Raw genomic sequence first — 121298 nt, forward strand, 5'->3', positions numbered from 1 at the left:
TGAGAGCCTGCCTATACATGTTCCCTTTTATATTATTCTTTTACTTAGATTTCTATGATTTAAAACTAAAGCATCATAACTAAAACTCTTGTACTTCACATCAATGGTTACATTTTCCCACCTGTAAAATGAAAAGCATGAAGCAAACTATCTCAAATTTCCTTCTGAGTCTAAAACTTTACATTGCTCTAGGACAGGACTATTATCTCACCTGTTTTGATAGCCAGAATTTCTGGCAGTTAAGAGGCTCTGAATAACTGCCTCTTGTATTAAATTGTTTTAAATGGTCTGTCCACTCTTTAAACCTAGCCTTTTGCAAAGCAGTTACCTCTGTTATTTTTGCTTTCTTATTTCCCCTCTGTATCTCTAATAAAACACAGTGCCAAGCACATGTTCACAGATTCCTCTTCCCAAGGAAGGAAGCTAAATAATGCTGGTGAGGCTGCACATGGCGGCTCACACCTGTAACCCCAGAACTTTGGGAGACTAAGATGGGTGATGGCTTGAGCTCAGAAGTTCAAGACCAGCCTGGGCAACATAAGGAAACCCTGTCTCTACAAAAAAAAAAAAAAAAAGTTAGCCTGGTGTGTTGGTGCACACCTGTCATCCCAGCTACTCAGGAGGCTGAGGTAAGAGGATCACCTGAGCCCAGGAGGTCGAGGCTGACATGAGCCATGAACATTGCCACTGTGCTCCAGCCTGGGTGGCAGAGTGAGTTCCTGTCTCGAAATATTAATAATAATAATAATAATTTTGGTAAAATGAAGGGAAATATACATTGTACTATTGATCTGACAACATGGCAAATATAATAATTAAAAAGAGTTATTTATCATTGACATAATCCAAGCTAGAGAGAAAGATTATTAATCATATCATTCATAGTTAACTTTAAAATCTGATATTTCTTTTTCTGTGGAAAACAGGGAAAATGTAAAAGGATTTATTGAAACAGTAGCTAAAAGAAGCATAAGCCAAGTTTTAGAAATTTAGCTCATACTTCTGCTAATGTCTATATTTGGACCTGCTGTACTTTTAGGTACCCTTTATAGACACATACACACACAGAGAGAATATACACACACACACACGTTATATATATATACATAATTGATATATAAATGAGTGTGCATGTGCTTGTACACGTGTGCACATGCATACACACACACACACACGACATTTGCCCCACCAGGATGAGGGAGAAGAGAAAAGGTCCGTCTGCTAAGACACATGAGAGAGGATTCTTTTCCTTTCTCTACGACTCAGTGTGTACTGTACTTTGGTCGTTACCCTAATAACATAGTATACAATGCACCCAGAGTGGGTTTTTCAAGGCCCCAAGTCAGTGCTTGGAATGAAGTTCTAGCATAAGCTGAAAAGACAAAAGTTGGAAGTTAAATACATAACCAAGGTTTCCAGTGGTGACAGAGGGAAGAAAACTTGAACATCCTATTGTCAGTGGGCATGGGTGAGATGAACTGCTATATAAAAGTAATGATTGTCCAAGAATTCTCAGTATTTATATAGTATATATACTTATAAATCATACACACACACACGCATTCTCTCTCTCTCTCTCTCTCTCTCTCTCTCTCTCTCTCTCTCTCTCTCTCTCTCTATTTTCTATTAACTTTTCTATAACCAACTACAAATAGTTTTGGTGGGAAAAGTGAGGGAGAAACGTTAGTCGAGGTGTCTTTTCCTCTTAGTAAATAACCTCAGGCATGTTGGAAGGAGAAATGCCAATCACACAGCCTTCTCTGAAGTTCCTTGCCAGGTTAACATCTGTATTTCCTTGTTCTTGGGATTACAGTTGTGTGATACTTTTTACTTCCCTAAGAAACTTTTCTTAATACTATCAAAACTTAAGTGTCTTAGTTTTATACATGAAAAATGGTAAAGATGTTTATCCAGTCTACCATATGAGGTTATTATAAAGATCAGAAGAGATAATGCACATTAAAGTACTTCAAAAGCTATAAATCACTGTTCAAAATATTATTCTATCCTCGTCACTGTTAGTATTTGTTTTCACAACATCTTGTGAGGTAGGCAACCATTACTAAGAAGGAAATTAAGGAACAATAAGATTAATTGTCTTGCTTAAAGTCGTATCTCTATTTAGAGGCCAAGTTGAAGTGAATTCAGACACCCTGACTTGGTTCTAGAACACCATGTCACATACAATGAAAATCAAAAAAAGAAATTAAAAAGAAACACTTTTCTTCATACCTTTGACCTATGTTGTTTAAACTTGAAAGAAAGAGGGGAACAGAGCCAAACAGAGAAAGATTAGATAATTTTACAGGCATCCAAGTCAAAAGATCAGGTTAGACGCATAAACCTCTTTTTCCACTAATCAATCAAAACAATACATGGAACAGGAGGAAAGGACAGGTTTCACAGAGTATTCACCCAACAGTAAAGAGACAGATATTCTCAGACCTTCAAACTATGTTAAATTTGCTAGTTTGGAAATAGGAATCATTATGTACTATCAGTGAAAAGATAATTCAGACAATTTTTGGAAGCCAATTTGTCTCCAAATACCTAGATTTGCCAATATCTATCACAATTAAAGAAAAATATAGGCTGAGATCATGCCTGTAAACCCAACGCCTAGGGAGACTGTGGTGGGAGGATCACTCGAGTCCAGGAGCTTGAGATCAGCCTAGGAAACATAGCAAGACCCTGTCTCTACAAATGAATTTAAAAATTAGCCTAGTGCATGTCATGCACCTGTAGTCCTAGCAACTCAGGAGGCTGAGGCAAGAGGATGGCTGGAGCCAGGAGTAGGAGACTGCAGTGAACCATGATCATGTCACTGTACTCCAGCCTGGACAACAGATCAAGCCTCTATATGTAAATAAATAAATTAAATTAAAATAGTAAAAAAGTATTCTCTGACTTAGCAAATCTACTGCTAGAAATTTAGGCCTCAGAAACAAATTCTCAAATTCTCAACTACACAAAGATATATTTATTTACAGGAGGATCTTTGTAATAATGCTTAAAATAATAAAAGTTTTCAAAAAAAACTTCAATTTAAATATCCCTAAAGAATCAATATATAAGCTATAATATATTTTGTTGAAAGACTGCTCAGCCATTTTTAAAAGTAGGTAAGTTTATATGAATCAATATTAAAAGACCCCACCATGGATTGTGAATGAAGGAAACCAGTTGGGAGTAGCATAATTTTCACATGTATTACATGTGTAAAGAGTGGACAGATATGTATCTAAATACCGGTTTCCCTTAAAGAGTGAATGATTGGCCAGGCACGGTGACTCATGCCTGTAATCCCAGCAATTGGGGAGGCAGGCGTAGGCAGATCACCTGAGAACAGGAGTTCGAGACCAGCCTGGCCTCTACCAAAATATACAAAAAACTTAGTCAGGTGTGATGCCACACACCTGTGGTCCAGCTACTCTGGAGGCTGAGGTGGGAGAATCACTTAAGCCAGGAGGTGAAGGTTGTACTGAGCTGAGATCATGCCACTGCACTCAAGCCTGGGCAACAGAAGGAGACCATTTTATTAAAAAAAGAAAGAGAAAGAAAGAAAAAGAAAAAAGAAATGCTAAAAGAAAAAAAAAAAAAAAGCAAAGCATTACTTACACAAAATAAAGATATGTTGACATTCCCAGAATTTGAAGTATAAAGAAACAACATATTACTCAGATATTTTTTTTCTTTTGAACTATTTTCTTAAGTCAATATCCCAGAGTAAAATTGTTGACATTCACACAGACACAGACACACACCACACACACACACATATTTACGTGGTTCTTTGCAGGTGTTGGGAATCCAAATCAAATTCAGGACACAGGTTTTGACAAATATTAAAGTATTTATACACAGAATTAAATAAAATATCCGAACTCAGACCTAGCCAGAACATCATCCATACTGTAATTAATTGCAACACATCAACAGGTAAAATAAAAAACAACCTGGGTGTCCACCATGTAAATAAAATAAACTATATCTTTATAACTCAGTATTAAAATGCCATATACAAAGATAAAGATTATGCTGCAAAACTGAAATGTTTATGAAATAATAAGTGAACATTTTTAAGTGTTATGGGTGCTCTAGAACTCTATATCAGGAATGATTATATGTGGGATAAAGAGGAAAAAAAGAACTCTGTATAATTATGGGTAAAGATTCCAAAGAAGCATAGAGAAATAAAAAACAGTTTGTGTTCAAATGTAGGAATATGCAATAATTTTATGTTACTTTTAATGTTGTTTACGTATTCTAAACAATACATATTTAAAAACCTAATGAGGTCTATTGAAATGCACATATGACAAGAGTAGATCTTCCCAGTCAACTTACAGCTGTATTGCCACTAATAACACTGTAAATGTAATATATGTGAACTAGATGTCCTAAAGGAACCATCACTTTCTAATAAATAGCTATGTGTGTACCTATGCAACAATCTTGCATGTTCATCACATGTACCCCAAAACCTAAAATGCAATTAAAAAAAAAAAAAAAGAATACCATTGCCATTGTCTGGAGGCTGAAAAACATCATGAAAAGACACATGCCTGAAGCCATGTATATTTTTAGTGAAAAGACTATCATAGAATGCCACTAGATTAACCTTTGTGGGAGTGACTGTAAACTCGTAATTGGATTCCAGGCATGTCAGACATAGGCAAAATGGCTATAATTGCCTCATTTTTCTTTCTGACGCTTGACAATAGCCCATATTTAGACTTTTTAACAACCAAAAGATAAACAAAAAGGACAGAAAGAAAAGATCTGAGCTACGGAATACAGACTGTGAGGTAGCTAAGAGCAGTGGGAGAGCGACTCTAGGAACAGAAAAATGCCCCATTCTTTATTTGTAGAACAAGTTGAAGATACTGCTGCCACCTTGTGGGCAATTATATTTTTACTTTTTATTTATAGACAGATTAGTGTAACTGGAGCTAAGACCCTCATAGAATATTTGCAGAACAATTTCTTGATAAACACCAATATCGATGTTTCAATTTATCACAATACTGAAGAATATAGACAATAAAACTAAACATATATTTTATGGCCGGGCACGGTGGCTCACGCCTGTAATCCCAGCACTTTGGGAAGCCGAGGTGGGTGGATCATCTAAGGTCAGGAGTTCGAGATCAGCCTGGCCAACATGGTGAAATCCTGCCTCTACAAAAACTACAGAAATTACCCGGACATGGTGGTGGGTGCCTGTAATCTCAGCTACTCAGGATGCTGAGGCAGGAGAATCGCTTGAACCCGGGTGTGGCAGAGGTTACAGTGAGCTGAGATCACGCTACTGCCCTCCAGCCTGGCAATAAGAGCAAAACTCTCTCTCTCTCTCTCTCTCTCTCTCTCTCTCTCTCTCTCTCCCTCTCCCTCTCCCTCTCCCTCTCTCCCTCTCTCTCTCCATATATGTATATATATTTTGTTTATTGGGCATATATATATATATATATGTATCGCTTTACTGGGCATAAGTAACTAAGAAATGGTGAGATAAAAACATTGTTTTAGAAGTGAAGAATTTGACTTTAAATTGAGCCTCAGGGAAAAAAATACAACTTTTAATTGGCAGGTCAATAATCCCTCATTCTGAGCTTTCATACATGTTGCTTCCTTAAGGATACGTGACTGTAGAAAAATTCCCTTTAACCAGCCTGGCCAACATGCTGAAATACTCTCTCTACTGAAAAAAATAATTAATTAATTAATTAACACACCTGTAATCCCAGCTACTCAGGAGGTTGAGGCAGGATAATTGTTTGAGCCGGAGAGGCAGAGATTACAGTGGGCTGAGATTGCACCACTGCACTCCAGCCTGGAAGACAGAACAAGACCCTGGCTCAAAAAAAAAAAAAATTTGTCTTTTCTCTCAAATTTTCTAATTATAATGCATATGAAGAAAATCATCATTACATATTTTTTAACTTTTTCACCATTTATTCATTCATTAAACATTTTCCAGTTTTACAATATTCAACCTCTGGTACAAGCAACAGGAAAAATTATTTCAGCATTTCAAATATCTTTCACCATGTGTGTCCTGGCTCTCTGGTGGTTACAACAAACACTAAACATCATCTGATTTTCCCAGATTAACTCTTTGTACTTGGTACGAACTTCAAGTGTTTCTTTGATGCTAAAGGTATACTTGCATTTTCAACACATAAATGAAATAAAAATTACAATTTCGAAGTCTTTAAAACTCTTCATTAGAAATTCACACATCACATAAAGTTAGTTTCCTAGAGCAAAACCTCAATTGCTCCATGCTGATCATAGCTATGGCCTTAATGGAAGGAAATTATGTGAAATGCTAGAGTTTCAGAGACAAATCAAACCCTGGTATTTGATTTGTCTAACAAAGAAGCAAGAAAGATTAATCTCAACAAAAAGTGGGCACAGGAATTAAATAGCTAAGTCTCAACAGAAGATATACAAATGGTCAACAAATATATGGGAAAATGCCCAATATTACTAGTCAGGGAAATGCAAATTAAAACTACAATGAGATACCACTTTACTCCTGGAAGAATGGCCATAATGTAAAAATCAAAAATAATAGATATTGGCATGGATGTGGTGAAACGGGAACACTTTTACACTATGGCGGTAATGTAAACTAGTACAACCACAATGGAAAACGTATGGAGATTCTTTAAAGAACTAAAAGTAAAATTACCATTTAATCAAGCAAACTCTCTACTAGGTATCTCCCCAGAGGAAAAAAAGTCATTATACAGAAAAGATACTTGCATATACATGTTTATAGCAGAAAAATTAGCAATTGCAAATATATGGAACCAGCCTAAATGACTCAACCAGCAATTGGATAACGAAAATGTGATAGATAGATAGATAGATACATACATACATACATACATACATACACACCATGGAATACTACTCAGCCATAAAAAATGAGTAACAGTATTCACAGCAACCTGGATGAAGTTGGAGATCATTATTCTAAGTGAAGGAAGTCAGGAATGGTAAGCCAAATATCGCATGTTCTCACGCATAAGTGGAAGCTAAACTATGAGGACACAAAGGAATAAGAATGGACTTTGGAGACTCAGGAGGAAGGTTGGAAGTGGGTGATGGATAAAAGACTACACATTGGGTACAGTGTACACTGCTTGGGTTGTGGGTGCACCAAAATCTCAGAAATCACCACTAAAAATCTTTTCCATGTAACAAAAAACCACCTGTTTCCCAAAAACTATTGAAATAATTTTAAAGAAGTAAAAAGAATTGATAAATAAATATTTTAATTGAAATAAGTGTTTCATAATATCTAGTGTTGCACTGATTTAGACATTTAACTTCTAAAATGGAGATAATTCTTTTTTTCCATTTATGAGTAGGCAGGGATGGAGATTGTTCTTACACCAAAAATGACTAATGGAATCTAAAGGTACTAAAATGTTTAAAATCTGCAAAATATTTCATTCAAGGGGTAAAGAACAAATAGTTCACATGACAGACTTTAAGGGATAGCATGAGGATTGGGTGCAGGGGAGTTAGGGGAACAAAGTTACTTTATTATTTTGCTCTATCAAATTTCACTTTTCATCTATAATGAATACAATAAAGATTTTTATTCACTTCCATTCAGAAATTCCACTTCTAGGTAAACACCCCAAAACAAACTATTGCACATGTACCCAATGAGATTTGTCAAGAATGCTCATTGAAACATGTTTTACAATAGTAAAAATTTGGAAAACAGCATAGGCAAGTAATGTATTAAAAAAAAAATAGGAGACCATAAAGCATGTAAAATGAATGTGTTAGTGCAACAGTAATAATATAGATACATTTCATAGACATTGTTGAATAATAACATTTGTTAGAAACATTTGTTGAGTAATGAAAACAATGTTAAAACATTGTGATCTCACCCCAGGGAAGACTCCTAGTGATCGTTGATGTTGAGGGAAGAAAACAAAACTTAATCTACTTGGCCCTGCCCCTTCTGTGAGTCTTGCTGCCTGCAAAAATGAAGAATACTTTCTGGTATATTCTTTACGCCATTCATTTCATAAAGCAGACTCCGGCATAATTAGGGGTCTGCCAGGTCCAGGTAGTCTAGGATTTGATGAGTCAGTCAATTTCATTCTAGGGCTCAGTACTAGGAAGGCCACTTGCCTGCAGATGCCATATTTTCCAATCAACTTTATGAATAATAAAGGTAAACTTTGCTTTCCTATTGGCAGACTATTCTTTTATATCTCAACTGCTTTAAAATGGGCAGGAAACAAAGGTGAAATTTACTGGGCCTTCTCACACAGCCTAATATTCTACAATTATTATGATAGCCATAGTATGTATTTAGTGACTACTACTGACTTTAACATTGTTTCTTAATGTATTTTATTATGTAATTTACATCTTAGTCTTTCCCTAAAATTTCATATTTTTCTCGTTTTTGTATTCTTTGTACATTTTTGTGCATTTGTACATTATGATAGAGATTCATCTTATACTTAATTGAAACCAATTACTATATGAGGCAGGATATTTTTCACTTATATGTAGCTAAATTTATTTTATAAAAGCAATTATGATAGCATATTACTAAAGTGACCTTACAATTCAATTTTTAAATAAAGCACATATACAAGTAGCAAGTGTTTCAAGCACTTTTTAAAGAGTCTCTTAGAGCAATCTAGCTTTTTAAGAACTGGCTTTGAAGATTTTAGATGACTATTAGAAAATAGTTGGAAACACTTCAAACTAGAGCATAATGGTAGTCATAGAAGTAAAGACACTGAAGTACATGAGTTTCCATCACCATCAAAAATTTTTGCATGATTTTAACAGAGCTTTATTATTGAATTAATACATCTCATTCTGTTGGTGCCATAAATTCTTCCTCTTTAGAGTTATTATTTAGCAAAGTAGATACTGACATTATAAAACAAGTATGTATTCAAGCAGGCAGCTGTTTAGATTTTTAAAGTTTAATTTTTTTAATAGCATAGTATAAGACAGCTTTTGACTAGATACATGTAGTGCTAGGCCTCTGAGAATAAATGTTTAATTGACACTTTGAAGTTGAACAAAAGAAGAAAAGAAATGAGCAAAATATAATCGCTGATTTTTGATCCCTAAAACATTCTGTACCTTAGGTTATCCAGTTTCAATCCTGAAAACCTTCCCTAAATTTTGGTACTTTAACCCAACACAGGCCTTTTGTTAGAGAATACTGTTAATTAAATGCTTTTTGGTAACAGTTTCTTGACAATTATTTTCAACAAATTTTATGGTAAAAGTTATTATGATGATAAATTATTAAGTTCATATTTGTAGGTGGTGGTATAATAAGAAATACGCAAAATAAAAAAGCTTATACTGCAAACTGGAAATTAGAGTAGTCTCAAGTAAAAAGTTTGGAACAGGAAAATAATTATTTTGATGAGATGATTTTTATCCCTGAATAGGCAAATTGTTCAAATAGATTGGTTCCCAATTTTGAAGAGAACATAACCATATAATCCAAGAGAGAGACAACTGGCTTACAAAAGTTAAAGAGGAATTGTAGCAATGCATGTAGGCCAACAGGTGGTTATCTTAAGGTAATCAGAGGTGGCATCTTTCATGTGATTATGAGAGAACAACCTTCTTTTACTGTAACTACATAGGTAGGAAATTACATCTTTTATATCTCTTATAAGTGTGATTAATTTTGCAAGACCATTTATATGTATGTTTATGAGAGGGTGGTATGGGATGAGGAGCTGGAGAAGCACTAGCAAGTGATCAGAAAATTCTATCCAAGCATACAGATGTGAACCGTGTAGTCATTATTGCAAAGGGGCAAATGCTTTTTTGCTGTTCTGGAGGGGCAATGAATAAACTGTTTGCACGTGTTTCAAATTTGTAACTTCTAAAACAAAAGCTATGTATTATTGAAAATATGAAAGGCTTTGAACAGTTCTTATCACTTAATCAAATCGTACTTAATCAAACCTGCTTTCTTCTGAATGTATTTCTCAAACTAATGGTTGAAGCAATGGGACAAAAGCAACTCAACCAACTCAGTCATGCCCTAATGGGCACAATTTTACCCCAGCCCTCCAAGCCAGAACTAAATTGTGATGTTAGTTAATAGTTGCTGTACATCACTATTAGTGTAGCATAGAGTAATTAAGTGTGATCTACCTTCCTGTGGTTAGTGACATTTTAAGTTTCTAGGGATATGACAAGGACAGAGAATTTGAATCGGACCATGCGAAGTATCAGAGCAGAAGACTTTGGAAGAATCCTCCCTGAATCATTGTGATTTTTTTCTGGGCTGTTTTTTCTGTTTTGTTTTGTTTTGTTTTTTTGAGACAAGTTCTCACTCTGTCACCCAGGCTGGAGTGCAGTGGTGCGATCTTGGCTCACTGCAACCTCTGCCTCCCAGGCTCAAGCGATCCTTCCACCTAAGCCTCCTGAGTAGCTGGGACTGCAGGCATGCACCACCACACCCAGCTTATTTTTTAATTTTGTGTGGAGATGAGGTCTCATTATATTGTCTAGGCTGATCTGGAACACCTGGGCTCGAGCAATCCTCCAGCCTTGGCCTCTCATGGTGAGGATTATAGGTATGAGCCACTACGCCCATCATCAGGGCTGTTTTTGTATTCTGTGGACAGAGGTTTGGGGGTTAGGGTTAGAGAAAGAATAGGGAAGAGGTTGGCACCATGAAAGTTTCACATGATTACAACCATGTTTTAGAAAGCTCACTGCAGGCTATGCAAAGGAAGGATTGGAGAAATAATTAACCAGAGATGGGGAAAATACTTTGGAGGTCATTATAATTAGATGTTTGAGAGAAAATAAAAGACTGAATTACAAAAATAAAACTGGGAATCAAGAGGAGTAACATGAAGATCTGTAAGTAGAGTTCATTGATCTTGTTTGACATCTTATTTTGAGCAGAACTATAGGGTAAAGAGCCAGACCACCAAGAGCTGAGGTGTGAACAGGAAAAGACAAAAATGGACATATGCTTCTTCTTTGAGAGCTTTGTTAGAATGAGATCAGGCAATATCTGTCATCCCTTTATTCCTTTATCCAATACACATTTGAAAATCTGCAAATGTGCTAGGTACTGTGCTATATCCTGAACATCATATAGTGATGCCCCAAGACCATCATTTCCCTGGTCATGGAGATTTCATTCCAAGACAAAGCACATATGCAAACACACAGAGAATGGCAACTGCTAAGGAGAAAACAAGGTAATGATATTGAGGGTGGGAAGAGGGGTAGGGCAGCTTCTGCTAGGATGGACAAGAAAGGCCTTTAGGAGGCGGTGACAGCTATACTGAGACCTTAAAAATGAGAAAGAGGTGAGCATGTGAGGAAAAAGGAAATACAAAGACCCTGAAATGAGAGCAAGCTTTCCCTGCTTGAGAAAGTCAGAGGAGACCAGTGTAATTGGACCATACAGAAAAGAGAGAGTGGCTGGAATTGAGCTTGGAGAGGTAAGCAGGTCCAGGTCATACAGGGCCCTGTAGACCCCAGTAAAGAGTTTCTATTTTATTCTAAGCACAGTGTGCTTGGAACCACTGGAATGTTTTGCCAGAATAAACAGATGATCTGATTTATGGTTTCTTTAAATCATATCTGGTTGTATATCACAACCAGACCAAGTTTTGATGTTATCATCAACTCTGACCCTAAGAACCCAGGCCAAATTAAGACCTTTGGCATCCTCAGTGCTGAAAATGCTATGGCCTTCATCAGCCCATATGTAAATATATATTTAGAACGCAAGTGTGAGGACATTTTACACATGCTTGCACTCTCATGAGTTTTTATTCTTAATTCTAAATTTCAAAATAATTTCAAAACACTCCTTCATGTTTTCAGTGCCCTTTCTGTGGTTGGTGTCTTAAGTGTATGCTTAGTCCTCATCTGGACCACCCACTTAATAAGGTTACCTCAAGCACTAGGGACCCCTATGAGCAGAGTCTAGAGAGAGACTGTCACTTTAGAACTTTCCCGACATGAAAATGGGAGAGAGATCCAAGATGGCTGATCACTAACAGCTCGGGATTGTAGCTCCCACTGAAAGCGCAAAGAATGAGAGGACGCCATACCTTCACATGAATTCTTGTTGCTCACGTACCAGGAGATTCCCAGCGGAGGAGCCCCACGGGTCGCCAGCGCGACTCTTGTGACCGGCGAGGCGGTTTTGCCGGCGCCTTGGAGCGAGGGTTCTTGGTGCAGAGTCGGAAAAGCACCATTAATCTTAACGCCGCTGATTTGGTCGGTGCAGTGGGTTGCTCAGATTTCGGCGCTGAGAATCAGTAAGTTGGACATCCACTCAGAAACCCAATTACAAAGACAGTGAATTCAAAGATCACAGATGGATAAATTTATAACGAAGGGAGGAAAACGGCCAAAAAAGGCTGAGAATGCCCAAGATCAGAACGCCTCTCCCTCAGCGGGGGATCACAGTTCCTCATCAGCAACGGAACAAGGCTTGATGGAGAACGAGTGTGTTCCAATTACAGAAGCAGGCTTCAAAATGTGGATAATGAGAAACTTCTGTGAATTAAAAGAACTTGTTTTAACCCAATCTAAAGCAACTAAGAACTTTGAAAAAAGATTTGACGAAATGTTAACAAGAATACACAATTTAGAGAGGAATATAAGTGAATTGATGGAGCTGAAAAACACAATAGGAGAACTTCGTGAAGTATGCACAAGTTTTAACAGCCGAATTGATCAAGCAGAAGAAAGGATATCAGAGGTCGAAGACCAACTCAATGAAATAAAACAAGAAGACAAGATTAGAGAAAAAAGGATACAAAGGAACGAGCAAAGTCTCCAAGAAATATGGGACTATGTGAAAAGACCTAATCTACGCTTGATAGGTGTACCTGAATGTGACGAAGAGAATGAATCCAAGCTGGAAAATACGCTTCAGGACATTATTCAGGAAAATTTTCCCAGCCTAGTAAGGCAGGATAATATTCAACTCCAGGTAATACAGAGAACACCACAGAGATATTTCTCAAGAAGAGCAACTCCAAGGCACATAATCGTCAGATTCACCAGGGTTGAAATGAAGGAGAAAATACTAAGGGCAGCCAGAGAGAAAGGTCAGGTTACCCACAAAGGGAAGCCTATCAGACTTACAGCAGATCTCTCAGCAGAAACCCTACAAGCCAGAAGAGAGTGGGGGCCAATATTCAACATCCTTAAAGAAAAGAACTTTCAACCCAGAATTTCACATCCAGCCAAACTAAGCTTCACATGTGAAGGAAAAATAAAGTTTTTTGTGAATAAGCAAGCACTCAGAGATTTCATCACCACCAGGCCTGCTTTACAAGAGCTTCTGAAAGAACCACTACACATATGAAAGGAACAAACAGTATCAGCCTTTCTAAAAAAATTATCAAAAAGAGCATCAATATAATGAAGAATTTACATCAACTAATGGACAAAATAGCCAGCTAATGGCAGTATTAAACTCACATATATTATTATTAATTCTAAATTTAAATTGACTAAATCCCCCAATCCAAAGACAGGCAATTTGAATAAAAAACTAAAACCCATCAGTATGCTGCATCTAGATCCATCTCACATTCGAGGATACACAAAGACTCCAAACAAGGGATGGAGAAAGATTTACCAACCAAACAGAGAGCTAAAATAAATAAATAAAAAGCAGAAGTTACAGTTAAGAAACAAAGATCAAAAGAAGCAAAGAAGGACATTATATAATGATAAAAGGATCAATGCAACAACAAGAAGAGCTAAAGATCCTAAATATATACGCACCCAATACAGGAATACACAGACATACAAGACTTATAAAGAGACTTAGACTCCCACATAATAATAGTGGGAGACTTCAACATTAATATTAGACAGATCAATGAGACAGAAAATTAACAACGATATTCAGGACTTGAACTCAGATCTGGAACAAGTAAATGTAATTAACATTTATAGAACTCTGCACTTTAAATATAGAAAATATACACTCTTATCAGTACCACATCATATCAACTTAGAAGTTTAAAAGAAATCTTGGTTGGCTCCTTGTTTGCTATTCTCTTCCCTCATTTTCTTTCATGTCTCCATTATTAAGGACAATTATAGGCATACCCATATTTAGACTGCATTCTAGCTCGGGCATTAAGCAATACCCCCATCCTCTCTCCTCCTTCCTCTTTCTCTTTCTTCCTCTTCTTTAAAAAACAAACAAACAAAAAAAAAAAAAAACATGAAAATATTACTGTACCTTTCCCTGACTTTCGGTGTAAGAGCTGGCCTCACAGAAGTCCTCTGCCTACCTTGATCGATAGTAGGTCATAAGACTCCCATTCCAGAAAAGGTTCTGCATCATCACCAGAAAAAAAAAAAAAAAAAAGAAAAAAAGAAAATGGGCTGGGTACAGTGGATCATGCCTGTTATCTCAGCACTTTGGGAGGTCAAGTGTGGGGGGATCATGAAGCCAGGAATTTGAGACCAGCATGGCCAATATGGTGAAACCCCATCTCTACTAAATATACAAAAATTAGCTGGGTGTGGTGGCAGGCACCTGTAATCCCCACTACTTGGGAGGATGAGGCAGGATAATTGCTTGAACCCAGGAGGCAGAGGCTGCAGTGAGCTGAGACTGCACCATTGCACTCCAGCCTAGGTAACACAATGAGACTCTGACTCAAAAAATAAAAAATACAAATGAACAGCAAAAGTATATTTAAAAAATGGTCAACATCACTAAATGATATGGTTTGGCTGTGTCCTCACCTAAATCTCATCTTGAACTATAATTCCCATAATCCCCATGTGTTTGGGAAGTAGTTGAATAATGAGGTCAGTTACCTCCATGGTCTTCCCTTGACAGTAAGTGAGTTCTCATGAGATCTGATGATTTTATAGGGGCTCTTCTGTACTTCTCTCTTGCCTGTTGCCATGTAAGATGTGGTTTTGCTCTTTCTTTGGTTTCTGCCATGATCATGAGGCCTCCCCAGTCATGTAAACTGTGAGTCCATTAAACCTTTTTTTTTCCATAAATTACCTAATATCAGGTATGTTTTTAGTAGCAGCATAAGAACAGACTAATATCATTGGAGAAATGTAAATCAAAACCACAATAAGATATCACTTAAAAAAAAAAAAAAAAAAAAAAAAAAAAAAAAAAAAAAACTTTCCCTACAGAGAGACTAGCAGGGAATTGAAAAACAAGTTAGTTAAGGTCCCTCTAAGGCCTTCCTTTGGGAGCAGATCATTTTCTGATGAGGGAAGCTCATCCCAGCCAGATCAAGAGCTCCTCGGGGGTAGCTCAGCAGCTCTATCTTTGTATCCTCTGCCTTAGCCTAGCAAGAAGCAGAATGCTTCCAACTGAGGGAAAAAAACACACACACAAAACTACCCACACTGTCCAGTGTTTATGAAATTACTTTATTTAAAATCTAGTCCTGGGTATAACAGTGTATCTTAATTAACTAAATTAGATATAGGAAATGGAAATGTGAGCCATTCTTATCAAAAACAAGGCTTGAAGGAACAATACTGACAATCATATGTTCAAACTGCAAATTACATGAACCTTTGAACTGAAAAATAACAGAACTGGCCGGCGGTGGCTCACACCTGTAATCCCAGCACTTTGGGAGGCCAAGGCAGGTAGATCACGAGGTCAAGAGATCGAGACCATCCTGGCCAACATGGTGAAACCCCATCTCTACTAAAAATACAAAAATTAGCTGGGCATGGTGGTGCGCATCTGTAGTCCCGCTATTCAGGAGGCTGAGGCAGGAGAATTGCTTGAACCCAGGAGGCGGAGGTTGCAGTGAGCCGAGATCATGCCACTACACTCCAGCATGGTGCCTGGCGACGGAACAAAATTCTGTCTCAAAAAAAAAAAAAAGAAAGAAAGAAAGAAAGAAAAATAACAGAACAGAGTGAGTAAGCTAAAACCACGTGGATTAATAAGCTCTGTAATGGACAGAGATTTTTGTCTGGTTACCTGCTATAACCTCAGAAACTGGAAGAGTATCCAGCACATAGGAAGTACTCGGTCAATGTTTGTTTAGTGAATAAACGTGCTGGCTCGGCATGGTGGCTCATGCCTGTAACCCCAGCACTTTCGGAGGCTGAGGTAGGTGGATCTCCTGAGGTCAGGAGTTTGAGGCCAGCCTGTCCAACATGGTAAAACCTTGTCTTTACTAAAAACTACAAAACTTAGCCAGATATGGTGATGGGCACCTGTAATCCCCGCTACTTGGGAGGCTGAGGCAGGAGAATCACTTGAACCTGGGAGATGAGGGTTGCAGGAGCTGAGATCATGCCAATGCACTCCAGCCTGGGCAACAGGGAAAAACGACATCAAAAAAAAAAAAAAAGTGCTGTCCTCATTAGAAAAAGAAATAAAGTCATATAATTCGTGTATTTTTCTATTAAAAGTTGTTTCAAATGTTTTAACTTTTTCTAATTATAGAACTGAAAAAATATCTAATGCAGCTGTAAGTAATTTATTTTATGTAGACCACTGCCAAACAGTGATATTTTAATCCCATCAGGGATAGAGAACAGAATACAAATTGTTCTTTCTCTCATGACTTGAGCTTACTCTCTTGTCTTGTAGTTCTGCAATGCTGGAGAAGCTAGAAATAGAAAATCCTGAGTGTATTATGACATTTGATTCTCTCCAGGGAAACAAACTTATTTCCCTTGTTTAATATTTCTTGGTGAATTATTAATGATAGGTTGTTTCTCAGAGGTGGCTTCCTCTCGCTGTATGGATATTCCTTCTCAGTGATGTAAAGACAAATAAAATACTAAAAGAAAAAAACAAAACACATTTAAATAATGGAAGAATCTTCAAGTAGCATAATGCTGGAGCAGGTCTAGCTGTGGCAACATACTTTCCAAAGCAGGAGTTCATTAAGTTGAGTTTTATAAATATTTATTTGGAGACTGCTATGTAGTAAGCAACATGATAGACACTGGATGTAAGAAGTTTAGAAGGACATAGATTCTCCTCAGGCATCTCAGTCTTTTCTAAAACTAGCCTAGGTATAGACTACTCTGTTTTTGAAGACCTGTATTCATCTATGCATTTATTTAACAATGCTTATTAAATATGTAGTAAGTGTCAATTTTTCCGCTAAATGTTTGGAATATAATAACAAATCCTGAAGGGTAGGGAGCTCCTAATTCCCCATGAGAGATTACATATATTAAAATGCCCTTGGGTTTGGGGACTAAAGAATGTGAAGGGAAAGAAATCATATCTTCAGAAGTATTGCTACATGCCAGGCACATTTAGAGGGACATTCCTAACCAGGTTTTCTAAATAGCTTCTCACTCAACTCCTGCTTTTTTTTTTTTTTTCACCCTGTTTTATTTTTCTTCATCCTCACCTGATTGCATCACTGCTCTATCCCCAGCTCTGAGAGGTAGCTGGCACATAGTTGATTACTGGTAGTCATTGCAGGAATAAACCTATAAGTGTACAAGACAGGAATTCTGGTTTTACAAATGAAACCAAGACTTATAACTTAACTGCTTTACTGCTCATGATCTCGTGCAACTTTTAGGTCACAAATCTGCGATTTGTGTGAAGGCAAAGCCCGTGTTCCTTCTACAAGCACTCCTCTAAATGTATGTCTTCACAGAGTTATTAAACCCTCCTTTTTTGTTTAACGCTGTTATATAAAACGAAAAAACAAAACCTGGGCTGGCAATTACAGAAAAGTTATTGCCTTCAAGACCCTGAGAGCTAGTTACAAAGAAAAATATCTAGAAATCCAAAGAAGTGAAAAGTAGTGTCTAGATAAGGAGGGAACCTCACAGGCAGTAATAGGAGAGGAGGGTGAGCTGGGGCTGGGGCTGAGCTGATGAGAACTTTGACTTGGCAGGAGATCTGTTGTCTGTGGAACAAGATAAGTAACTTCCTTGTACAACCCTTCTCTCCAATCACTGATTCTGAATCCCTGTTACCATGTAATGCCTGAAAATAGTAGATTCTTTTACCTTTTAGCAAAGAGGAGATGGTGGAAGGTGACAGAAGAAAGGCACGTTTTGAAGGGAGTGTGTGGAGAGTTTGTGGGCAAAGATATGAAGAGGTAGGGAGACTGGCACGTCGGCTCCTGCCTGTAATCTCAGTGCTTTGGGAGGCAGAGCCCAAGGGATAGCTGGAGGCCAGGAGTTGGAGACCAGTCTGGACAACATAAGATCCCATCTCTTAAAATACATGTATATATAGCAGAGCGCACAACCAAAGCCCTAACTACTCCGGAGGCTAAGGCGGGAAGATTACTTGAGTCCAGGAGTTCGAGGTTACAATGAGCTATCAGCATACCACTACACTCCAGCCTGAGTGACAGAGCCAGAGGCTGCCTCTGAAAAGGAGAAGAAAAGATAGAGAAAGACAGATGCAGGAACTGAGGTTGTTTTCCGTGGGAAAGAGAAAAGATACTGGGGTGGGAGAGGAGGAAGTGAGGAGCTAACTTCAAAAACTCTCATCCAGAAGTTCGTAGAGTGCCTTACACTTAATTGATAAATGTCTGAAGTTTCCTGCACTCGAATGACTGTTGTCTCTTCCTGTAGAAGATTTGGATTTATTCTTCTGGGGAACAAACGATGGAATCCAAGGCTAAAAGCCTGGCGGAAACACATTTCCACTCAGTACAGAGAATTTAAAAGGAGCCGCACGCACTGTCTCAGGCGGTGGTGAGCCTGTTTCAAACAGAGACAGGCTGTTCCCTGGGGAACCAGCCCCTAGGGCCTTGACACCTAGATCCGAGGTCGCCGGACAGGGACGGAGGCGGGGACAGGGAGCTGAGTGTGCGAGCGCCAGGGGTTCCAGCTGCGCGTCCCAGGCTCTCCAAGGCGCGGCGAGCCGGGCCTGGCCTGGGCGGGGAGAGCTGCGGGGAGACGCCGGTGGCTGGGAAGTGCGGGTGCGGCGCGGGACTAGCAGGCAGCATGTTCTTGGCGGTCGGGAGCCTCCTGCGCCTCGGCCGCGGGGTAACAGTCCGCTGCGCCCCCGGGGCGCCCGTCGAGGCCACGCGACGACCCGCACCGGCTCTTCCACCCTGGGGTCTCCCCTGGTACTCCAGCGGCGCGGCCCCCAGCAATTCTGCGCCCAAAGGTCGCGGTGAGCCAGGGCTCGGACCGGATGGTCCTGGGAGGGAAGAGGTTGCGGGAGGGCGGCGAGGGGCTGGCCGGGGGGGTCGGCTTGAGCTCCTGCTGAGCCTCTGTGCTGGTCTGTCGGTTCCCGCCTCCATCTGGGTTGCTTTCGCTGCAGGGGAGGTTCACAGAGTCCCGGCGCAGCACAAGCCTTCGCAATTCGACAAGGAAATCCTGGTGTGGACCGGGCGATTCAAATCGGTGGAGGAGATCCCGCCTCGGGTCCCGTAAGTGTGGCTACCGCGGCGCGAAGGAGAGTCGGGCCCCGGCCGCGAGAGTGCGGGGCCACCCACCTAGCGACCGCGGCCACCTGGGAGCGAAGGCGGCCGCAGTGCCAACACTTCGCCATAACACCCACCACACACGGAGTTTACGTACACACATACCCCGCCTCCAGTGCGGCTAGTAGCCAAGAGGTCGACTAAGCTTACAGGGAGATTGCAGAATGTGGGCGAAAAGCGAAAGGTTCGGTGGACACTTCCAGCATCGCCCAGGTCGCCCGTCCCCTTCCCCAGCAAGCTCGGAGCGGGGAGGCACTGGGGCTCTTGTGCCAGACGGGGCAGGGTCCTTGCGAGCATCTGGATGGCTGCGGGGGCGCCAGACGGCAATATGGGCTTTGGTGGGGGGCGTCCCGCTGCGCCACCCAAGGAAAGGGTTCTCTGATCGTGGTTTGCGGGGCGGCTGGAAGGTGTCTGGAAAAAAAGCGGCATCCATGCGGCCTCCTCTTCTGGGGCAGGAGACGCCTGGCTGACGCTGTTCTGCAGCCTTCTAGGCTGCGGTTTACTCTGTGGGAGACGCGCGAGTGTCAGCACCATGGGCCTCTTCAACATGCTAACCCACAAAGACAGCTGATAAAACTCAAGCTGGTAACTCCCCCTCTGGGGTAATGTAACCTGTAAAATAAATGCTAATAATAAGTAAATATAACCTGTAAAAAAAAGTCTTTCCAAAGTTTCTGTTTCTGCCAAGCCCAAAAACCTTCACAGCATTTTTACAAGGGATTGGGTAAAAAAGAGAGGAAGGAAACCAAGAATAAAATCAATGTACGGCTTTTCAAGTTTGTCTTTAAAAAAATAGACTAAAACCATAACGTGTAAGAAGGATTTTAGAGATACAGGATATTTGTACAATGTAATGAATGCCTATTAAAATGGATATATTAGAATGGATAATGGAAACTGGGCCTATATTCCTGTTCTTCACATTGTGCCTGCAATGTTATTGTTTATAAACAATTGCAGTTTATCAGCTACCAAAGCATCTCAGACAGATGCGGAGGGGCGGGATGGGACAACATGGCAGGAAATGTACACTCAATACTGAACTCTGAGGCGTTTTCATTCTTTTATTTCATTCCTTAATGAGGAATGGACATGGAATTTGAAATAACATGGCATTTGCATCTGTTTTCAGTATTTATTCAACTACAGAGACACTTTCTAAGATTAATTTTCCTTGAAATCTATAGACTCCAAACTACAGACTTAGCTGAAAGCAAAAATTAGACTCAGAAAAGCCTTTCTCATCATGAGCCCTGGTTATCAAATTCAAATTTTAATTGATGCCTGAAAATTTAATACATTAAACGCCAAACAAATAAGTAAAAAATAAAAATAAATAAGCCACCACCTTCAATTTGTTTGAATTTTTATTTCCAGTGGCCTAAACGAGTAATTAAGAGTGTCAAGAACCAGCATTATATTGTTTGTCAAGAAAACCTATGCCCAGTATTGCATTTAACATAGCTGCATGTGTGAAGAGACTCATTTTACAGAAATAATGAATTTCCTCCAAGATCACAGTCAAAAAAAAGTATTATAAACAGGAGCATTTCACTAAGAACAAGATGCCTATAAAAAACATTGCAGTTTTGGATCGGAAATCTAAAAGTATTTGAGTATTTTTCATTTTTATTATTTTCTATAATTTTTTTAAACATTGCTATTTAAGAGAGATATTCCTGAGCTAAGCGTTACACTTACAATGTAAACAGCTTTTACCCTTTAATGGACATATAATGAACAAGTGACCTATAATTTGTGTATTATACACTAATTACACTTAATAATAAGTGTACTTTGTCTTGTCTTTCTCAGTGCTCAACTAATTTGTTATAATAGAGTAAAGCCAACTGGCTGGTTAAAAAAGATCAGAGCTTCTAGGTTCCATCTGGAACAAAAGTTAGCAGCAAATATAATCTAATAATTTCTCTATACTCACTAATTGAACCTGTTTGCAACTCATATCTTAAAACTTACATCATTCTGTTTAAAATCTAAAGAAAATGGGAAAGATAGTTGTTTTTTATGGTCTGTCAACCAGTGGAAAAGTTTAAAAGTTTTCTGTTTTTAAGAGAAACTACAACTTTGTCTTTCTGGATTTTTATTTCAATGTAACTATATTTAAACTTCACAAAGAAAAGAAAGAATGCCAATGACTATATTCTCACAAATCAAATGCTTTAAATATGCATATTTAGAAACTGCCACTTCATATTATGGAAAATTTTTAAAGTTTATTTCCATGTAAAAGCCCCACAGGCATGATGCCTTTTGTATCACCACTTTGTAAGTAGTACTATTAAAATCTCAGACAACATGCATAAAACGATGAATGAATAAGACTATCTAGAACTTAAGGAAATCACATTTCAGAATAATAATAACAGGAAAACGACGGTCTCTTTTATCTTTTTCGTTGGCAAATTATTGTGATTTTAATCACTTTTTTTTTTAATTCCTGCAAAAGCCATGAAGGAAATATCATTTTTCTAACAGACATTCTCACAAACTGGAAAAGTCTCTGTCGAGGACAGCATGTGAAGGGACAAGGGATTGTGAGGCCAGTGAAAAAAAACAAAGTGATAAAAATGAGTTAAAAAAAAAAAGAAATTGTTCAAAAGGAAAACAAAGCCTACTTAACAAAGACTCTAAATAATTGTGAGTCACAGATGTACATATGCTTTAACTCTTCCTTTACCCCACTTAGTGAATAAAAACAATGGAGAGTCAAGTTAGCATTTCTAGTAGTTATATTTTGAGGAATTCAAAACTAAATATACTATATAGTAGTTTGATAATGGCTAACATTAGTTTAAGATATGAATAAATACTTGTTAATTTGAAATTGGTAGAATAACCAACTAGCATTTCAAAGTCTTACACATGAAAATGTCACCGAATGTAGTTCGCAGCCAAGGAATTTTTTGGAACGTTTACATAGCAAATTATGTATCAAGCCTGTCAGAAAACCATATTACTTTTACATATTTAACAGAATGCACATCTTCGTTTAGGCCAGAAATGATAGACACTGCAAGAAACAAAGCTCGAGTGAAAGTTTGTTACATAATGATTGGACTCACAATTATCGCCTGCTTTGCTGTGATAGCGTCAGCCAAAAGGGTGAGTATCTCCTTAAAAGGGCAAGTAAGTCAAAAGGGTAAGTACTTCTTTTTAAGTACCTCCTTAAAAGATAGAGTATCTCACCAAAAGGGTGAGTATCTCCTTAGCCCAAAAGATGAATTTAGGAAATGTTATAGACATTGCTCTCAATTCAGGAATTATTGCTGTTTTTAATCTAAGAATAATTTTGTCTTTGAGACTTAAAGTCATATATATATAAAATATAATGTATGTTATATTATAATATGTATTATACTGGAGATAAATTTGTTTATGGAAATTTGAGTCAACATATTAACACTATATGGCCAGGAGGGACAAATGCTTGTTTCAAGTTATAAACAAAAACAAGACAATTTATACCCTGGTTAAAATCTGCAGAAGACAGAGAACTTTGTTGTTGAAAGTTATCCACACTAGATCATTCATTAAATCAGGAACTCAATTAGCATTTGCACAGAAATATGAACTAGTTATAAGTGCAAAGGTTGGAAGTGATTGCCAAGGTCATCTAGTTTGTGTGGATACTGTATGTCAGCCCTTTCCTTGACATTCCCAATGTATGGTTTCTGTTTAATATCTCTAGAGAGAAATTAAGAGCTGACTACCCTCTAATTTTGTTTTCTGCCTCCCCAAATCCTTCCATCTACTGGTCACTTTTTACCACAAAGAGCAATCCCACAAGTATTTTGACATTTCTAACACATCTCTGAGTTTTTGCTTCTTCAGTTTTAACCACTGTAACAACTTCCTTCTACCTGGGAGCTGTCCTCTCAACACACTCCAGTTTAACAGTGCCCCTCTTCATCATGGCACCTGCAGCCATTAGAGCTGGATTCTAACGTTTTTGGTTATGAATACTGTGTTTCAATAGTGCATACATATCACTCAGAATAGTTTGCTTGGCTCCATACATCCAGTTCTGTGATTCTGTCCTTTACTCCCTGGGTGCCAAAGTGTATCTCAGCCCACTAACTTCACACAGGGATTAGGACCTATAAGCCTACAGAGACTATATAAATGTCCTTTCATTCCTATTAGCTTGGAAAAAATGCATGCTTTGAAATTGTTCTCACCATGAGAAATTTTTAAATGTTTACTGGACTGAACACTCAAAAATGTAAATAAATCACTTTGATAATATCTTGTTTTTAACTTAACCTTAAATAAATGACTGCTGCCAAATTGATGATTCTCTAGCTTTTAGAAACATTTTGATGATTTGTATATTGCCTCATTCTACATTAAAAAGGTAAACATTAATTAGACAATTTGTTTACTTAGAATCACCCTCTAATAGTTTATTTATAATGACAATTTAATATTTTTAATAGGAATCACAAGTTTCCAAATGAAACATTAAGACCAATTATGCTTAATATATATTTTATCAGCAAGTTGGCATATTAGAGATCTACTGATGTCATCATTTTATTTTCAATACATTTAATTTGAATTGCAGGAAAGATTTTCCATTTCCTGTGAAAATCCCATATTTCAAATATAATTCTATTATAAATCAATAGCCAGGATTTTTCTGTGTGAATCTGACACAAAAAGTGGCAACTAAGAATCAAGTTCTATGTATAGCAACAGTTATTGCTCCGTTTCATCTTCTCCAAAAGTGTGAGAGCAGACATTGATTTTCAATCATGAATACACTGAATACTTTTGAGCACCTAGGACATGTCAGGCACTAGGCACGTTTGTTATCAGAATTGCATGGAGAAAAAAGACAGGTATTTTGTAGTGGGGAAAATGGAGAGTGATCAAGTAAACAAACTAAAAGGATATGAGGAATTCTTAGTGCAATGAAGGAGACGGAGAGGATGATAAAATAGTAACACCCTAAGAGAGGCCATTTTTGATGGAGCGATCAGGGTAGCCCTCTCTGAGGAGGACGAGAATAAGCTAGCCATGAGAGGACCGAGGGAAGAAGAAAACAGCACGTGTAAAGCTTAGAGATGAGAAAGGGTCTGGTGTATTAATAAACGAAAAGGAGCTAGTGTGGATGGAGTGTAATGAGCAAAGAGAAGACGGTATGAGACAGGGAGAGTCCAGATAGTATCGGCCCTATGGGTCACTGCAAATAGCTCAGATTTTTTAAAACGCATTGGGGATCCAGTGAAGAGTTTTAAGCAAGATAGTGACAAGATTTAAAAGTTTTCACTCTCCTGTGAAAAGAGAGATCAGAAATAAAGACTCTACTTAAAATAGCAACAAACACAAAAGATAAGGCACTTAAGAATGAAATTTAAAATCATGCAGTATCTATATAAAGGCAACTTTTTTTTTTTTTAGATGGAATCTTGCTCTGTCACCCAGGCTGGAGTACAATGGCATGATCTCAGCTCACTGAAAACTCCTCCTCCTGGGTTCAAGCAATTCTCCTGCCTCAACCTCCTGTGTAGCTGGGATTACAGATGCCCACTACCATGCCCAGCTAATTTGTGTATTTTTAGTAGAGACAGTGTTTCACATGTTGGCCAGGTTGCTCTTGAACTCCTGACCTCGGGTGATCTGCCAGCCTTGGCCTCCCAAAATGCTGGGATTACAGGCGTAAGCCACCGCACCCACCCTAAAGGCAACTTTTAAACACTATTAGTGGCCACAAAGGAAAGTATAACCTAAGAAATTTTGATTTGGAATAGGAAGACTTGACATCTTAAAGAGAGCAAACTTCTCTAAGTCTATAAAGTTGACATGATTGCAATAAAAATAGCAACAGGATTTGTTTTGGAAGTAGACAGTCTAAAATTCATATAGAAAATAATCAAAATATAGAAGAAAATACTAAAAACAATTCTAAGGGAGGACTAACTCTAAAATATATTAAAACAAACAATAACAATAATTAAAACTGCAGTACTGACATATGAATAGACAGACAACCTAATAGAACTGAATTCAAATCACATAAATAACCCACTACATGGGGATTTAATATATGAAATAGTGGCTTTGTATGTGAGTGGAGAAAGATAAATTAGTCAAGAAATGATATTGGGATATTCCAACTATACTTTCTACATAAAATAACATGCAGTTGGATATAAGATTTATACATTAAATGTGAAGCCTTAAAAATCACCAAAAGAAAATATGAGGGAATTTTTTTATGGTAGTTGGGTAGACAGTTCTAAGTACAGAACAAAACTGAGAAGCAATACAAAAGAAAAGATAGATAAATTTAATCATATAAAAGCATTTAAAATTCTGCTTGGTAAAAAATGCCATAAATAAAGCAAAACCACAAATTACAAATGAGGAAAAATACAAAATATATCACAAACCAAGAGCTAATTTTCTTAAATTATAAGGAGCTCCACTAAGTAAAATAGCAACAACCTTTTATTTTTAAAAATGGATAAAATAAACAAAAAAGCGTTTGCAGAAAATAAAATGCATACGCCTCTTAAACACAGGGAAGAAGCCCAGCTGTCCATCTATTTCATGCTTTCTTACACCTCCACACTCCTCCCCATTGATGACCTTTCCTTCCACCTCACAGAGAGAATTGTAGCAGCCCAAGGAGCAGTTTCCAGTCTTATGACACATAATCCTGTATATTTTGCTTTTCTGTCTATTATAAATGATCCTTGCTTCAATCTAGAAGCTCTTATTAATTGTGCTGTGGATCCCATTCCATTTTGCCTTTTCAAGGATTTCATTCCAGGAATTCTCAGGTTTATCTCCTCGTTATTAGTTTCTCTCTCTCTCTCTCTCTCACTCTCTCTCTCTCTCTCTCCTGTATCATTTTTATCAAAATATAGAAATGTTTCCATTTCCCTCTTCAAAACCAAAAGCCAAACTTTTTGGAATAGCTGCATTTCTCTGTGGCAAACCTTTTCAGTAGACCTGTGTATATAAACTCTATTTCCTGTCTCATTCCCTGTTTGATCAGGCTTATGTCTCAAACCCTCCACCAAACTGCTTTTATCAAGGTCACCAATGACACATGCATCTTCATTGACCTGTCAGCATTTGACACAGTTGCTCTCCCCACCCCTCTTTTCTTTAATTTACATAAATTGTATTTTGCTTTTTTTTGGTGGAGGAGAAGAGGGTCTCCTCTGTCACCCAGGCTGGAGTGCAGTGGCAGAATCTTGGCTCCCTGCAGCCTCTGCATCCCAGGCTCAAGGGATTCTGCAGTCTCAGCTCCGTGAGTAGCTGGGACCACACAAGTGTGCATGGCCACGCCTGACTAATTTTTTTGTATTTTTTGTAGAAAGGAGTTTTTGCCATGTTACTTGGGCTGGCCTCAAGCTCGTAAGCTCAAAGTGATCCTCCTGCCTTGGCCTCCCAAAGTGCTGGGATTACAGGCATGAGCCACTGCGTGCATCCAATAAATTGTATTTTGTTTTTGAATGACACAAAAACATTTTCCCTAAAATTGTATTAACATGTATGATATATAATATACCATATTATATATTTAACATAAGAATGTGTTCATGTAATAAGAATACAATTGAAGTTTTTTGCAATTTTATATTGGTTATAATATTGTAACTGAAAATATGCCACATATTGATACATAGATCCAGTAGATAAAATGCCTCTTTAGCTGTGATTACTGGGCACATTTCAACAAAAGCTTTGGCATCCACCAACTATGCCAAAGCTTTTGTTGAAATGTGCCCAGTTATTTCCTACCCTCCCTGATGTTCTTCAGCTATTTTATTCTTGCAAAATAATTGGAAGATACAGTAATTATGAATTTTGTACCAAATGGATTCAAAACTCCATAAACTGTTTAGAGACTTTGTTTAAGCTTACAAAATTATCCACTGAAGTATTTAAAGATGCCATGTCATTTTCTGGCCAATAAGGAAACCATTCTTATTTGTTAATATCCATTTTAACAGTACTGAAATGAATGAAAACAGGCATGCTTCAGAGATATGGTGGGTTCAGTCGCAGACAACCACGATAAAGTGAATATCACAATAAAGTGAGTCACACAAATTTTCTGGTTTCCCAGTACATATAAAAGTTATGTTCATAGTACACAGTGAGTTGTAATCTTTTTACTGGTGGAAGTTCTTGCTTTGATGTTGATGGCTGCTGACAGATCAGGGTGGTGGTTGCTGAAGGTTGGGGTGGCTATGACAATTTCTTAAAATAAGATGACAATGTAGATTGCCATATCAGTTGACTTTCATGAAAGATTTCTGTGCAGCATGCAATGCTGTTTGATAGCATTTTCCTCACAGTAGAACTTCTTTCAAAAGTGGAGTCAGTTCTCTTAAACTCTGCCACTACTTTGTTAACTAATTTTATGTAATATTCTAAATCTTTTGTTCTAATTTCAGCAATATTCACAGTATCTTCACCAGCAATAGCTTCCATCTCAAGAAACCACTTTCTTTGCTCATCTGTAAGAAGCAACTCATCTTGTGAAAGTTTTATCATGAGATTATACCAATTCAATTTTGTCTTCAGGCTCCGCTATTAATTCTAACTCTATTGCTATTTCCACCATATCTACAATTACTTCTCAACTGAAGCCCTTAAACCCCTCAAAGTTATCTATGAGGGTTGGAATCAGCTTTGTCCAAACTCCTATTAATGTGGACCTCCTTTTATGATTCACAAATATTATTGATGGCATCTAGAACGGTGACTCCTTTCCAGAGGTTTTCAATTTACTTTGCTCAGATTCATCAAAGGTATCACTATCTATGGTAGCTATTGCCTTACAAAATGTACTTCTTAAATAACAAGACTTGAAAGCTGGAATGACACGTTTTTCCATGGGCTGAAGAATGGATGTTGTGTTAGCAGTCATGAAAACATTAATCTCCTTGTAAATATCCATCAGAGCTTTTGAGTGACCAGATGCATTGTCACAGAGAAGTAATATTTTGAAAATAATCTTTTATTTTTCTAAGAAGTAAGTCTCAACAGTGAGTTTTAAATAATTAGAAAGCCATGTAAGCAGATACGGAGTCATTCAGGCTTCATTGTTCCATTCATGGAGTACAGACAGAGTAGATTTGCCATAGTTCTTAAGTGCCCTAGGATTTTCAGAATAGTAGTGAGTATTGGCTTCCATTTAAAGTCCTCAGCTGCAATAGCTCCTAACAAGAGAGTCAGCCTGTCTTTGAAGCTTTGAAGCCAGGCATTGACTTCTCTCTGTCTCTGAAAGTTTTAGATGCCATTTTCTTCCAATATGAGGCTATTTTGACTTCATTGAAAAATTGTTTTTTAGCATAGCCTTCATCAATGATGTTAGCTATAATAGATCTTCTAGACGACTGGCTGTATCTTCTCTATCAGCACTTGCTGCTTCACCTTGCACTTTTTTGTTATGGAGACAGCTTCTTTCCTTCAGCCTCATGAACCAACCTCTGCCAGCTTCCAACTTGTCTTCTGCAGCTTTCTCAGAACTGAAGAGAGTTAGGGCCTTGCTCTGTATTAGGCACTGGCTTAAAGGAATGTTGTGGCTGGTTTGATCTTGTATCCTGACCACTAAAATGTTTTTTATATCGTAATAAGGCTGTTTCACTTTGTGTGTTCACTGGAGTAGCACTTTTAATTTTCTTCAGTAACTTTTCCTTTGCATTTTTCACAACATGGTCAACTGGCACAAGAGGCCTAGCTTTTAACCTATCTTGGCTTTCAACATGCCTTTTTCACTAAGCTTGATCATTTCTACTTTTTAAAGAAAGAGATGCACAATCCTTCCTTTTACTTGAACATTTTAGAGGCCATTATCGGGTTATTAATTGGCCTAATTTCAATATTGTTGCATCTCAAGGAATTGGGAGGCCCAAGGAGAGGCAGAGAGACGGGATACTGGCCAGTGCGTGGAGTGAGAAGAATATAGACAACGTTGACCAATTAAGTTTGCTGTCTTATCTGGGCACAACTTGTAGCACCCTGAAACAAGTACAATAGTAACATCAGCAATCACTGATTGAAGATCACCATAACAGAAGTTATGAAAATGAAAAAGTTTGAAATGTTGCAAAAATTAGCAAAATGTGACAGAGACACGAAGTGAGCACAAGCTGTTGGCAAAATGGAGCCTACAGACTCATTCCATGCAGGGTTCACAAACCTTCAATTTGAAAGAAAAGAAGAAGAGAGAGAGGCATAATAAAGCCAAGCACAGTAAAGTGAGATATGCCTTTATATTCTTCTGTATTCTAGAACTGTCAGAGGTTCCTCAGGACACCTCCATCTCCTGACAAAGACAGGGATTCACTATTCCTCAACTCTTCTATTAAATGTTAGTTTTTCTTATTTAAAAAAGATGAAATGTGTTTATATAATTTCTTGACCTCAGTAGGCATTGTAGTTCTTATCCTACTTTGGAGACTGTTTATCTAGACTTAGTTTGACACTGTTTGGATGCTTGGGTGCAGATAAATCTCATTACGTTTTGGAGGGACAGTTGACAATTCTTCTTAATTAGCAAATATTTTCTTCTGCCAAATCAATATCTTCCCTTCCTCAAATTCTGCTCAATCTGAGTTCAGTCTAGTGAATTTTAGCAGTTCAGTTCTAGTGAACTGCTAAAAATATGTCTAGGTTGAGAATATCAGGATTACAAAGCAATTTGGTCTACCTACACCTCAAAGCCACCCCTCTACAGGAATTCTGGCACAGTAGCCAGTCTCTCCTTTCTTCAACCAAGAAAAGAATATTTTTGGCACATGGGGAAATAATTGGTTATAAATGTATATATGAAAAACACTGGAATAGGCCAATGTGGCATTTTTCACTTACTCTTTGTTGGAGAATGAAAACTAGCCATTGTCCTTCCATAAAAATCCTCAGAAGCTCTAAAGTGAAAGCACTGGGAATGAAAATCTTTTATCTTTCATGAAATACTTTCTTTGCTTGATTTCCTTGGCACCACACTCATGTAGGTTCTCTGTTGGCCATATCTTTAGAGTTTACTCTGCTGGTTTCTCCTATTCTCCTGGACCTCATAACAGTGGAATCCCCCCACGGATCAGTCTTTAGTCTTTCTGTTCTCTATCTACACTCACTCCCTTGGGGATCTTACCAAGTCTTTTGGATTTAAATACCTTCTATTTTCCAAGGACTCTCAAATTGATATCTCATCTAATATCTTCCTTCTGCACTTCAAACTTATATAGTCAGTTGCTTACTTAACATTTCCCTTTGGCTGTCTAACGGATGTCTCAAACTTAACATGTCAAAAGTTGAACTCTAGATCTTCCCTCAGACAACCGTGAGCCACCCTTTTCTGTACTGTCTTCCTTCTCTCCGTTGATGTCAACTCTATCTTTCTAGATGCTCATGGATAAGTCATCATATATCAGCAACCGCATTGGCTCCACTTTCAAAATAGAGCCCCAATTGGAGCACTCCTCCATATCTCTCCTGAGATACCAATATATATCTATCACCTGGTTCATTGCAATATCTTCTAAATAGTCCCACCACTGTCCCTCTTGCCTGTCTTCATTCATTTTTCATTTTGAATAACAATGGACATACCTTAAAGAAATTGTGGCAGATGGAGAAGAGGTTAGCAAGCTGAGGTATATTTGGGGAAGTAAAAAGGACAGAACTTTGTGGTGAATTCACTGTGGAATCAGAAACAAAATAATTGAATAAAGAAGTGCAAAGGCCTGGGTTTTTTGACTTGAGCAAGAAGGTGGATGATGTTGCCATTTATTGAGATGAGTATGGCTGGGGAAAGACTGGTAGGCAGGGGGCAGAAAATATGCCAGCTCTCTATTTTGGCTATATTGTGTGAGATGCACACTAGGTATCTGTCAATATCTGTTAAATTTTTATTTATTTTACTAAGGACTTTGTATATCCTCCCGTTTGAGAACTTACAGCTTTCCTCACTTCTGAACAAGTCTATGCTGTCATAACTTCAAAGATGGCCTCTTTACCCATTCAGTCTATTCTCTCTTCCCATTATGAATGTATGTTAGAACTTCTAATTCTATTCTCTCCCATGTATTTCTGTCTAAAATACAAATGTTTCCACTTTCCAGAGTCTAGTGAGGATATATATATATATATATGTATATATATAACTCCCCCCCCACACACACAGGCTGTAGAGTGACATGAATCCTTAGCAAGTTTGAACTTGGCAAAGAAGGCTAAGTTGCGTGAAGAAGCTGCATTGGCTGCACAGGCTAAAGCAAAATGATATTCTAATCGACAAAGCATTCACCTGAATACCATCCCCGTCATCAGCAACAGTAGAAGATGAGAAAAATAGAATATTTATCAAAATACCTGCCATGGTTTTATTTTGCTAACAAGAAGTGCAACATCTTCTTTCTTTTTAATTTTTAGTAAACTTTTACTAAAGTATACCATACAGTCAAAACGTGGAAAAGGTGTATACAGCCTGACAGATATGTATGTTGCAAACACCTGTGTAACCACTGCCAAATGAAGATGCAGAATAATGGCAACACCTCAGAGCCTCAATCCTGCCCTTTCTCAGCCATTACTTCCCAAACATAGCAATTTTTCTGAGTTTCATCACCTTTGATTTGTTTTGCCTGTTTTTGAACTTTACATAAACAGATTTATACAGTACGCACTTGTGTGTGTGGATTCTTTACTTGATATTACTTATCAGGTTAATCCACAAACTGTGTGTCACATTAGTTCATCCATTTTAATTGAGATATTCTGTTGTATAAATATGCCACAATTTATTCTGATATCTGGCCCAGTTTTTGACTACTACATATAATGCTAAAACAAGCACATTGTGTATGTCATTAAAATTAGGTTAAACTAATCATTAAGGGCGCATTAAAATCAAAACTAATTTTCAACCAAAATTTCACTTTATTTGGCATCTGGGTAGTACCTTTGATTGTTCTTTTCAGTTTGTAACTAGGTGAAATAGGTTGAACTATTAAGTCTAAAATCTATTCCTAAAATGATAAAGTACTAACATGGTAATTGTAATAGCAATTTTAAAAACAACAAAAATGTTAAAGAAAAAAATGGTATAAATTAATGATCTTCAAACTTGTTTAAGCCCTAAAGTAACTTTTTAAAGTTATATATCTCATCTCCACACATTTTTAACTTCACATTTATTTTTTTAACTATAAATGTATTTTGAAAGAGATAACTTCTGACATATTGTAGTTCATATGCTTTAACTGTATCTTTCATCATAACCTTGAAGCTACATAGTTAGCTCACTCAGTTTGTGGAGGATGTCTGCCTGTCCATCTTGAGGTACAAAGGTAGTCCTTATTGTCGAACTAATGAGCCAAATCAAACTTATGCAGTCATATATCATCTAATGATGGGGCTATGTTCTGAGAAATGCATTGTTAGGTTATTTTATCATTGTACAAACATGACAGAGTGTACTTACACAAACTAGGTGGCATATATATTTTTATGTATTTTTCATATGGAAAACCAAATGTCCCAACACCATTACTGATAATCAGTCATTTCCCCTACTTGATCTGCAGTGTCAATACCAACCTAGTGCCATATATCAGACTTCTATGCATGCTCCCTATAATTTTGGGACCACTGTTGTATATGCAGTTCATTCATCTTACACCAAAATGTCATTATGTGGCACATGACTGTACTTTCTGTTATAAAAAGACTTACTTTGATTTGAAAATGAAAATGCTAATACATATTCCTGTGACAATAATCTCACTGTTGAATCCTAACTCTTAGACAGAGAAGGCTTGAAGCATTGTTAAGAGTCTGTGTCCAGATGAAACAACACACTGCTGCTTTATTTTTTGTGGATAAATTTATACAAAATAGATAAACATAAGTTGAGGGTACATGGGATAATTTAATATATTCTTATAATGTGTAAAGATAAAATCAGTGTACTTGGGATATCTGTCACCTTAAATATTTGCCTTTAGTCTAGAACCATTTGAATGATTCTCTTCTAGATATTTTGAAATATACAATAGATCATTGTAAACTGTAGTCACCCTACTGATCTAACACTAGATCTTATTTCTTCTACCAAACCATATGTTTGTACCTATTAATCAGCTTATCTTCATTTCCCTCTCCCCACCACTCTCTCTGACCTCTGGTAACTACCAGTCTACTCTCCGTCTTCATGAGATCTACAGTGGCACTGGGTGCTTTCACATTTTGCACAGAGGCTCCCTTTGTTTTGCTCTCATGGAATTCTTCTTCTGTAGCTATTAATTCTTAAATTGTCCTTTGTCATCCAGAAGTTTTTAGTATCACAAAGCAAAGCATGAGTAAGATTCAGAATGGGTGTGAAGTGCTGTCTTTTTGCACAATAGTACAAGGTTGGTTATGATGAGAGGCGAGAAAGAACCGTCGGACCACATTCTTGGGCATATACGTTGTAAGACGGAGTATATATGGATTTAAAATATCTGGAAATCAATTCTCTTAAAAATATACTACTCTTTAAAGTCTTTTTATACCTTAAGGACTCCTGGAATATTCTAAATATTATTGAGATACTCAGAGAAAATATCTATAAGAATGAATATGACTTCCATTTCTGGATACATGGAAGACTAGATGTCCAAAGAAAGTCTTCCAGTGTTGGACTAAATAATCTGGACAAAATATTTTTTAAACATCTTTTAAAATACTTGGCTAAACTGCTGGAAAAAGAAGGAAGATCCTTGTCATAGTCATAGATAACAAGAAAGTAAAAATCTAGATTAATAAGCATATCTGATGCTGCTGTGTGTCATGGGTGTATCCAGTTATTCTAAGTGGTTATATGCTGGAGAGAATAGTCAAAAACACGAAACCTGTAAAAGCTGAGAGAATATCCAGAAAGATTATACCGTCCATATGGTTGAACTAGGGTTTGGTAGTGGTGGGGTGCACATATCAGAGTTCTACCAGGTAAGTGGAACAACAGGAGATAGAATATCCTATTTCTCTGGTAGAATATATATCATATTCATGCTTATAAATATTCTCTTTGAGTTGTTCAATAATATTTAGAAATTCCAGGAGTCTTCAAGATATAAAAAGACTTTTAAGGAGTAGTATATTTTTAAGAGAATTGAATGCGTGTGTGTATACATACATGTACAGATAGATGATAGACAGATAGACAGACTAGGAATTAGCTTACCTGATTGTGGGGGCTGGCAAATCAGAAATCTGTAGGGCAGGCCAGCAGGCTGAGAATTCTCTGGCAGAAGCCAAAGCTACAGTCCAAAGGCAACATTTTTTTTTCTTCCTCAGGAAAACCTCGATTTTATTCTTAAGGCCTTTCAACTGATTGGATGACACCTACCCACATTATCAAAGGTATCTTCTTTATTTAAAGTTATCTGACTATAGATGCTTACTCAACTACAGAATATTTTCACAGCAACATTTAGATTCATGTTTAATTGGAAACTGGGTATGATAGCCTAGCCAAATGTCCACATAAAACCAACCATCACAGTGCTCCAGAGAGAGAGAGAAGGAGAGAGCGAGAGAGGAGAAATTTACTTATCATCTGGAGATCTAAATGAACAGTAAGAAAGAGAGAGAGAAAGAGAGAGAATCCTATCAAGATCTAAAAAAAGAAAAAAATAGAAGAAAAAGTTCTTTAAGAATGCTTAACCACGTTTGTTCTTACATGTTTTGTGAGACCAGATTTTATGCCATCTGTGTTAACCCCTCCACATAAGTCTACACCAAGTATTTGGTTAAAAGTGCTCATAGCAGAATTTACTGAGGTAATGGAAGTGTTCTAAAACTGGATTGTTGTAATGCACAACTGCACAAGTGGGTAAATTTACAAAGAAAAATATTCATATAAAATGGGTGAATTGTATGGTATAATTACAGTGGTATATGGAAATTATATGAAAATGAAGCTGCTTTAAAAAGTGACCTGAACAACATACTATGTTTCCAAGGTAGGTATTCCTATATGTTGCTGTTGTAAATAGAAGATAGTATAACCCTTGTGGAGGGAAATTGGACAATTTCTAGCAAAACTGTATGTGTTTATGGACCTAAGAGTTTATAGTGATTTTTATTGCCATATTATTTGCAATCACAAAGATGGAAAACAATTTAATTTGTCCATCAGTGTTTATTTATTGAATAAATTACTCTATGTTCACACAATGGAGTACTGTGCAGATATAGTAAGAAATGAAGAACTCTATATCCCGCTATGGAATGAGCTAGAGTTAAGTGAAAAAAGCACATAGGAGGAAAGCATATGTAGTAGTCAGTAAAGGGAGGGGAGCTGTAAATGTATTTATTATTATATTTTTTTAAATGAAAGTATAAACCAATAAAAAGTTTTTAGTGTTATTTATAGATGAAAGGAAGAAATAGGTGGAGGAGAAACAGGTAAAGTAAAACTTTTCTGAACATAACTTGTTTTATCCTTTTGAACAATGTAAAGTCTTACATATTAAATGAATTAAATTGTTAAAAAAAAAAGTGGTCAACTTTTTTAAAAAATCAAAAACTAAATCGAACAAACCTGTGTATTAAATTGGTAGTATAGCCAGATGGAGAGTAAATATTTCAAGTGATTTAAAAATATTTCTAGGGTATATACTTGACATTTAAAAAAATATGCCCTCCCCACACCACAGAAAACATTTTCAGTAAGCATATTGGGATGATTAATTTTCAGTGTCTACTTAACTAGATTAAGGGATATGCAGATAGCTGGCATAACATTATTTCTGGGTGTATCTGTGAGGGTGTTTCTGGAAGAGACTGACATTTGAATTAGCGGACATTTAAAGAAAATGAACCCTCTGTGTAGACAGGAACCATTCAATCAGCTGAGGACTTAGAACAAAAAGGCAGAGGAAAGATGAATTCACTCCCTCTTCTGGAGCTGGTACACCCATCTTCTCCTGTCATTCATTGGTCATCAGAGCTCCAGCTTCTCCAGCTTTGGACTCCAAGACTTGCACCAGAAGCCCCCTGGATTCTCAGGGTTTCACCCTTACACTGAGAGTTATCCTATCAGTTTTCCTGGTTCTGAGGCCTTCAGACTTGGACCAGGCCAGACTACCCACCTTCCTGGTTCTCCAGCTTGGAGATGGGCTATCGTGACACTTCTCAGCTTCTATAATTGCATAAGACAAAATTCCCCAATAAATCCCTTCTTATGTCTCTATCTATTGTTATTAGTTCTATCTGGAGAATCCTAATACACATACCATTAATAATATTGGTATTATTAATATGAGAACCATACAAATATATATTATGTTTATAAAATGATACAGCAAGTAAGTTTAAAAACACATTTTTTGGGACAGGCACTGTGGCTCACGCCTGTAATCCCAGTACTTTGAGGGGCCAAGGTGGGTGGATCACCTCAGGTCAGGAGTTCGAGACCAGCCTGGCTAACATGGTGAAACCCCATCTCTACTAAAAATACAAAAAATTAGCCAGGTGTGGTGGCAGGCCCCTGTAATCCGAGCTACTTAGGAGGCTAAGGCAGGAGAATCGCTTGAACCCGGGAGGTGGGAGTTGCCATGAGCCAAGATTGTGCCACTGCACTCCAACCTGGGCAACAAGAGTGAAACTCTGTATAAAAAAAAGAAAAAAGAAAAAAAAAAAAAAAGGCTGGGCACAGTGGCTCACACCTGTAATTCCAGAATTTGGGAGGCTGAGGTGGGTGGATCACCTGAGGTCAGGAGTTTGAGAACGCCTGACCAACATGGAGAAACCCCATCTCTACTAAAAATACAAAATTAGCCAGGCATGGTGGTGCATGCTTATAATCCCAGCTACTCGGGAGGCTGAGAAAGGAGAATCACTTGTACCCAGGAGGTGGAGATTGTGGTGAGCCGAGATTGTGCCACTGTACTCCCAGCCTGGGCAACAAGAGCGAAACTATGTCTCAAAAAAACAACACATTTTGGGGAAACTGGCTAGCAATGTGCAGAAAGCAGAAACTGGACCCCTACCTGTCACCTTACACTAAAATTAACTCCAGATGGATTAAAGATTTAAACATAAAACCTAACGCCATAAAAATACGAGAAGAAAAAGTAGGCAAAACCATCCAAGACATAGGCATAGGCAAGGACTTCATGACTAAAACACCAAAAGCAATGGCAATAAAAGCCAAGATAGACAAACGGGATCTAATTAAAATTCAGAGCTTCTGTACAGCAAAAGAAACCATCATCAGAGTGAATTGACAACCAATAGAATGGGAAAAAATTTTCGCAATCTACCCATCTGACAAATGGCTAATATCCAGAATCTACAAAGAACTAAAACAGATAATACGACAAAAAAACAACCCCATTCAAAAGTAGGTGAAGGATATGAACAGACACTTTTCAAAAGAAGACATATATGAGGCCAACAAACATATGAAAAAATGCTCATCATCACTGGTCAGTAGAGAAATGCAAATCAAAACCACACTGAGATATCATCTCACACCAGTTAGAATGGTGAACATTAAAAAATCTGGTGACAACAGATGCTGGAGAGGGTGTGGAGACATAGAAACACTCTTACACAGTTGGTGAGAGTGTAAATTAGTTCAACCGTTGTGGAAGACAGTGTGGCAATTTCTCAAGGATCTAGAAATAGAAATTCCATTTGACCCAGCAATCCCATTACTGGATATATTACCAAAGAACTATAAATCTTTCTACTATAAAGACACATGCACACATATGTTCATTGCAGCCCTGTATACAATAGCAGAGACCTGGAACCAACCCAAACGCCCAACAATGATAGACTGGACAAAGAAAATGTGGTACTTATACACCATGGAATACTATGCAGCCATAAAAAATGATGAGTTTGTGTCCTTTGTAGGGACTTGGATGAATCTGGAAACCATCATTCTCAGCAAACTGACACAAGAACAGAAAGCCAAACACCATATGTTCTCACTTGAAGGTGGGTGTTGAACAACAAGAACATGTGAACTCAGGGACAGGAGCATCACACACTAGGAGCAGTTACAGGGGGTGGTAGGGGAGAGACAGCGGGGGGGTGGGGAGGGAGGGGAGGGATAACATGGGGAGAAATGCTAGATATAGTATGCACCTAAAGTAAAATAAATAAATTTAAAAAACAAAAAACAAAGAAAAACATATTTTTCCTAATTCTGTCCATTGATAGCAGTGGATAACACAGTAGTAATATGCAGTCCTAGCACCTAAGTCTTGGTTTCTAAATACCATTTCTGATTAAAAGAAACCCAGGGCTCCCTGCTGAATTGGCTTATTCCAGGTCTGGTACATGAAATACACAAGATGGTCCTGGAACATCTGGCCATACAGAAAATAAAGAAGCTAATAAAGCTTTGAGGCTACAACCAAAGATCTCTAGAACCAACCTGACAACAGTTCTACCAGCCAAAAATAGGAACATCAGCAAGAATAGTAACTGGAAAAGGTTGAACCTCTTCAAACATATTTAAATCTGTGAGTACAAAATAATAAAACAAAAACAAGATATCAGGTCATTGTTAGAGAAGGCCAGGAAATCCCTATTTTGAAAACAGTTAAAGGAAAGGAAGAAGTGAAATTGTCTCGGTTGCTGATGATATGATGTTATACATAGAAAGCCCTAAAGGCTTTTCAAAAAAAAAAAAAAGTTAAAACTGATAAAGAAATTCAGTAAAGCTGCAGAATACAAAACCAGCAGCATTTCTATAAACTAACAACAAATTATTCAAAGGAGAAATTAAGAATCAACTCCATGTTCAATAGCGCCAAAAAATACTTAAATCAACCAGATAGGTAAAAGATCTATATGCCAAAAACTATAAATGAAACATTGAGAAATGAAATTGAAGAAGAAACAAATAAATGGAAAGACATCCTATGTTCATGGATTGGAAGAATAATGTTAAAATGTCCATAACTATCCAAAACAATCTACAGATTCCATGCAATCCCTATCAAAAGTCTCATGAAATTTTCCACAGAAATATAAAAAGAAATCCTAAAATTGATATGGAATCACAGAAGACTCCAGATAGCCAAAGCAGTATTGATCAAAAATAACAACCCTGGAAGAACTGCAATGTCTGATTTCAAAATACATAATAAACTTATAGTAATCAAAATAACATGGTACTGGCATAAAAACAGACACATCAAGCATTGAAAAAGAACAAAAAGCCCAGAAATAAACTCACATATCTACGTGGCCAATTGATTTTTGACAAAGGTGCCAAGAACACACAACGGAGAGAGTCTTTCAGTAAATGTTGTTGGAAAAACTGGACATCCACAGGCAAAATAATGAAATAAGATCATCATATCACATTATGTAGAAAAATCAACTTGAAATAGATTAAAAACAAGACCAGAAACTATAAAAATAGTAGAAGAAAACATAAAGAAAAGCTCTATGATGTTGGTCTGGGCAATTATTTTTTGGATAAGAACTCCAAAGCACAAGCAACAAATGAAAAAAGACAACTGTGATTACTTCTGAGAGGAGGTAAAAAGAGACTAGCTAGGCATATAGTTAAGGCAGAAAGTCCTCGGCAGAACTTCCCTCCTAACAAAAAGCAGTCCAATAAATCACTTCTTTTCTAACAAAGAGAGGCCTGGAAGATCAAGCTGCAAACAGTGATAAGGAAATAGGAAGCTTGCATGGGGGGATGTCTCCAACTGCACCGAAAGAGGTACTTGGGGGCCAGGCACGTACACCATGGGGGTTCCACCTCCTTCCACCCCTTTGTTTTTTAGCACATGCACAGCAGGAAAGCAATATGGAGTTGCTCAGGCAAAGGACACACAGCATAATAAAAGGTTGGGGTGGGGGATGCCAGAGATTCACACCTGGTCCTAACCAGTTTTTTATGCCCTAGGTAGGTAAGACATTGCCTCCCCATTAACTCACTTATAAAAACCCTTGCATTTCACTACTGAACAGCAACTCTTTTCAGAACCTTCTCTGCAAAGGTTGTTCTTTTTCTTTTGTCTGTTAAAATACTACTTCTGCTCTGACCTCACCCTTGGTGTGTCTGCATCTTTGACATACTCCACCATGAGACCACAAACTTCGGATGCCACTCTAGGCAACAAGGCCACTTCTCTTCAAACTTAAAAAAGAATTTTCATCGCAAAGAAAACAATCAAGAGAGTGAAGAGAAAACCCATGGAGTAGGAGAAAATATGTGCAAACTATATATGTGATGAAGAGCTTCTATCCAAAATATATTAGAAATGCAACTCTACAGCAGGAAAATAAATTACCCACCTAAAAAATCGGGAAAGGGCCTGAGTAGACACTTATCCAAAGAAGACATGCAAATAGCCAACAGATATATGAAAATAATGCTTAAAATCACTAATCATAGGGAAATACAAATTAAAACTATAACAATATATTACCTCACATCTGTCAGAATGGCTATTATCAAAAAGATGAAAGATAAGTATTGGTGAGGATGCAGAGAAAAGGCACCTTTTGTACACTGTTGGTGGAATGCAAATACAGCCATTATAGAAAAAAGTACAGATGTTTGCCAAAAAATTTCAAACACAATTACCATATAATCCAGCAGTCCCACTTCTGGATATATATCCTAATAACTTGAAATCAGTATGTCAAGGAAATATCTTCACCCACATGTTCACTGCGGCATTTTTCACAATGGCCATGATATGAAAGCAACCTAATTGCCCATCAAAAAGGAATGAATAAAGAAAATGTGGTACATAACAAAATGGAACACTATTCAGCTGGACAAAAAGGAAATTCTGCCACTTACGACATGGACAAAGCTGTGAGACATTATGCTGAGTGAAATAAGCCAGGAACAAAAAGACAAATGCTGTGTGATCTCACTTATATGTAGAATCTAAACAACTCAAACTCATAGAAGTAGAGAATAGAATAGTGGTTACCAGATTGGGAGAAATGGAGGGGATGAGAAATGGGGAGATAGTCAAAGGGTAAAAAGGTTCAGTAAAACTTATGCAATAGCTTTTAAAGATCCATTGCACACCATGCTGACTATAGTTAATAACCATGTATTTTATATTCCAAAATTGCTGAAAGAATAGATTTTAGCCAGGCGCAGTGGCTCATGCCTGTAATCTCAGCACTTTGGGAGGCTGAGGTGGGATGGGCAAATCGCTTGAGGCAGGAGTTCAAGACCAGCCTGGGAAACATGGTGAAACCCGTCTCTACTAAAAATACAAAAAATTAGCCGGACATGGTGGTGCACACCTGTAATCCCAGCTACTTGGGAGGCTGAGGCATGAGAATTGCTTGAACCTGAGAGGCAGAATTGCAGTGGGCCGAGGTCACACCACTGCACTCCAGCCTGGGTGACAGAGTGAGATTGTCTCAGAAGGTGGTGGGGGAAGAGTAAATTTTAAATGTTCTCACCATAAAAAAGGGTATGTAATGTTATTACCTTGATTTTTATCATTTCATAATGCAAATATATTTTAAAAAACACAATATGCCCCATAAATATATACCATTATTTCTCAATGTAAGATAAAAAATAAATTCATGACAGAAAAGAGAAAAAAAAGTCTAAACAAATGGAAAAGCAAAAACAAAAACATTTTAAAAAATAATTACCATGTTAACATTAAACTAGTATTTCTGAATCTACAGTCACTGAGCTACCTATATCATCATCATGATTAAATAAGATAAAAATATTTTTAATTCTTGAAATGTTGCTTATTATACTTTAAAAACTCATTTGTACAGCTGATTATTTAAAATTGGAATTAAATATCAATTAGTAGAGTTTGACATCTTTCAAAACAGAATTTAGGGAGAACAATAAAAAGGGGTTCTTGTTCATTAAAAAAAAAGAAAGAAAAGGATTTTTGCCCTTTTAAAGTAACCAGCATAATTTCCAATCCCAACAAAAAACTTAGTGGCAAACCCCTAACACTAGGCCAGATTTCTCAGTTTTATGGCTGTAACTTGAATACCCCTTCTTACATAACAGAATGTTATTCATATAAATTGTCCTCAACGTTCACATAGAAAAAGTGTTGTGATAACTTTAAATTTTCCTTAATGTATATGCTTCAATGTACAATACTGAAGGATTATCCTTTGGAAAAATTTAAATCCCACTCTAGGATGCAAGCACACATAGATGTTCATTTAAATACAATAAGCTATGACAAATTACTGAGCTAGAAAGCCAATATTTTAAATTTTATACTGTTAGAATTTTCCTATTTGTTGACCTTTTTAAACTGGTGTCTTCTCTTCATGTGATACATCGAAATTCTTAGGGCACAGTGAGAAATAAAGTAGGTAAATTCAAGTAGTGCTTTCAAAGATTTGATAGTTTTAAAACACACCAACATGTAACTGTTTTTGTGTGTCTTATTTTGTTATGAGTATATAAACAATAGCCTGTGGTTAGTACAACAGAAATCAGTATCAAATGAAGGAGAACTGTGTTATCTGGTAGTGCAATTGGGTTAAATACGTTTATTTAAAAAAGAACTCTCTCTTCATAGTCAAGGCTTTTAGATGTCTATTATTGGTAGAAACTTGTGGTTCTTTAATACTCCTGCTTACATTTCATGAGGTAGTTTATACATATATTTTCCAGTGGAATGGGTAATGGCCAGTGCATTTGTTAAAAACTATACACATCACATGAGTTTATGTATGTATGCATGTATATTCTATAGACACATAAAGTGTATTCTAATATATTTCTGAGGCAATGTTAATGAATTACCATGTGTACAGGAAAACGAGTAACTGTCATCTGACCCATAAATCTGCATTTGTGTTTTAGTATGTGTATATAAAAAATTATTTACCCAGTAATGTTATTTGACATTAAATTGCAGCAAATAATTTCTTGGTGCTAGTTGTTTGCATGATAAACACAAGTTTTTCATGTATTTATGACGAGCACTTGTATGTGGCTGAAAAGATAATTACTCCTATGGTTCAATAAGGGGGGAAAATAAAAGACTATTTCATAAAAAGCATAAAACATTAAAACACAAAGTATATTCTTTTAATCTGGAATTGTGACTGAGAAACAGTCATGGGGATTAAGAACAGTGCTTTTAAAAACAACAACAACAACAAAAAAAAAACCTGTTTCCCTTCAGTTAAATCATTTTCTTAACTGTTTCCTGTTCACTGCTTTTTTGTTGTTTTTGTTTGTTTTTTAAAAGTAAATCCCAGACCAAAGGTTTAATAATCTTCCATTTCATCAACTGACTGCTTTTTTGGATGGTGGGCATTCTCTGGTGCATTGGTACAGAAGACTTTACCATGGAAGCCCATGCTTGACCTTTCAATATTATCATGATACTTTTCATCTTGGCATAGTATGTCTGCTGTATCCTCATCCTTCAATGAAAAAGTCTGTCATTTCCACCACAAAGATCAAAAAGAGAACATATTCAGTTAAGTTTCAACTCCTTTGTTTAGAGTTCACTTACTAAGTACTCTGAAAATGTCAACTATTGTTCTGTTCTTTTAGCACGTAAATATACAACTTCTTATCTGAACCTAAAAAAACAAGACAGAATTCTAAATTTCTATGCAAAAGATAATGTAAAAACCACATAAAACATAAAAAAGTGATGAGTGCAGTGGCTCACGCTTGTAATCCCAACACTTTGGGAGGCCAAGGCAAGTAGATCACGAGGTCAGGAGATCGAGACCATCCTGGCCAACATGGTGAAACCCTGTCTTTACTAAAAATATAAAAATTAGCTGGGCATGTTGGCGTGTGCCTGCAACCCCAGCTACTTGGGAGGCTAAGGCAGGAGAATTGCCTGAACCAGGGAGTCGGAAGTTAACAGTGAGCCGAGATTGTGCCACTGCACTCTAGCCTGGCAACAGAGCGAGACTCCGCCTCAAAAAAAAAAAAATCAAAAAATTGTCAAAACTATAAGGAAAATTAAAAACCCACTAATCATCTTGGGAAATTTTAACACACCTTTCTTAGAAATTGACAAATTAGAAACTAATTAGGCAGACTAGTATGTAAAAGATATGAATCAATTGATAAAACATTCTTTTCTTACACACATGGGCCATTTCACTAAAACGAACACATACCAGATTATAAAGCAAATATCAATGAATTTCAAATTACATGTAATCACATCACAACTTAGAAGTTAGTGCCATAATATTTTTAAGGTCTGAAATTTAAAAGCACATTTCTAAGTGATTCACATGTCATGAATAAATCATAATATAAAACTTAAAATTATTAGAGCTGAACAATTTGTTGAATGCAGCTGAAATGGGACTTCAAGGTAAATTTTTAGCCTCCTAAAATTAAACATTTAACAACCTTAAGAAATCAGGAAAAGGCTTACAGAATAAATCCAAAGACAATAAAAGACTGGACATTCTAGAATTAAGAGCAAAAACTAAGAAAAGAAGTAAAAGACTATAGAGAATCGCTATACCAATTCAGCAAGAGTGACTGAGCTAAAAAAAGAAAGGCACACACATGAAAAAAACAATATGAACAATGATAAAAGCCCACTTTAAACAGAGATTTTAAAAAGAACATGAATTGGTATGCTAACGTCCGCTTCAAGGCAAACCAGAGTAACAGGGAACAGGGCAAAAACATGAAGCAACAGTTTCCAGACATTAGACTGGACCACAGATCTTCTGATATGTGAAACAGAAGAAGCAAATTAGCCAACTCTATGACCGCTCCGTCTCTTACTGCTTAGAGTTTCAAGACTGCAGGCAAAGAAGGGAAATCCAGCTATAGCCATGAAGTATCTGAGTTGGGGAGAAAAAGTTGGGAGCCAGGGAGGACAAAAATAGAGTTCACAAGGTAGAGTACCAAATGTGACAAAACTACACAGATTGCTCCAGATTATCTGCAGAGAATTCCCCTTGAGTCTTCAGCTGAATACTGTTGACCACATGTGACTACTACCCAAGGCCTTCTAAAAAGAATCACCTGAAAGAACAAAGAGAAACAATTTTTGGAGCTCACAATGGTCAGAAATAACTTTAAGTTCCACCAGCCAAAGTGAAAAATCCCCTATAATTCATAGGGTGTCAGAGTACCTGGAATGGTGCTGACTCAGCAGTAAAATACATGTTGTTCTGTGTCTGCTTTAAAGTTCAAAAGCAAGCCTGTAAAGGATCACATTTTTTTTCCCCTGGTAACTTGTGTTAAAAAAAGAAATATGGGAAATTCAATATCCAAACATGCAAATGCATGCAAATGAAAAACACAAATAAAAAAAATCAATAAATAGAAACAGACCAAGAAATGACAGCAAGGCCATTCTAACAGCCATTATCATTACACTTGCTGTGTTCAAACCAGCAGAGGAAAACTTGAGTATGATTTTAAAAAATGGAAGATATAAGAGATCCAAATTGAATTTTTAAAGATTAAAATACATAATACACTATTGGAATTAAGAGATTAGACACAACAGAAGACAAGATTAGTGAAATTGAAGATGAAGCAATGAAAACTATATAAAATGAAAAATAACCAAAAATGAGCAAAGGATTAACAAGCTGTGTGACAACTTCAAGCAGACTAATATAAGTGGAATTGACATTGAAAAAATGTTCAAATAATTGCTATGTTTCCAAATTTGATGAAAACATGGATCCTAGGGTGCTCAGCTAAGTCCAAGAACAAGGATTGGTTTCTTTGAGGTGTAAAATATGCATTTAACAACTTTGTGTTACCCTCATGTAATTTAAAAAACATACTGTAGCACTGCACTCCCTACTGAGCACTTGAAATATGGCTAGTGTGACTGAGGTGAGCTTTTGCTTATGGTGATGGCAGCACATCTCTACGAATTTATTAGAAAATCATATTTTTATTGCCCAAAGAAGAAACTTTGTACCCAGTCACCTCCCATTTCCAATTTTCCCCAGTCCTAGATATTAATTTATTTCTGTTTCTATAGATTTGCCTATTCTGAACAAAATATATGGGATCTATATTCCATATATGGAATCTGGTTTCTTTTACTTAGCCTAATATTTTCAGTATTCACCCATGCCTTACCACATATCAGTATTTCATTTTATTACTGAGTTACATCCCATATTATGAATATAACATTTTATTTATCCATTGGCCAATTAACATTTGAGTTGTTTCTACATTTCGACTATCATGAATTGATCCCTTTATCAAATGACTCTCTTTATCTCCAGCAATAAATATTCTTTGCTCTGAAATGTACTTTGATATTAATATGGCCTCTCCAACTTACTTCTGATTTGTGATAGCATGGTATATCTTATTTCTGTCCTTTTACTTTTCACCAATTTGCTTCTTGAAAACATTTTCTTAGAGGCAAAAAATGGCCTTAGTTTTTTATTAAAACTGAAAACCTCAGCACTTAACTGGCATGCTTAAATTACTAGTAATTACTGTGATTATTGATATCACTGAGTTTGATCTATCTTGCTATTTGTTCCACCATTTGTTTTTTCTCTTTTTTTGTCTAGTTTTGTATTAGCTATTTTTTATAATTCTATTTTTTTCTCCTTTGTTGGTTTTAGAAAGTAAATTGATTTTTAACCAATAATAATAGCATCTGTTTTTGTGCTGTTAGGAAACAACAATCTTAAAAATGGAATGGACACATTTATATAAATGCAATTTTAAAATATTTTATTACTTTTTAATATAGTGCTGTAACATTTCATAATATTGCATACTGCTCAAAAGTTGTTTTAATTAATACAGTAAGAGTATTTTCTCTTCTTACTCCCCAGTCAGAATTTAAACATATACTATCCTTTTAGAGCTCTATTATATTGGCTCCTAAAATGTCACATTTCATAAAACAGTAATGCTATAAACTAAACTGAATAAACGTTTAAGAACAATTTGATTTCACAGTTTCACAAGCAGCCGGCAGATTGCTGAATTGAGAACAGCAACAAAAATTCACTAAGATTTTTAAATATTTATTTTTCCATAATGCTCCTTCTTAAAAGAAAAATATAAAGGCAAAGGTAATATATGCTTCTTTTAGTCCTTTATCCAATAAATCAACCTTTAACTGCAAATAGGTTTTACAAATGATATGTTAGTTCTGTGCCAGCAGAATTTATTACTTTTTTGCTTTCTTGTTCTGGTGTTACCAGTAAGTTGACCAAATGACACTATAATGTAAGGACACTACCATTTAAAACAACTTTTTGAAATAAGACATAGTAAAAAGACCACACCAGTGAGTCAAGTCCTTGTAAAACAAGCAAATTTGCATAGATTAAATAGGAGAAATTCAGATTCAGACAAAATAAAACACCAAATTTAATTAAATAAATGAAAAGGACTCTTTCAAGTATTTTCTTGATATTTGCATTAATGCAACATGCATTACTCTTTATAACACTTTTTTTTTTTTGGCATAGTTTCTCTTGGATTTAAATATAACAAATCTTAGAAAAGCAAGTTTAAAAAATGTATTTTTTTCCCTCCACAAGGGCCAGTGAAGACTAATGAAAACATATTTTGGAACATTTTATTTATTTTTTTCTTTCCTTTTCTTTTTTCCCATTTCTTTTTTTTTTTTTTTTTTTTCCTTTCCTGGTCAGGGCTCTGCCTGATGGAGCATTTTAAATGGTATACTTGAAAAGAGTAGCTATATATTTTTTTAAAATTTTAATAACTAAGTATTTGTTAGTCTTGATCCAATAAACTCATAACAAGAATCCAGGCCAAAAGCTGGTCCCAACTGCTATATAGTGCTCTTTGCAATCAAATCTAAAATTAATTATCCAAATAAGATATTCATGGGAATAAATATGAATTTGTACTTAAATGCTTATGAAGTATAATCATAGTCCATACTTAGAGATACATTTTACTGGCAAAATTTAAGTTTTCTTTCATAGGTTATTCTGTGCGCATGCCTGAACACACACATATTTATTATTTTTCCTTAAGAACTATTTTGTTTGAAAATTTGGGCTTAGAAATTTATTATATTGACTACAGGGTCCTCAAAATAAAAGGAGGCACAGCTGGTTAGCTTATGAATTATGCTGCATTATCAATTTTAATTGACTAGAAAGAGTAGAATACCCTGTCACCTGAAACTTAGAACCATCTGCACCACAAAAATGTTTATCTGATAAATTCACCATCAATTTGGTAAGCTTTAATATAACTACCCTGTTTTCTGAATATAGATAATGTAAAAGAAAACCATTTTACACTCAACTTTATACCTTCCACTATGAAAAAAAAGGACACAGATACAATCTTCTACTTAACAATAATAAAAAAGGGCTGGCAGACGCAGTCAGCATTAGGGACACCATTTAAACCTATATCTTACAGCTGTAGGTTTTAAGTGTCTTGTCAAAAGCTTAGTTTCATGATAAATAATTTACAAATCGACACATTCTTTAAAAGTACTCCTATATGCATTTTCCTCTTGGAACATGCCTCTGATTTCCAGCAGAAACATTACAAATACTATCATAAATGAAATCTTTCTTTAAAGAATAGACCATGAATCATATCAAAATTGCCTTAGTTCTCATCTTAAAAGAGTTGTAAACTAAGTTTTAAATTAATATTCTAGGTATATAATTGGAAACGTAAATAGGCTACGTAGAACTATAAAAGACTGAGTTCGACAGTAGTTGAACTGTGAGATTAACACACAGATATATATGTATACATAAATATATATATATATATATAAAATTTTTCTATTGAAACCTTTCTTTTAAACTTTCAGTTTGAAGAGGTTTTTGCTGTTAAATCATAAAACATACATATTGACCAATCTGACATGAATGTAATCTATGATTCATAACAAGCAGCAGCATGATCCTCTGAGTATTACTAAAAGAAAAAAAGTCTATGATAGATTTGAACCATATTAAAGAATCTTTAGCAATTTTCATTATCATCATCATTTAGTATCCAATTTGTAAATGGATTTAATAAAATTTAACACATTTCTAATAACATTAGATTATTTTTTCAGGATAATTTTGTCATTCAAGTACCTAAACTTATTATTACATAGAAAATGAAACTTTTCAATTACTGCTCTGAAAAATCAGAGAAATAATTAAAGTTATTATTTTAGATATGTAGCACTACTTTAGATTCATGATGACATCTCTGTCATGATGCTATTTAAAACAATGAGTGAAACAATAAAACGCTATTTCAAAATGGTAGCATATTTGGTTGAAATACAAAATATACTAATATACATAACATTTATATGTTAAAAACACAAGTATTTAAACATTTATAAAGTAATCTTTTTAATGTGTTCAACATGAAGAACAGCTTCTCTCTTCACAATTGCCACATTTTAATGGATTATCAGTACAATATTTCTTCTATGTTTTATAAATAAATTTTATAGGTTTTCTGTTGCAATTTTTTTTGCAAAATATAACCTACAGCACAGTGATACATGTAATTTAAGGTAATAAATATTTTCACATTCTAATTTAGCATTTGCATTATTTCATGCTTCTGAAGCTTTTCTGTTTTTATTTCTGCTTCAAGATAGAGGTAGATTTAGTAGAGATTGGGTGTGTAAGACTTACTGCCAAAATGCAATTATCAATAGGTGTACTGCTAATGTGCAGTTTCCAAGAATGCTTGAAAAAATTCAGAATTACTAAGTAATACTTTACCTAAGTTCTCCTTTTCAAGCTTAAATTACTAAATAGTTGCATATTCAATTATTCACAAATAGATACAAAAATCCAAACAATGGAGATATAAATACAGGTACAACAACAACCAAACTAATACAACATCAAACTACAATGAAAGGTTGCATCTGAATGGAAATTTTTGCTTCATTTTGCTTTCTAAAAGTGCGTCAAATTCTCTTTTCTGTTCTATGTAAAAAAGCAAAAGTTCTTACTGACACTGGCAACAAAGAGGAGTTACCTGAAGCTACCCTTTTTAGCCATAAATTTTTTTTTCCTCCACCAAGTTAAAGTTGAAATCCATCCATTGGAGCTTCCTGCTGCTGAAATATAAACTGTTGTTGGTTTTCATCCACCTGAGGTACAATGCTGGGGTCATCTTCTTCTACACCAAAGTAATGTTCAATCAGATCAAATGCCTTCTGGTAAATTTCCTGATTTTCGTGGCTTTGCAAAAACTCAATTTTATCCAGACCTATTATATAATGCATATATTAAAAACAAACTGTTACTACAATTTTAGTGTACGTTTAAATCAAAATAATAAGTGAACATCATCTACCACCTTATTGGCAATGGAACTTCTATTTTAATCTAATTTTTGCACATATCAATAGCCATCACTTATGATTTATACTTCAAGAATGAGAGTATGTGGCAGTGTGAGATGAAGATGGACCATAGGCCTGGGAGTAAGAAGATCACAGACACCACCCTGCTAGGTATATGATCTTGGCCAAGAAAGTTCAGTTCTTCTGTACTTTAGTTTCTCAACTGTAAAATGGCAGTTTCAGATTAAGTAACTCCACAGGTCCTTTCCAGAGTAATTAACAAAGCACAAAAAGGGAAAGCAACAAAACAAGTGAAGAAACCAAAACATGCTGAGCCAGAGAGTATCAGTATGAAATAAATGTGTAAAATTTGCAAACCCAGACAATAAAAAACATATGGCTGCTGTATGATTTAATAGAATTACAATCTGCAAGTGAAACTGAAAGGCCTCATTTTGAAAGGATGAGGAGAATCTATAGCAACCGATTTTATCGCTTATAAGAAAAAGCTCTACACATAAGTCTGGGTAGTGCTGAAGATATATTTCATTTAATTATAGATAAATTACTTCAATCAGATTATCACAGAATAAAAAAAGGAGCAAAGCAGTCATATGTATGTACAATAACAGAACAGCCCAAACCCTAGTCTAATTTGGGGCCAAAATAATGACCATAGTAAGACAATATTCTTAAATCACTGACTAATACGTTGTATTCACATAATGCCTTAGCCAGAGATGTTATATAATTTGAAAGAAAAGCAAAGTGGTGTCATGGCCATTCAGAATCATAAAGAAAAGTCTGAATCAGCCATACAATGTAAGAGGACTTACTACAGAAAAGTGAATATTTAATGCAAATAAAAGAAAATAATCAATTTAGATTCATGTTTTATCTGAAATAAATTCCAGATGATCAAGTTAAATGTTTTAAGAACCTAATTTTTTAAACTTGGCAAATAAATTAATTTCCATATCTACATATGAAATCTCTATAAGAGATTTTAAAAATCTCTATAAGGGATTAAATCTCTGTAAGAGAATGACTTCGTAAACTTCAAAAGAACAGAAAATTAGACTGAGTTATTTATGTTAAATACCAACGAACATGGTTTCTTTTGTTAAAATAAAAACATATTCAATGAATGATCTGAAAATAATAAAAAAATAGACTAAGGGAAAAGTCATATCAAAATAAACTACTATAAAATAAAATTCAAATTTTTACCAAAAAAAAAAGAGTCAAATAGATAACCAAAATAATATAAATATGCAACTTGGATGAGGAAATAGACTAACTCCTGAAAAATACATACTACTGGTCAGGCACGGTGCCTCATGCCTGTAATCCCAACACTTTGGGAGGCTGAGGCAGGGGGATCACAAGGTCAGGAGTTCGACACCAGCCTGACCAACATTGTGAAACCCTCATCTCTACTAAAAATACAAAATTAGCTAGGCGTGGTGGCACATGCCTATAATCCCAGCTACTCGGGAGGCTGAGGCAAAAGAATCACTTGAACTCAGGAGGTGGAGGTTGCAGCGAGCTAAGACTGTGCCATTGCAGTCTAGCCTGGGCAACAAGAGTGAAACTCCATCTCAAATTTAAAAAAAAGAAAAAGAGAAAGAAAAGTACTACTGTCTATAGGAAATAAACCAAAAAATGTACATAAAAGCAACTTGTACTATTTTACATCTGCTGAGTCAGCAAAATCAACAAAACAAGTATGAGGTGGGAGAACAGATTCATACAATGCCACTGACACTGTCAGCAACAGGCCCTGAGAAAGCAAAATGAGAAGACATATCAAAAACTTAAAAAGAAGTCTGTGCCTAAGACTCAGCAACTGTATTCCTGAAAATTTATCCCCAGATATTAATTCCATGGAAGAAATAAATATTTTGGTATACATAAAGTGATAAATTGGGAACCACCCAATGGTCAACAACAGGTTATGGTTAAACCTGCATTCGAATGGCTAAAACCTCACTCATTATATAACATTATGGCCAGGCACGGTGGCTCATGTCTGTAAGCCCAGCACTTTGGGAGGCTGAGGCAGGTGGATCACTTGAGGCCAGGCACTCGAGACCAGTCTGGCCAACATGGTGAAACCCCATCTCTACTAAAAACAAAAATTAGCCGGGCATGGTTGTGTGCACCTGTAATCCTAGCTACTTGGGTGGCTGAGGCACATGAACTGCTTATACCCGGGAGGCGGAGGTTTCAGTGAGCCGAGATAGCACCACTGCTCTCTAGCCTGGGAGACAGAGTAAAACTGTGTTCTCAAGAAAAAAAAGCATATGTATGTTATATATACATGTAAACATGTATATATTTTTATATATGCATATATTTATATATGTAAATATGTATATAGTTTGTGTAAATATGTATTTATATGTGTAAATATGTATTTATGTATATAATATAAACAGGTTTGCATGTATAAATGCATAATTACATATAATATGTGCATATTCACACATATATACATATTTACATGTATAATAAATATATACGTATTTACATGTATTACATGTAAATATATACATATAAATGTGTGTATATGTTAATATGTATATATTTACATATATAATATATATGTAAATATGTATGTATTTATATGTAAATTGTGTGTGTGTGTATATATATATATATATATACACACACACATATATATATATATATAAACATTACTTGGCCATTATAGTAAATATTATGCAGAAATGTAAAATTTCTCCAAAATGTTAAAAAGTAGAATATAAAACTATACATACAATACAATTAAGTCAACGTAAAGTAATTGTGCATAAAGACAATGTAAAAGGTACAGTAAATAATAAAAATAAATTGTTAGGGTAATAAAATTACAGGTGACATTTTAAAAACTTAAAAAAATTATAGTGCTTTTACAACAAAAAATTTGTAGGGAACTAGAAGGGGAAAGTATCTAAGACAGACAGTTAAGAACTGTCAATAATTATAAATTTTTAACTGATTACTTACCATATGCTTCTTCAATGAGAGCACAGTATGGATTAATGCCTATTCCGTTCTGCTTAGATTCTTGTTCTCCAAGACGTAAAATATTTTCAAGTCCATTTAAAGCCACTTGGACTATTTTGGAGTCCATAACAGTCAAAAGATCACAAAGTGGTTTAATGCAGCCTAAGGCTACCAAATACCTTCACATTAATTTAAAAAAGAAAAAAAAGGGGGAGAAAAGATTTAAGAAGATTTAAGTACCATTTCTGGCAATGACACAAAAATATTCTTCATAGTGAATTGTTGTATACGCAATTAGGAAAAAGTATTCCTATACAAACACAAACATTAGACACATTTAAATTCTCACGCAGGAAAATGAAAACTTTCTTTACTCACCTATTCTCTAATTTAATATAATTAGCAATAAATGGTCTTGCAAATACTATAAAATACCCACACAGACTTGTACTTGTGCTCGTTTTTCATGGCAGATAATCACTAAGCATAGGTTCAAAGGATTTTTACATTATTTTTAAGGCAAGCCTACATACACACATACACAGGTCATATGGGGGTAGGCAGAAATGAAAAGAAGAGACATCTAAATTAAACTTGAGAAAATTTCCTATAAAAACAATCACAGCTAATGCTCTGAAACATATGCTGTGTTTTAGAAGCACAGAAGGCCTCTAGGAACAAAGCAGTCTATCTTGTGAATAATTTTCATAAATAATATGCACAAAAAATCCATTAATTTCCTAATGCGTGTCCTTTTCTTGTTATTGGCTAGTTTTTTATACTCTATAATGTAAATGAAGTAACTGATTTGATCACTTGGCAAAAAGTCTTATTAAGTAGAAAGGTTAAAAACATAATATGAAGCCGGACTATGTGCCTTCAGGTCCCAATTCCACTCCTTATTAGTTGTGTGACCTTGAGCAATTACTCTTTTGTGTTTCAGTTTCCCCATCTTAAAATGGGAATATTAGTACCAACCTCAGAGAGTTGTTGTGAGAACACAATAGACATTTAATAAAAGTTTCTATCCCTCTAAAAAAAATGTATATACCTTCACTGCAGCACTCATTTGCCCTACACTATACTGTAATTGATCAAAAATATCTGTCAAATGAATAACTACCTCACAGTTATGAGATTAAAGGAGATAAAATACATGAAAATACCTAATACATTGCTGGTGCTCAATACTGAAATGTTTTACTTAGCACAGTAACTGGCAATAGTAGGCACTCAACTAGTAGTATGCACACAGAACTTAATCTGATATCAAGAGGTCTTTTCCCATATATTTAGACTCAATGAAATGATTAAAATGGCTAGAAAAATAATTATATCAGTTTGGCACTTGATCCATACTGATAAATTAAAGGAATAACATACAGAATAGATATAACCATGAAAATTAACTGAAAAAATACAACTATTTGCAGGCAAACAAACATGCAGTCTAAATAAAAATAAAATCAGCATTAAAAAAATAAAAAATAGAACAAAGGAAGGGTCTTGATTTATTACTGCTTGTATCCATGACACAAAATGAAAATACTGATTAAAGCAAAAAGAGAGTAGAATAGAAAATAAAAGGCAGAGACAGATGTTACTAATATACAGCGATACAAATTTGAGGAGAGCAAGGTAATACTACAAATGAAGGCAATAAAAGACAATTATTTCATAATAAATTTCACTACAAAATAGCATTGTAATTTGACTTGTTTTATAAATTGAAAAATAAATTAAATATGCATTAGAAAATATTTTCTAAGAAGTCTAGTTCCATGGAGGGATTCTCCAAACAAGACGATTCTGTAATAGTAAGGCTTTTAATAGAGGTATAAGTGAAATTTTGCTACGAAAAATAAAAAAGAGTGAAAGTACATGATAAAAAGAGATTCAGATATCAATACTATAGTACAAATTATGACGATTACAAATAATGATAACAATAGCTATTCTTAGTTATTATCTATTAGCTAATAATAATGTTTAGGCACTGTACTGACACTTCAAAGATACAAATTTCACTTAAATATCAAGATACAGTCCCTTGATTTCATCGAAGACTGGTTCCAGGACACCCTCCCTCTGCATACCAAAATCCACAGATGCTCAATTCCTTTATATAAAATAGCATAGTATTTGCATACAACCTATACATATCTTTCCTTATATTTGAAATCATCTTTAGATTATTTATAATAGCTAACACACTGTAACTGCTGTGTTAATAATTGTTATATTGTGTTTTAAAATTTGTACTATTTTTGCATTGTTGTACTGTCATTTTTTACTGTGTTTTTCTTTTTTAATATTTTTGACCTGCAGTTGGTTGAATCCACAGATGCAAAATCTGAGGATATGGAAGGCTGACTGCACTACCATTACTATTCGTTACTGGAACTCATTTTTATATATGAAGAAACTAGATTAGAAGGGTTAAATGACTTTGTCAAGACCACACAACTTTTACTGAAGGAGCAGGATTTGAAATCAGGCTAACATAAAAGCCCATGCACCTATTATTTATGCTGTCAGCAGAATAAATAAATTTAAAAAGCCTAGACTCAAAAAGCTAATATATGTATGTATATATATACATATATATATATTTTTTTTTAAAAGGTAACATTATACCTTTTATATGTATATAAAAAGCTAATATATGTATATATATATATATATATATATATTTTTTTTTTTTTTAAAGGTAACCAGTATAGAAAAATAAAAGATACCATCCATAGGCAAGGCTAACGATCAATGAGGAGCAGATCATCATGTAAACAAATGTCTATTTCAATTTTATTTAAAGTAAGTGGATATTCAAATTTATTAGCCATTTTTATATAATAAAGCTATATTGTTATGATTTTAATGGTTTAAAAAAAAATTTAATGCCCATGATAGTGTACTCTGCAAATTAACATAGACTGTTCCTGTTCAGATTTTTAATCTCTCATTTTTCATAAGTAGCCTATCAAGGAGAATGATGTTAATTAAAATGAAAAAAAAAAATTGTGAATGAATAATTGATATAATACATGCTATCATTTCAGATTAAAAATGCTTATCAAACTGACTTAGAAATAATATTTTAGTTTCATCAGTAAATAAAAGTATGTTTTATTTCAACTTTTGTCTCATTTACATTTAAAAAACAATTAAAAAGTTTATATCATACCTTATTTGCTCTGGAGTACCTCCTGACGTTGCATTAGTTATAGCCCAAGCTGCTTCTTTTCTGGTACGAAACTCTGCTTTCTGAAGAATCTCAATCAAAACCGGAAAAATATTTGCATCTATAACAGCCTGGGGGGGGGGGGAAATATATAATCACTACAAATACTGTTTCTAAAATACTACCAGTAAAAATATCTTGAAACCCAATAGCTTCAAAATTTCAGGGTTTTTGGAAATACCTTTCCAAATATTTTTTATTCCTAGACTGTCATCAAACTTTCAAATATTTTTTCTTTTTACGTAGGAAATTAGTTTATCGAAGACTGGAGAATAGGAAAATATAAATTTTAGAGATCATAAAGCACAAGGTATGCAACTGATTAAAATGGATAAACAGTCACTGACCTAAGAAGCTTGATAGGACCCTAATAAATCATTAAAAGCTTTAAGAGGAAGATTATTGCTTATTTTAAACTAATGCAAAAAAAAATCTTTATAAAGACAGACCATTAAGTATCAGGCATTGTGCTAGGCATGCACACACGCGTGCACACAGACACACACACTCACACTTGCCGTTCTTCACTAAAATACTACAAGTAAATGTTATTATTTTAGAGGAGGAAAGGCCATGTTCTTTAAAATACTTTTTAGGTACCTTTTTAAAAAAGAATCTTTTTTAGAAACTCACTAAAAAACATTGATAAACTTTTGTCCAAACTGGCTTCTTAGACCTTGCTGTTCTGCTCCCAGATCTGAAGAGTATTTACCTGAATCTGAGCTCTATTTCCAGCAGTGATGTTAGAAACAGTCCAGCAGGCTTCTTTTCTAATTGACTCCTTTGGGCTACTCAATAAATGTAAGAGACAGGGTAATGCAGAACAATTCAAAATTACCTAAAACAAATTAGAAATGGAAACAAAAAGTTTTATAGTAAATAATCTACATGAAAATCTACTAATCAATTATTTAGATGTACAAAAACAATTCTAGTAAATAAAATTAAGGAGAAATTCCTCCCAAAGTAAAACTTGCTGTCTTCTATACTTCTGTTATTGATAAACCTAGTATCGTGCCACTATAAAGAAGTGCCCTGTTCTCAACCCAATAAAATGAAAATCAGAGGTGTGTCCTTCAAATTTACAAATGTTTCTGGAGTTCAACTGATAAAACTTTGAAAAAAGATTTGGTGATTGGAGTTAGAATCCAACCTCTAGTTTTGCCAAATGAATTGGTGAAAATAAAAATATATATCATACAGTCTATCTAATACTGGAACCATTAAAAAACATTAGCATGTAGAATCAGTTGGCTTCATAAAAAATTTTACTATCTCACTCTTCTGTAAACAAGTATATTCTGCATTGTCCCTTTACATTCTTTATTCTATTGCAAGATTAATTATGTTCCTATATTCCAAATATTCCAATGATTTACTTTAGATTCATCTGGGTGAAGAAGTATGGAGCAGTGCACTGGAAATTCAACTGAAAATTACAGTGCATGTCTAGAATGGCATTTTCATTTAAAGAGCTATATTAAATGAATAATTGTCAATTACTAAAGAGCAACTGTTTAATAACTTTGATTAGTATCTAAATAGGCCTTTAAAAGGATAAAAAGGAAAGAAAATATGTAGGTTAGAATAAAAAATATATCGTAAGGTGGTAAACAAAGGAGAATCTAATATGTTAAAGAATTTAAGTTTCTATCTTCAAGAAAGATTGTGCTGGGTATAGTGGCTCATGCCTATAATTCTAACACTTTGGGAGGCCGAAGCAGGAGAACTGCTTGAGCTCAGGAATTTGAGACCAACTTGGGCAACATAGCAAGACCCTGTCCCTAAAAAAAATTTTTTTAATTAGCCAGGTGTGGTCTTGCACACCTGTGGTCCCAACTACTTGGAAGGCTGAGGTGGGAGGACTGCCTGAGAGGGAGAGGTAGAGGCTGAAGTGAGCCATGATCGCACCACTGCACTCCAGCCTAGGGGAAAGGGCAAGACCCTGTCTCTAACTAACTAAACTAACTAACTAGCTAAATAAATTAATTCAAAGATTGTAACCCCAATCTGGCTAGAGTCAATCTTGATGACACATCTTCTTTGACATTTCACCATCCTCCAAGATACAGACACAGACACACACACAATTGTGGTGATGCTAAAGTCTTGATTAATATGCAATCAAGTCATATGAAACATAAATTTTTTAAAGTCCATTATATCAACAATTTATGATACTTAAGTTTGAACTCACCTGTGTTTGAATATCATCACCAGTCACAATATTACCAACTGCCCTTAATGCAGGTGATACAACTTTATAATCATTGTGCCTAAAAATAATAAAAACATGAACCTAAATACTAGTAAGAATTTAAAATTTACACAAAAGTTACAAAAATAGTACAAACTCCTGCAGTTTTCAGCCAAAGATCCCACTGAAGTTTTACTAATTATTTTGATAATCTTTATAACAAAGGATCTAATCCAGCATTATTCATTACAGCCAGATTTCATGTCTTTCCAGAGTTTCTCAGTTTTCTCTTGATTTTCATGATTTTGCCATTTTTGAAGATCATACGCCCGTTATTTGGGTTTATCCAATGTTTTTCATGATTAAGATCCAGGTTTTGGCTGGGGATATCATAAGTACTAAAATCTTTTCATTATATCCCAATCTGTTTTTTCCCATTATAATGGTACTGAACTCTGGTCACTAATTATGATGATGTCTGCCAGACTTTTCCACTATACCATTACTGTTTTCCCCTTTATAATATAATTAATATTTTGCAACAAAATACTTGAGATAATGCAAAATCTCGCTCCTTAACCTACTTTTACCACTAGGTTTTAGCATCTCTTGATGCTTATTGTCTGAAATGTTGGTAATTATTAATATTATTATCAATGATCTATTTCTAATACTATCATTCCAACTACATGCTTTAATGTGGACTTACGGATTTCATATCTTATTCAATAAAATATATGTTAATATAATTTATTTCAAAGCTCAAATTGTCCCAGGTTTGAATAGTGAGAATCCCTTCAAACAGGCTTCTGTGTCCTTTTGACATTTCTCCATTACTTGAGCACCCATTAATTCCTGCATTCATTCTTAAATTTTCAGTTCTATCCCTGAAATCAGTCATTTATCCAAGAATCCTGGTTCCTTTCAATGGAGAGTGGGATTTAGAAACTTAGATTTGAACATTCAGTTTCCTCAGCTTATTAATGTATAAGTGTTACTGCTCCCAGACCCTTTAAGAGGACACACATACACACACACATATATATTTATTTCTATACCTAGCTATGATAAGAGCCATGAGTTCACACTGATATTTCTAGTTCTAATCCAAAATCATTGAATTATTAAGGTTTTCTCCTCTTTCATATTTTTATCTCCATTCTCTGATAACAGGAAATAGCTTCTATTTTCCTAACCTCCCTATATCAGCCAATCTTTTACCTCAGCTAGACTGCCACCCTATGATGTGCTGGCTCCAAGCCCTGTTCTAGCCTGCTTATCTGCTCACCCCAGCGGGTGCCATTATCAAGTTTGGGCCCTCATCCCCACACTGACCCTGCATGCCTACCCTCCTTTGATGCTATCCTCATGCTGGGATCCCAACTTCTTATCAGATCTCTCTTTACGCCATCTACCTTGTTTGGGCCTACCGAATGACTTTTTGACAAAAGAAAGGAAGGAAGATAATATATTTTTAAAAAGAAGGTAAGAAGACGATGTTACAACATCTTTTTAAAACATGCTTTCTTCAGCCAGGCACAATGGCTCATGCCTGTAATCCCAGCACTTTGGGAGGCCGAGGCGGGTGGATCACAAGGTCAAGAGATGAAGACCATCCTGGCCAACATGGTAAAACCCCGTCTCTACTAAAATACAAAAATCAGCAGGGCGTGGTGGTACATGCCTATAAACCCAGCTACTTGGGAGGCTGAGGCAGGAGAATTGCTTGAACCCAGGAGGTGGAGGTTGCAGTGAGCCGAGATCATGCCACTTCACTCTAGCCTGGCACCTAGTGACAGAGCAAGTCTCTGTCTCAAAAAAAAAAAATAAAAAAGTTTTCTTAAACATTTTTAACTTCTTTGTACAGAAAAGTTGTTCTTCTTAAGGAAAATAGTTATAACAGCCCAGCGAAGAGAAACATGTTATCTTTAATAGAAGTAAAACACTAAATGATTTTCACTATATGGACTTTTACTCAAATTAAATATTACAAAGAATAATAAACTAGATTACTCATTCTGTGAAAGCAGAAACTGTTCTACACTTCATTAACAATGTCTCACACAACACCTTAGCAGATAACAGACATTTCATAAAACTACAGGACATAAGTTATAAGTTTTAGGGTCAACTTTCTAGGATTATGGGTATTCTGTTAAGTGTAGGGTCATTAACTTTTTAATTTTCCCCGAAGATAGTGACTCCTGAGATATTTACAAAGCTATTACTTTAATTGCTAAACTTAATCCCAATTATACAATTAGTAAGCATAAATTATTTATAGTTACATCAAAAGTTCCACCAATCTTCGACAGACTCCAGAATCAATCACTGCTTGAATTTTATCATTGGGTCCATCAGAGAGATAAGAAAGGGCCCAACACACATCTGCTAACACATCTGGGTCACTGCTAAACAACAATCGTGACAGGACATTTAAGCAAGGTGAAACCTATAAGGAAAGAAAGAGCATATTTAAATTTGGTCTCTATTTAAAACCAAGTTTCCTTAGAAAAATATAGAAATTCATTTTAAAACAAAAATTTAATGTTATAAAAATACCAGAAAATGTATATTGTTTTAAAATTACAATCAAATATATGAACATGAAGCTGATTTTGATTACTATTAATCTTTAATTGAATGAGCTATATGGTAAAATTTGTTTTAAAAAATAGTAAAATATTTGGGATCTCATCTGTGTCTAAATCACACACCCCCATATGACAACAAGCACACCAAAATGAGCAGTTCAAATGTTTCAGTTAAGTGTTTGATGCGATGATCACTGAATATAATTTAACTTTAATGAGCTTCACTATATTCATTATATGTACTTAACTGGAAATAAATCTAATAATCATTTGAGAAATTAAGGTACAAAAAGTATAAAAATAAATATATCTATAAAGGGTAGTCAAGTGGAAGTCATTAATAAACTATTACACTGATAAGAATGCATGTGGCAGCTAAGAACAGTGCCTGACATACATTAGGCACTCAAATGTTGTTTTGTTTTGTTTTTTTATTCTCATGATCACTATTGATGCTATGTTCCTTAAAGTTGTTTTGTAAAATCAGCAACCTGGCCTGGTGTGGTGGATCACACCTGTAATCCCAACACTTTGGGAGGCCAGCACTGGTGGATCACAAGGTCAGGAGATAGAGACCATCTGGCTAACATGGTGAAATCCTGTCTCTACTAAAAGTACAAAAAAATTAGCCAGGTGTGATGGTGGGCACCTGTAATCCAGCTACTCAAGAGGCTGAGACAGGAGAACTGCTTGAACCCATTAGGTAGAGGTTGCAGTGGGCTGAGATCATGCCACTGCACTCCAGCCTGGGCGACAGAGTGAGACACCGTCTCAAAAAGAAAAAAAAAGAAAGAAATCAGTAACATAACATATCCCTTAGTCTCTCTCCTCAGTTAAGAACTATAGTTGTATGTTACGAATCTCACAAATAAAATGTGATGACATTTTTCTTAAATGTTCTAATATTTTGGATAAGTTTTCCTTTACCTCTATTTAAAGATTATCAGCATGTAAACTATCATCTTCTGAACGTAGTTACCATCTCTGCTGGGTCTGTCCTCTAAAGATGACCTTAAGACTCAGGTACACAAATCAGTTTACAAAATAGATATGTCCATCCGTTAAGTTAGCAAATAAAAACAGCACAACTGGATCCTTCCCCACTGATCATGCTTTCACCCTTGCCAGTCACCTCTTCTTTGAACAGAGAAATCAGGTTTTGGTATTTTATATTTTATTATTTTATTTTATTTATTTTATTGAGACAGGGTCTTACTCTGCTGCCCAGGCTGTAACTACAACCTCTGCTTCCTGGCCTCAAGCAATCCTCCAGCCTCTGCCTTCTGAGTAGCTGGGATTATAGGAGTGAGTCACCATTCCCAGCTAATTTTTGTATTTTTGTAGAGACAGGGTTTCACCATGTCACCATGTTGCCTAGGCTGGTCTGGAACTCCTGTGCTCAAAGCAATCTGCCCACCTCAACCTCCCAAAGTGCTAGGATAACAGGCACAAGCCACTATGTCGAGCCAAGTATCAGTTTTTCAAAGCAAATTTAAAGTGTGTTTTTAAAAAAAATCAATTTGGCTCACATATGCCTTTTTACTGAGTTAAAAAAAAAAGTGAACTACTACATATTTCTAGAATTAAGTGAGCAAAGTAAAAATACTCTACCCCAGTGTCTTCTCAGGAAAAAAGAAAAAGAAACAGAAATACAAATTCCAACTTTGAAGAGGCCAGTAGACATTAATAATCCTGTCCACAATATACAAAGACAAAAAGTGAATAAAGAAACTGAACCAACTTAGAAGAGGAGAGAAAAATGGAACGTTAATCCCAAGAGAGGGAGCTACCAATAAGAGGGAAGCTAATTTATCTCTTCACTATCACCCCCAAATGTCTTAGAAATCAGAGGCACTAGGTATCACAGATGGCAGGGAAAATGGTGCTAAAATAGAGGAAGATATTAAAAATCTGAGTGAGAAGCAGGTTAGACTCTGGGTCCCTATTACAAAGGTAGGTGACTAGCATTCTCAATGCTACCAAAGACTGGAAGTTTATTTGAAGGAGAAACCAGACAATAAAATGTGAATCACAGAAACTGAACTTTGGGATATAAAGCACAGTGGAGGCTGAAATGAAGCACTGGACCGGAAAGTAAGAGATAAGTTTAAGTCTACATACTGACTAGTGAAAACCTCTAGCTCTCTTCCAACACCCAGTTCCCAGATGTTTATTATTACTATGTTTTATTTTTGAGACAGAGTCTTGCTCTGCTGCCCAAGCTCAGGGTACAATGGCATGATCACATCTCACTGCTGTCTCAACCTCCCAGGCTCAAGCAATCCCCCCATCTCGGCCTCCTGAGTAGCTGCGAGTACAGGCGTGCGCTATCACACTTAAGCTAATTTTTTATTTTATTTTTTTGTAGAGAAAGGCTCTTACAATGTTGCCCAGGCAGGCCTTGAACCCCTGAGCTCAAACAATCCTCCCACCGGAGCCTCTCAAAGTGCTGGGATTATACCATGAGACACAGTACTCAGCTGCCAGATATTTAGAAGCCAGGTATGTTACCTATTCTACACCTCAACCCAATCTACCCATCTTCCGGCAAAAGAATGGAAAATCTGTCTCCGAAAAAAACTGAACAGACTCAGAAAAGAGACTGAAATTTCGTGTTCTCAAAGAAAATATGGTTTTGCTGCCCTATTATCCTACAATGAAGTCCACAAGATGACAAGCCCACTTAACGCCCATCTTCCAATCAGCTTTTTAGTGTCTTCTTCCGAAAATTGTTCAAAGATCACCACATAAATGAAGACAGCCTCCAACATTAAAGTGATTAAAACAAACAGACCACTAAAAAAAAAAAAAAAAGTTCAAAGAAACAGACACACACACACACACACACACACACACACACACACACACACACCACTATAAATCCTTAGATATGACAATTTGCTGGGTCCATAAAAGAATAGAATTCTTCATAAAGATGAGCAACCAGAGAGCAATAAAACTACTGAAAAGATAAAATATGATTGTAGAAATGGAAATTTCTGGCTGGGCGTGGTGGCTCACGCCTGTAATCCCAACACTTTGGAAGGCTGAAGTAGGCAGATCACCTGAAGTCAGGAGTTCAAGACCAGCCTGGCCAACACGATGAAACTCTGACTCAAAAATTAATCAGGTGTGGTGGTGGGTGTCTGTAATCCCAGCTATTCAGGAGGCTGAGGCAGGAGCATTGCTTGAACCTGGAGGCAGAGGCTGCAGTGAGCTGAGATCACATCAGTGCACTCTAGCCTCGGTGACACAGCGAAACTCCGTCTCAAAAAAAAGAAAAAAAAATTCTTTTAAGTTATTAAAAAAAATCTCTCACACAAAATCACAGAAAATTTACTTAACAAATAAGTCTTAAACCCTAAAATGTAATATTATTTTGTAAGTTTGGAATACATAAGTAAACAAGAGACAGTTTTCTACCCTTACAGAGTTTGCATTTTAGTGGAACACTTTTAAAAATTAAAATACATAAATAAGAAAACACATATATTATGTTAAAAAGGTGATTTGAAAAACTTAAGAGTAAAAATGAGGAAAGTCAGGTATACTCATGGGCTGACGGTAGTTGTTACAGTACGTAGACAGGCTTGAGCAGGGCTCCAAAGGGCTGCTTCTCCTCCCACTAGGAATGTCAGGTGATGGTTTGACAATTATCACATTGCCTCTTTAAAAGTAATAAACTGGCACCCAGTGCCAGGAAGAGACCATTTCCTGGTGATCCTCACCTGCTGCACTAAAGTGTTAAGTGAATACAGGCACCAGGGAGATGCAACCTCTCAGGCATGTGTATTAAGAGACAAACTGGTGGAGTATGACTTTCCAGGGGTGGTATGGCATGATACAGGAAAAGGGAAGAAAGCCTCAGATGGGCATGCATACAACTTCCTAAACACACTGCGCATGTGCACCTCCCAAGGGTAAGGAGGGCCATTGTGCATGGAGGCAGCACACCCTAAGGGAAGAATCATGGGAAAAGAGCCAGTCTATAAAGTCCTAGGATCAAGGTTAAATAGGGCATTTGACCTTGGTGCCTGCTTGGGTCCCTTTCCAAGCTCCTTTCTTTCCTGTTCTAAAGGCTTTTAAATAAACTTCCACTCCTGCTCTGAAACTTGCCTTGGTCTCTTTTACTACCTAATGCCCTCAGTCAAATTCTTACTTCTGAGAAGGCAAGAACTGAGGTTGCTGCAGTAACCTGGATACCTTTCACTGGTACCACAGTGACAGATTACATTATTAAAACAGTAGCCGGGCGCGGTGGCTCAAGCCTGTAATCCCAGCACTTTGGGAGGTTGAGGTGGGCGGATCACAAGGTCAAGAGATCGAGACCACCCTGGTCAACATGGCGAAACCCCGTCTCTACTAAAAAATACAAAAAATTAGCTGGGCATGGTGGCACGTGCCTGTAATCCCAGCTACTCAGGAGGCTGAGGCAGGAGAATTGCCTGAACCCAGGAGGCGAAGGTTGCGGTGAGCCGAGATCGCGCCATTGCACTCCAGCCTGGGTAACAAGAGTGAAACTCTGTCTCAAAAAAAAAAAAAAAAAAAAAAAAAAAAAAAAAAAAAAAAAAAAAAAAAAAAAAAAAAAAAAACAGTGGTCATGGCAGAGCTCATAGAAAATGTAACTTCTGAGCAAACAAAGAAGATGAAGGGAATAGGTCAAGCAGCTACCTACAAGGAGAGTGCTGTAAGATAGCGGTTGTCAAAGTGTGGTCCTTGGACCCCTAGAGGATTCCTAAAACCCTTTTGGGTGTATATGTGATGACAAAACTATTTTCATAATAATACTAAGACATCATTGGTCTTTTTCATTTTGTTGACATTTGCACTAAAGGTACAAAACACTGGTAGGTAAAAGTGTTAGCATGTTAGCACAAATCAAGGCAGTAGTATCAAAATGTACTACATAACTTTGTATTCTTCACCTCCAGTTAAAAGGACAGTGGTTGGGGAAGAGCCAGTTTTATTTAAGAGTTAACTTGACTAGCCAGTAAAAATTACTACTTTTATTAAATCTCAACTCTTCAGTTTTTGTCTTTTGAATATTTTGTGAAATGAAATGGGAAATCATGCATAAAGTACTTCCACACACAGAAGTGCTAGGGTGGTTTCCAGGAAAAGCATTCTTATGATTGAGTTGTAAGCTGAATTAGCTCTTTTTTCCCATGGAACATCATTTTTACTTAAAAGATTGTTAATCTTATCCAATCTTAGGTATTTGGACAATATTTTAAAAACTATAAACAAACTAAGTCTGTCATTTCAATGAAAATAACTGACAGTATTTGTTGCCAATGATAAATTTTGATATTTCAGAATCACATTTTTGGATTACTTGGATCTACCACCATTAAGTTTGACAGTTTCCCAATAATGGTGGTGATGAGATTTTTTAAAAGTATTGTATAATGAGATGTGTCAGCATTAGGGAGTGTGGCATAATTCAGTGAACTATATTTTCCAAGTGACCAATGAATGTTACAAAAGAAGATTCAAGATAAGATTGACTAATTTTAATGTAACAGAGTACAAAAAGTTCAATGATATGATTTCAGATTCCTCAATGCAACTAACCTTTAAAGAACTAACTCAGGCCAGCTGTGGTGGCTCACACCTGTAATCCCAGCACTTTGAGAGGCCAAGGTGGACAAATCACTAGAGATGGGGAGTTTGAGACCAGCCTGGCTAACATGATGAAACCCCATCTCTACTAAAAAACAAACAAACAAAAAACTAACATTCAAATTTTGATGTCATATCAAAGAATACCCACGATTATCTGAAAAGACTTCTTATACTTCAACTAAAACAACGCAGCAGATTGAATGCAGTCAGAAATGAGAATCACAGCTGTCTCTAGATATTAGAGATCTGTAAAAACGTAAATCAATACTGCTTTTTATAAAATTTTTCTTGTTCTGAAAAGTATTTTCATAAAATGTTATTTAAAATGTAATGGGTTTGTTACTGTTATTTTTAAATAAATTAAATTTAAATTTCATCTCAGCTTTAATTTTTAATATAGTATCACTAGATATACATCACATGAACAAAAGATTTGAATACTCATTGTTTTTGTTATATTTTTTAAAGACAAGGTCTCATTATGTTGCCCAAACTGGTCTCAAACTCCTGGACTCAAGCAATCCTGCTACCTCAGCCTCCCAAAGTGCTATGATTAAAGGCATGAGCCACTACATCTGGCTCCTCATAGTTTTTAAGAGTAGAACAGGGTCCTCAGTCCAAAAATTTTAAGAACCATTATACTAACTAGAAGGTACAGCTAGAGTAAAGTTAAGAATATGCTTTGTGAGTCTGAAGAACGGCAACCTGGCCAACATGGCTAGAATGAGAGAAAGAAAATAGTAGGAGATGAGTCAAAAGAGATAATAGAAGAGTCAGGTGATAAAAATTCTCGTAGGATATTTAAGAAATTAATCTTTTACTCTGAATAAAACACAGGAAGCCATGACAGAGTTCTAAACAAAGCTCTGGTATGATAAGACATTTTTAACAGAGTCATTCCGGTGCTATGTCAGGAACAGGAAAATGACAGGTAGGCAAAAATATGCAAGATTCATTAAGAGACTACTGAAATAAGGACGTGATAAATGGTATTACAAACTACCATTGATACCTAGGTGGTATCAAGGGAGGTAATAAATTTCCTTCTTCAGCATATTATTTTTAAAAACTTCAAACCTACAGGAAATTTGCAAAAATAATAAATATGCTACTTATCTAGATTCACCAGTTAACATTCTGCGCTATTTATTTTTACTGGATCATTTGAAAACCAATTCCAGATATCACAATACTTACCCCTAAAAAGCTTAGCATATACCGCCTAAGAAAAGGGGCAGTTTTCTATCACAATATAATTATCACACCAAGGGAATTTAACACTGACACAATACTATTATGTAAACTACAGAGCATATTCACATTTTTAAGCTAAAAATTTTGATGACCTAATCAAGGATTAAACAATTTACTTATTCATGTCTCTTCCGTGTTTTTTTTTTTTAAATCAGATTTATTAAGGTAAAAGTTACATACAGTAAATTACACTTCTAGGTACACAGTTCTATTGTGAATGTTGACAAAGATATACAGTTGTATAGCCACTTTCTACTCAAAATACAGACTATTTCTATCACTATAAAAAGTCCCCTTCTTCCCTTTTATACTCAATTCCTTCTCCTCAGGAAATCACCAATCCAATTTTGGTTCCTATAGTTTTATCTTTTCCAAAATACTATAAATGGAATTATTAAAAATGCAGCATTTGTGTGAAGTTTCTTTCATTTAGCATAATGCTTGAGGTTCTTCTACGTTGTTGCATGTATCAGTAGTTTGTTCCTTCTTAGTGTTGAGTTGTATCCCATCACAGGAATACATCATAATTTGTTCATCCATACATCAACATATATACATTTAAACTGTTTCCCATTTTTAGTAATTATGAATAAAGCTGTCATAAATATGTATGTACAGGTCGTTTTGTAAACATACTATTTCATATCTCTTAAGTACCAAACTGAGAGTGTGGAGTTCTGAAGAAGACATGAGCCAAACACTGAAACTTCCAAGTTGTTCACATGTGGATGATATTTAAAGTCAGATAAGATAGTTTATACCAAAATGTCCTTACCATTTATATTTCTATCAGCAACAAAGGAGAGTTCTGGTTGCTCTGAATCTTACTAGTACTTGGTATTGTCAGTTTTTTGGCCTTTTGCCATTCTAATAGGTGTGTAGTATATCTTTAGTCTTTTGATCTTGAATAGTTTCCCAGCCTATTTGTGTTTTTTTTTTAATAACAATGACACTTTTAAAGAGTCCAGGCCATTTATTTTGCAGAGCACCTCTCAATTTGGATTGTCTTACTGATTCCTCATTATTATTATAGACGAGAGTTAAATATTTCTGGCAGGGGTCTTACATAGTTGATGATGTGTTCCTTTCAGTCATATCACATCTGAAAGCATATAATGTCAGTTTTCTCATTATTATTAATGTTAAGTTTAATCATTTGGTTAAGTTGGGTGGTGTCCACTACACTTCCCAACAGTAAATACACCTGTCTCCTATCTAATACTCTGTAGAGTGATACTTTCAGACCACATGAATATTCTTTTCCCCAACAATCTCTGACCTAAAGGTTTCAGAACTCACTGAAATTCATACTTAAATCAAGTATTACTGTGATGGCTGTCTTTTCTAAATAACAGTCCTACATATATAGCTTGGTATCCTTCTGTAAGAATAGTTTTCTTTTTTCTGTTTTTAGTATGGGAATAGACTCAGTTTTTTTAAAAAGCACTGTGTTAAAATATTTATTCTTATTCTTTTTAATCCTCAAATATTGTCAACTTTACCAAATAGCGGCAGAATTCTCTATCTGAATATATTTCAGAAGTAGAACCAACAGAATTTCCTGACAGAACAGATGCAGAATATGAGACAAAAGAAGGCAGGCAACAATAATGTTAAAGTTTGTCATCTGAGTAATGGAAGATAGAAGTTCCATTAACTGATATCAGAAGAGACTATTGGCAAAACAGGTTTTAGGGGGAAAGAAAAGGAGTTGTGTTTTAGGTATGTTGAGTTTGAGATGTCTACTAGATATTCAAATGAAGATAATCAGTGTGGAGTTCAGAAGACATGGGCCAAACATTGAAGCTTCGAAAGTGTTCACATGCGGATGATATTTAAAGTCAGAGAATGGGTGAAATCACAAGGAAGTGAGTGAAGATAGAGACGAGTAAAAACCAAAAGCACACATTTTGAATGCTCAACTTTAGGAGATAAAGGTAAGGAGGAGAAACTCATAAATGAAACTGAGAAGGAGCAATCACTGAGGTAGAAGGAAAACCAAGAGAGTATAACAGCCTGAAAACAAAGTGAAAAAGATACATTATAAAAAGGGAGTGATTAAATTGTGTTAAATGCAGGCAAAAGATGAAGCAACATGAAGACTGGGAAATGACCACTGAACTTGGCAGGACATGTAAGATGAGGTCTAAATGATATGGCGCCTATGACTGGAGGAACACCAGGGTCCCTGGTATCCCACGGATTTAGATAAAACGACAAGGATTAGCACACTGGTTAGAAAAATAAAATAAGAAAACAGTTTAAATATTTTTTAAAAATTAAAAAAAAACCGACACAGACACATGGAGTGGTTTTAAGGAGAGTTTAATAGGCAAGAAAGAAGGAAGAAGCTTCCCCATGCAGAGACAGAGGGAGAGGGGCTCCAAGACGAGACACGAAACCCCTAGTGCAGCAGAAAACAGTTACAGGTATTTATCGACTTAACGACCTATGCAACTTACAACGATTCAACTTTACGACCACAATCGCTAGCCACGACTGCTCCGCATCTGGCAAACGTTGCCCAGCTGGGCGTACGACAGTGCAGACCAGCTTCTGGCAGCACTACCATCTCCGCGTGCACCATTTCAACTGCTATCCCAGACTCGGTACAGCAATTTGTGTTTTGTGTCTTGGATATTTTTCATCAAACCCCTCCCAAGATGTCTACCAAGAAGAAATTGTCTTTGTCTACGCCTCAGCCTGCCAAGAAGGAAAGAAAGGCCATCGATCTTGACACGAAAATGAAGGTAATTAAGCAATACGAAGGAGGAAAGAAAGTGAATGTGATTGCACGTAATACAAAGTTATCACACTCGACTGTGTCGACGATTTTGAAAGATAAAGAAAGAATTCATGAAGCTGTGAAAAGTTCTGCACCCACGCAAGCAACAGTTATAACAAAGCAACGAAGCGGGCCCATCCACGAAATGGAGAAATTGCTATATATTTGGATGGAAGATCAAATTCAAAAACGGACACCATTAAGTTTTTTTACTGTGCAGATGAAGGCGAGAAGTCTATTTCAGACTCTGAAGGAGCGTGCTGGAGAAGATTACAGTCAAGAATTTGTAGCAAGCACTGGCTGGTTCCAGAGATTCAAGAAAAGATTCCAAATGCATAGTGTTCGAGTGACTGGAGAAGCAGCGAGTGCGGATGAGGAAGGAGCATGTAAGTTTGTTGATAGTCTGGATGAATTAATTACAGATGAGGGATATCTAGCAGAACAGATTTTCAATGTTAATGATCTTACACATGAAGAGCTAATCGAACTGGAAGAAGAAAGAGTGGCAGAAGAAGAAAGAAGAGAAGCAGAGAAAGAAGAGGAGAAGCCAGAAAGAAAGTTCACCACTAAGGGATTATCAGACGGTTTACCTTTACTGAATAAACTTCTTATACATTTTGAAGCAATGGACCCAAACATCGAACGATTTGCAAGGATTGAATGGATGGCGCACGATGTGTTTTGTCCATATCGTGAAATTTATGAAGAAAAAAAGGAACATACAATTCAGACAAAGCTCACCATGTTTATGAAAAAACCAACTCTGGTAACCCCAACTGCTGCCTCAGATGACGACATCAACGATCCGCAGCCAAGCACCAGAGGCCAATGTTTCGTACGTGTTTATATATTTTGTTATGTTTTGCAATTAGGAAAATGTTTCCTATGGTATTTTTTACACCTATATTTTGTATTTTTGTATGCACCTGTATTTTGTAATTTTGTATGTTCTGTAAATATTAAACCAGTTGTACTGGTAATGCAGTGTTTTACTTAAACCTGACGAATGTAAAAATAAGAAACAAAATGGTGTAGAGATGATACAAATGGCATAAAATGAAGAAAGAAAATTATGATATATAACAATAATGAAAGAAAATTATGATAAAATATGACTTAAAGATTTTTATAACATCATTTCACAGTACTGTACATATAGCCTACTCAACTTACGACCAAATTGTCTTACGACCAGTCTGTCGGAACCAATCGTGGTCATAAGTCGAGCACTGGCTGTGTAAGAGGAGGCTGGAGGAGGCAGTGCCTGATTTGCATAGGGCTCAGGGGATCATTTGACCAGGCATGTCATTCACGTTGCCTCAAAAAAAAAAAAAAGTGGCCCTCCCATCTTAGCTTTTTATATGCAAAGGTAGGGCACCATGATGTTTTATACATGTGCAAACACGTGAGGGTGGCCATGTTGCCAGGCACATGTTGGGGCAAGGAAAAGATGACAGGAATCACTATGTTTAGGTGGACCCAGTTTTTAATGGCCAGTTTTGCATTTTAAAGCTTGCTGGCCCAGCTCTAAGAGCCAGGGCTGTCCTGCTAGACAAGAAATGTTTCTGGAACTGCTTTAAAAGTAACAAAAACTTCCCAAGGACCCCCTTTCCTCTCTGTCTGCCTACAATAATTTTTTAATTCCTATAACATAAACACTGAGCTTTCATAATGTGGAAATATGTATGCCCTTGATGATGCAGTTTTAATGAATTAACCAAGGAAAAATTCTGACTGGAGTAAATTCAAGGAAGAATGCAAGGAGAGAAAGTGGACAATGCAAGAATAAATTCAGAATTTTGTTGCAAAATGAAGCAAAGCAATAGGGTGTTACTTAAGGAAACTGATAGGGTTCCCAAGGGCCAAGAGAAGAATTACAATGGGATAAATAATCGCATATTTTTATAGTAATGACAATGAGTTAGAAGAGAGGAGAAAAACTGACAATGCTGGAGAGAAAATTCCTGGAGTGATGACCGTAAATAGGGAGAGAAAAAACTATACAGTACAATGCAGAGGAATTAACTTCATAAAGAAGCTTGTAAAAAGTAATCAACAGTGACATGAAAGTATAACAGGTAAGTACAAATAACCACATGATGACAAATGTAATGGTAATGTATAGAAGTTCTCTTTTGATTGTTTCAGTTTTCTCAGTGAAGTAGAAAGTGATGTCATAAGCCGAGAGTGAGGATAAAAGAGAAAGAAACAGAGGCAGTAGGACAGAAAAACAAAACAAGAAAAAGCCTCTTAACTAACAATCCTTTTACTGCAAGGTGTCAATTAATGTGTATTAACTAATATAAAATAATGGGAATCAGTCTGAAATTCAGATTACTATATGAATTTAGTAATTCATATAGTAACTTCTGAAAGTGCTTTGTGCTCCATGAAATGTTCCAATAAAAGTAATTACTTCAGGGCATGGGAACGCGGAGGCACCCTGGTGTAGCAGGTGGTAGGTATGGACCAGGCAACCATGGAGGGAGTCAGGAGAGCCTTAGTGCAGGGCGGTACTAGGTGTAAAAGAAGTGTCTGGTGAGAGATGGTAACAGGTAAGACTTGATTTCCTCATCTGTGAAACGAGGGACTCAACAATACCACCTCATGGGGTTGTGCAGAGGATTCAGTAACATGCTGATAGTGCCCGCAGTCAGTCACAGAGGCTGCTGTTAGTGGAAACACTTACATTTCTTACTAGTTTATGCCCATAACCTCACTCTCAGCTCAGTATAACTTCCTACTGTTAACAAATAAGAAAATGAAACCGAGGAAAAATGTTATGCCCATAGTCACGTGACTAGCAGGTGCATTTCTTCTCTTCCTTCTTATCACAAGAGCAAAGCACCTCTTGAGAAATAAGAAGGCATCTTCAGCAACAAAATCCCACATAGAAAAAAACCACTACACATGAGAGTGAGTTCCTGAGCAGAGGCAATAGCTCTCAGAAAGGAGTAGATCCTAGAATTGCACATACTGATCAGAATGAGTAAGGTTGGGATGATGCTGCCACATCCAGAATCTATGGCATGGAGAAGATATACCTTCAGAGATTTCTACATTTTCCAAGATAAGAAGAAAATCAAAGAAATCCTATGGATTTTGAATATAACTGTGGGCTTCACCCAGAAGTAGTGCAACATTTGGACCTTGCTCAGAGGACTCTCTACAAGGATGTTATACTAAAGAACCACAGTTACCTTATCTCAGTGGGATATTGCATCCCTAAACCAGAAGTGATCTTCAAGTTGGAACAAGGAGAGCAGCCATGGATATTACAGGAAGAGCCTCCAGGCCACAGATGCCCAGATCATCCAGAATCAAAAGGAAAAAGAGCAAGACAAACTTTATTTTACGACAATAGAGGCTATCTGAAACTCCAAATCAATACAAGTGGAAATGCAGTAGGCAAAGAGTCTTCTATAGAGTTTTAACTCCCTTACATTGCTGGATTGCATCAGCCAGACTCCCTCTAGACAGCTAGCTGGTGGGGAAGCCAGAGACTCCATGGGGAAGTCCAGCAACTTAGGCACTGCAGTGTCTCTGTTAAATCAGCACAACAAAGTGCTCCTCAGTTTGCAGCTGCAGCAGTGCCAATCCCAGTGACCTGGCTTCATGACTCCTAATAGAGCAAGTCTACTCTAAGGCTACTCTGTCAAGAAAGGAGTGACAATCTCGGTTGATGCATAAACTGAGTTTGATACATGTGTAAAATGCTTGTTCATAAAGAGCTCTTTTGTTGGGCTGACACTGCTCTGTCCATTTCACTAAGTAAAACTCATGCAATGTCAAAGCTCTTATCTTTTGAATCTGAGTAATCAAAAAGAACCCAGCATAAAATGCCTCACAAAACTATTAGAAGAATAGAGTGGTGAAAAAAATTAGAAAAAGAAAAATAGTAGATGATGAAATGTCACCTGATCAAAGTGGACATAAAGTAGATAAATAATTGGATCAAATATTAAAACATGAATTTCAAAAAGGACTAACTGTATTGATTGCAAGAGTTCAAGAAAAATGTCAAGGCGATAGTATTTAATTCATTTAATGAACTGCATTATGAGATGTTGAACTCAGAAAAGAATTGGAAGAGAAAATAAGAATCACAGTAAAGAAAGCAAATTGGAAAAATTCCAAACAACAGGCACTGCTGAAATTAGATTAGAAATAAATGAGAAAAGTGAACAAGAAGAAACAGAAGTAAATAAAAGGTTAAGACTGCATAAATGAGACAGTATAAAAGACATTCCACATATACATTATATAGTTCATTTCCCAAAGTAGACAATCAAAGAAATGAAACCATTACTTAAAATATACCAAGAATACTTTCTGGGGAAAAGAAGGAATAATTGAATCTACATAAAAAGACAAACCATCCCTCAGCAAAGCAAACCAAAAATGATCAACATCATGATATAACTTAATAAAATTACTAGATGTCAAAGATAAAGAATTAATCTGACAGCCAGTCAATATAAGAAAAAAGTTCAGCTGACCTCAGGCTTTTCCGTAACAAAATTTGCTAAACAAAACTGCTAAAAGTCAGGAAATCAATCCTACAAAATCTTTAAAGAGTAAAATTAAGTACTTTATACCAGGTTAAAGAGTGATTCTTGGCCGGGCATGGTGGCTCATGCCTGTAATCCTAGCACTTTGAGAGGCCGAGGCAAGCAGATCACCTGAGGTCAGGAGTTCGAGATCAGCCTGGCCAACATGGTGAAACCCCCATCTCTATTAAAAATACAAAAATTAGCTGAACAGACACTTCTCAAAAGCAGACATAAAAGCGACCAATAAACATGAAAAAATATTCAACATCAGTAATCATCAGATAAAGGCAAATCAAAACCACATGACATACCATCTCACATCAGTCAGAATGGCTAGTATTAAAAACACAAAAAAACAGCTGGCGAGGCTGCAAAGAAAAGGGTATGCCTATACACTGTTGGTGGGAATGTATATTAGTGTAGCCACTGTGGAAAGCAGTTTGAAGATTTCTCAAAAAACTAAGAACAGAACTACAATTTGACTCAGCAATCCCATTACTGGGTATATGCCCAAAGGAAAATAAACCATCCTACAAAAAAGACACACACACTCATATGTTCATTGCAGTACTATTCACAATAGCAAAGACAAGGAATCAACCTACAGGCCCATCAATGATGGACTGGATAAAGAAAATGTAATTTATATATACATGGAATATTATACAATCATAAAAAAGAACACAATCATGTCCTTTACAGCAACATGGATACAGCTGGAAGCCATAATCCTAAGCAAATTAATGGAGGAACAGAAGAGCAAATACTGCATGTTGTCACTTAAAAGTGGGAGCTGAAGATTGGGTACATACAAACATAAAGATAATAATAACAGACACTGTGGACTACTAAAGGGGATTGCAAGGAAGGGAGCAATGTGTCAAAAACCACCCATTGGGAACTATGGTCAATACCTGGGTGACAGGATCATGCATATCCCAAACCTCAGTGTCACAAAATATACCTATGTAACAAACCAGCACCTGTACCCCCCGAATCTAAAATAAAAGTTGTAAGTTATTTTTTTAAAACACCACTTGAAAGGTCCTTGTGTACCTCATATTTTTTCCTCATATTATACACAATCGAAATACTAATCCCTTCCCCTTCTATTGTTAAACTACAATCTTACAAAACACTTTTAAACTGAGTAAGGCCTTTACTGTAACATTATTGAATACCTTTTTTCCTTGGAAGCTGTAAAGTATACTTTACTTAAAACTTTTTTCTCTAAGATATATATCTATTGAACCACATTTCTGGTTAAAATTATAAATTTGTTCCCCATTTTATTTTTAGCATATTTTACAATACTTTAGCTTATGTACTTAACAACAAATATGGAACAGAATATGGATAGGAGGTTGAGAAGGTTTTATCAACTATGATTAAATACACAATATGCATGGAGTATAAGAGATAAATGGGCCAGACACAGTGGCTCATGCCTATAATCCCAGCACTTTGGGAGGCTGAGGCAGGCGGATCACCTGAGCTTGGAAGTTCAAGACCAGCCTGACCAACATGGAGAAACCCCAACTCTACTAAAAATACAAAATTAGCCTGGTGTGGTGGCGCATGCCTGCAATCCCAGCTACTCGGGAGGCTGAGGCAGGAGAATCGCTTGAACTCAGGAGGCGCAGGTTGCGGTGAGCCAAGATTGCACCATTGCACTCCAGCCCAGGCAACAAGAGCAAAACTCCGTATCAAAAAAAAAAAGAGAGAGAGAAATGGACTATGGTACAATGAGATTTTCACATAATGACTGAGGTTTAGATGAAATGTGGCTAAATAATGAATTCTTAAAACTGGAATGGGGAAAGTATAAAGAAGGTATACTAGTTCATGCATTACCTTTGTGAATTAGAAATTTATTATTTTTTATCCCACGAACTTTATCACTAGATCTTTATCAAAGTTAAACCTTCTCTTAGTGCTAAAGTCACTGTGCCATGTTAAAAACTAAATTCAAAAGAAGTAGAATGGTATTCTAAAAATTTACCCCTTTTCTACCTTCCTAAAAACAACCAAACAATAAAACTAAACTGGGAATCAATTATTTGTATCTCTAGGGGCCAAATATTAGTAGATAGGGAAACAGATATCCTAAGAGATGAAAGTTAAATGGAAAAGTACAAACAGCGAACCAAAAGGAATTATTTAATCTTTTAGGGGACTTATTTTCCTATAAATGGAAGAACTAGACTAGAATATTTCTAAAGTCAATTCCTTGATACATAAATATCTGGTTGCAGTGACTACCTCTGGGCATGGGAATTTAAGGTGTGGGAGGAAAAGTACAAGGGACACTTCCTTTACATTGTAAAGCTCTTGAATTCTGTATATGTACAAACATTGGTCAATAAAGAAAATAATTACTAAACAAAAAGTGGAGTTCCTTCAACATCAAAAAGCTATTACATAGTTAAGTTTATAGAAACAGAGTTTTTAATTTGTGCATTTTACTCATACCTTACTAAAGTTTGGAGGAGGGTTTTTACCTCTACATAAATTTGAGAGGGCCCATACAGCATTTCTTGTTGTTGTAAGTCTGTTTGAATTTGTTAATAACCTGCCAAGAAAAAGAAAAAAAATAATTATCACTTTACATTCATTTTTCCCCTTCAGGTATCATAACATAAAATTTCTCTCCAATATATTTTATAAAATATTTAAACTAGTAAAATAGGAAAAAGAATCTAAAATTCATTATGCTTTCAGAAGCAAAATAAGCATATTACAGTTCTATTTTCTAAAGTTTTAATCTATAATCTGAATGGATTCTTACAAGGATGTCATAGACAATTTACTTATTTCTATATATATTAAAAAGAATACTAACTTTTCAATCATGAAAATAATACATTATACGAATTCAGAAAGCAAGGAATACATTTTCAAATTATATGAAGATTACCTATTGACACTCAAAGTTCTTTTGTTGTGTTTTTAAGAGAGTACGTATCTTAGTATTTTTTACCTGGTTTGCAATGAAGCCTGCTATCTACTAAGAAACTGAGTATCTAAAATAAGAATTTTTATTCTCAGCTCCCAAGGAGTTACACTTATAGGTTTTCTTTTCAAAGCATAACTTATGTTTTAGTTATTTATATTTAAATGGGCGATCCCCTAAAACAGTAGTCCTTGACACTTTTAGAGTTGTGGACCCCCTTGAGACCATAATGGATCCTTACCTCAGAAAAAAAGCACATACATCAAAATTTTGGCATGCAAGTTCAGGAGTTTGTTAACTCCTAAGGACCTCCACAACCTGCTAGAAGTACAAAGAACCCAGGTTAAAAAAAAAAATCCCTGTTTTAGAGTGACATAAGCAAAAAGAGTGCAGAATGGAACTCCAGATGATTGTCCCTCCCAGAAACACCAAAAAACTTGCAAATATTGTCAGAATAAGAATCAAGTTTATTAGAACTCTGAAGATAGTCAAAAGTTTATAGCAACTAAGATAACTTTTAGCCAGGAAAGGGCTGAAATGTGGTAGGAAAGCTTTCTGGCATTTTAACTTATTCTTATGCAACCCCCTCCTCAGCCTAGCAGCAATCTTTGGCAGCTAGTTCCCACTGTGGGTTCTTGGTTCTGGAAGGAGTAGAACAGACCTTATTTCCAAGGAATTGTGTTGGTCTGTTCTGACCTATTTGGAGCTCCATGAAAAACTGATGCAAAGGGCTTCCCTTTGTTTTGCATAACTAGGAATTCTCTCAGGGTAGAAAGTAGCTTTGCAAAAAAGGAATGGTCCTCAAAGACATTAAAAGGCAAATGAATGAGATATTGAAACCTGAGCAAAAGATACAGTTGAGGCAAACAAGAGTCACATTGAAAACCTGGCTGGAAAGGTAAGAAGTGAGATAGCTGGGCTATGAGGGATGTGAAAAGCTCCCACATATCAGACAATCTAAAGGCCTATGCACATGTCCAGAGCAGAGTCCACAATCAGAAAAAAACATGAAGAGATCTACATTTTCACTTCTAGTTTTCCTTTAGGCTTAGCTCGAGCAGAGAGTAAAGTAGTGCTAAGTCAGAGCTGTAATCAGCCTGACCAAGCATTGAAGAGGTACCTCAACACAGGGCCAATCTGTAAAAATCTGGAGACTTTTCTTTTATTTTTGGCTCCAGATATTTAAGGCTCTTTCTGCTGTAAAACCACTAGCTAACCACTGAGTGAAGGGAAAAGAGATTTCAGAGACCATGCATGACAAAGAAATACGCTTTATAAAATTAATTTCGCAAGTCCCCAAATAAATAACTACAACAAGCAGCAACACCAAAACCTAGACAGAGAGAGAGGAAAATCTGATTTCCACAGTTACCATAGTTACAATAACCAGTCCAGTTTTTCAACAAGAAATCATGAGGCATGCAAAGAAATTTTAAAAGGGTGGTCCATTAACAGTGAAATACATAAGCTAAATTTTCCCTGAGAAACCACAGACATTGGATTTACTATGCAAACATTTTAAATCTATTGTCTAATATGTTCAAAAGAGCTAAAGGACCTATGCACAAAAAAACCCTAAAGAACAATAGAAAAACAATGTCTTGGCTGGGCGTGGTAGCTCACACCTGTAATACCAGCACTTCGGGAGGCTGAAGTGGAAGGATCACAAGGTCAGAAGATCAAGGCCATCCTGGCCAACATGGTGAAACCCCGTCTCTCCTAAAAATACAAAAATTAGCTGGGCGTGGTGGCACACACCTGTGGTCCCAGCTACTAGGGAGGCTGAGGTGGAAGAATTGCTTGAACCCAGGAGGCAGAGGTTGCAGTGAGCTGAGATTGTGCCACTGCACTCCAGCCTGGCCACAAAGCAAGACTTCATCTCAAAGAAAAAAAAGAAAAAGAAAAACAATGTCTCAACAAGTACAGAATCATCACTATGGAAACCAACATTATAAAAAGGAACTAAATAGGAATTATGAAGCTTTAAGTATAAAACTGAAATTAAAAATTCACTAGAGGGGTTTGACAGCAGATTGAGCAGGGAGAAGAAAGAATCCACAACCCAAAGATAGGTCAATTGAAATTATTCAAACTGAGGAGAAGAAAAAGAATGAAAAGAAATGGACACAATCTAAGAAAGCTGTAAGACACCATCAAGCATACCAATATATGCATAATAGAAATACAAGAAGAAAAGGAGCAAAAGAATATCTGAAGAAATAATTACTGAAAACTTTCCCAATTTGATAAAAGAAATGTATCTACACATCCAAGAAGCTAAATAAACTCTAAGGATAAACTCAAACAGATACACACCAAGATTCACTGTAATCAAATTATCAAAAGACAAAAGACAGAATCCTGACAACAAAAAGAGAGAAGTGACCCATAATGTCACTCATAAAGATCAATAGCTGATTTCTCATTGAAAACCATGAAGGACAGAGGCAATGGGATAACATATTTAAAGTGCTGAAGAAAAAAAAACTCTCAACCAAGACTTTGATATCTGGCAAAACAATCCTTCCAAACAGAAAGTAAGATTCCCACAGGAGCAAAAGCTGAGGAAAGGCATCACTAGCAGACTGGCTTTACAAGAACAGCTAAAGAGAATCCTCTATGCTGAAATGAAAGGGCAATAAACAACAATACCTCAAAACCATACAAATAAATAAAGAATACTGCTAAAGATAACTATATAGGTAACTCTAAGAGCTAGTATTATGGAATTTTGGGTTTGTAATTTCTCTTCTTTTCCCTATATGACTTAAAAGAAAAATGCAAAAGGCCAAGGTCAGGGCATCGAGACCATCCTGGCTAACACAGTGAAACCCCATCTCTATTAACACAAAAAATTAGCCAGGCATGATGGCACATTCCTGTAGTCCCAGCTACTCAGGAAGCTGAGGCAGGAGAATCACTTCAACCCGGGAGGTGGAGGTTGCAGTGAGCCAAAATTGTGCCACTGCACTCCAGCCTCGGCGACAAAGTGAGACACTGTCTAAAAAAAAAAAAAAGTATCACTTATAAACTTACATGTTCTAACAAGAGTGCCCAAAAATATACAAAGCAAAAGCTGACAGAATTAAAGTGAGAAAAAGACTGCTGTGCAACGAAAATATGAGAGTGCAATATGCTGCCTGAAATAATAGATAGAGCTTATAGGTAGATAATAAGAAAATAGAGGACTTCAACACTATAAACCAACTAAACATAACAGACATCTAGACAACATTCCACTCAATAATAGCAGAATATATATTTTTCTCAAACACACATGCAACATTCTCCAGGATACATTATATGTTAGATCACAAAGCAAATCTAATAATTTTTTCTTTTTTTTCTGAGACAGATTCTCACTAGAGTGCAGCAATGAGATCTCAGCTCACTGCAACCTCCGCCTCCTGTGCCAAACAAGCTTCCCACTTCAGTCTCCTGAGCAGCTAAGACTACAGGCATGCACCACCACATGCAGCTTTTTGGTATTTGTGCAGAGATGGGGTTTTGCCATGTTGTCCAGCTGGTCTTGAACTCCTGAGCTCAAGTGATCCACCTGCCTTGGTCTCCCAACGTGCTTGGATTACATGCGTGAGCCACCATGCCCAGTTCTGATACATTTTTTTTTAGATAGAGTCTCACTGTCACCAAGGCTTGAGTGCAGTGGCGTGATCACCGCTCACTGCAACCTTTGCTTCCAGGGTTCAAGCAATTCTCCTGCCTCAACCACCTGAGTAGCTGGGATTATGTGCATTTGCCACCAAGCCCAGCTAATTTTTGTACTTTTAGTAGAAATGGGGTTTAACCATGTTAGCCAGGCTAGTCTCAAACTCCCTGCCTCAAGTGATTCACCTGCCTTGGTATCCCAAAGTGCTGGAATTACAGGCGTGGGCCACTGTGTCTGGCTTTGGCCGTGAAAAATTTTTGAAAAGTGAAATTGTAAGAAGTATCTTCTCTGACAACAATGGAATGAAACTAAGAATATAGAGAGAAAACTAGAAAATTCAGAAATATGAGTAACACACTCTTAAATAACCAGTGAGTTAAAACACGCACACGCGTGCACACAGATACACACACACACACACACAGACACACACAGAAAATACTTTGCAATAAAAATGCAAACACAACAAAACCTAAGGGATGTAGTGAAATTAATACTCAGGAAAAAAAATTATAGTTGTTAACACCTATATGAAAAAAGATCTCAATCTTCCACCTTCAGAAATTAGAAAAAATAAGAGTAAATGAAACTCATAGCTAGTAGGAGAAAGAAAATGAAGTTAAGGGCAGAAATAAAACACAGAATAGAAAAACACTACAGAATATCAACTAAACAAAAATGTAGTTCTTTGACCAAAAAAAAAAAAAAAAATCAACAAAAAGAACAAGCCTTTATCTAGATGGACAAAAGGAAAAAGATTCATATTACTACAATTAAGAATGAAAGTAGATACTTACCTGGCAGCAGAGATACCATAATCAAGAATGAAAGTAGAGACATTACTATCAGCATTTCAAGAATAAAAAGAATTATATGAGAAAACTATGATCAAAAGCCAAGAAACTGGATAAGCTAGAAGAAATGAAAAACTACTTAGAAACATAGAAACTACCAAACTGACTTTAAGAATAGAAAATCTGGGCCAGAAACATAGAAACTACCAAACTGACTTAAGAATAGAAAATCTGGGCCAGGCGCGGCGGCTCACACCTGTAAACCCAGCACTTTGGGAGGCTGAGGTAGGTAGATTAGGAGGTCAAGAGATCTCATCCTAGCCAACATGGTGAAACTCCATCTCTACTAAAAATACAAAAATTAGCCAGGCATGGTGGCACACCTCTGTTGCAGCTACTCAGGTAGCTGCAACAGAAGAATCGCTTGAACCTGGGAAGTGGAGGTTGCAGTGAGCCCAGATTGCATCACCACGCTCTAGCCTGGCAACAGAGCAAGACTCCGTCTCAAAAACAAACAAACAAAAAGAATAGAAAATCTGAATAGAACTGTAACCAGATACTGAATTTTAATCCAAAACTTCCCAAAAAGAAAAAGTACAGCATCAGATGGCTTCACTGATGAATTCTACCAAACATTAAGGAATAATACAAAAAACAGGAGAACACTTAAAATTACGGAAATAATGTAATTGGATTATTTGCAACTCAAAGGATAAAAGCTTGAAGGGATAGATACCCCACATTCTCCACGATGTGCTTATTTCATACTGCATGCCTATATCAAAACATCTCATGTACACCATAAATATACACACCTACTTTGTACCTGCGAAATTTTAAAAAAATAAATAAGAGAATACTTCCTCATCAATTCTACAAGGATAGCATTACCCTAATACCAAAGCCAAAGACATCAAAACAAAAGTTACAGCCAATATTTCTTAGGAATATACATGCAAAAATCCTCCACAAAATTCTAGGAAACTGAATCTAGCAGCTTATACTATGACCACATGGCATTTAACCAAGGAATAAGGGAGGTTCAATATACAAGTATCAATAAAAATATATTACATTAACATAATGAATTAAAAAAACAAGTAATCATCTCATTGGATGCAAAAAGTATTTAAAAGAACTCAACATCCTTTTGTGAGAAAAACACTAAACAAAATAGAAGGAACCTACCTCAACATGATAAAAGGCATTTATCAAAAACCATAGCTAACATCACACTGAATGGTGAAAGAGTCAGTTTTTACTCTGAGATAAGAAAGAAGAAGATATTCATTTTTGCCACTTCTAAATAACATTGTAATGGAAGCTCTATCCAAAGCAATTGTCCAACAAAAAGATTTAAGACAGCCAAATTAAAAAGCAAGAAATGAAACTAACCTTTTTTTAAATTGTACTAGATTCTGGGGTATATGTGCAGATCATGCAAGATTGTTGCATAGGTACATTCACTGCCAGGTGGTTTGCTGCCTCCATTCCCCAATCACCTATACCTAACATTTCTCCCCACGTTATCCCTCCCTACCCTGCCTCCCAGAAACCATCTTTTTAAAAAAAAAAAATTTTAGAGATGGAGTCTTGCTATGTTGTACAGGATACAGTGAGGTGACAACTTACAAGCATGATTATAGTACACTACAGCCTCAAACTCCTGACCTCAAATGATCTCCCTGCTCAGTCTCCCAAGTAGCTGGGACTACAAGCATGTGCCACCATGCTCAGCAATAAAACTATCATTATTGACAGATGACATGATCTAATATATGGAAATCCACAACAATCCACAAAAAAAAACCATTAGTGCTAATAAATTCAACAACGTTGCAAGATACAAGACCAACACACAGGCCAAGTGTGGTGGCTCACAGTTGTAATGCCCAGCACATTGGGAGGCCAAGGCAGGTTGATTACTCGAGGCCAGGAGTTCGAGACCAGTCTGGCCAACATGGTGAAACTCTGTCTCGACTAAAAATACAAAAATTAGCCAGACCTGGTGGGGCATGCCTGTAAGCCCAGCTACTTGGAGGCTGAGGCACAAGAATCACTTGAACCCAGGAGGCAGAGGCTGCAGTGACCCAAGATCACACCACTGCACTCCAGCCTGGGCAACAGAGCAAGACCCTGGTCTCAAAAAATAAATAAATGAAAGATCAACACACAAAAATCAATTGTATTCCTGAGGGAATGTGTTCTCATTCCAGGGTCCACAAGGGGGCACAGTTTTAAGCGCAAGAACTTCCCAGCGCCATGCCCACCTCCCATCTCTCTCCATCCGGGAGCTTTAACAGTTTATGTTTAAATTTCGCAGGTGCAGGAAAGGGTCAAAATTCAATCACTCCAGTGGAAGTTCTAAGAAACTCCTTTCATTGGCCCAGGGTCTTCGAGAAGGTGGGGGTTCCTCCCAGGTTAAAAGTCCCCTTCTTCCACACCCCTTCGGACTGCATGTTTGGAACCCCTTACACGAAAACTCTCTCGTGGAAGCCATCTTTCTCTTTCCTGGATTTTCCCTCTGGAGTCCCCTTCCACACTCTCTCGTGGAAGCCTGTCTTCCCCTCCTAAACTCCATCTATCTCTTTATTCCTTTCCACTCGGTATGGAAGCTGCTTTCCTCTCCTGGATTCTATCTGTCTGGATTATCTCACTTAATGTGAGAGTTAGCTGTTTCTTTCTCTCTCCTTCTCCTGTTTCTCTTTCTCTACTTAAATAAATCACTTTCTACAAACACTTGTGAGTCCAGCATTTACTGCACACTGAGCCATGATCTCCTCTCCCATTCTTGGGGAGTGATAGACCAAGAGCCTGGAGAAACATTCTCTCAGGGGAGCTGAGGGCACCCCTGAACCTGGAAACATTCCTATATACTACCAAGGAACAAGTCAAAAAAGAAATTAAGAAAACAATTTCATTTACAGTTGAATCAGAAAGAATATAATACTTTGGAATACATTTAACCAAAGAGGTGTAAGACCTGTTTACTAAAATCTAGAAAATATTGTTAAAATTAAAGACCTTGATAAATTAGAAGATATCCCAAGTTCATGAACTGGAAGCCTTAATATTAATAAGATAACAATACTGCTCAAAGTCATCTACGGAGTAAATGAAACCCCTATCAAAATGACAATGACCTTTTTACAGAAATGAAAAAGTCAACTTAATACCTACTAAGGTGATCTAAATCAGAATAACAGATAATATGTGTTGGTGATGATGTAGAAAAATTCGAACACTTATACACTGCTAGCAGAATGTAAACTGGTAAAGCTGCTATGAAAAAGTTTGGTAGTCCCTAAAAAATTAAAGATAGAATTACCATATAACCTGGAAAATTCCACTCTTAGGTATTTATATGCCCACAAGAATTAAAAACCCGTACTGAAACAAAACCTTGTACCTGAACGTTCATAGGAGTAATATTCATAGTAGTCAAAAAGTAGACACACCGAAATGTCCATCTATTAATGAATGGATGAACAAAATGTGGCACATCCGTAAAACAGAATATAATTCAGCCATAAAAAGAACAAAGTGCTGATACATGCGCTATAATAAGGATGAACCTTGAAAACAGTAAGCTAAAAGAAGTGAGACACAAAGGTTATACATTGTATGATTCCACCTATGTGACATACAGTATAAGCAAATCAATAGAGCAAGAAAACAGACTTGTAGTTTCCAAGGCACAAGGTGACAGCAAAATGGGATGTGACTGCTTAATGGGTAATGGGTTTCTGTGTAAATTTCTAACTAGATAGTAGTGACAGTTTTATAATGTTGCAAATCTACTTAATGCCACTAATCTATACACTTTAAAAATGGTTAAACTGGTTACATGGTTACATGTATTCTACTACACTAAAAAGTCTCTTCTAAAGGTTTTCCTATAAATAGATGTGAGATTTTCCTGAACTACAACAATAGAAATAAAATAGCTATACTGATTTTATAAGTTAAGAGTTGACAATTTTCTTCAGGAAACATTTTAGGGTTTGCAGGCCCTCTTGCTCATTTCTATTACTCACCTATGCTGATACAGCATGAAAGCAACCAAAGACATTAAGTGAATAGGTGTGACTGTGTTCTGATAACTTAATTTATAAAAACATGGAGCAAGCCAGATTTAGCCTGAGAGTTAAAGTTGGCCAACATCTGTTATATATTACTGTTCTTTTTTGTATTAATGTGGTTATTATGAGAAAGTACAAACATGCTACATTATAAATTAAAGTTGAATTAAATTACAACAAAGTTGTATCAGGACAGTTTGTAGTAGTAAAAGATTTACACTGACTGAGAATCAAATGAATACTAATAAATTAAAATATCACATCACTCAAACAGAACAGATAAAATGACACATTAATAAAAGTTTTACACTTACTTAAGCATTACTAAATGTGAATTACAATGTGAACAACAAATAATCCATGTTTTTTAAGCTGAAAACTTTTCCTTTTGCCCAACTAAAATGAGAGTATCTGCTAACTTAACTTCCTTTTTACTACCTTTCTCATTTTTTTTAAATACTTGAAACTTTCTAAGATGAAATTTTATAATGAAACTCTAAAACTTTCCAACTTTCTAATACCCTTTTCTGAAATTATTTTTGTAACTACATGGCTGAATACTGGTTATTCTTCCTTCATTTTATTTTTTAGTTTGGTTTCTTCAGTCACGATTTAAAAGCTCCTTAGGACATTTAAAAAGAGTAAACCTAAGAAAGGTATACTCCTTCATAAACCACTATCTGCTTGAGATATTAACAATTAATAAAATGACCTAGAGACAGAACAACAAAACCAAAAAGAAAAAGTGCTCAGTTAATTTATATACCACATAAATCAGGTGAGACAAATCTCAAATTGAAACTTTAAGAGATGTTTTTAATAGTACAGACTTCAAAATAACTCATATTGAACTCTAAATCAGTACTTTCTTTTGTAGCTTAGCTAATTCTTAAATGCTATGGAGCATTAACTTTAAGCCCATAATAAATGAAATTATAGTGAGTGGTCGGTGGTTTGCACACAGATCTTCAATTAATTTGGTTAAATGAAACCATGCCAAGAAATAACTTTTGTCCACAGAAAACCAGAATAAAATGTCTTTTGCAAATTGGTGTCTAGAAATTTATTCTTATTATTCAATTCCTCCACTGGAGATGATGGAGAATGCACCTCCATGCAGAAATGAAGAATAAAATATTCACTTCTAACCATCTCAATTAGCATTTTTCTTCACTACCTGCTATTGGCATTTACCCTATATAAAGATCCTCTTAATCATAAGCAATATGTATAAACCTGTCTTTCAAAAAATTTTGTTATTTCTATAAAAGACCTTACATTATAAGGTAATTTCTTTTTTAAAAAAACACATAAGGTAGTTGAGAAAACCACTAGATAAACCACTTTAAGTTAAATGCTAATCCTGAAAGAAAAATCTCTATCTTAAAATCTTTGTTCTTTTAACAAAATATAAAGCATACTGACATAATAAATACACTGACTGTTCAAGTATTAAGGATTCCCTGCTATGGTAATATGTAAATTTTATTGTATTATAAACTACAATCCATCCTAATATTTGCAGAATAATTATTTTAGATCAGTAAGCATCAAGTAAGCTACGACCACTGTTAAGTGTGGATTAAGAGAACATAAAAGACACAAATAACAATCTGAAAATTTCTCTTGGTTCTACCTACTTTCAAGCTACTGTATGCCTGGTAACCATAAGCCAAATTTAAAAGTATGACTGAAGAACTTAATTATGTATGTAGAATATAGTGGCGTATATAGTTTTTTATATATACTTAATTGTGATAAAGTACTTACTCTAAAAGAGGTGGAAGTATTTCACAATTCAAAACAAAATCTCTGCATTCTGCATTATCACCAGCAATATTGCCAAGTGCCCAAACAGCCTTAGAAGAAAAAAAAAATCCTCTTAAGATAATATTTTAAATAAGAGGCTTTCCTTTAGGAATGAGATTTTAGTACAGAATGAACAAAGCAACTGTTTGTAATATGTTAAAAAAAAAAAAGTAGAGAAGAAAAACTTCTAAAATGCAATTTAATATTTTTATTCAAATTGAAAGATAGGACATTTAAAAAGTTTTCCAGCTGAGCATGGTGGCTCACACCTGTAATCCCAGCACTCTGGGAAGCTGAAGTGAGCAGTTTGCTTGAGTCCAGGAGTTTAAAACCCACCTGGGTAATGTGGTGAAGCCCTGTCTCTACTGAAAAAAATGACAAAAATTAGCTAGGCATGGTGGCACACACCTGTCGTCTCAGCTATTTAGGGGGCTAAAGTGGGAGGATCACTTGAACCCAGGAGGCAGAGGTTGCAATGAGCTATGTTCCACCTTGGGCAACAGAGCGAAACCCTGTCTCCAAAAAAGAAAGTTTTCCTTGCATGTTAGTGAAATACCTATACTGTTCAACAAAGAGCACAGCTTACTCTGAATTTACATGAAGAGACAAAATACATCTATTTAGCAAATTTTCCAGTTATTATCATGCACTGCATAATGACATTTCAGTCAATGACAGACTGCATGTAAGGTGGTGGTCTCATTATAACACCATATCTTTAATGCACCTTTTGTATGTTTACATACAAAAATACTTACCATTGTATATGCAATTGTCCACAGTAGGCCAGGTGCTGTGGCTCATGCCTGTAATCGCACTTTGGGAGGCAAGGTGGGCAGATCACTTGAGGTCAGTTCATGACCAGCCTGGTCAACATGGTGAAACCCCATCTCCACTAAAAATACAAAAACTAGCCGGGCATGATTGCAGGTACTTGCAATCCCAGCTACTCAGGAGGCTGAAGCATAAGAACTGCTTGAAACCCAGGAGGTGATGGTTGCAGTGAGCCGAGATTATGTCACTGCACTGCAGCCTGGGTGACACAGCAAGACTCTCAAAAAAATAAAAAAAACACCAAAAAACAAAAACAGCATTTGTCTACAGCATTTAGTACAGTAACATGTTGTATAATGTGTAGCTGGGGTGCAAAAGGCCATACTATATATCATCTAGGTTTGTGTAAACAGACTCCATGGAATTTGCAAAATGACGAAAATGTATTTCTCAGAACACACATTCGTTTATTAAATTTTGATTAGGTAAGAAATTATGCAAATGCAAATTATAATTTTATTATATTCTCACCATAAACTTTTCATGTTATTACAAAAGTAGACAAGTTACTTTTCAATTGGTAAAGTTTTATTTTAATGTTTAAAACATAAGTTAGTATTTTTAACATCTACTCTAGACCTAAATTTTTTTGTTTTTAAGAAAAACCTTTAAAGATATTTTCTACCTTGTGGAGCATAATATTCTGTTGGTGGAGACATTAATTGGTATAACATTTTTGGAGTCGGACTTTGAAATACATAGTAAAAACTTTAAAAAATGTATCTTTTGACAGGGTAGTCATTTTTCCTAAATAAATAATCAAAAGGCACATAAAGAGTGATGACATATAATGATATTCATCACAATATTATTAACAACACAAATAAGCTAGAAACAATCCAAATGCAGTAATTCAGGAACAGATAACAAATTATGGTACATTATCTGAGCAGATATTGAATAATCAGTAAAATTTCCTTGGAAGAATAATTACTGCCATAATAAAAGGCTCCCAATATTAATGTTAACTGAAAATATATATATAAAATGAAATGACGAATGAAATGGTAGAGAGATCAGCAGATTAATGCACATAAAAATGATGCAAAACAAAAATGTCAAATTATTTGATTTTGATGGTACAATTATATGTAATTAAATTTTCCCTCTTACAACAAAACTTTATTAAGTTTATTTTAAAAATGGTTCTATTCAAACTAATGTGATATTTTTAAAACAAATATGCAGAAAACAAGAATTCAAATCAGTCCAGGCTTAAAACCTGGCTCTGCCATTCATTTTGACTTTAGATAAGTTACTAACTTTTGAGTCTCAGTATGTGCTTGTTTTTATTTTTTTGAAGACAAATCTTGCTCTGTTGCCCAATCTTGCTCTCCTCCCTGAGGAGCTGTGGCACCATGCCTGGCTAATTTTTGTATTTTTAGCAGAGCTTGGATTTCGCCATGTTGGCCAGGCTGGTCTCAAATTCCTGGTCTCAAGTGATCTGCTCACCTCAGCTTTCCAAACAGCTGAGAATACAGGTGTGAGCCACCGTAGTACCTCAGTATGCACTTTTATAAACAGGAATAGTAATTCCTATGCTAGCTGCAACCATACTTATGGAGAACCCAGGATTATGTCTGGAACTGTTCATTCTCCCTCCCTTCTAACTTAACACCAAAAAACACTACTGTATTTTAACTAACGCAATACACAGCAATTAGGCACAAAAATGAATTACACATTGTAATTACAAATGGTACTTTTAAGGGAAAACTGAATTCTAGTACACATAACAATACAAATTGGAAACATACCTGTTCTTGAACATCTTCATGTTCAGAATTAAGAAGTTTGATAAAAATCGGAACAGCCCCAGTTTCAATCACTACCTTGGTATGCAGAAAAGTTCCAGATGCTATATTAGTCAATGCCCATGCAGCTTCAAACTAAGAAGGAAAAAAGTAAAAGAAATGAAAGGGCCAAAGAAATGTCAGAAAGGCAAAGAAGGAAAGAGAGGGAGTAAAGACCTGGAAGGACAAGTGTGAGAGACCGACTTACATTAATAAGATTCATTGTGAAGTCAGTTTAAGGATAAAAACTCTTAGAAAAAGAAGTAATCATCGTCAAAGATCACTGATTACAAAAGAGAAAAAGAAAGTATTCTTTAATATGGAAAAATAAGAGCTGAGAAAAATATAATGAAAATATACAAAATCAACAATATATAAACACCTTTGAATTTATAATTCCTAAAACTCCTGTTTATTATTAGAAAACCAAGTGTTCTAAAGCAAGCAATTTAAAAACAAATAAGAGACACTACTTGTAACAACAGTATATTTAGGAAACTTAGAATCAGAAGTGGTACTTATTTCTCTACGGATTAAGTAACCTCAACCTACTTATTTACAAAACAAAAAAATTAAAAGTTGAGAGATTTAGGTATTTTTTCAACATCAAGCTTTCCTTATCAGAGCCAGTGCTAGGACTTCTGGTATTCTTTTAAGCTGCAGAACCTCTGAGAAGTTACTCATATCAATGCAATTAAAATCTGAATATACATATACATTATGGATTTAAAATAAAAGCAACTGAGAAAATTCAACCATGGCTCCAAGATGATGAACTAGTGAATTACTGAAAGCAACCTTCAAATCCACAGGCAAACTAAGTGGTGACTATAGCTTAAAAAATATTTCACGTATTTGACATACAAAATTAACCATGAAAAAAAAAATTTTAAATATTTTACATAAATAACTTTACACATGAACACACAGACATCATTATAAGTAACAAATAATGTACCCAAAAGCATTACTAAAATACTAAAAAGTACAGTTACTATTACATGCAGGACTAAGAAAAATTTTTAAGGGAATTTATATTTAAAAATAATGGAGACCATAGTTCTAACCAATTGTAGATAATGAAATAAACTAATGGAAAACTGAAAGGTTACTCTACAAACTTGTCCTTAGTATCCCTATGAGAAAGCTTTAGTTAAGGCTGGTAAAGTAAGAAGCCTGACAGCAACCAATTAGACATAAAATGACTTGTAAGCGACAACTGTGAAAACCTAGAGTATGTGGCTACAATTTTTTTAAAAAGGTAAACTTTCCAGTTAAAAAAAGAAAATAGAGACAGAATGCCTCTTCAACATCCTTTAATTTTAACTATCTGGCAAAAATGTTCGCACTTCTGATTTGTCAAAAGGAGCCAAAAACCCAAATATTCATTTGAAATCCCCCAATTTTTTAACATTTAATATCTAATTCATATTTTAAAATGTATGCAGGTCAACAAAACTTGTTTGTAGGCCCCCAATTTGAGGCCTGTTAGGACCAATCATATGAACTAACATATTTCACATGCACTTGGGTAAGTAACATGGCACAACATGTAGCTGTCCCAAGACCACACTCTTGAATTTCCATAGGTTTCAATTAAGTGATTAATAAATGCTCAACTTCTTAATATTTCTTCATTTAGAAACAGGGTCTCTCTCCGTTGCCCAGGTTGGAGTGCAGTGGTTTGATCACAGTTCACTGCAACCTCAAACGTCTGGACTCAAGTGATCCTCCCACTTCAGCCACCCAATTAGCTGAGTCTACAGGTGCATGCCATCATACTCAGCTAATTTTTATGTTTTTGTAGAGATGAGGTCTCACTATTTTCCCAGGCTGGTCTCAAATTCCTGGGTTCAAGAGGTTCTCTCTCCTCAGCTTCCCAAAGTGCTGAGATTACAGGTGTGAGCCACCATACCCAGCAAATCTTCCCACACTGTGCTGTCTACACATGCTATCCTCTAAACCTAATATTAATTTTCCTCTTTTCAGTCTGCGAAAGGCTTCTTCGTCCTCAAGACTAGTCCTGCAACATTACCTTTTGAAGTCTTAAACATAAACTTCCCCTAAACCGAGTAAGTGTTCTGTGTTCCCAAAGCACTTCATTTATAGTTCTGTTAGAGCACTAAGGATACTATGTTACCACAGATGTTTTTTATGTCTGTCTCTTTTCCAGAACTGAGGAATTTCTCTAGACAAGACAACATCTTAATTTTGGAACTACAATATCTTACATAATGCTTGGCTCAAACTAGCTCTCAATAATTTTATTTATTCATATTCAATCATTTCTTCTTTCATTCAACTGGAATTAAAAAGCCAAATAATAAACTATCAGGAGGTCTGGGTTTTAGTCTGGACTTAGGTGTTATACAAAGCAAAGGGACTAGATTTCATGATCTCTAGTTCAAAATATTTGACAATAAAAGTGTAACATGACTGAGGTAGCCTCTTAGAGACCCTTATTGTAAACATTCTCAACAATTTTTTACATTCACATGTGCAATACACTCCTTTGCTTATACCAAAAACGTGAGGATTTTTCCCAAATGACTCAGCTACATAGACCACTACACTTAAGTTATAAATTCAACAACCATTACTGAAGTAACAGTCCTCCACTATTGACAATAGCATTTATAAGTTAGGTGTATGTCTTGTAAAATTCCTGGTAACATAGATAAAATTCCAACCTGTACTCTGACTTAATACACATAGCAGTGAATGTCAGGAAAATCAATCTTTTTTTTTTAACATTAAAATATTCATAAACTTCAGTAACTTACCATTAATAGCAAATTATTTGGAAGACATCTTAAAATTGTAACTATATCATGGTTGAGAACCAATGTTCCTAACTCTGGTCATATTTTTACTAGATAATACTAAATACTAATTTACTCTGTTTTTTAAAAAATCAATCAGCTAAATGTGTTTTAAGAGGCAAAAGTTATAACCTTCGCTAGCTAAGAATCAAAATAAATTTAACAACATTTTAGTTTGAAGTTTTCTAAAACAAAAGTTATTAAAGGTTAACAACTATAAATTGTTTATTAACATTAGTAATAATTTTACATACTTTTCCAAAATTGCTTAATAAAATAATAACTCCTAGAAAAAAAACTAGTACTCCAACCATGTCCAAGGCAAGACAGGTGGCACTACTTTTTCTTTTAATTACCAAGTATTTATTTAATGCTCACAATAGAGTCAGTACTGCAAAAGTTGCTTTCATTAGAAACTTTAACATGTCATTTCTAGAGAAAAAGTAAGAAAGAAAACTTTAGACTCACTTGTAAAGTGCAATTTTCATTTCTTTCAAGAAATTTCACAAACCTCTGTACAACTCCTGGTTTCTGTATAACTTGATCTATTGGTGGATTAGGTTCTAAAAATTTAAAAAGACTTAAGTTATTACAAAGACACATAAAGAAAACAATCTGGTCCCTGTGTCTATTAACAGGGCACATAAAATAACTCTCCTAGGTTTCCCTGACCCAAGATTAAAACACTTAGCTAGATGTAATTGAAGGAAAATGTTCTCCAAATTACAATGCTTTTTGTACATTTTGCAAATTCCGCTTTCTCATTCACTGCAATAAGAAATTTTAAAAATATTTCCTACATAAATATTTAATTTCACAAATTGAAAACTATTGAGGAGGACACCTTTAAAACACTGGTAATTTCTGTTCCAAACTCAAAATACCAACTGAGGAATAAAGTTTCCACTAATTCTTTATAGTACTACCCTCAATTTCTAAACATATCTCCTTCATTATCAATCATAATTTGCCTACTGTTTGTCAAACAAGATTCTGTCAGGAAATTATTTTTTATAGAAATGTTAATGGACTGTAATTATTGATAAATTTTCATGAAATGCAGATAGCTTTTGAGAATCATAAAACCTCTACGAAGTTTATATGAAATCCAGACAAAGATATTTCAGATACTGATTATCTAAGTATAAAGCACTCTTTTCTTCCACCTTGGCTTCAGTAAAATGTACCCTGTATGACTCTTCAGTAACTTCTCTATTGGTTTTCCTTTGAGATATTCTTATCCCTGTTTATTCTCGTCTTAGAAAATGTACCTATTTTGTTAATTTAGGTACCACATATTATTACTACTTGTGATAATTCACAAATCTAACAACGTTAGCTGAATTCTCCTTCCCTAGATTTCAGACCATATTCCTAAGTAACTACCAGATGTATTTTTATTTTCACACCTTTTAAAATGTATTTTGACACCTTTTAAAATGTAGCATAACCAAAATCAAACTCATTATATTATCATGGCTATTCCTTCCCTTGCTCTGCATCCACCACCCAAATTGTGTATTACTGAGTTATTTATTATGTAGTCATGCAAAAGAGAATACTCATTTCCACTTCTGATTTTTTTCTTCTTCCTCTGTTTCATTAATCATAAATTACTCATATATTAATGTTAGCAAATAGTGTTTAATGAGTAGGATTAATAAGCAAATGGTGGACATAAAACATCCGCACAAATCCTTCTTTTTATTATAGAAAAATATTTTCATTAAGTTTTAAGTCAGCTCAAGTCCTAGAAACCATGTTCTCAACTGTTAAGAAAGATTTACTTAGAAACAGACTTCCTTCTTCCTTTTCATTTTTCTGCAAATGTGCTATTCTTCTAACTTGGGCAAAATTTAGAAAATTTCTGCAAAGTTAGTAAAGTTATATCCATCAAGTTTTGTTTAGGTGTTCTAAATGAAAAGCCCCAATTCTTCAAAATGGAAGAATTAATTCCAGACCCTAACTTACATTGTTATAGTTATAAAACATCAACAGGATAAAACAGTAAGTATTCTTAATCATTTTACCCTCCACCTTAAAAAAATCAAAACAAAATTATAAGGTTGCAATTATCACCTTCACTATCTTGTTTTTTACTTCCAAAGAAAATCATAAACACATTATCCTGTTTTGTTTTAAAGTTAATGCACAGAAATTTTGTCTTGCTCTTTTTGAGAAAAAGAAATGAAAGAGAGAGGAGGAGGAAAATATAGGGTTTTGCGGTTTGGGGGCAGGGCGAGGTGGGCATTGAGACTGTCAGCTATATATATGAAAGTAAATGTAGATATGACATGCTATATAACCACACACACCCTAAGAACCTAAATACAATTTCTTCCTGGAGAATTAAAAGCAACACATTTATCTTTATGCTCATCTAAAAGAAAGCAATTAAAGTGCACTTGGATTGTCAGCTAATCTAGCAGGTATCATGAACTACTATTAGTATTATATTGACAGGAAGACAGTCTATATAATCTTATAATGGTGATGAACTGCTACTGAGAAGACTTTTAGTCATTATGGCAATAAGTAGTATGGGGGGAATATCTGCTTCAGCGCTGAAAACCAAGTAAGAGTCAGGCCAAAGAAAAAGGCTTTGGAGAAATTTCTACAAAACTGAAATTGAAGAAAAGGATGATTTGTGATTTATATCCACGAGACTGGCCACGACAAGAAAATACATAGGAGAGCGTGCAAAAGGTCATCATCACAGACTAAAGTCAGAGGAGTAAAAGCTGGAGCTAAGATAGGCTGTGGAGTACCCAGGGCATATTCATATCCACCTAGTGTTTACAGTAAGAATACTAATTATAATAAAGAAATACTTGCAAAAGAGGCAAAGTTCCCTGTTATTTCTGCTTCCAGTTCTGGGCTCTAGATGTTTGTTTTCCCATATTTCCTACTTTGACAGATGAAATAAAAATACAGTAAATCTATTATTTTTCTAATTCTGATAGATATGGCAGGAACTCACATTCATCAGTGAAAGAAAACATCTATAACTCCTTGTTCTATGTCCAACTGGGCAAGCATAATTCCATTACAAAGAAGAAACAGAGAAAACAATTGTCTCTATGAAAGATAGTACAGTTTAACAGAAAAAGAATACCTTGGGGAATTAGAGTAAACGAGGACAAAATCTTCTGATCAAATAATTTGATACCCAGACAACTTGCTTAAAGACATCAGAAATATAGTATGTAGACATATAAAGGTTTAAAAAAAATTGTACAAATGCAATTTTCCTAGGGTGAGGATAAGAAGGGTAGAGGCCAGGCACAGTGGCTCATACCTGTCTAGCACTTTGGCAGGCTGAGGCAGGTAGATCACAAGGTCAGGGGTTCAAGACCAACCTGGCCAACATGGTGAAACCCTGTCTCTACTACAAATACAAAAAAGAAAAAATTTAGCCAGGTATGGTGATGTGTGCCTGTAATCCCAGCTACTCTGGAGGCTGAGGCAGGAAAATTGCTTGAACCCAGGAGCAAAGGTTGTGGTGAGCGGAGATCATGCCATTTACACTCCAGTCTGGGCAACAGAGCAAGACTCCATCTCAAAAAGAAAAAAAAAAAGAAACAGGCAGAAAATCCTTCAAGCAATGCTCTAATACAAAAATTAATAAAGATAAAGAATTAGGTAATGAGAAAGTGGTATAAAAACACTGGTGGCAAACTCTAAAACTCTTAATGGTGGCAAACTCTAAAACTCTTAATGGTAGCAAACTCTTAAAACAAATCTGAAGAAATTCTGTTATCAGTATGACATGTATGTCAAAATAAAATCTTGAAAGAATATAATTTAAAACCAATTTTAAAATATTAATCTGACTCAGAAATAATCCCAATTATAAAAACCAAAACTGTGAAGTATGGTGAAGAAGAAAGAAACCATTGTTGATTGCATAAGGGTTCCTTGACATTACTAACATATGTGAGGAATAGAAAATGAAAGTTAAAGTTATTTATGAACATAAATTACAGTAAGAAAGGGAAGCCTTGTAATCTAAGATAACTTGATCACAAGATTTCTTTCATTATTCATGTGTCACTAAACTCTGTCTCTCTTAGGACGATAAGGCAGCTGAACTAAAGGCATTTTCAAAACTTTATCAGTTTATATATCAATTCCATAAAATTAGAATTACTAGTTCAATAAATTCCATATATGGGCCAGAAGTGGTGGCTCACACCTGCAATCCCAGCACTTTAGGAAGCCAAGGCAGATGGATCACCTGAGGTTAGAGGTTTAAGACCAGCCTGACCAACATGGAGAAACTCTTTCTCTACTAAAAATACAAACTTAGCTAGGTGTGGTGGCACATGCCTGTAATCCCAGCTATTCAGGAGGCTGAGGTGGGAGAATCACTTGAACCCAGGAGGCAGAGGTTGTAGTGAGCTGAGATCACACAATTGCACTCCAGCCTGGGCAACAAGAGCGAAACTATATCTCAAAAGGAAAGAAAAAAATTTTTTCATACATGAAACAAAAGACAAAGATTTAAAGTTTTATTTAATAACAAATTCTTATTAACTCAATATAAAATTGGTCAAATAACATAAATAGGCAATCATGTATAATAAAGAACCAGTAAATAAGGCAAAATATTCAACCTAATTACAAAAAAATGCCAAATAATGAATTACTATTACATAAGCATTTATTTTTTTCTTAAAGATAATTATGAGGCCGGGCATGGTGGCTCACACCTGTAATCATAGCACTTTGGCAGGACAAGGTGGGAGGATAACTTGAGACCAGGAGTTTGAGACCAGCCTAGGCAATATGACAAAACCCCAACTCTACTAAAGATACAACAAATTAGCTGACTGTGGTGCATGCCTGTCATCCCGGCTACTCAGGAGGCTGAAGTGGGAGAATCACCTCAGCCTGGAAAGTAGAGGTTCCAGTGAGCCGTGATTGTGATACTGCACTCCAGTCTGGGTGACAGCAGTGAGATGTTGTCTCAAAAAAAAAAAAAAAAAAGGTAATTGTGACTGTTGGTAAAAATAGTGAAATGAATGTTTGTACAATCTGAAGACAGGAGTGTAAATTAATATACCTTTGACCCCCTACTTCATTTTTATTAATGTATATTAAGGAAATTTTATACTGTATAACAATTATTATAGCATTTTTATGGTAAACAAAAATTGAGAAAAATTTAAATGCCTGATTATATTACTTCGTGATTTAAATGTCTGATTACATTATTTTATGCTCATATTCTATGTTATGATACCATTTCTAAACTCCTCTCTAAAAAATATTTCTACAAGGATTAAAAAATATACATCTCTAACCTTATCTCTTGGCAGCAGGATTAATCATTTTTATATCTGCCTCTTTAAATGCTTTTAAATTTTACCATTTTTCTACAATCAACATATGTTACTTTGACAACCTAATGTTCAAAAATGGATGTTACTTTAAAATATATTTTACAGAGAATTTAACACCTGTATCTGGCAAAAAAGGGTACTTAAAAATTTTTTAAACCAATAAAATAAAGCTCTACTACAAAATCCTGTAATATCAAATAAGCATACAAAAATAATTCTTGCCTTTAGAAAGCAGCTTTCTAAATTTCTGTGTTGCTGTTAGCTGTTGATCAGCATTATTAGAAAAAATCATCTGAACCATATCTGTGGTAACAACTTCTTCCTAAAACACACACAAAAAAATATAATTCACATTTAAATATTTTGCATGAATAATTTTGCATGCATAAATATTTGTCATAAATACTATTGCTAAGATAACTGTTGAGGTATAATTTGAAATACATTTTTGTAAAGTATACCTCTGGAATGGGTACAGTGGAACTAATATCTGGATCCTGTATAGGACTTTCAAGCATAGATTCATCATTTCTGGGCAAAGAGACATTTCTGCGTTTGAACAACTGTAATAAAGAGAAATCAGTTTACACATTTCGCTTTCCATAAAACATTCAATTGCCATAGAATTCCATGTTTTCATTTGAGTGGACAAAAAAAAAAAAAACTACCAATTTTATAACTTAAAATTCTGAATATTTGAGTATTTCCCAATCATTATACCAGGAAGATCAAAGGTATTTATAAGTCAAACCTTCTGGGCTAGCTTTTGCCTGCACAGACTACTTCATGTTATTTTTATTTTCAATCTCAGATCTTTTACCAACAGTAAGTCTGTAAGTAGAGTACACATAATCATTGTATAGCATTTGAAAAAAGCATATATTCCCACATGGGATTATGAGATATCTAAGAATTTTTCCAGGAAAACTTAAAAAGCACATCTGTTACATAGGAAAGATAACCTCTGAGACATTAACAGATTTAGTATATCTGATTAACAAGGAATAGAAAACAACTCTTAGGAATGACAGTCCTATGCTTATTAACTCAGAAGCAGATAAAAATGAAGAAGAAAAAAAGAAGAAAGAAATACGGTGAGCTCACTTAGAGAGATTTATAGGTATAGTCAGCCCTTCCATATCTGTGGGTTCCACATTGCCTGTTCAACCAACCTCAGACCGAAAATAATAATAACAATAAAAAATAATAAGCCAAGGACGGCAGCACATGCCTCTGGTTTCATCCACTTCAGAAGCTGAGGTGGGAGGATCACACAAGCCCAGGAATTGGAGGGTAACCTGGGCAACACTGCAAGACCCCATCTCTTAAAAATCAACAACAAAAAACCAGTATGATAATAAAAAATAATACATTTTTTAAAACAATACAGTATAACAACTACACAGCATTTACACTTTATTAGACATTATAAGTAATCTGGAGATGACTTAAAAGTATACAGGAGGATGTGTGCAGGTAATATGCAAATACCATGCCATTTTACAAAAAGGACTTGAGCATTAGTGAATTTTTATATCCACAGAGGATCCTAGAACCATTTACTCTATAGATAACAAGGGATGACTATACATTTCCTAAATCAAAATTTGAGGTAAAAAAAATCTAGTTATATTCTTTTTGATAGCTAAATAAATATCATTCTTCTTTAATATGTAAACAATCTTCCTTCTAATCATTCAACATAATTTTTTTAGTAACTACTATAAAGGACTGTGCTAGATGCTATAGATACGGAGATGAGAAATCATAATCATATTTCTGAAATTGGTCTTGCCTATTACATGCCTGTATTCCTAGCATTATGGGAGGTAGAGGCTGGAAGATTGCTTGAGGCAAGGAGTTCAAGGCCAGCCTGGGCAACATAGCAAGACCCCATCTCTACTCCATTTCTCCCAGTAACTAACAGTAGCACAGGGTTCTGTTTCACAAATTTGCAGTATGATACCTGGAGTCTAATAAATAATAGGTTTAGCTATATTCAGTTTCTTAAAACATTTCTATTTAAAATTATCCAATAATTAGCAAATAATCAAACTTTTGAAAAACAAAATTAAATAGCTAAAAATACCTACCTGTTCTTCCCTTTTTTGTTTTCTAAGCTGTATTCCTTCTTCTTCTCTTCGTCTACGCATCTCTTGAGGATTTAGGGCTTTATTTTTATAACTTTTCATTCTATAGTTATCTTTCCCTGGACTAGCCATGGCATCTTAAAGTAAAGAGAAAAGAAACAGACACCAATAACTCACTCTTTCAAAACAACACGAGACATTTAATCTATCAACTAAATTCAGGCTCAGTGATTAACAGAACAACAAAACCCATTCTGAAAATTATGTACAAAGAATACATTCCCTTAATTCCACATCAAGATGAGAGAAAAATGACCAAATATTTTAGAAATAACATATTAAACAAATAATTTTGGTCTAAACAAAGACAGAGTTTACCCTGTCTTATTGATTAAAAGATGCAACAACCTTTCCTGCCTCCCTAGCACGCACAGTATTTTAACCTTTCTGAAAATTACTGTCAGGAAATAACCATGAATTATTTGGGAAAAAAAAAAAAAGTCTTCTAAATTACAGTTTCTGGCTAGATCAAGAAATAACCAGCGCTGAAGTATCTTATTTTTAATGAAATATGGTAGTAACCTCCAGTAAGTACATCTCAAATATTTATAGGGTTCTGGCTTCTTTCACTTACTGAAGGCATTGGGGGTCAGGACTTGAATTATGACTTCAATATCAGTTTTTAATACTCTAGTATAATTAGTTCTTTTGAAATACTAAAAAACATTTTATTTTTAAGTAGTTTTATTACAGAGATATTTTAAAACGTTAACATTACACACATATTTTGTAAATACATATAAATATATTTCATATTTGAAACATATATGCTAGTTTTACTTTTAGAAAGTGAATTATAAACTTTTTAACAATGCAACAGTATTGATATCTTGATATTATCTTATAGAAATATTAAAATACTGACATTATAACCTATTCTGGATTTATACATCACACACACAAAAATTCAGCCTAAAGCAGGGTGCCAACTCCAGTTTAACATTAGATAATTAGTGAGTATCCAGTACATTATTCTGTTAAATTCAGAGGACATATCCATGTCCAACCAGAGACAATGTTGTGACCAATTTAGCTTATGAAGTAAACACAAGAGAAGAAGAGGTTGGCATCTATCTGCCATCCCTGATATTGAAGATACAGACTAATTAATTGGCAAATTTTATTGTGAGCCATAAAGTACACTAAAATACATGCTTTAAGTCTTGTGAAAGCAGTGAAGATATGTTAACTAATTGTGCCTTAGGGACCTCTGAAACCTTCATGCCTATCCTATCTTAAAGGAAAAGCAGGAAAGAGAAACGGGAAGAATCAAGCATTTCAAGCAGAAGAAATATATGCAAAGGCAAAGTTTTTGAAGAAGCCTTGCATAACCAAGAACAGAGATTCAGTGTGAACAAAATTAGGATGCATGGGAGAACATAAAGCTATAAAGGTAGGTTAGAGCACATATGGTTCCTATAATGCAGCTGTGAAATTTGGACTTAATCCTAAGGAACAGAATTAAAGAAATTAAGGAAAAGGTGGTTTCACATAGTTCAGAGAGAGATAAGTGAGATGCTGAAGAGGTGAACTAAACAAGTTACTACAATGAAAACATGGAAGACAGGTTGGATTACAGAAACATTTCTGAAATTGATTCAGTATAAATCAATTTCATTAGAGGCCAAATGAATCTAATTATATTAGAGGCCAAATGAATGTAACAGATACCTGGTGAGGAAGAAAAGGGAGTTGAGAATGACTCCATGTTTTTAACTGAGCCATTTGAGTGGTACGACAAAATAACTAAGACAGAGAATACAGATGGAGGATCAGAGTAGCGGTTATTCTGTTTACATGCCGGCTTGTTTCTGAGACAAGAATAATGAATTCAGTTATTTTAAGTTTATTTTTAAATTTATATTTAGTAAAAATCACTCTTTTGGTATACAGTTCTATGAATTTCACAAATGCACAGGCATGTAACCATCACAATCAAGACAGAATAGTTCTGTCACCCCCACAAACTCCCTCAAGCTGCTCCTTTTAGCCCTCCCTGACTCTTAACATCTGGTAAAAACTGAATTCTCCATCCCTACAGTTCTGCCTTTTCCTGAATTTCAGAAAAATTGAATCATATAGCATGTAGTCTTTTGAATCTGGTGTCTCAGAAAAGGAATAAAATACCTCAGAATACAGCCAGCCAGAGAGGTGAAAATCTCTAGAGTGAGAATTATAAAACATTGCTCAAAGAAATCAGAGAGGACAAAAACAAATGGTAAAATATTTCATGCTTATGGATATAAAGAATCAATATCATGAAAATGGCCATACTGACCAAAGCAATTTACAGATTCAATGCTTTTCCTATCAAATTACCAATGACATTCTTCACAGAACTAGAAAAAAAAAACATTTTAAAATTCATATGTAACCGAAAAAGAGCCTGAATAGCAAGGAAAACCTAACCAAAAAGAACGAAGCTGGAGGCATCATATTACCTGATTTCAATCTATACTACAGGGCTACAGCAACCAAAACAGCATGGTACTGGTACAAAAACAGACACATAGACCAGTGGAACAAAATAGCTCATAAATAAGGCCACACACCTACAATCACCTGATCTTTGACAAAGCTGACAAAAACAACCAATGGGGAAAGGACTCCCTATTCAATAAACGGTGCTGGGATAACTGGCTAGCTACATGCATTAAGATTGAAACTGGACCCCTTTCTTAGACCACATAGAGAAATCACCTTGAGACAGATTAAAGACTTAAATATAAAACCCAAAACTATAAAAACCCTGGAAGATAACACAGGCAATACCATTCTGGACACAGGAATAGTCCGAGATTTCACGATGAAGGGGCCAACAGCAATAGCAACAAAAGAAAAAATGACAAATGGAATCTAATTAAACTTAAGAGCTCCTACACAGCAAAAGATACTAACAACAGAGTAAAAGACAACCTACAGAATGGGAGAAAATCATTGCAAACTATGCATGTGGTAAAGGTCTAATATCCAGCATCTGTAAGAAACTTAAACAAATTTACAAGAAAAATTCAAAGAACCCCATTAAAAAGTGAGCAAAGGACATGAACAGATACTTTTCAAAGGACATACATGCAGCCAACAAGTATATGAAAACAAGGTTAACATCATTGATCATTAAAGAAATGCAAATCAAAACCACAATAAAATATCATCTCACACCAGTCAGAAAGGCTATTATTAAAAAGCTAAAAAAATCCAAGTATGGTGGCTCACGCCTATAATCCCAGCAGTCTGGGAGGCCGAGGCATAAAGATCACTTGAGCTCAGAAGTTTGAGACCAGCCTAAGCCACGTAGTGAGACAGATGCTCTCACAAAACATCAAAACATTAGCCAGACATGGTGGCACGTGACTGAAGTCTCAGCTATTTGGAAGGCTGAGGTGGAAGAATCACTTGAGCCCAGAGGTCAAGGCTACAGTGGCCATGATCAAGCCACTGCACTCCAGCCTGGGCAACAGTGAGACCGTGTCTCAAAAAAGAAAAGAAAAAAAGTCAAAAAACAAATGTAAATTAGTTCAATCACTGTGGAAAGCAGTGTGGCAATTCCTCAAAGAGCTAAAAACAGAACTACCATTTGACCCAGAAATCACATTACTGGGTATTTATCCCGAGGAATATAAATCATTCTACCATAAAGATACATGCACACAAATGTTCACTGCAGCACTATTCACAATAGCAAAGACATGGAATCAACCTAGATGTCCATAAATAACAGAATGGATAAAGAAAATGTGGTACACAAACACCATGAATACTATGCAGCCACAAAAAAGAATGAGATCATGTCTTTTGTGGGAACATGAATGAAGCTGGAGGACATTATCCTTAGCAAACTAATGCAGGAACAGAAAACCAAATACCACATGTTCTTACTTAAAAGTGGGAGCTAAATGATGAGAACACACGGACACAAAGAAGGGGACAACAGATACTGGTGACCTACCAGAGGGTGGAGGGTAGGAGGAGAGAGAGAAGCAGAAAAAATAACTATTGGGTACTAGGCTTAATACCTGAATGACAAAATAATCTGTACAACACCCATAACACAAGTTTACCTATATAACAAATTTGCACATGTACCTCTGAGCCTAAAAGGTAAAATCAACAACAACAACAACAAAACCAGCAAAATAAAACTGGCTTCCTTCATTTAGCACAGTATTTGAGTTACCCATGTTGTTGGCATCTATCAACTCTCTTGCTTATTGCTGAGTATTATTCCACAGTAGGGACCTATCATGGTTTATCTGTTTTCCAGTTAAAGAACATCTAGGTGGTTTCTAGTTTTTGAAGGTTATGAATCAATTTGCTACACATATTCATGTAAAGGTGTTTGCGTAAACATAAGTTTTCATTTCACTCAGTAAATATCTAGGAGTAGAACTAACGGATAAGAAGCTGTCAAACTGCTTTCCAAAGTGAGTATATCATCTTGCATTCCCATCAGTAATGTACAAGAGTTCCAGTTGCTTTGCATCCTGTCTCCACTTGATAATGTCAGGGTTTTTTGTCATTGTTAGTCATAGCCCTTCTAATAGGTGTATAGTGACTGGTTTTAAACATGTTAAATATATAGTACTTGGTGCACATGGAGGAGGCTTTGATCTATAGATGATTGAAAATATGGATCAGAACTCAGGACAGGGATCCAGAGTGACAATTCGGTATCATGTAGAGCTACAGAAGATGAATGACCAAAGGAGAGATCTTGAGGACACTTAATATTTTAGTGGAAAAAGGCAAGAGCAAAAGAAACCAAAAAGAAGTAGGTCAGAGAAAGAGAAGAATCAGAAAATAAGAGTCCTGCAAAAGAAAGGAGTTCAAAAAATAAAAGAATATTTAAGTGGTAATACCACTAAAAAACAGGCCACTAGGTTTATTCAATCACTGATTCATCCAGAAAATAAAAGTGCCTATAATAATCCAAGTACCATATCAGGCATCAGATTTGGTAATTATGTCACTAGTAAATATGGTGAGACAAATCTCACTACTGGTGGAGCTGAAAGCAGAAGGGAATGTGCTGAGGACTTGAGATGACTGAATAGGAATACATTCATAATTTACCAAAATCCCTCCTTTAAAACATTTAATGGATTCAGCAATACTATGTGCACCTACAAATAATTACCATTAGAAACTGTCCAATAGGGTCGGATGGGGTAACTCACTACCTGTAATGCTAGCACTTTAGAAGGCCAAGGAGGGTAGATCACTTGAGGTCAGGAGTTTGAGACCAACCTGGCCATTATGGAGAAATCCCGTCTCTACTAAAAATATAAAAATCGACCAGGCATGGTAGTGGAGGCTGTAGTCCCAGCTACTCAGGAGGCTGAGGCAGGAGAATCACTTGAACCTGAGAGGCAGAGGTTGCAGTGAGCCAAGATTTTGCCACTGCACTCCAGCCTGGACTCCAGCCTGGGCGACAGTATCAGACTCTGTCTCAAAAAAAAAAAAAAAAAAAAAAAAAAAAAGGAGAGAGAAACTGCTCAGCATAACTTCACTAATAACAATGCTTGGCATGGCCAAGCACCGTGGTTCACGCCTGTAATCCCAGCACTTTGGGAAGCCGAGGCAGGCAGATCACAAGGTCAGGAGTTCGACAGCTTGGCCTACAGGCTGAAACCCTGACTCCATTAAAAATAAAAATAAAAATAAAAATAAAAAACAATGCTTGGCATTATTCTCTATTTTATTTTATTTTATTTATTTATTTTGAGACGGAGTTTCACTCTTGTTACCCAGGCTGGGGTGCAATGGCGCGATCTCGGCTCACCGCAACCTCCGCCTCCTGGGTTCAGGCAATTCTCCTGCCTCAGCCTCCTGAGTAGTTGGGATTACAGGCACGCGCCATCATGCCCAGCTAATGTTTTGTATGTTTAGTAGAGACGGGGTTTCACCATGTTGACGAGGATGGTCTCGATCTCTTGACCTCGTTATCGACCCGCCTTGGCCTCCCAAAGTGCTGGGATTACAGGCTTAAGTCACCGCGCCCGGCCTCTCTTTTATATATTAAAAAGCTAGACTTGAAAAGAAAAAAATAGCAATTGGTGTTCATTACGGAGCAAACTGATCGTAGCATTACGGAACAAAACGATCGTAGTATTAGTTGTTAAGTTATACTCAATATGTATAAAATATTTAGGTAAAATAAAATGCTCATGGAAATAAAACTCTTAAAATATTTATCACCTATATATGTAGCACATTCTAGGCCACTGCCTCTAAACGCTTTTGTTCACATATCCTACATATGTAAAATGTATTTGTGCATTCATCCTGAATATATTTATTTCTATACATGCATTACGATTCTACTACTCCATCATAAAATTCACAAAAATAGAAATTTTAAGAATGAAAGTTTGAAAAGGCAAACAAATAGAAGTTCTAATACTTTCTCGCCACATGTAACTGAATCACCTTGTGTCCCACCACACACACATACACACACAAAGACGCTACTCATGATATCATTAATTCAAGCAACCGCACTGTAACTGTTCAATATGAATTTTAGCCAAATAAAATGTAGCCCCAACAACTCATATATCATTTGTTCCTTTTTCTTCAATAGTACTGACTTCCGGCTTCATATTTAACACCTGCATCCATCCTCACTGCAGTTGCTTTAAAGGGGACAATAAAACAAGGAAAATTACCTCTAAACGTGCCTCACCCAATGGGATTGTTTCGTTCGTTGAAAAATAAATTTAAAGGCTGCACTTCAAAGGCTGAGATCTCATAAAAATTAAATATAAGAAATGTTATTCAGGCACTTTAAAGTTACAGAATAGAGGAATTTTTATTATTATTGTTCATAAGCTTTCAATGGCTCTTAGAAAAACCGTGTTGAAGTTGGGCAAATAACTAGAATATGAACTTAGGGTTTTCTCTTTAATATCAATCGACATTATTTCTTATGCCGGTAAAGCCTTCATTTCCATGGGGTTGGGTGCTTCATTAGTGAAAGTAAAAGACTGCACAAAGCGAGTAAGTGCTAACGAGAGAGCCCTTACAACCAGACAAGCAGTACTTAGGTCGGAAGGACACAATTGTTCCTGACCTACCGAGAAAGCCACGTTCCTGCAGAATATGAGTCATTATTGGGTGTTGTAATTGAGAGAGAAATCATTAGTGTTTTTTATCTTTTTTTTAAAAAAAGTGTCTAAAAAGCTCAAAAGTAAATGCCAGTGTCATATTCTTTAGACGTAGCACTGTCATATCACAGCTTTCAAATCCTTCCATCTCCTATGCATTATCGATGAAACACTTAAGTTTCCATCTGAGTACGGGGCTGACCGACTGTTAGAAGCGTGGAGCCCAGGCTTGCCTTGTGGTCGGGAATGAGCCCGGGAGGAACCTGCACGCAGGTGAAGACCGCAAGGCTAGGAGGCCCCCCGCGATGGAACCCGTCTCTTCTTTGGACACCGTGGAATTTCCATAAACTGCCGGACACAGCCGCTGGGTACCAGGTGTGTGTGGCAACGTTCGGCAATTCCATTAACCAAAAAGAACTACCGGGGAACGGTGAGGCGGGGCGGCGAAGATGAGACCGGCTGCCCAACACTCCTTCCGAGCACCGGCAGAAAGAATCTGAACTCACCAAGCCTTCGCGTCCGCTAGGGAAATGTGCGGCCGCCACGCCCCCGCGACCGCGGTCGCCCTCAGGAAAACCTGAGAAGCACCCCGGCATCGCCAGGTTCCAGAGCCTTTAGCAACGGAAAGTGTCAATAAAAACCGTGGACCCAGGAACTACTAGTTGCCAAAGGGACCAAACAAAAGGCTCCCCCAACCTGGCCCGCGTCCACTCCCACTTACCCATTAATGTGGCACTCTCCGATGCCCTGATTTTCGAGTCCCCAGCGACAACGTGTGTGCCGGGTAACAGAAGGGCCGCCACTCCGCCCCTGGCGTGAAGCGGAGCGACCGAACACAATCCAAGATGGCGGCCACCTGCGCCCCTTCCCCGAGACCCCGAGGCTCGGTTCCCAGAAGCCCTTGCACTCGGAGCTGCGGCGGCGGCGGCGGCGGCTCATCAGCGCGGGCTTGTCAGCACATCTGAGCGGAGGGGCGTAGAGAAGTGCGCGCCTTCGCCCCGCCCACTGAAGGAGGAGCCTGCGCCTGCGCCTGCGCCTGCGCCTGCGGCAACCTCTGCATTTCAGTTGCACTTGTGATGACCATGCTGTAGATACTCTACAGCCCGTAGACCTCCGTGTGTGCAAAGAAAGGGTCGACCCCCTCATTCATTCATTCATTCATTCATTCATTCGTCATTCGTGCGTATGTTTTTGAGGATATAAACTGTGCCAAGTACCATTTTAGACACATTATTGGGGCTACAACAGTGCGAAAAGGGTAAAAATCGCAGCCTTGTCGAGTGTACGTACAGAGAGCTCACGTTTTCTTCAGCTTCATTAACTTCCTTATATATGCTTTGCTCTTTTTGTTTCAAGCTTTTTAATTTTACGTTTATAATTTTGTATTCTATAACATCTGTTTTTTTTTTTTCTTTGAGACGGAGTTTCGCTCTGTCGCCAGGCTGGAGTGCAGTGGCGCGATCTCCGCTCGCTGCAACCTCCGCCTCCCGGGTTCAAGCGATTCTTCTGCCTCAGCCTCCCGAGTAGCTGGGACTACAGGCGAGCGCCACCATACCAGACTAGTTTTTGTATTTTTAGTAGAGACGGGGTTTCACCATAATGGTCAGGCTGGTCTCGAATTCCTGACCTCGTGATCTGCCCGCCTCGGCTTCCCAAAGTGCTTGGATTACAGGCGTGAGCCACCGCGTCCGGCCACATCTGTGGATTTTTGACAACAATGTAGTCACCAATAAATGAATAACTTCAGTTAAAGCACTGTTGATTATAACACCCAGCCTTGTAATCTACCCTGGAGTTCAACAAACGGTATTGAAAACAGACTGTGTTCCAGATGCGATGCTAGGAAGAGAATAAACAAGATAAACAATACATGAATCCTACCCAGAAGACGTTTGCAATTTTTTAGGAGGAAAAACATGAAGACAAATTGTTTTAAGATGTTTTCAATAGTTGAAAAATAAGCTATTTTCAATAGTTGAAAAATAAACGGGAGAGAAGGGATTGTTTAACAAGGCGTATGTGCGGCTGAGAAAAGCAAGTTTGACAAAAGAAACCTGGGCAGTGTTGCGGTAAAACGTTGCCAATCACGAGTCCATATAGTGAAGTGAAAGCAAGATTATTAGAGAAGCAAAGAAACAAAACAATGGCTACTCCATAGGCAGAGCAGCGCCTTGGGCTGCTGGAATAAGTATACTTATAGTTATTTCTTGATTATATGTTAAACAAGGGGTGGATTATTCATGAGTTTCAAGGCAATTATTGGAACTTAGGGTTCTACCCTCTTTTAGACTATATGACTTTTGGATGTTGCCATGGCATTTGTAAACTGTCGTGGTGCTGATGGGAGTGTCTTTTAGCATACTAATGTATTATAATGCGCATATAATGAGCAGTGAGGATGACTTTTGTCTTCATCTTGGTTTTGGTGGGTTTTGCCTGGCTTCTTTACCACATTCTGTTTTATTAGCAGGGTCTTTGTGACCTGTATCTTGTGTGGACCTCCTATCTACTGTAACTAAGAATGCCTAACCTCCTGGGAATGCAGCCCATTAGGTACCAGCACCTGTTCAAGATGGAGTCACTCTGGTTCAAATGCCTCTGACAACAGGACTACTGAAGTATTGATATGAGTTTATTTGCCTTAATCACCTGGCCATCCTATCCCTTTCTTATTTCCTCCCTACTCCTCTCACCTGAGAGACTGAATTCAAATAGACAATGGTCAGACTATATACTCAAATAGAACCCTAACCTATAACCTTCAATAACCAGCCCAGGAAGCCAATCTACTATGTACAGTAACCAGCCCAAGAAGTCAAACTACTGTATATAGCAACCAGTCTAGGAAGCCAAGAAATAACCCTTGTAGCAATCTACCCTAAATGGCCAGGATGTGATTAATAACTGACAGCTTCCCTAATTTTTGTCTAGCTTCCAACTCAAGGGCAGCTAGAGAAAGCCAAATATGTACCCAACCCTAAATAATCACATAGGATCTCCTGCTTTTAATTAGCCCACCTGCAGCTTCTCCATGCCAACAGTCTTGAATTGGCATACCTGAAGCTTTCTCTTTTTTGCACTATAAAGCTTTCCCATTCCTTTGCCTGCCATTGAGTCTCTAACAAATGCAAGTGATGGTGATTGACTCCCTTGCTATTGTACGCTCCAATTAAATTTGGCTTTGCTTGTTCTCATTCAGATGATCTGTACTTGTTTCTATACTCCTGAAGATTCCTGCTGTCTGGACATGCCTTCCATCTGGATAGATATGGCAGAAGAGATGGTAATAGTGTCTCTTAGACCACTGCTCAGCAGGGTCTGGATCCTGGCTTTTCATATCCAAAAAAGAACTGGAGGAATAGGATAGGTATCAAGATGTTGAATTCATTAGTACTATGCAGTGCCAACCACAGCAACTTCCTACCAAGAACTGACTTTCTATGGCATCTTTCCCAATCTGCCTATCAAAATAAAATCCAATTCTTAGCGGTCCTTCTATCCCAAAAGCTGCTGCCTCAAAAGTAGAGAGCTTATTGCCCTATTAGCTTACCTCCTTCACAGGCCATGATGGAAAAGAAAGGGTTCTAGCCCAAGCCTCAACAATTTCTTTTTACTTAGGCAGACTCTGTAGTCTGAATATCTTCATCCCCCTCAAATTCATGTGTTGAAACCTAACTCTCAAAGTGATGGTACTAAGGAGTGGGGCCTTTGGGAGATGATTACATTATGGGGATGGAGCTCTAATAATGGGATTAGTGCCCTTGTAAAAACAAGGTGAAAGGAACTGCCTTGCCCCTTCCACTATGTGAGGCTAGAGGTACTGTCTATGAGGCTAAAGGCAGTGTCTATGTCTATGAGGAAACTGGCTATCATCAGACACTTAATCTGTCTGAGCCTCGATCTTTGACTTCTAGCCTCCAAAACTATTAGGAACATAGAAGATCCTCAACTTACAATGGGGTTATGCCCCAACAAACCCATCAGCAAGTTGAAAATATTGTAAGTCAAAAATGCATTTAATACACCTAACCTACTGAGCATTATAGTTTATCCTAGAATACTTTAAACATGATCAGAACATTTAGCCTACAATTGAGCAAAGTCAGGTAACACAAAGCCTATGTTAATAAAGTTATAAATAATTTTTGAATCAAAATTCAAAATTTCAGTATGGTTTATTGTTAATGTGTATCACTTTTGCACCATTGTAAAGTTGGAATGTCATAGGTCAAACCATCATAAGTCGGGGACTGTCTGGAAATGTTTACTGTTTATAAGTCACCCCATTTTTGGTATTTTTGTTATGGCAGCCCAAATGGAATAAGGCAACAGGTAAGTTTTCAAAGTAAGAGCATACTTCTTCTTAGATCCTGTTGATCAGTGCGAAATTAAAATTTGATGTACTTAACTTTACAAGGATCCCATGAGATAGGGGACACTGAGACACAGATGAATGTGTAAGTAAACTTTCCACTGTTACAGGACTAGTAAGAGAAGCCATTGTGATTTGTACCTAAGTAGTTTATCTTAATGAGAACTAGATTAAGACTCAAAGATAACAGTAGTAGGATCATATAATTTATTGTGTGAACAAGGGTATTTTTTATAGTGGAATGGGATACTATTTTTGCGATGACTATCCTGGGCAAACTGGGACATATGAGCATCCTAATTGTTGAAGTTGTGAATTACTGTTAAATTACCCTCACTTCTGTAGCACAAGTCATTCCACACAACAGCATGTATCCTTGCTGCTGTCCATAGGTCTGATCCAGGGCGTGGGGATGAGAGTAACTTTGTTTGAAATGCTATTCTGCCATGTAACTTCTGACTAACCCCCAATCCAGGAAAGCTCCCAAAATGGCTAGTTTATGTATTACTTTTTAAGTAGGAACACTTATTCTTCATAAGTTTCCTCCAAAACAACCCTTGATGCTGTTGCAGAAATCATAGGCTTTGACACCTGTAGCCACCTAAACATTCCTTCCACAGCACATATATTTTCCCCAAGACATAAGCCCTGGGTCTAGAGGGTTGTGGTGTGGAGATCTACCTGTTTTGCGGCCACCCAAGAACCCCCTTCTGTCTGTAAGTTCCCCTAATAAATCACCAGAGACCAATGAACTCAATTTTTCTACCTTTTTGGTTTCTTGGCTCCATCAGCATTTGCAGGTTGCTTTGCATTTACAGCCCGTTCATGGAACACAGGGAAACAGACTGAGATTCAAGATTTGCCACCTGATATTTATTGCAGAGTGCTCTTCTGGAATAATAACTGTCAGGAGTGAGGAGGCAGGATTCTACAGAGAAATAAATTATGCTGCATTATTAGCAACAGAGTCTTCAGACAATCTTACAGGAAGTGCAGAAGCTGGGCTGGGTGGCCCTTCAGAATTGTCACTGTTGAGGCTAGAGGCTCATGTTTATATTACTGAATCAAGAAGGCATCGTATATCCCTGAATCAAATCCAGAGAGGAGGGTTAATCTTGAGTGAGGCAGCAGCTCCCTTTGACCAGAGTGCAATTTCCAGAGTGGAATTTGGGCTAGATCCCTCAGCAGTGGGGGAGGAAAATCCTTTCACAAGAAAATGTGTGCATACTTTTTCAGTTGTCCAAAGAAAAAGAAATGAATGGCCTTCTTTCAGCTTCATGCCTCTTCTTTCTCATCCTCTTTATTTGGTCTTCCTCTTCTAAACAGCCTTTATGTTGGTGCCAGGCCTCTTATTTTGCTGCATTGGCTCTCTAGGTGATACAGTATATACTCCTGTGTTTTTAAAAGCCATCTATCTGTAAACCACTTTCTCCCAACTTCAAATTTCCATTCTTGACCTCTTCCCCAAGGTCTAAACGCATATATCAAACCTCCATTTGGATGTCTGATGGGCATCTCAAATTAATAAGCCAAAACAGATTTCTTGATTCTACCCCATTCCACTTTGTTCCTTTCTCAGGCTTCTTTATCTCTGTAATGACACAACCATGCAGCCAGAAAACCTAGCTAAAAAACTTAGGAATCATTCTTTACCTTTTCTTATTAGCGCCTCCTGTCTTTTGCTTCTAGATCCAAAATAGCCCATGTCTACACCTAGTCCATTTCTTTTTTTTTTTTTTTTTTTTTTGAGACAGAGTTTTGCTCGTTTCCCAGGCTGGAGTGCCATGGCGCTATCTCGGTTCACCACAACCTCTGCCTCCTGGGTTCAAGCAATTCTCCTGCCTCAGCCTCCCATGTAGCTGGGACTACAGGCCTGCACCACCATGCCCAGCTGATTTTTGTATTTTTAGTAAAGACGGGGTTTCACCATGTTGACCAGGATGGTCTTGATCTCTTGACCTCGTGATCCACCTGCCTAGGCCTCCCAAAGTGCTGAGATTATAGGCGTGAGCCACCATGCCCGGCCTCACCTAGTCCAATTCTACTGACACTTCTCCTAGCCTTCCACCATTTCTCTCATAAACCACAGTGTATCCTAATTAAGCAATCTGTAGCTACCTTGACTTCTTTACTGTCTATTCCTTGTCCAGAAGGTGTAGTAATTTAAAATTAAATTTTCATTTATTGTAATCAAATAATACAAATATATCATTTAAAGAGTCCAATAATGTTTGTCATGAAAATTAACACTTCCCACCTGACTATCCCCAGCTGCCACTCCCCAAAAGCTACTATTTTCAACTTGTTTAGGTGTCCTTATCGGTATCTCTTTTCTAATTAAATATTTTTAAATCATGTACTGCTATTTCTTGATTTTTAAAAGTCATAGACATTATCCATTGTTATAGATGTAAAATGAGAATTTATTACTCATAACTACACTAGCCTCCCACCATACACACTTACACATACTTCCTGATCTTACATCTTCCAATATAGTTCTATCAAAATTATTTTGGTTAAATATGAAATTAAATAAAATATTGATTTATATTTAATTTTTATGTAAATAATTATATTCCTTATATAGTTTTTATTGTTCTAAAATTAGTTGCTGTTTCTGTCATTATCGTTTGTTTAGTTTTCTTTCTTTTTTTTTTTTTTTTGAGATGAAATTTCACTCTTGTTGCCCAGGCTGGAGTGCAATGGCACAATCTTGGCTCACTGCAACCTCTGCCTCCCAGGTTCAAGCGATTCTCCTACCTTAGCCTCCTGAATAGCTGGGATTACAGGCATGCACCACCACATCCAGCTAATTTTGTATTTTTAGTAGAGATAGGTTTCTCCATGTTGGTCAGGCTGGTCTCAAACTCCCGACCTCAGGTCATCCACCTGCCTCAGCCTCCCAAAGTGCTGGGATTACAGGCATGAGCCACCTCACCTGGCCCATTTGCTTAGTTTCTAACTACTCATCACTAACTCATCTTCAAATACACTGCTGGAGGTGTGTATTATTTTCCTTTTGCTGCTGTAACCAATTGCCACAAACTTACTGACTTAAAATAACACAAATGTATTATCTTACACTTTTAGAGGTCAGAAGTCCAAAATGGGTCTCACTGGGCTAAAAAGGTGTCAGCCAAGTTGTATTTCTTCTGGAGCCTATGGGGAGAATCCATTTCCAGTTCCTTTCAGTTACCCACATTCCTTGGCTTCTGGACCCCTTTCAGCAGTTACATCTCTCTGGCATCAGATCTCCCTTTCTAAGACTGGCCTTCCTGTTTCCCTCTCATGAAGACCCTTTTGATTACATTGTGCCCACCTAGATAAACCCCTCTTGTTATGATCATCAACTTAATCATATCTACAAATTCCCTTTGCCATATAAAGTAAGACACTCACAGGTTCTGTTAATACAGAAATAGAATCTATTTAAAAATTTTAATATTAGAGACAGGGGTCTCACTATGTTGGCCAGGCTAGTCACCAACTCCTAGCCTTAAGCAATCCTCCTACCTTGGCCTTTCAAAGTGCTGGGATTACAAGTGTGAGCCACCATGCCTAGCCAGGACATAAACATCTTCGAAGGACGCTATTCTGCTTAACGAATATATTTCTCTCAGCATGGTCATAAACATGAAGCGATCTGTCAGTTGCTTCTTCTCTCCCCCCACCCCTTTTTCTTCCTTTCTGCCTTCATTCCTATGTGTTCTCTGTCATTTTGGTAGAGCTTCTTATGGAATTCCATGCCTTCCACTTCCCTTTTTTTTTGAGATGTGGTCCCGCTTGTCACCCAGGCTGGAGTGCAGTGTCAAGATCTTGGCTCATGGCAACCTCTGCCTTCTGGGCTCAAGCAAGCCTTCAACCTCAGCCTCCTGAGTAGCTGGGACCACAGGCACGCATCACCTCATCTGGATAATTTTTGTGTGTTTTTGGTAGTGACGGGATTTTGCCATATTGCCCAGGCTAGTCTCAAACTCCTGAGCTCAAACAATCCACCTGCCTTGGCATGAGCCAACCAGCCCAGCCCTATACCCTCCACTTTCTTTGCTTCCTCCCTCATTTTAGTGGGAGCTTCCTGGAAAATAATTAATAAAAAAATAATGTTTTGGGGGAAATTATTATTGAGTCATGAATTATCATGTCATTTCATTGATAACTAATTTTCCATTGTTTTGTTGTTATTTCTATCATTCTCTCTTATTAGTTGGATGTGGAATCTAATTTCTCATTTGATTATTTTTCTTTCCTGTTTTTCTAACCCTTGTTATTTTTATTCTGTTTTTGGAGAAATTTCTTGGGCTTTATCTTCCAGGCCTCTATTAATATATGTATTTTAAAGTACGCAATTGATTTTTAATCTCAACAGCTATTTCCTTTTGGATTTAGAGATTCAGAACATTTTTAAAATCTCTCTGAGGATATTAATTGTAGTTTTCATTGATTTTTTTCTCTTTATTTGTTTCTTCAGAGTTTACTTTTTAAATTATGATTATTGTTTAGCTTTCCATCTTACTTGCCATAGGCTATACTCAAATGCCTGGAACCTTTGGGTATCTATTCATGTTTAAGAATAAGACACTAGAGAAACCGTCTATAAACTGTGTGTCAGTGGGGCTTGTTTGTTCACCAACTGGCAGCCTTCCCACAGAGTGGTAAAATAGAGACCTGGATATTTCATTGGATAACCTTAAAAGTTGACATCTGTAGGTCTTTCTCTTGGGACAATTGATTTCTCTGGGGAGGAATTTTCCAATCTCTTGCCTTGGAGGCAGAAATCACATATCAAGATCCTTTTTAAAATTCCAAACATCATCATCTTTTTAAGAAGTATTTCATCTTTAATTTCTGAAGTTTTCAGATTTCTGGGAAGGAGACATGTATTAAGATGAAGTAGGGACCCTACTTATGGGCCTGTGGGCAACCCCCAATCATGGAAGTAAAGGAAAATATTGAATTCCTTCAAGGAAAATTCTAGCTAGTCCTGAGAAATAAATGAGCAATTTGATAAACAAAAAGGTAATAGTAACTTAAAACAGTAGCCCAAAAACGAGTCAAGAGATGCTTTATTTCCTGTAGAAATTTAAGATAACATATTAACATATGTCCTTGAGTTGTTTTTCAGAAACCCAGATCCCCCACCAAACAGACCTACTGTCCAACATGATTTGGCCCCTGTCTACAGATAAGGAGGAACTGAAGACTAAATCCTGATACCTGTTCTTTGTTCTAAATTTCTTCCTGAGGTTATCATGCCTGGAGGAGATCATGCCCCTGAGCCAGGGCTAATATTCTTTTCTGTTGATCCCAATTTTTTTTTTTTTTTTTTTTTTTTTTTTGAGATGGAGTCTCACTCTGTACCCCAGGCTGGAGTGCAGTGGCGCAATATTGGCTCATTGCAACCTCTGCCTCCCGGGTTCAAGCACTTCCCCTGCCTCAGCCTCCCAAGTAGCTAGGACTACAGGTGTGTGCCACCATGCCCGGCTAATTTTTGTAGTTTTAATAGAGACAGGGTTTCACTATGTTGGCCAGGCTGGTCTCGAACTCCTGACCTCCAATCTGCGCCCCCTACGTCAGCCTCCCAAAGTGCTGGGGTTACAGGTGTGAGCCACTGCACCTGGCAGATCCCAATTTTTTAGACAAAACTTTGCCTCCTTAGCAAATCAAACATCAGAAAATCTTTGAATCTACCTATGACCTGTGCCCCCCCACCACTTCAAGATGTCCATCCTTTTAAAATAAAAACAACATATAGCTTCCATGTATTGATTTATAATGTCGCCTATAACTCTGCCTCTTCGCCTTTAAAAACCCTTACATGTAACCAATCCAATCTGGGAGTTCAGGTATTAAGCACGAGCTACTCAATTCTCCTTGCTTGGTGCCCTACAATAAATGCCTCAACTCTTTCTTGTTGCTATCCCAGTGTCAGTGTTTGGCTGTGCTGTGCTGGGCAAGCAGCCCCTAGTTGCTGCACTGGGCAAGCAGTAACCCACACAAGTCAAGACAATATGACTTGACTTGTATTTTGTTGACATCTGTTCTTAGTTAAGTTAGCTATTAATCATTGATCTTTTTTTTAGCTTTCAAAGTTTGGCAAAAATCTCATTAGCTGTTAGCAGTATTTTTATTCTCCTCCTATCATTTTAGTAGATTTTGAGAGGCATGGAAATATAAATGTACATATGTACATGTTCAATCTTCCATCTTTCTCCACAAATTTCTAGAAGTTTTTTTTTTTTTTTTTTTTTTTTTTTTTTGAGACAAGTTCTCATACTGTTGGCCAGACTGGACTGCAATGGTGCCACCATGGCTTACTGCAGCCTCAACCTCCTGGCACTCAGGTGATCCTCCCACCTCAGTCATCTGAGTAGCTGGAATTACAGGCCACATCACCAAGCCCAGCTACTTCTTGTATTTTTTTGTCAAAACTGGTTTCTCCATGTTGCCCAGGCTGGTCTGGAATTCCTGTGCTAATGTGATCTGCCTGCCTCCACATCCCAAAGTGTTGGGGTTACAGGCATGAGCCACTGCACCCTACCTGATTTTTAAAAATATACTATTTATCATCAGACACTATCAACCTCCAATTTAAATACCCCAGTAGCTTTCTCCCGGGTCCTACATGATTTGGCAAATGTCTACAACTCTAACCTCATGTTGTAATAATTTTTCCCCTTACCACATTATGCTCTGGTCACAAAGTGTTCTTTTTGCTCCAGCCTGAGGCCTTTGTTCTTGTTATTTTATCTGTCTGAAATGCTCTTTCTCCCGTTGGTGCAAGGTTTGTTCATCAGCACACTTAACCTGTGTGTCAGACCTTTTCTAACAACATTAGCATCTCTATAATCCAGTTTAATTTTTGTTATTTATTTATTTATTTATTTGAGACTGAGTCTCTCTCTCTATTGCCCAGCCTGGAGTGCAGTGGTGTGATCTCAGCTACTGCACCTTGCGCTTCCCGGGTTCAAGCAATTCTCCTGCCTCAGCTTCCAGAGTAGCTGGGATTACAGGCACGTGCTACCACACCTAGCTAATTTTTGTATTTCTAGTAGAGATGGGGTTCTACCATGTTGGCCAGGTTGGTCTCAAACTCCTGATCTCAGGTGATTCACCCGCTTTGGCCTCCCAAAGTGCTGGGATTACAGGTGTGAGCCACTGCGCCTGGCCAATCCAGTTTTATTTTCTTCATAGCACTTACCATGATCAGTTAATTTACTTTTTATTTCCTCTACCCCACCAGCATGTAAGCCTCAAAAGTCCTGGGTTTTGTGTATTTTGATTACTGCTGTAGCTCCTGTTCCAAGCAATGCTTTTCTAATAGACACTCTTTAAATATTTGTTGAATGAAATAAAGGCTGAACAAAAAATAAAACATTGTGATCTTGAACTAACATGGTGGCTCACACTTTCAATGTGAGCACTTTGGGAGGCCGAGTTGGGAGCATCATTTGAGGCCAGGAGTTTGAGGCTGTGGTGAGCTATTGTAGCCATGAGCTCTGGCCTGGGTGACAGAAAGAGTCCTCGTCTCTAAAAAAAAAATACATACATACATACATACATACATACCAAGATTATTATCTTGTAACCT

At 36.4% G+C, this 121298-nt stretch overlaps 2 protein-coding genes across 5 annotated transcripts; one reads left to right on the forward strand and one right to left on the reverse strand.

Annotated features, from left to right (window-relative positions):
- Window positions 1–18696: 18696 nt before the first annotated feature.
- FAM162B (family with sequence similarity 162 member B) lies at window positions 18697–38486 on the forward strand. 4 transcript variants are annotated; one of them, XM_039467611.2, is made up of 5 exons: window positions 18697–19135; window positions 19286–19394; window positions 22463–22571; window positions 34776–34841; window positions 36316–38486. In XM_039467611.2, exons 1-4 carry the CDS (start codon window positions 18964–18966, stop codon window positions 34818–34820), a joined length of 435 nt encoding a protein of 144 aa, XP_039323545.1. In that variant the 5' UTR covers window positions 18697–18963; the 3' UTR covers window positions 34821–34841; window positions 36316–38486. The 4 variants fall into 4 exon arrangements, with proteins under 4 accessions (XP_039323545.1, XP_074253674.1, XP_039323546.1 ...); XM_074397573.1 differs by having other exon boundaries at window positions 34776–38486; XM_039467612.2 differs by lacking the exons at window positions 34776–34841; window positions 36316–38486 and adding an exon at window positions 27887–31719.
- An 8626-nt stretch (window positions 38487–47112) lies between these two features.
- KPNA5 (karyopherin subunit alpha 5) lies at window positions 47113–110292 on the reverse strand. Its single transcript, XM_003938633.4, has 14 exons — window positions 110057–110292; window positions 102173–102306; window positions 100541–100642; window positions 100302–100401; window positions 95203–95297; window positions 91877–92008; window positions 89247–89335; window positions 78453–78552; window positions 61458–61621; window positions 59170–59248; window positions 57685–57810; window positions 56916–57043; window positions 53732–53910; window positions 47113–50643 (listed from the first exon to the last, which is right to left on the reverse strand). The coding sequence occupies exons 1-14, from the start codon at window positions 110058–110060 to the stop codon at window positions 50456–50458; spliced, it is 1620 nt and encodes a 539-aa protein (XP_003938682.1). The 5' UTR covers window positions 110061–110292; the 3' UTR covers window positions 47113–50455.
- Between the last annotated feature and the right edge of the window lie 11006 nt (window positions 110293–121298).

Source organism: Saimiri boliviensis, chromosome 4 (assembly GCF_048565385.1).
Source record: "Saimiri boliviensis isolate mSaiBol1 chromosome 4, mSaiBol1.pri, whole genome shotgun sequence".
Taxonomy (NCBI): Eukaryota; Metazoa; Chordata; class Mammalia; order Primates; family Cebidae; genus Saimiri; species Saimiri boliviensis.

Bases quoted from the DNA above. Each gene is read 5' to 3' on its own strand.
- KPNA5 (XM_003938633.4), bottom strand. The intron at 100,402-100,540 runs GTATACTTTACA...TGTGTGTTTTAG, and splicing joins CCACTGTACCCATTCCAGAG to GAAGAAGTTGTTACCACAGA. The intron at 57,044-57,684 runs GTAAATACTCTT...CCCCCCCCCCAG, and splicing joins GAAATAGAGCTCAGATTCAG to GCTGTTATAGATGCAAATAT.
- FAM162B (XM_003938632.4), top strand. From the start codon at position 18,964: ATGTTCTTGGCGGTCGGGAGCCTCCTGCGCCTCGGCCGCGGGGTAACA. The intron at 19,136-19,285 runs GTGAGCCAGGGC...CTTTCGCTGCAG, and splicing joins TTCTGCGCCCAAAGGTCGCG to GGGAGGTTCACAGAGTCCCG. The intron at 19,395-22,462 runs GTAAGTGTGGCT...ATCTTCGTTTAG, and splicing joins GAGATCCCGCCTCGGGTCCC to GCCAGAAATGATAGACACTG.